The sequence below is a fragment of the Cupressus sempervirens genome, chromosome 7 (genome assembly GCF_028749045.1).
Source record: "Cupressus sempervirens isolate cs-2001-9-10 chromosome 7, ASM2874904v1, whole genome shotgun sequence".
In the NCBI taxonomy this organism is placed as follows: Eukaryota; Viridiplantae; Streptophyta; class Pinopsida; order Cupressales; family Cupressaceae; genus Cupressus; species Cupressus sempervirens.
In genome coordinates, this window is record NC_143124.1 from 872,734,613 (window position 1) to 872,878,791 (window position 144,179).

Here is a 144,179-nt window from a genome sequence, read left to right on the forward strand (position 1 = left end):
TTCCTAGTATGTAGAGTACACCTTTGAGAAGAATAGAATTTTCAAATTTTAGCTTCAAGGTGCAATTTCCAATTCCTTCAACAGAATGTGTTCAATTATCACCAATGGTGACTTCGCCATTAACCTTTTCTGATAAAGAGTCTAGTGCTTCTTTGTATCTCGTTATGTGTCTAGAAGATCCACTATCAATAACCCATGCTTTACTTAAAATTTCATTTGATAGTGATGAGTACAGTACACAATTCTCAAGATCATAGGTATCTTCTTCTCTAGTAACATTTGTACAATTTGCTTTTTGTTTAGAATTTTCAAAACAATTAGATTTGTAGTGTCCAAACTTTTCATATTTGAAACACTTTATTTTGGATAAATCTTTCTTGGGTTTTCCATTATTTTGATTTCCCTTTTTCTTCTTGAAATGCTTCTTCTTGCCCTTATAGGAGTTTGTATTAAGAACATGAAGTTCTTCACCTTCTATTTTCAGTTTTCCTCTTTTCTTTAGTTTTTTGGATTCTTCTTCAAGAAAATCATTTTTTAATTTATTGAAGTCAGGAAGATTATCTCTGGGACTTATTCCTTGTGCAGAAGTCTCCCATGAATCTAGTAATCCATCTATAGCCATTAGTGTTAATTCTGTGTCACTAATAATGGTTCCTATACTTGACAGTTCATCTCTAATGCCGGCAACTCTTAGAAAGTAAGAATTCATTGATTCTCCTTTCTTTATCTGAATCTGATTTAGTTGTTTTTTTAGTGCGAGAACCCTAGTTGCATTGTTGACCTCATATGCATTTTGTAATGCTTTCATCATATTAAATGCAGTTTGATGTTTTGTAAGCATGGGTATGAGATCATTATTTACTCCATCTAATATGATTTGAATGGCTTTTATATTTCCTCTCCTCCAGATAGATTTATGAGGTTCAACTAGAGGTTGTTTGGATGCTCTATCAACAAATTGTTTTACATCATTCTCTTCAAGAATCATCATGATTTTGAATTTCCAAGCATCAAAGTGTTCTTTCCCATCAAACCTGTCCTCGGGTCTGATTGTGTATGCCATTGAAGATAGGAGATAGTTGCTAGATATATATGAAGTTTGATTATTGAATTTTGCATAGCCTAGGTTCGACTACCAGAGCTCTGATACCATGTAAAGTTTCTGCAAATATCCTCGGACTAAATATAGACTGAAATCTACCTTCTTTATCTCCTTATAGTTTACTGAGAATAACTTCAAATTATAGCCTTTAATTGAATTAGAGATATAACTCAAAATTTTGTCTTCTATTTCTGCAATTCGAATGAGGGCAGTAATGATTAAGGAGCAAACTTGTATTTAATCTTGTGTGTCCTTATACTTCATCTTTACCCTCTATAAGTATAGGAGTCAAGGAACATGTCCTTAGAAATGACATGTCTCTTCCACAAATCACTTGCCTAACCTCTAGAAGTCGGTGACTTTCTAAGGGTAGTTAATATTAATTACAAACACAAATAAATGTTGTTAGATTAATACTAATACAACCTCCTAAGGATAGATGCCGATCTTGAAGAAGGAATAATGCAAAGACTTGGTCCTCTACTTATCATGCTATATCAGATCTAATCGATCTGTTATCAGATCAGGATGCTTAACAAGTTACAGATTTAACACTACATAGCTTTTCGTATGGGTTTTTATTCATGTCTTCAAAGATTATAATTGATTTAAGAGAGGTGTATGACTTTAGAAACACATGTAACTATGTATAAGCCATGGCATTAGTTGTTTTAATGAGTTACTTTACCTTTTTAATAACCTTGATTTCTCTGCTGACAGGTAACTCACCAATCTTCAGAATGATGAGGAGTCAACTCAAGGCTTTTTTGAGTCACACACTGATATGGGCTCTGGCAACGTAAGCTACAATGGTCCAGAATCTGTTGACTGTCATTACACCCCTAATCCTGCAACCCTGTCTATTGATTTTGTTCTGAGACAACCAACTCAGAGCACAAATTTGACTCCTTTGGCAAGGATTAATGCTGGCCAATACTCTCCACCATTGAGAAGTATGACTTGTAAGTTCTGTGGGGACATCGTGTTTAAGCAGGAAATACTCCCGGTGATGTTCATGATTGAATACGTGGATATTCAAAGCATAAGAGTCTGTGGTTCTAGGACAGCACCATGTCATTCTTGTGGCTGGCCAATTATGCTCAAAGAATTGGATCTTCATAGAAATGCAGTACATGAGAAAGTGGCATCTGAAAATGAGAATTCTGCTGGTTCTATATCATACATGCCACCAGATTCTGAAGGTGCAATTAATCATTCTGTACCCCAAATTCCGATATTCCCTTCACAAATAAGCAGGTCTACACAAAGTCAAAGTGCTGAATGTTTGGCATATCCCACTGTAATAAGACATTTATTGGAAAGAATCTTATTGATAGTTGAATGCTCATTTAGACAAGGAGCACTTCACTAATATTGCTCATGATAATGTTTTGGAAGACACCCCTTCAATTCCAGATGATTCTCTACATACACAAGATATGCATCTAAGAACAATGCTTGTGTCTTGTCCCATTTGCGGCATGAGCATCCATAGCGAGATGGATTGAAGCCAATACAATATAGAGTCAAAACAGTGGGTTGTATGAAAAGGATTTTTCTTGCCTGATATTCAATGAATCCTGACTCTCTTAAGAACTGGATCGCTTTCCAAGCTCTATGGGTAGATCTGGTCCTAAACATATGTGCACGCCTTCTAGCAATATCCGATACTTGGGCCTCTGAAAGCCCACATTCATTGAGCAAAATTTGGGTCATAGCAATATTTCGCCGCTGCCTGTAATCTTCTTTTCCTTCTGTTTGTGGCTTTCCTGTTATGGCAATCGACAAATTTGAGGTTAAGAACAATAAATGCTTTGACAAAATTCCATATGGTATAGAGCACCTGACTGGTGAGAGAATACATTTGAGGGACAGCATCTTACAGGCATTCACCAGACCAAGCCCTCTGCTAATAAAACCCTAGACAAATAATCCAAGATGCAGATCGCCCGGAAGAGAGCAAAATGCTTGGAAAACAAAGACGTGAACACCAAACCTTGTACCACAAAGTACAAGGAAACAATAGTTCAAGTGTAGGCAAAACAAATTCTTGCAAATTACATGACACGATTGCAGTAAGAAATGAAGAACAGAAGAACATGCCTGCACACAAAGTTTGAACAAGATACAATGATCAAAGACCAAAAGAAAGGACCACCTGTAACAAAGAACAACAAAACAAGCAATCTGCAACAGGCAAAACCAAAAAGATCTCATCCTTGAAGATTCTATTCCCTCACAATTCTTGACGACAAAAAATCCACATAAAAACCATTAAATGGGTAAATTCAAAAACAATTTCCACACAAAAGGCACAACTCTAGAAATAATTCAAACAGACCTTTGCATCCACGCAGCAGATGTAAAATCCTTAAGCCTAAACAGGTGAAAATGCTTGCCTATTCCAAATGAAAACAGGCTAAAAAGTTTAGGACTAAAATTAAAGATAGAACGCATGGGTTTTATAATCAACAGAGGCGGTGTATTATCCACCAAAATGGCAGTCGGAAAGAGATAGCTACAGATCCCATCTCAGTCCTCTCAGAAAACCCTCCAAATACAATCTGATGTTCTCGTTCGTTTGGCACATAATTTTCCAAAGGTTTTGGATAAAAAATTAAAATGCAAGTTGCTGTCGAATAGTTTAGTATAAAATATTTTAAAAAGGAGTTGAGCGTGAGACAGTCAACATGGGCTGTGCTCACCAAGCCTATCGGCCAAATATTGTATCAGAGTTTGGGGGGCTTTGCCATCAAGACCCACATCAAGAGCCACATTGAAACTTGTACGTGTGTGCATCAAAAGCTGGGCAACTTACCACTAGCAAGCATATTTGATTTAAATTTTGAAAAAAATTCAACCACTGTATGCTCTCACCCAAACCATTCTGAGACCTTAGCGATCAGAAAGTGCAAGAATTTGTTCATGAATATGGGGTTATTGTCTAGATTATCAAATATTCCTGTTTAGTACATTAACAACCAAAACCTTAACAATCAAGGGAATATTTATTATTAACCAAAAAAAATGATGCAATGAATCATGAATAATTTAATTATTCAACTTACCATGGAAATGGGAGGTAGACAAGTAGACATATCTAAATCTTCTATATGCTTTAATAAAAATAAGGTACATTCATTTCTGCACAAAATGAAAATCTTCTGCATAAAAGGGGCATCTTAACTAAAATAATGCCCTAGCATTTCTAATCACTGCCTTCCAAGAAATAGATTTAGATAAATTACAAATTCATTCTTCTCTCAAGACAGAATCCCTTTGCAACCCTGCACCTGCCATCCGATGGACCAATGCCCACAGAAGACTAGTTCAACAAGATGTCTATAAATATCCATCCAAAGGAATAAAGCTTTGAATAGAAGTAGAATGAGGTCAAATATTAAGCAAACATCATCATCATGTTATTTTCTTTTTTTCCGACCCTTTCCTAGCTGTCCAGACTTGAAAGCAGATTCTTGCTCTTGTAGGAAAGCCATTGCTTTCCTATACTTCTCTGCTCTCTCTTCTTCTGCCACAGCCCTCTCCTGTGCCTTCACTTCCTGCAAAAAGTAATTATCCTTGCGTAACTCACGAGAAGCACCCTTTGCTTCTTGCTTAATTTGGCGCTGCAATTTCTTTCTCTGTGCCCTTTCTCTGTCAGGGTCGTAATCTCTCCCGTGCACAAAACTGTCACAAAATTCAAAAATTAGTGTTTAACCCTAGACGGTAGACACCATCAAGTGTCAATACTATGAATGATGAATCAAAAATAACAATTTACATTGCAACTAAAAGGCAAGAAATTCCTACATGAGCATAAAAGGCATCAACAAATTCTATGTGAAATATTAGTCTTTTTCCTGAAACATTTCTATTGATAGAGCAACATATTGACCCTGGAAGAATTTCATAAAAAAAAAAAAAGCTACTTTGTGGAATATAAACAATGGTAAAAGGATAATACAGTACTTTTCTTCAAATCTTGGATTGAATTGCTTTATAGGCACTGGCTTCTGCATTCGCATTCTTAATGGCTGTCGTACGATATGATGCTCCTCAATTTTTTCGCTTATTAGATGAGCAATGCCAGTAATTAATGTTTGGAGAGCCTCTGGCATGTTATTCTCTTTAGCCACTTCATGTAATAGAGGTACAAATGTTGCAAATACTTCAGGAAAAGAGGCAATATCATGATAAATGTTTACAAAACCTCTCAATGTTTCTATAACAGAATAAATAATGCCAACCCTGCAATTTACATGCAAAAGAACTGAAAGTTAATTTTTTATGGAACATACAGACTCCTCCACCTTGTAGTTATAACCATTGGGAAAGTTATTAGCCTCAGTAATTGAATGATTTTTCAGAATGATATGTGGGCATATACATAATAGGAAAAATGAACTAACCTGTATGTATCAGATTCAAAAAGGGATGAATTATCATCAGCCTCCATGATTGATGTGAAATCCAATGGAGGTAAATCTGATACCCTACTAGAAATACAAAGCCATGGCCTGAGTCCTGAATGCTCCAACATAAAAGTAGGCAACTGATGCTCACAACCAAAGAAGAAAGGTGAGCCAAATATACTAGCTGCATCATGTGTGGCAAGCAATGCGATATTGTAAACTTTATTTTAAAACCTAGCAAAAGTTCAACAGGAATACAATGACTGATTGTCATTTATCTCAGATATCCCTTAGAAAGGCATAGAAAGTTCTTAAATAATGTGCATTTCAGTAAAGCAAAACGATTAATGCAACATGAATCTACATCTTACTTTAAGTTCAGCCCTATTAACCAGGGTTTTAGAAGCTACTGCTGATATCAATAGAGCATGCAAAAAATTTATAGCCTCGGGGCAAAACCTTCGAGCTTCTCTGGTTACCTGCATCACATCACATTTTGAGATATTTGCAACAAAATTCGGAGTTTAAGATATTATAGTTGTCTGACTTTGATAGAAAAGAAGTGAGTGCAGCTGTATTCCTTGTTCCCTGGCCTAATCATCTATTTTCTGTCCCTGTGGAACTCATTATTGTATATTTAAATTAATCATATTACCTAATATTTAATTTTTATATTATTAAGTTATTTAACCATTTTAGTTTATAATATTTTGCCTATAAATAATTTTTAGCTTACTTATAATTTTTAGACAACAAATTTACAATCAAGACATACATATGTTAGCTATTAGTTATTTTTCAAGATAGAAACCTCCCTTCTGTTCCTTCTGTTTCCCTGCAACGAGTTGAATAGCCAAAAAACTGAATTGTGAATATAAGATAGAAATGTATAGCATTGGACCACATTGACTCTGCATTCTTTGTGCTTGATAGGAGCCCTTGCAAATCCTTTCACTTATAAATGACTTTTATTGCTACTCAAAAACCATCAATGATCTGTGATATTTGAACCCTTATTTCAGAAATGCAGTCCATAGCATATGTCTATTAGTATGCAATAATACTCACTGATAGGAGCATTGAACATAAGAAAGTCCCAACAGCAATGTCCCGTCCACAACTGACAGGGCACCGCATAAGACTTTCTGACATTAACAGAATGGCAGGAGTCATAACAACATGTCGAAAATCAGAGGAAGGAAATATCAGTGACCAAATTCGCAATAATAATAATGTCTTTGCAGATGGCCAGCGGTTGCTCTTATCTGTAAACAAAAAATGAAAATTATTATTAATCTCCATGATATAAGAAATTAATCATTACTTAACATACAAATTGTCTTTTGTGTTTTGCAAAATCTTAATAATTAACAAATATGTTGCAGCCAGCTCATATTTACAAAAGAAATTACATAAACCTCGGTTACTAAGATCCTCAGTAATCTGATTCCGAATGTGGATGAGACGTTGCCGTGCACAAATGGCTGCATAATATGGTATTTCTAAGCTGATCTCCATTAGAGGCTGAACCAGTAAATTTAACTTATTTAATTTTACGGGTTTTTCATCTGCAAGAACAGCAAAATACTGCAAGAGGACACCATAGAACACCTGCACATAGAATGATTTTTTTGGTGACAAGATTAGCATGTCTACTTTTCCCATGCACCACAGATTCCAAGTGCAAAGAAAATTTATATAACACCCATCACTATGACTGCTGGCTTTGAAAACAAAAGGAGAAAAATCATTAGTGTCCAAAAACAACCAAAACAGATCAATGGGATTTAATGGGAAAACCAATATCAAAATCAAGAAAAGGATGCCTAAAGTATATGGCTAGACATCCAGCCTCTGAAACTAAACAAATAAAGTTTATGAATGAAAGTAAACTCTGCAATGAATGTAAGCCAAAAAGATGTTAAAATCCCAAGGATTTCTAACCTTTCAAACTATAATGAAGGACAAAAACTTGAATTACATGGAAATATTTGGAGAAAATTCAAACCCGCTTGATTACATTGAAAGCGTGCAAAAAGTAAAAATGATAACCTTACTTGCATCTTATGACGATTCTCTGCAGCGAGGCTAATAGCATTGCATACTCGAACACGACGAATGGCCTCAATTATCTGATCATCTGACCGATTATGCAACAGAGACCTTAACTCTCTCAAACTATTTGGAGCTTTTATAACGAAGGGTAGAGTTTCCATTTTATCAGCAGAGACTATCTGTTGAGCTGTGACATTTCCTTTTTTAACCTTGTGTGATTTTTGGATTTGAGTTTCCATTTCAGTGTTATTCTTTATGGATTTCTTCAATTCTTCTGCACTCAAATGATTAAACATCTCTACTTTTTTCTCACTGTAATCATACTCATCATCACACTTCTCCCAATCTTGTTCATTTCGTCCTCCTTCTGAGTCACTACCATCTTCGCCACCCTCATCAGCTTCTTCCGAAGCAGAACTACCATCATCTGATTCATTGTCCTCACTATCCTCTTCGTTTCTTTCAAGAACCTCATCCACCCAACCTTTCTTGTCCAATTCTTCATCTGAAAAGAAAGAGTCACCAAGATCATCACCAGATAGCATTTTTCTCATTTTTTGTGTTCTTCCTGTAGTGTCATTCTTATTTTTCTCATCATTGTCATCATCATCAGAATCCTCATTGTCTAGCATTCTTTTATTACGCTCTTTCTGGAAAAGCCGGGCATATTAGAAATCAGTCAGCTATGAGCCAATTAAATCAAATAAAGCAAACAGTTCAATATTTTTCAGAGTTTTCCAAAAGATTTAATTTCAAGTACAAACCCCAAAAATACAAATTTAGCTGTTAAAATTCATTGATGACAGATTATACCTCTAATTCTTCAAGTCTTTCTCTCTCATTCTGTGCAATTTCTTCAGGATTTTTTGTCCTTTCAGAAGCATGTCCACGAATATCTAAAACCATCTCCCTTACAAGTTTGTCATAGTCATCAGGTTTGTCCTATACACCAGATAGATATGAGATCAGCATGTAGAGAGTAAAATTCGCATACTTGCCCAATTTTAAATCAGACATTGATAATGGAGCACATCAACATACTAGCAGAACAGAGATAGGTTTTGGGTCAAGAAACAATAGCAAAAAGAAAGTAGCCATACCAATAATGCATGCAATGATAAGGAAAAATACATTAGTTTGTAAATTTTGAAAAAATATACATTAAACTTGAATTTCATTTAACTAAATCCCCATCACAAGCATTTTGTCACTTGATCTTCATTTCAGCCAAAGAATATATACTGCACAAAAATCAAGCTAGAGTATTTCCATATGAAGTCATTAAATGTTTTCTATCAAAATTATACAATATGCTGCTCCACTGTTTGAAATTCCATAGTTCCACGGAGTTTCCTGATGGACATGGTGTGGGGTCAAGTTTCGGAGATAGGGGGATCAAGGTCCTAAACTTAAAGACAGCAAGGGAATGGCAGTGAAGCAGTGGTGGGGTAGCAGTGCTGATAGACAAATTGAGGTGAATTGACATCTTTAAGCCAAAATATACAACATAACATCTCTGAAAGTGACCCATATAAGGAAAATTATTTTTTGTGATGTTAAAGGTTGCAACTAGTATGTAATGCCATGTGCCATACAGAAAGCGACCTAATGGCATCCATGGCCCCCCTAAGAGGGACACGGTCTTTTCAGGGAGATGAGCCCCGGTGGAACATAGTGAAATTCAAAATAGTCATAAAAGCAGAGCTTCTAGTTCTAACCATCACCTACACAATATGAAACAGAACAAGTTCAAGTAGTAAAACTTCATTGCTTTCATAGAATTAAGACCAATGTTCAAATTCCTAGAAGCAAATTTAAAATTATACATAATAAAATGTAAAAAAATGTTGAATGTTAAACTGTGTAAACTACCACATCCAATTCTTTTTGTGGCATATCACAACATATGAGAACAGGTACAATTTCTAAGTGTCTTCGATGTTAGAGGTATATACTACTCAATTTTGGCATCTAAGCTGAAGGGCAACCCACAAGAGGATATTAACTAATCAAAAAAACTATTATCTACAAGAATATATATTTATAAAATGTCTGTTCACAAGAATTCTTTACACTAAAATTACAAATTTTTAAAAACATTTGGGGACAACACTCACCTTTGAGGATTCCTTTTTCTCTATGAGAGAAAAATTTCTTTCATCTTTGAACCCCTTAGAACTATGCTTGTTCAGTAAGTCTTTTAGCCTATCCTTATGAGGACGCATTAGAGAAAGTAATCCCTCAGATTGAGTCAAAGCAGTAAAATCTTTATCCAACTTCTCCTTGAGATCTTCGTCTTCTTCCTTTTCTTTAGCTTTTTGGGCCTGGAAAATTTATGAATGATTATTGATTATGAGAAACAGTTATCATGATGTAAGAATAGTTCAGAATGAATTGCATGAGAACATCATTGCAGAAACAATAAGGTAGCTCAGAAAAACTGAAGATAATAATGTCAAAAGCCCTAAACTTTAAACACGCAATATTCATATATAAATCATTAATACACACCCAACATTTTTTATATTCCTGGTAAACATAAAAATGCTTATTTCTAAACCTTAAAAGACCTAAACTCAATTTAGGGCAAACATTGAGGCTACAAAAATTTCATACTGAGACATAGCAAATCATGGCGGTTTCCTTAATGTTGTGTAAACTTCCATCCTTCAGAAATTGCATGTACTTAAAATCTGAATAACAAGTTTAAAAAAACTATGTAAAAAGATCTTTAGTTATGAGTCATCTGCTTACCTTATAGAATTTACTTTTAGCAATAATCTCCTCCATGATTTCCTTTTTAGATTTGTGTTTCTGCAAATAAATGCATAAAATTTTAGAAACGGATATCAGGATCAAGTAAGATGACATAGCATAATATTAATTGAAAATTTATTGAGTGTGAACAAATAAGAAAATATACTATGAGAAAACGAAATTAAGCTCCATCAGTAACTCAAAGAACAAACCATTAATGAAACAACTCTTTTGAACTCAGAAAGCCGCTCTTTTCCATGTCCATGACTACTTCAGGAACTACTTGGATCACTCCACTATAATTAATATCTTTCTCGAATTTTTCTCACTATAATTAATATCTTTCTCGAATTTTTCTCATTTAGGTCCACCCCTATTGTCTTTCTTTGTCTTTTATCTCTGTGTTTAACTGCTATCAATAGCATAGTGTCTAGTTCTCTTTTCTAAGTGACTAAATGTCATAAACCTACTCTGGTCATTTGTGGATATGACACTAACCTTGCTACAAGAAGACATTTTCTGCTTGGAAGAAAAAAGCTATATTTGTAATATATATGAGGGCCTGTGCCTATCATGTGCCGACCAAAAATCAAAAATGGAAAGTTGCAGCAATATTTAAACTGGATTCCCGATGGTTCGCTTATACATATAACAGCAATTTAAATAAGAAAGTCATTTAATATTGATTAAGGGAATAATGATCACTAAATGAAGAAAACATTTCAAAACAGCAATAAGAGATAACTAAAGCTCAAGAGCTGTGACTACTTCAAGAAGACAGAGATGACAAAGAGTTGTGAGTTCTCCCTTGTAATCGAAGATATAAAAGGGAGAAGAAATCATTTAAATAGCACATCAAAGAAGATAAATCAGCATTCAAGCTAATTAAAATTATGAGTTAAGAAATTTATATATATATCACATAGCAGTTACATATATATCAGACATTGTGGTATGAACATAATGCATTATCATATATTTTAGAATCTTAGATAACTCATATATGTCTTCATTTGATAAGAAGCATGAATGTATACATATTCTATTCTGATAAAGTATGATTAATAATGAAGTAGGAATGTATAAATAATGTGGATGTCGACTCCTTTAAGCTCATAGTGAATCTCGGCCCCACTATGAAGGGGAGGTCAGGCATATGAGAAGGTAAAGTAGCATTCGAGTAGTGGTAACTAATTTAACCAACCATTTGAGGTTAGCGTGAAACATCAACAGCTAGATAATTTTTCAAGATCACAAAACACGGGATGTAACACATGGTATCAAAGCAGGTCGATGGGATTCCATAAAATTTGGCAAATTTTTTAAGAAAATTTTGAACCTCTTCCATGTGGGAATTTATTCATGAAATTTATTTTTCTTTTTTTTTAAATAATCATTGGACATATTTTATGAAAAGTTTGTGATTCATCTTTGAAGATTTTTTGCTGAAAACCGCGAGCCTGGTCACAGGTTTTGGTCATATGATTTACTAATTTGAGAAAGAGTATGCAAATTTTGTGAGTTGTATGTACTTGCTGAAGAACACAAATTCACTACTAAAAGGGGGCGGGTGGGGCAGGAGGGGGTATGAACTTGTAGTGAATAAACCTTAGTCCAATTTTCAACTTAATTCAAACTTTAGGTTATTGTTTCAAGTTGATTTGAATTAAACAGAACATAAGAACATTACTAAGAAACTAACAACAATGCACAAGCATGTTACATGGAAACCCAATTCGGGAGAAAACCACAGTGAGAAGTGCTGCTAGGATCTACTGTCCTAATCTTGCCTCACAAATCTTTAATCCATTTACAACATAAGGTTTTCAACCCAAAGGAGCAACAACCCCTTTTTCAGAGCAACAATTCTTTCAAGAATTGAGCACCCACTAAATCAGTTTGAGCACCAACCCCATGTCAACTTACAAATGATTTGAGGAAAAAATTAAATTAAATCTGAAGCCAAATTAACCTAATAAGACTTCTGTGACTTCCATTATAATCACTCTGAAACCCTGATACAGTAAACTGATTATGAACAACTTTCCAGAACAGAGAATTCAATTTGAGACATATGCAGCTTCCTTGCAGATTAAATCAGATAAATATAATAGGATGAAGATATCACAATTATATTATATATAGAATGAAGAACGATCTGCTCAACTTATTCTGAAAAATTCCTGTTACAGTGGATTGAAACTGAAGCAATCTCTCTAATCATGAACTTAAAATCTGAACACAGTACTGTAAAAGCTTATTTTGGACTTTGAGTGAAAAATATCAAAATATAAACAGAAAGATGTATGCCTGAACATTTTATTGTGTCTATTATCTTTTCAGACCATCTGAATGATCAAAAATTCTCTTCTTCAACAATGCTTTCTTCCTTCATAAGGACTTCTAGTTTCAGTTCTCCATTGTGCTTTTAAATTGACATTCAACTATTATTCCATACCAATCAGAAATTCGTGACTCTCCATGAGTCGTGCAGATAGTCTGAGTCACCAAGTCGAGCAGACCTTGCCGAGTTTTTATGATTCGGCACGAGTCATAGAATATGATATATAATTTCATATATTTATTATTATAAAAGTATATAATTTCAAGAGTTTTATCGTCTTGTCAAGTCATTACCGAGTTTTAGCCAAGTCACGAGTCAAGTTGACCTTGCCGAGTTTGAGCCAAGACCGAACCTAGGAACTCTGATACCAATATATCCCATTCTCAGATTAAGACCATTATGTCTTTTATTCAATTCAAATCAATTGACATCTTGTTAATGAACAGAGGAATAAGAGACCAACCGAACCAATTGTGTAACAAATAATGGTGAATATTATTAAGTATATTTAGTGAATATTATAGTCATTTCTAAAAGACAAACTTTTTTCCACGATGACCATAGTAATTCACCCGCAATTTATCACAACACATTATTTGACAATTCAAAGCGGTGTTTGAAGTTTGTAACATGGCATTAACCATCATAAGATAGGAAACCAATCCTTATCTGGCATATGGGAATCAAAATCAATTTGAGTGTTACTTATAAACACATCAAACTGTCTCCTGGCACCGTTTGAAATAAGGTTTGCTGCTGAGATATACGCAAAGGAATAAACAAAATTTTCTGTAGCAAGTTGCTGTAACCAAACAAACACAATTTGTGGTCTCTGCATCGTGAGGATTGCATTGTTAGTGTTTCCCATGTGCCACTTGACGTGAATTGATTGTGCCATCTATCTGAGAGTCTTTGATATATACTGTCGCTGAAATCATCATGTACAGATATCGTGAATTATATCTGATATATACTATCATCAGTTACATCTCTAATATACTGTCAATAGAATATTGATTATCCATTTTTAGAATGTTTGTTCACCCAAACAAATCATGTGCAGAAGATTATAGAGGATTAAATTATTATTTTCAATTAAAGCTCTTGATATTAATGACACCTAACACTTGCATGTTGCTTGCATTTATTTGTTTGTTGCTTGCACGTGCATTTAGTGAATTAGGTGTTGCTTGCACATGTTGTTTTGTAATAAAGTCTCGTGTTTTTTCACATGCAGGTTTCTCTGATGCGTTTTCATAATTTCTTCCTTTAAAAAGAATCTTGATGGGTTTTCATCTTTTTTCCCTTTAAAAAACTATGGGTTTTCATAAATTTTCCACTTCAAGATTTTTTAATGGGTGTTCATAATTTTTCCCTTAAAAAAATTTTGATGGCTTTTTATTATTTTATCCCTTACCAAAATTTTGATTTTGTACTTTGCAAAGTTTTGTGGGATTTTCTTGTCAGTTGTTTACTATTTTTTTCTAAAAGTGATTCGTAATCTTAGGTTTGGCAATGTTTTCCTCAAAAATCGTGACTTTTGCAATCTATTCTAGGGCATCATTCTCTTCTACAAAAGTTTGGAGGGTTCGCACATTTTTTCTTCAAAGTTGTGCCAATTGTTTGTGGAGTCTCTGGCTAGGGGGAGGGCCAACTCTATTATTCAACACCTAGTTGGACGTTTTGTGATGATTTTTGGTCACGGGTTCAGGATATACTAAGAGGGTTATAGGCAAACTCATCTCAGTGGAAGAGTCGGTGACAAGCTCAAGTCTCTTACCTCAAGGCATTTTGAAGAAGGGGGCAGCCTTCTCTATTTTTTAGAATGGATTTTGGCTACTCTTGGTCATCGACGTTCTACAGATGTAGGGAGGAACTCAATAGTAGCTGAATGTTCTGAAGAATTTATGACCACAAGACATGTAATCTTCTACAAGGTAGTTAGACGACGACCATTAAGAGGGTATTAGAATATTGTAATGTTTCTTTAATGTTCATTTTAGTCTTTAGATTATAAGATAGTTTCTATATTAGTCTTTAGTCTAAGTTACCGGTTTGAGTTCGGGTTCGAAGAACTGGTTCGCTAGTACGGCAAAATCTTGAAATGAGGTGTGGGTTCATTAGTACAAAAATAGTTAAAATTTCTATATATGTATGTGTGTGTGTGCGTGTGTGTGTGTGTGTATATGCAGCCTAGAAAAATGAATTATGATTAGAATGCTACATAGTATCATTAAAACAACAAAAACAATATCAACTTGTAATATTAGCATCATACATATTATCAACACCAAGCTATTAAAATAATATTGAGTTCAAGTATCATTGTTTAGACTTTCAACAATTAGAACTTTATGCTAAGTTTCAATCATCTAACGGATTATCTAAATCTTCATCTTCTTCTTCTTCTTCATCAAAGGCATTAGTTGGATCACAAACATTGTCAATGTTATTGGGATCAACTGCACTAATAACATTACTGCTTTCCAACTTGTCCAATGCTTATTACTTTTTCATTGTGCAAAGAGTGTGTTTGTTTGTAATTAACATCCTGAGCTTCTTTGTTTGTAATTAACATCCTAATTGAAAAATGTTATATAAGTAGCCCGCAACTCCCTTCACCTATTGAAGATGTTATTTAACATTTCAAATATGATTTATCACCATACAAAGATTCCAATTATTCAGACAAGGATCATTATCAGCAATTGGATATATACAATTCACTGGAAGAAATCTTGAGGGCTAGTTTAATATGATGTAATAAATATTTGAACTTCAACAAATTTTGTTTTGTAATGTTAAAAATATTTATTCAAATTCTGTAATAATTGTTTTCTGCACTAAATTATAGAATGTCCCCAATGGAACAATACCTGGTTCACACTCAGTTTACCTAGGTCTGCCCTGGTTTGCCCTGGTTTGCCCTAGGTTTGACTTGGAGGAACCAACCTGCTTGGGTTTGAACGCAAGTGGAACCCAAAAGGGAACTAGGACCAGGATCAAGAACCGGTTCGAAATTCGCTTGGTTGGAAGGGCCAAAGGGAGTACTGGGTAACTAAGTCTTTAGTTCATGATTGTTTTTTTTAGAAACATCATCTTTGTAAATGTATATAAGGAGATTTCATCTACTATGTTTAATATAGGATCAATTTTCTATAACATACAACACATTTTGGATATGACACCTGTCTATACCAAAAAGTATAATACATTTCCAGACACGACATATGTATTTGGATTCAACATCCTATAAAAGCCTTGGCAGAACCTAGAAGAAAGTGACCAATAGTTGCAAAGGATTTGAAAGTTTGTTTAATACTTGTGGTTATAAGATTTAGTCTTGCAATGCATTTACACTATATATTGACAAAAAGTGTTAATCAACAAATGACCAAATGTTTGTCAAGATGAACCATTGCATGAAAACATTGAGGACTTATGAATCTCATATAATTAATAAAAATTATACATACATTCATTAACAAGCGTAATACATACATTTTCGCTCTATATAAAATATCATAACTATCTAATAAATGTGTCATTTATATAGGCAAGAGCCTATAACATAACGGTAAATTGTGAGCCTCTTATCGAAGAGGTCTTGGGTTCAAATCTACTTACGTTTATTAAATAATAATAATTAATCACAACACATAATAATTAATCTTGGCTCGGCCTCTTACCGATAAAAACAAAATGTCATTTACATAAAAAAAAGGTACTCGCCAAAACAATCATTGTAACTATTGTCGTTATGTCGACAGTTTCTGTTCTTATATGTACAACTATTGGAGTGACAATGTACAATGCATTGGAGTACATCTTATATGTTTGTCATGTGACAGATATTAAAGGTGAGTACGATAAACACCTTGTTTCTTACCATGAAAAGTAAGAGACTATCAAAAGAAAACAATCACTTAAAGTTGAATATAAGTTGTGTTGTAAATAAGAATGTGTTGTTTTGTATATTTTATAACAATAAATAGCTATCTTGTGTTCAACAATAGGTTCAATTATGTTGGATATAAAAATTTGAGATAATAAGATTTTTGGTTACCAAAAGGTATTGAGATCATAAAGGTTGCATATATGTTATATTTTAAATAAGAATATGAAGTTTATTTTTATCATGAAGGAGGAATTGTTTGTTAACCAGTGGAGATCACAAAGGGGACCACCCATTCAACATATCAACCTAGAACCCGCTCATTCAACTAAGATGCCACAATGGAGGTCCCAGAGCCACCACTCCGGATTCCAACTTAAGATGTAACTTTGGGGATTTGAACATGGAGCTACCTCATGAGAGCCTTATAACCTTCCGATTTAAGCACACCCTCATCCACAATTAAATAGGATGTTGTTGCCAGAATAAATGATAATCATTCTTTCACCTATTTGGGACTCCCTAATATTTTAGTCAAATCCTTAAAAAATAATTTTAAGAACAATTTTCACTGGATGTGCTGATGTGGTGAATTGGATGAAGTGACACCTCCAAACCTTAATTGTAACTAGATGAGAGTTCATTTCACATTTCTTTAAAAAAAGCAGAGTTCCTATAAAATTTCATGTAGCCTGTGCATGGTTGCAAAATGCATCTGCACAACTACTAGCCCCTCTACCCTAAAAAGGTCTTTCGAAAAACATAATCAATAAAGAAAAAGTCTTAATTTATTTTATTAAATGAAAAAACTAGATGAGAGTTCATTTTACGTTTCTTTAAAAAAAGTAGAGTTCCTATTAAATTTCATGTAGCCTATGCATGGTTGCAAAATGCATCTGTGCTACTGGCCCCTCTACCCTAAAAAAAGTCTTTAGAAAAACATAATCAATAAAGAAAAAGTCTTAATTTATTATATTAAATGAAATTAATAGAGGACAACTACATAGCACGAGCAGAAGCAAGATCGAAGACTCATTTCTGGTTTTCAGGTGACTCATTTCAATTTCATTTTGTACTACATTTTTCAGATGGAATTTTACTATGCATTTTAATGGTGAAAAAGATAGTGAAAGATTGCTTGCATTTTGAAGTGTTTTTTTGTTTCTTCCATCATGTGTTTTTCCATGGCGTATAGGTAAAATTGAATTTTAATTCATATCAGTTTCAACGGGGACATGCACCCCCTCCAAACATCAAAGTATCAGTCCCCAAGACGTCCCCACACCGGGTACTTAAGTACCCAAGTACCCCCACCTTTGTCATTCCGTGACCATGCCACTGCTGGGATGGGTACTGAACTTCTATTTAAATTTGATTTTTGAATGTTAGTATGTTGAATGTTCAACGCTTCTAGTTTGTGTTGCAATTTTGCTATGTTCAAGTATTTTAATTTGAAATGTTAAACTGAAACATCATTTCATAATTAACATCTCAAGTTCTATATGTATACTATACAACATCCCTCCCTACCGCGTCCTCCCCTTGCTGCTGTCTCCTGGCTGTCCCCCCGTTGTCCTGAAAATGAGGCCTATTGTCCCCCCTGCCAGAAACTCATCTCACTGTCCTGACATTACCCAGTACTGGTATTACACTGCTTATACGTATTATTAAAACAATAAAATACTGTGCGGATGTATTGCTTCATATATTAATAACGTACAAAAGAGATACACACTGTAAATTAAGATATCCTTAGAGAAATATAATTAGAAATAAAAATTCTGCCACCAAAACATCAGGTATTCTTTTCAGTTTCATTTAGTTTTTAAATAAGTAAAAAAATGTCATTTACCCTTGTTTAAATTTAAAATAGAATCACTCTATTATTTTTTATTTAAGGAATTGATTTCCACTTTGATCATCTACATGAATTTTGTTCTAGAATTTTATTTTTTTTAAGTCCATTGTGATTTATTATTTTTTTTTATAATTATATTTTATTACTCTTTAACTAAATTATTAATATTTGAGTTATTGCTTCTAAAGTACCAAAAATTAACCTCAAGTAGCTTATAAAAATTGTGGTGTATCTGTACAATTATTTATGGATGCCATATCCAGCAGTATCAATATTAGGGGGCCTTGAAAATAGCCATATACGTATCCGATACCATATATGTATCCATTTCAATCCAGCTCTGGAACAGTCCCATATCTGAAATGAAATTTTTCTAATAACAAATTAATAACACATAAAAATGAATGAACTAAACAATCAAGTGATCATCATATTTGATCCGATTAGAATTTAATAAATTGGGAAAGTGGATATCTCAACTTACAGTTCAAGAAAACTGAGAAGTTGAGGGACAGACTAAGTATTGTAGTTAGCATAAACATTAACATTTACTGCAATGGACAATGCTAGCATAAATGATACACAAATTTGCATCATCAAATTCATTAAGAAGCAAAAGATAGTATGACAAATCTATCTCACATTTTCACCATCCACCACCACACCAGCATTTGGAATTTTATCTTGATCAGAACCCGAACCAAAATTTAGCTTCCTTGTCACAGTGTCCTCCACTGATATGTATGATGCAAACAACAGCAGTTACTATCTCAATCATACAGCATATAACAAAAGAATGCATATAAATCCATTGTCATACACATATAGGTGAGACTTAAAATATAAAATGCTGAACTGGAAAATATATTAAATCTGCACCTAATTTAAATATTTGAAATCTTCTGACGAGATGATCTTTAAGCTTAATACATGGAAAGCATGAGTAACTCTTCGTAACATACAGCAAAAATGCATATAAGATGAGTCAAGGCATACATAAAAATACTGTTAAGGTAAACCAATGCCTTAATCAAAGGAGATGAAGGCTCCTTATATAGGTTTACAAATACAATATTTCTAAATGAAACAATCGTGAACTATAGACAAAAAAGGAAACTTCCTTAAGCAACTATTTTGACCATTAAAGATGTAAGGAAACTTAGGTGCGGAAACAGCTTCCTACACTAATCCCTTAAGGCAAGTATTGTACAAATTCTATTTAAATCCTTACAATTTCAGATTTTATATTATGTAAACAACAATATTGCAGTCGACCATGAATACAAAAAACAGATAGAGAAAGAAAACACAAACACAAAGATATGCCAGTGGGGAAAAAACCTTTCGGTAAAACAACCCCACCCCTCCGAAACCTGCACAATGTATTATCTTCAACACAAAGGTTACAACACACTTGCAATGCAAGTTTTTTCAGGAAACGGAAGACAAATCCAGTCGCAACAAACACTACCGATAATACACTTTTCACTCTCTACTTTCTACAACCTTAAAGTCGCTTATATCATGCGCTTTCCATTTTAGGGCAACTTCCAAAGAAGAACCGTATTAGGGTTATACCATTCTCCGAAAAAGTACGAACCCCAAAAAAAAATTTGGGGCGATACCCCGAACCCCACGTGCTAGATGGAGACTTGAGTGTACAGTACTCAATGATCAATTGCCACGTCTTCACCCATCATCATATCTTCCAAAGATATCTCTTACGCATCATAGGAATCTGTCATAACCATTTCAGTCATGATCTCCTTACACACAACTCAAGATGCCGACACATGCAAGTGGAGTGACACATCAACATGCCAACTAGACATGTACACTCACACTTAATTACATTAATTGAAAAAAATACTCCGAACACCATCTAAACTTCTCTGTGCCCACTGGTTTCGTCAATACATCTGCAACATTCTTTATAGTATCTACCTTCTCCAAATTTACCTTTCCATCTTCCACCATATCTCTCACAAAGTGAAACTGCACATCAATGTGCTTCGTTCTGGCATGGAAGGTTGGATTCTTTGCAAGGCAAATAGCACTCTGACTGTCGCACCAAATAGTAATTTGTCCTGCATCAACACCAATATCAGAACACAATCTCCTAAGCCAAATAGCTTCCTTACAAGCACGAGTAGCAGCCACGTACTCAACTTCTATAGTGGACAAAGCAACCACAGGTTGTCACTTACTCATCCAACTGATGGCACCACCAAACATAGTGAACACATAAGTACTGGTGAATCTCTTGCTATCAATATCACCTGCCCAACCTAAATCCACAAACCCACGAATACAAATTGAATGCGGAGCTCCAAAGGAGTTACCATGATAACAAATGGAGTAATCAAATGTATCCCTCAAATATCTGAATACTCGCTTAACTGCATCCTAGTGTACCCATCCAGGATTAGCCATAAAACGGCTTAGAACTCCCACTGCTTGGGCAATGTCTAGTCCAGTACAGACCATAGCATACATAAGACTGCCAACTGCACTAGCATAAGGCACTCTACTCATGTCCTCCACCTCACTAGGAGATTTTGGACAATCATCTACAAATAACTTTGTTCCCATAGAAATAGGAACACACAATGGTCTACAATCTGCTACACTGAACCTATCCAACACAGACTTCACATACTTACTCTGACTCAGCCAAAATTTTCTATTAGACCTATCTCTACTGATTTCCATACCCAAGATGTACCTTGCTGCCCCAAGATCTTTCATCTCAAACTGTGCTGACAACTGAGATTTAAAATCAGAAATCATACCCTTACCCTTTCCAAACAACAACATATCATCAACATATAATGCAACAATAAGAAGGCGATCATTTTCAACTCTGAAATAAACACAATGATCTGATTTTGATCTTACAAATCCAATTGACAACACAAAGGAATCAAACTTAAGGTACCACATCCTAGGAGATTGTTTCAAACCACACAGAGACTTCGTTAATCTGCAAATCAAAGATTCTTTACCTTTAACAATGTAGTGCTCAGGCTGTGACATATAAATCTCTTCCTCCAAATCACCATGAAGGAAAGTTGTCTTCACATCCATTTGTTCTATCTCTAAATCATACGATGCAGCAAGAGATAAAAGAAATCTAATAGGTGTCAACTTTGCAACAGGAGAGAATATTTCACCATAATCTATTCCCCTACCTATGAGTACCCGTTTGCAACCAATCTGGCTTTGTACCTTTCAACACTGCCATCTACACAGAGTTTCTTCTTGAACACCCATTTGCTACCAACAGGTTTTCGTCCTTTAGGCAAAGGTACAAGGTCCCAAGTTTTGTTTTTATCCAATGAAGCCATCTCATCATCCATGGCCTCAATCTAGGAACCTGCATTTTCCATATCCAAAGCCTCTTTCACAGATCTAGGCTCATCAGTGTTAGTAATCAAAGCAAAAGCACAACTGGAATCTAACATAGAATAACCAAACCTTTCTGGCTGCTTTCTTACTCTCATGGATCTCCTTAAGGGCTGAGGTTGAGGTTGTTCTTCCTCTTCTTCTGAACTATCAGAGCTACTAGAGCTCTCCTCATCATTAGACCCAACATGGTCGTTCAATTCAGTCTTCTCAGGGGTAGGAGGCAACTGAACAATATCTTCTTTCTTCTCTTTTTCATCTAGTTGTAGCACAATAGGAGAAGATGTCAGCTCTCTAAAAATAACATTTCTGCTATACGAGACCTTACTAGTCGCAGGGTCCCAAAGCTTGTATCCTTTTACACCAACACTATATCTGATGAAAATACATTTGACAACTTTGTTTTCCAACTTAGATTTTTTCTCCTTTGGAACATGTGCATAAGCTTCAAAATCAAAAAACACGAAGATGTCTAATTGAAGGCTTCTTACCAAACCACACCTCCATTGGTGTCTTACCAACAAGAGCTGATGTAGGAGATCTATTAACCAGATAGCAAGTAGTGGCCACGGCTTCAGCCCAAAACTTTTGTTCAAGACCAACTCCACTACGCGTACTCCTAGCCTTCTTCATCAGTGTCCTATTCATTCTTTCTGCAACTCCATTTTGCTATGGGGTATAAGGAGTTGTCTTATGCCTCTCGATAGCTCGTTCTTTACAGAACTGTTCGAACTCTACTGAGAAAAACTCACCACCATTATCAATTCTCACACACTTAATCTTCTTACTAGTCTAATTCTCTACAAGAGCTTTGAATTCCTCGAACCGACTAAAGACTTCTGTCTTACTTTTCAGGAAATAAATCCATGTCCTTCTACTGTAATCATCTATAAAAGATACAAAAACTAAAGACTTGGAGATTGAATAAACTTTTACAAGACCAAATACATCAGAATGAATAAGATCCAAAACATCAAAAGATTTGTGAGAACCAGAGTAAAACTGAACACGATTTTGTTTACCATAGACATAATGTTCGCAGAAGTCAAACTCAAGATTACAATCATTTAACCCCTCAATGAGGTTCTTGTTTTTCAGGGTTCTGAGACCCTTCTCACTAATGTAGCCAAATCTCATATGCCACAACATTGTCTCTTCTGCAGGAAGCTTTCCTTCCAATGTGTTTGTAGCCTTAGGTATACATGTTGCACTGCCATCGGAACCAATAACCATAGTCATTTTTACTGTTCGTTCAGATGGTGGGGATGAAGTGATAGTTGCTCTCTTCTTTGAAACAAAAGAACTATTGCACTGAGAAATGCATGCATCAAGCTAAAACAGAGTACCTCTCCTAGTACCCTTAGCAAGCACCATAGCTCCTCTCATCATCTTACATCCATCTTTAGAAAAACAACTTGCACACCTACATCATTCAGCATACTTACAAATAATAGGTTTCATGCCAAACTAGGGATGTGCATTACCCCATTGATCCCCTTTACTCGTCCATCAGGGAATCTGATAGTGACCCGTCCTCGTCCAACTATCTTTAGGTGAGAATCATTACCCAAGTACACATTTCCACCATCGAAAACTTCATACTTTGAGAACCAGCTTCAATGAGAGGTCATGTGGAAAGAAGCACCCGAGTCTATCAACCACACATCATCAGATGCATGCGCTGCAAAGGCTGCAATGAAAGCATCGCCATCTTCTTGAGATTTTTCTAAACCTGAATCTAAGGCCTTCCTCTTCTTCTTTGGCTCTTTACAGTCTTTACGGAAGTGCCCAGTCTTATCACAGTTCCAACATTTAGCCTTGGACTTTTCAAGCGTCTTTGATTTTCCACCGGATTTGGATCTACCCTTTCCAGACTTCTTGTCATTTTGCTTCCCTCTGTCGTTGGATCTACCGTGAACGGCAAGAGCTTCCTTAGCTGAATCTAAAGACTTTCTCCGCGTCTCCTCAGATAACAACAAAGACACCACATCATCCATTCTGAAAGTGAGTACTTCCAAGAGCCATCACAAGATGGTCCCATGAATTCGGCAAGGAACATAACAAGGTCATACATCAATCCTCCTCTATCTTGACACCAAATGATGTCAACTACACAATTAGTAAATTAAAAGCATTTAGATGATCTATAACAAATCCTCCTTCCTCCATTCTTAGAGAATACTGTTTACCACATAGATTAATTAAGAAATGCACACAGATAATGAACAGCAGGACTCTTTAGATTATTTGCATATGCCAGAACATTTCATTCTGCTTCCGATATCATCATTACAATGATCCCAAAGGGGGATATAAATACTATCCGAGGAATCTTCTCGAAGGTATCCGTCGGCCCAATACAACATATCAACTACAATAATAGAACCTTCTAGATACATCCCGATGCAGATACATGTCGGCCTTACGGCATACCTCCTGATACCCTACGATTACATCCTGTTACCCCGACGAGTACATCCCATTACCTTGACGGGTACATCCTATTACCTTGACACATACATCCTGTTACCGCGACAGGTACATCCCGTTACCTTGACGGGTACATCCTGTTACCTTGACACATACATCCTGTTACCGCGACAAGTACATCCCGTTACCCCGATGGGTACATCCTGTTACCCTAACACCTACATCCCGTTACCTCGATGGGTACATCCTGTTACCTTGACACATACATCCCGTTACCCCGACGGGTACATCCTATTACCTTGACACATACATCCTGTTACCTTGACAGGTACATCCCGTTACCCCGATGAGTAAATCCTATTACCTTGACACCTACATCCCATTACCCCGACAGGTACATCCTGTTACCCTGACACATACATCCCGTTACCTTGACACATACATCCTGTTACCCCGACGGGTTCATCCTGTTACCTCGACGGGTTCGACATCATCCCCCCCAAAAGAAAAAGTCGCCTCTAGACGACAATTACAAATTAAATGAGACAAAATATATTAACAGACTGATTACAACAAGATAAATCTGCTTTTGACACATCACTTTCACCTTCGTCCTGTGCCTGTAGCCTCTGCTAACACAATGAAGCTGACCTTGATAGCCACCTGTGCTGCTTTTTTTGTTTTTAACTCCTTGGTCCACTAAGCTAAGTGTCGTTGTACTGCCTTCTGGATGACCCACTCCTCCCGAGCTCTCTATGCATCCACCAAGACAGCCTCTCGACCAACACCTACTTGCAGTGCCTCTGATACATAGAAAGTCCATGCCTGCAGCAACTTCAACTCTTCTCAACTGGTCAGACTCCCACGACTGATATCTGCAACGATTGGGGGTCCAGGGGGCAATGCCCCCGGCGGGTCGAGGGGCAGCGCCCTCGCAAAACTGCATGGAACACACTATTTCTACCATTTTCTTCTTATCTGATACTCTTTCTGGCAACCACTGATGCTTCCCCTTCCCTTTGACATCATCTGCTTACTCATTCCAAACAAAAAAAAATTATTTTTTATTTTTTATTTTTTTAGCAATTAAAAAATTGCAGCACCTTAATTTTGCCTCAAGGCTTTGCCGTTTTGCAACGACAACGACGAGGGAATCATCTGATCATTCTGCGACGGTGACGGCAACAACATCTTCCTCGCACGGTAGGATCTGTTGACTGCATGAGGTACCTCTTGCCCATCCAACGTCCCCAACTTTATCACTTGATTGTCGTCGACCTCCTGGATCTGATATGGTCCAACCCATCTTGCCTTAAACCTTTCCTGTTTGATTTCATTCTGACCGTCGTACTTGAGTACCAACTAACCCGGTTGAAACCTGTTGAGTTTGTCATGCCACGCCTTATGTCTGTTCCATGTCACCTTCGTCGCCCACTGTGCCTGCAGTCGTTGCACATCTAGCTTATTTCCTTGTTGTTGGCATCCTTCAGGTAATTTTATGGTGCGATGCATTCTTTTCTTCCTGTGCGGTCCATTCACCGTGTACTGGACGGTGGAATTTTTCTTTTTTTTGGGTTTGTATTGAATGTCCTTCCCTTCTTCAGCCGTAACCTCCTTTGCATCATCTGCTTCTCTGTATTCCTTTGGACACTCATTTTCCTCTTTTTTCTCACCTTCGTCGACCCTTAGCATATTACAACTCGGAAAGAGTTCGTAGTCTTCTATTTGCCAATGGTAAAGGCCATTCACCGAGTCTAGGTCGTCATCATTTGACCCTCCTAGTGTCAATACTCCTTCGTCTGGTTCCATTCTCCTCTTTCCTTCGTCGTTACTTTCACCTTCACCTTTTGAATCTAACGATGCTACCTCCTCACCCACCATTTGTGTGTGCAGGTCAATTATGAATCTTTTGCCTCTACGCTCCATTGATAGGGTATTTTGTTTCCAATCATGTTTTACTTTTGCTTGCACCAACCAAGTTCGTCCCAGAATAGCATCATATCCTTTTCTTTTCAATGGAATGACCACGAAGTCTAATAAAAATGGTTGTGTTCCAATAGTTACCGGTTGCGCCCTTAAGGTTCCCAACGGTTTGATCCCATGCTGGTCTGCCGTGAGCAACTGGAATGTAGGTGGCCACAACGTCAGCTTTCCCAACTTCTTCTAGGTATCCTCTGGTAACACATTCACGCCGGATCCTCCGTCGACAATTGTGTCTGTTAGAACATGTCCCAAAATCCCCATCTCGACAACTATCGGATGCCTTCCAGTTGTGAGTGCCAGCAGCATTGGGTCTGTTGTCGTCACTTCCCTACTGTCCCTTCCTGTGTCCTCCGTTGCTTTCGAAAACGATGTATGATTCAGAATGGCCATCCGTAACTGGGGCATTGTGAGAAGAAGGTCACTTATCTTGACCGGTACCTCCATTTGTAAGATCTGTCATACAATGTTTTGTTCCGCGTAGTTCCTTGCCAAGGTGTCAATGATGTCTTTTAATTGAGATGTCTCCGCGGACGATGCCTTTTCAATTTTCGCCCACGCTTCCCCCAATTTTCTCTTTTCTTCTGCTGGGTCCGAGTACACCTTCGCTTGCCTCCGTGTAATTGTCAAAACCTCCTCTTCATCCGTGCCGACAGTGATCAAATTTACTCCAGACTTTGGGCACTTGGCATCTTCATGGTCGTCGGGTCCGCACCATCTGCATAATAATTTTGGTGTGTTAGCCGTTGTACAGTCTCGCGCAAAATGACCCCACAAATTACATGCTTGACATTGAACAATCGGCCGTCTGTTTGCATCATACTGGATTCGACTTCGGTTGCCATTATTATTGTTATTGTTCGCATTGTTGTTATTTTGCCCTCTGTTATTATTCCTGTACCCACCCAGAGTGGCACCATCAATGTTTGCATCTCCATTCCCTCTTGACATGGAAGCGGCCTGTGTAAGAAGCACTTGTGGAGATCCTCTGGTTTTCATGTTAAAGGGGCATTCCTTTGTCAAATGGCCCATGATCTAACAAATATCACAGAATTGATTCTTTGGACAGGATCCTTTAGTATACCGTCGGTTTTACACTCTGTGCAACACAGCTCACTGCTCTTTGTCTCCTGCATATTTTTGAACTCCTTCATCATGCCGATCATGTCCTTCTGTAGGGCGCGGACCTTCTTACTGCTGCCTTCATCATCGCTGCTATCTTCTCCGGAGGGCTCGTCGTTATCAGAATCAGATGAGCTTGTCTTCTTCTTCTTTGTCTTCTGCTCACTTTCCAAGTTCAGTGCTCTGTTGTATGCTTCTATGTATGACGACGGCAGCACAATTTTCATTTTCTTCCGCAACTTTGGGCGTAGACCTTCCACGAACCATCTTTTCTGAAGTCCGTCCGCTGGCTTACTTTCCATTTTATTTATCAAATCTTTTAATTTCCTGGCGTAGACACGGACAGTTTCATTCTTCCCTTGCTTGGTATTGAAGATCTCGCCAACAATTTCATTATCATCGTGCAACAGTTGAAATTCCGCCAAAAACTCCTTTTTAATGTTATTCCAACTGTCTAGCTTCTGCGGATCTGTACTAGTAAACCAGTCAATTGCCACACCCCATAGGGTTGCCGAAAATTGTCTCATCCAGTCATCTTCATCAGTTATGCCATTTGCCCTCCAAATTGTTTCACATGTCTTACAGTGTCGAATGGGATCAGCCATACCATCACCATCAAATTTAGGTAACTTCTCCTTTGGTCCCGCCATTTTGACGGTCACGCTTGGTATTCCGACGCTCACACTTGGTATCCCGACGCTCACACTTGGTATCCCGACAGCTGTGTTTGGTGAAGAAGGGTCTCCGTTAAGTGAATTTGTTCCTTCCGGAAGTGGATCCTGGACGAAGAGTTCACTCCACACTCTTGCTCCTTCGGCACTCTGAGCCGTGCGAGTCAATTCTCTTCGGTCTAGATTGTCTTCCCTCGGCGAACACCAATTCAAAAACTCGTCGCGGGCTTCTTCCACCAACTCCACTCGCTGTCACGTCTCCTCCAACAATGCTTCTGCGCTTCTGCGTCCGTCAGCAGCAATCTTCTGGAATCTCTTTCTGCATTCGGCTTGCTGCGCCAAAATCAGATCACTGTGTGCTATGCGTATTTCATCCTTGTCCTTTAGTTTGTTCTTATTCTTGTTCAACTGATTCGGCATCACTCTTCATTCTCCTACCTTTCCAGGTCCATTGGGCAACGGCGCCAAATGTTTACCACATAGATTAATTAAGAAATGCACACAAATAATGAACAACAGGACTCTTTAGATTATTCGCATATGCCAGAACATTTCATTCTGCCTCCGATATCATCATTACAATGATCCTGAAGGGGGATATAAATACTATTCGAGGAACCTTCTCAAAGGTATCCGTCGGCCCAATACAACATGTCGACTACAATAATAGAACCTTCTGGATACATCCCGATGCAGATACATGTCAGCCTTACGACATACCTCCCAATACCCTACGATTACATCCCATTAACCCGACGGGTACATCCCATTACCCTAACAGGTACATCCTGTTACCTTGACACATACATCCTGTTACCCCAACGGATACATCCCATTACCCCAATGGGTACATCCTGTTACCCTGACACCTACATGCTATTACCTCGACGGGTACATCCTGTTACCTTGACACATACATCCTGTTACCTCGACAGGTACATCCTGTTACCTTGACACATACATCCTATTACCCCGACAGGTACATCCTGTTACCCCGACAGGTACATCCTGTTACCCTGACACCTACATCTCGTTACCCCGACGGGTACATCCTGTTACCTTGACACATCCATCTTGTTACCCCGACGGGTACATCCTGTTACCTCGACGGGTTCGACAAATACAACTTCTTCCTCAGGAACAACTTGTTCACCAGAGATTTGACCTGATACATAGACCCAAGCCATGTCCACAAATTGTTTGCGGTCTTCTCATCAAGAACATTCCGGAGAACTAAATCAACTAGACAGAGTCTAATGAGACCCTTAGCTTTCCAATCCTTGAGATCCCAATCTACTTGAGATATTGTTGCGAGTCTCACATCAAGTGAAGCCACCTCCCATAGATCACGATCTTCAAGCAAGTCTTCCATCTTGAGTTTCCACAACTCGAAATTACTGCCATTAAATTTCTCCACCTCAATTTCCGTATGATGAACTAGCCATCTCAATGTGTAAATAAGATTCAGAATGCTCTGCACAAAACTCCCATTCAACTTGAGATTAGCTCAAAAAACCCTACCCAACAACTAGGATCAAAAGTTGATCAAGCTCTGATACCACTTGTAAGTAAACTCAGGTGCGGAAACAGCTTCCTACACTAATCTCTTAAGGAAAGTATTGTACAAATTCTATTTAAATCCTTACAATTTCAAATTTGATATTATGTAAACAACAATATTGCAATCAACCATGAATACAAAAAGCAGATAGAGAAAAAAAACACAAACACAAAGATATGCCGGTGGGGAAAAATCCTTTTGGTAAAACAACCCCACCCCTCCAAAACCTACAAAATGTATCATCTTCAACACAAAGGTTACAACACACTTGCAATGCAAGTTCTTTCAGGAAACGGAAGACAAATGCAGTCGCAACAAACACTACCAACAATACACTTTTCACTCTCTACTATCTACAACCCTAAAGTTGCTTATATCATGCACTTTCCATTTTAGGGCAACTTCCAAAGAAGAACCGTATAAGAGTTTTACCATTCTCCGGAAAAGTAGGAACCCCAAAAAAAAATTTGGGGCGATACCCCGAACCCCGCGCACTAGATAGAGACTCGAGTGTACAGTACTCAATGATCAATTGCCACATGTCTCCACATCTTCACTCATCATCATATCTTCCAAAGATATCTCTTACACGTCATAGGAATCTGTCATTACCGTTTCGGTCATGATCTCCTTACGTACAACTCAAGATGCCGACACATGCAAGTGGAGTGACACATCAACATGCCAACTAGACATGTACACTCACACTTAATTACATTATTTGCAAAAAATACATTTACAAAACAAATAATAAGAATAGGAATTATCCAAGGTTGAGACACCTAATTCCTAACAAAAGAAACATTACAACATTTTAATACTGTCTCCCTTTATGGTCATTGTTTTAACAACTCTACAGAACTGAGAAGACAATCTACAGGTCCCTTGGCCACAAATGCATAGAACACTGTCCCCTTCTCATCAAAATGCTCTGCAAAATGAGCCTCCTACTGAGACCTTGCCTAATTCTGCAAAACTTCTGAAAATGACAACGATAACCAAAAACCATTGAACCTGATGTTGGAAACAAAACTGTCCCTCCCTGAAGCCAGAGATACTGAGAACAACTTCAGAAATTAAAACCATGATTTTGAGAAAAACAATGCCCAAGCCTCTAATGATTTTTTTTTGGGAGAAAATCAAAAAAAACTTAAGACCAGCAACAGCAATCATAATTTATTTATTTTTTAAACCAAAAATGATTTTTGAAGACAAAATCGAAAGAAAAAAAACATACATGATTTTTGAGGAGAAATTTTGATAAAACCACACTGAAATATCAGCAAGTAGCTAGCACAAAAGCTGGGACACAGATCAACTTACAAAACTTATTTTTGAGGAAAATGGTAAAACCCTGATATAAATTTTTGTGGAAAAAATTATGAAACTTATGTAGAAATTTTTAAGGAGAAAAATAATAAAACCTTTCCAGAATATTTTCAGGAGAAAAATTATAAAATCTGTCCACTAATTTTTTAAGGAGAAATTAGAAAAAACCAACACAACTTTTTAGAGACAAACAATAGAAAGCCTGTTGGTTAACAGATTGTCCCCTTTGATTTCTCCTTGCACTTCACTCTAACGCCGAATTTGATGGGATACAATCATTCTCAACAGTTAGAAAGTCTCGGCTATGTTGTGAGGCTTTCCTCTGAATTGTAAGGTCCAACTCCCTTGTTTATGAAATGTGCAATGAATTTTTTGTTTGAATCCTACTTAACAGAGATATGCTCTCAACCTGAGAGTAGATCAAGTAAGATCCAAACCCTTCATCTCCACAAAAGGCTCAGGCAAGAAATTGGTCTGCAACTGAATTAAATCCCACTAACGACTATGAATGAGTTTGATTCCTAAATCCTTTCCTTTGACTAAATATGCTACTACGATGCTTCCACATACATTATTCAACTAATGCATCCAATTAACTTCTGCACATGCAAATGAATGATGAAAAGAACATAACCAAATTGCAATAACACTTCGATTACCATTAACTTCAGATTAAGAGAAAGATTCAACTTTACTTCAAATTCAAAGCCATTCAATTCGATTAAAGTTCATTCGCCATATGCAAAACATGAAGGTAACTAACTAATTGAACAACAAACCATGTTAAAACTCTCAAGACTCACTCAGTTGTCTCCACAGCAGGGGGAGAATTCACACCAAAATTTGCCAATCATTTTCATTGATTTTCAAAACATTACATATAGGCCCTTTAACTTCGACAATTACAAAGATAGCATCTTTGAGAAGATAGAAGAGAAACCCAAAATGGGAAGGGAATGACACTTGTCATTTTAGAACAGAGCAATAATTAAGTCTAGGGAGCTGAAATGTTTTGGCTTCCATCATCGATCGGCTTAGCACTTTCTTGGCTCACCTTATACTTTTTCATAGCCCCTAAGATGGTTGAAAGATCCTCGGCATCAGGAATCTGCACATTGTTTCAACGAATCATCCATGAGTCATGGTCTGCGGCTAGCCCTTCAACGGTGTTTGCCCAGGTTTGTAACTTCTAAACTTTTGTCAGCATCCCATCTAGAGCAGTCTACTTATGAAGTTCGGAGATTTGAAAGTTGGCGGGCCACACCAACTCATCTATGAAATCTTGATATGCACTCTTCATGTGTTCGATGTTGGCCACCTCACCATCTTTGCTCACGTGAGACCCCATGTGCAACTCTCGAAGGTACCCAAAAATGGTCCCCTCTGTCATATACTTGATTTTCGCAATTCAACCTTCAAGCTTGGCAATTCAACTTTTAGCGAGACACGATGTGGATTGAAACAAAGATTGGTGTTTGGTGGGGGGGGTGACATGAGTTCATGAGGCTCGAACCTGGTCATTGTAAAGTTGCAGTTGAATCAGGCAGACTTGAAGGCAATGTAGGTTGGTGGAAAATGGAGTGATGAGAGGAAAATCCTCTTACCATGTTGGATCCCGCCCAACATCCATACTTGAAGTGTGAGCTATTTCCCACCAAATCACAAATGTGATCAAAGAAGGAAGTACCACAAAGTATATTAGAGAGGCATGTGAATTTTATCCTCGAAGGGTGGCGGAATGCTTCATCTTGTTGAAACACATAGTCCCACTCTACATGAAGGCCAACACTTGCTCGGATTTGGAGGCATGAGTCAAGTAAAGATCAACTAAGTAGATGATGAGCCAAACTGATGTTGGGGCAGATCTGATAGTGAGAGTCAGCAACAAGGTTAAGTGTAAAATCCTCACAAGTATGAAGTTTCCCCACAATTGGCAAAGGTAATCTTCAAGACCTCCTTAGTTTCACCTTACCATGAATCAGGGATAGAAAGAACATGGAAGAAGGCCTACTTGTCTGAGATAGTAAAGAGTCAAGCGCGGGAGGCAAGGAAAATGGTGTTCAAAGTCAAGTTGAATAGGATTGAAGATTCCCCGAGGGGCATTCCTCGTTGTAGGAGAGTACCCGACTTGATGCAATGGCTATGAAGACAAAACCTCAGCCTCCTCAACATGAAGCAAGGGACATTTCAAGTATGGAAGCAATATTGAAGGCTAAAGGGGTGATTGATTTAAGTGTTTAGATGCATGAAGAAGATAATCGTAACAGCAAAATGCTAAGAGGAAAATCCTCTAGGCTGGGCAGCCAATCTATGAGGATTCTAAAAATTCTCTAACTAGGAGAAACCCCCCTAAAGACAATAATCCTCACCCGCTCTTGGTATTGGTCTTGCATCTCAAGGTAAAGAGAGCAATGTTTTAATCACCAAACATAGATGATGTCAGGGAAACGATGAGGGATATGGAATTGAAAATGATGTTGATAGCCAAGAAGAAATGGGTTCCATGAAGAAGCTAGTAAAATTTGAGAGAAGCAAGTCGTGGTGATAAGTGTGCAACAAGAGGAGAATTCTCTAGGCTAGGTATTACCCAAGAATGTGACTTGCCCAAACAACAATTTGTTAAGTGGAAACCTGAACATTTATCATTAAATTACTTAACCAGTCAGCCTACATGGCTATGGAACAATTAAAAAAAATCAATTTCATTACCCTATCATGGCAATGTCGGCCTTCACTTGAAGCACTCATCTAAGCACCTCATCACTTATTTAAATAAAGAGATGGACATTCATTTCAACATCTAAGACAAGCAAATCAAGTGCATTTGACAGAAAATTTCCATCAGACTAGCAGAAAAAAATTTATCTCCTAATTTGGCAGCGAGCTGCATCCTCCATAGGGCAGTGAAAAACTTTATAGGTGATAGATTACTCCAGGATTAGAAAATCATCATAATCTTTATAATTCTAGGCGGATTCAACCTTAAAAGTCAGTTTGGAGAAGGGTAGGATATGAAATGTCGATATGTTGTGATATTACAGATCATTTATCATTTCCCAGATTTCCAACTTACAATGCAGATCAGAATTATAGGTGAACAGATGTCTGAGTTCTGTATGTTAAAATCATCAATATTTCACAGAGCAAGAAGTCAGAATTGCTTTTGAAGGTCCTAATTTATGAGAATCTAATGTGAAGTAAGGGTTGAGGTTTTATAAATCTAGTTTCAGGTCGTAAAAGGATGGGTAAAATCTGGTTTTACATTTAAGAGAGTCATGAATATTGCACAAAATATTAAATTCTCTTCATTTTGTCTAGCAAATTCGATAGCTTAACACCTTTTCCTCCCATTGTTTTGCAAGGTGAACTGCTGGAAAGGAAGCTAGGAGATGCTCAAGACTCCAACCATGCTACACCTCGGAGAACTTCATGCCTGAAGACTCCAAATGAGGAGATTAAATCTAGATTACCAAAGAACAAATTCGGATGAAGATCAAGATGGTTCAAGATAAATCAAAATCCACAAGTGGGAGAAATTTTCTTCAAATTAAATTTCCTCTTAAAAGCCAAGTTTACTTTAAGGGATCCCAGCGCATGAAGATATCAAAAAAAATTATCACTTAGGAGTCATGTGAGAAGAAAGTCTCATGCATGGTTCTGAATGAGAGAAGAGAGAATTCCTCTTCATCAAATTCACAAATACAATCAAGTTCAAATTCAAGTTTACAGGTTCGAGATGCAAATTCAAGTCAAGCCATGAGGAAAAAATTCAGAAGACAGAGAAGACCTAAAACATGAAGCAATTAGGAACAATGAGTCATCACAATCATTCACAAGAAATTGATACTTGTGGAAGAGTTTATCAAAGTTAAAAATGTTGAGTATCAAGAGATATTTTATATTCATTAAAAGATTGAGAAAATTTATAGGATAAAGATAATGAGGTGACACCTAGTTGTCTTTTCTTATCAAAAAAGACCAATTTCAAGCACAGACAATCAAATCATGCCAAGTGTCCAATTTTCTCATTGGTTACTAAAAGCTTTGTAATTTTCTTATTGGCCCACAATATGGTGCTCTTGTGTAATTGGTTGACAATTTGGCAACCCCAATTAGGGTTTGTAAGAATTAATCTTGGCCCATTGATCTTGAGTCAATTTTGGCCCTTCATTAGAATTGAACACTTATAAAAGGCCGAGGCCTTCTCATTTGTAACAATTAAAGGAATAGACGCAAGAGATTAGGAAACTAGAGAGAAGTTAGCTAGCTAAATTAGAGTAGGTTAGCTAAGGGAGAGACTTGATCAAATTGTTGCTATAATGTTATCAAAGTGATTGATGATTCATCATTGGCCCTCATAGTGAATTACTTAATGTTGCTTTGATGTGTTGCTTGTTTTCTTCAATCCTCACTTGGAGCAAATTTAATTTTATATTGAAGTAGTTTTGTTAATGAAAGTAATTGTGGATGTTCACTTGCTTGACTCAAGCAAAACTGGGCCACTAACCTCTTCCTAATTGTAAGTGTCTTGTGTGGTTAGCCAATGATTGAAAGCATTTAACTTCAGTTGATATTCAATCTTTAGTTTGCATCCATTTGATGGGATTGAAGAGGAGATGTTGATTTGAAAACCAAGATGGGTGGAGTCACTAACAAGATTGCATCTAGTAGAGTTCGAGTCCATCCATGACTCCATCCAATCATAGTTAGGAATAGGAGTAATTAAAGTTAGCAAGTTTAAATTAAGTTGAAGCAAAAGATTGAAAAACCAATTATATTTTCATTACACATTATGAAGGTAAATTTATAGAAGTCAATTGATATCCATTGAATGACTTAAGTCCCCTTAGTGATCCCAAGAAATCACATCATTTCAAGTGATCGAGTATCCACAATTGAGGGAACCTTGAAGTCATTCCATGATCTTACTTTGCAAGCATAGCATGAGAGATGACCTTATTAAGAGAGGGTCATGTGTCTAAGTGTTTCAGTTTAAAACAATTGAGTGCTTGATTTGCATGTTGTAGTAGAACAAAAATCGCATCAACAAAACCTTGTCCCAAGGCCCAAAGACAAGGATGTGATTGGTTCAAAGTGGGTATACAAAAATACGTTAAATGAAGATGGTTAAGTGGTGAGAAACAATGCAAGGCTTGTATGCAAAGGTCGTGTGCACTTTGAAGATATTGACTTTGAAGAAACTTCTGCTCGTGTTACATGTTTAGAAGCTATTAAAGTGCTTTTAGCCTTTGCTTCTATCCAAAGTTTTTAAAATTTTCAAATGGATGTCAAATCTGTTTTTCTGAATGGTACTCTAAATGAAGAAGTTTATATACAGCAGCCCAACGGGTACATTATATGAGAAAATCATTACGTACGCAAGTTGAAAAAGGCTCGCTATGGTCTTAAACAAGCCCCATGTGCTTGGCATGATAAGTAGACAGTTATTGCAGCAGTAGGGATTTGGGAGAGGGATAGCGGACAGCAATTTGTAGAGGAAAAAAAATGTTATCATATGCTAACTGTATGCTGATTGTTGTAGTTTATGTTGATGATCTGATTTTTGGTAGTGACTATGAGGAGGTGTCAGGTTTTTGCTACTAATATGCAGTTTGAAATGTCCTTGTTGGGTGAGTTGCCATTTGTTTACTGTCACGTGTAAACTGGTTAATGCATACTCCAGAAATGTAAACAAAACACAGAAGTAAACAGGAAACTAGAATGTTATTTCATTAAGCCTCACAGCCAGTACAACTCAGAACATGAGAGCAAGTATAAACTCAATGATTGATTGGTATCTTTCCCAGTTCATGATAGTGTTCATATAATCTCTAAAGCATTGCGACTCAACCGTCACGACATAACACTTTTTGCAACTGTCACTCGTAACACAATTAATTATTACATAACTATTTCCAAAACACAATTTCCTGACAACATCATCCCCCCGAGAAAGAAAGTCGTCTCTTGGTGACATCAGAAAAAATGGAGATAATAGTCTACACTTCATACATAACAGGAAACAACTAATATGAAGAAGGGAACGTCCCTGGACCTGGTTGGGATGTTGTAGAGGGAAACATCTTTCAAAGCTGGTACACTTGCTAGGTCCGAATGTCCAAATCCTTCTGGATCTGGGAGTTTGACTCGACTACCTCCCTTAGCATGATTGCAACATCCTACAGTTCAGCCTCCTTTCTGTCGCATGCCTCTTTGGCTTCAGCTAATTGGGTCCCTACTACACACTTCTCTTGTGTAACTATTGCCAATTGTGACTGAACCAAACACTTCTCTTGTGTAACTGCTGTCAACCGCATCTCTACTAGACACCTCTCTTGTGTAACAGCTGCCAATTGTGTCTCCACCAAACTCTTACCCTGTGTGGCTGCCTCTAACTATGCTATGAGTGTTGCACACTCTTTAGCCCAAGTCATATATTGAGTGGCCAAGCATTCTCTTTGGCCTCCTCACATCACGCTGCAACCACACCGTGTGCAATGCACCTGCCCCTAGCAACCACAGCGATAAGAGTGTCAAAAACATTTCTTGAGATCGTCATTGAATGTAGCATGTGCTAGCTCCTCCTCCGTCGTTTGTACCCCAGTCTCTACCATGTCTCCTAAGGGCAGCCACTCTTCGCTACCTCTACTTCCACAGATTCTTGTTCTCCACCCCTTGTACCCGCCAACTCTGGTATGGCTACCTCTTTGGGCATTGTACTATCCAACATCAACATAGCAGCGAGAGGAAGGTCTTCTTGCAACGGAGACTGGAGAGGTCCTCGAGTCACCATTGTAACCTGAAACCATCGCATCAAATAATCACTACCACGCCTCACCACTAAGGGAGTGCATTCTTACCTCAATGCTACAAAAGGCTCTCCAATCTGCTTAGCGTCCCCCACCAGATTGACTAGTAATATTGCATCAACTGTTACCATAGCATCCGACACAACTATGTCGAGTTTGACCTGTGGTTCCTGCAGTATGCTATCTCCTATCTTCGGAGTCTCCATCACCTCAACTACTTCAATCACCTCTCTAGATGGAAAATGTTGTGAATCTGTGACTCCTCCTAAAGTTGTCTCAAGTGCTAGTACTAGGCTTCCTACATGACCAGTATCACCTCATGGGGCCTCTTTGTGATCACTACAAGCTAAGTCACTATCGGCGGAGTCATAATCACGAGGGCCCCAACTTGCCCAAATGTTGGAATAGGGGCAGTGTTGGCAACAGGTATCAGGTGTGTCGTGGAAGGTAGCATTGGTCGTGCAAATAAAGACTAGGGCTCAAACACTACCTCCACCTAATCCTCCTCATCATCCTGACTGCTATCTGTAACACTCACTGACAAAAGTATTCTATCGGCAATTATCAATGTCAACATGTTCCAATCTTGGACCGAGTTCCTATATGGCGCGTTTTTGACTTGCCCCTACCTTTTGCCAGCCAAATGTGTCTAAGTGCCTCCATCTCATAATAAGAGGCTCACCAGGTGCCAACTGCCCTATCCGGATCTCCTTTGACAGATGATCATGCAGTATTTGTTCCAACATGGCATTCAACAACAATCCTATGGCATAATGTGGCATATAGAAAGTCCTGTACTAGAGAGTCATAAACTCATACATTCGCTCTGCCAATACAGTACCCCAATTATACATCCTACTACCCAATAAGTTGTTTATCAAAGATACCTATAGGAAAGAACTATCAAATGCGCGGTTGGAACCTATCAATCTTCTCTTCATGACATTCATGAAGCATCTCCAATGTCCTTCCCGAATGATTGTCTTCTTAATACGTCAGTTGTTTGACGACTTTCGAAGAGACTCCTCTGCAGTAGTAAGTTCATCTCTACAAATTAATGAAATATAGAAATCTTTAGTCTCCTTAGCCATTTTTTGTTGTTTCAAATTAACCTTGACCCCCTTTACTAGAAATCCAAACACCCTTCGAAATTCAAGTGTTGTGAAGGAAACCATTATCAATTGATCCATGTGGGTAACAGTGCTCTGTTTTGTAAATCTGTCGAAGGATTCAATCATCGCCTGTAATGGACCTTCAAATTCCTTAATACAAATGATGGGCATTTTAGTAACCTATTACACCTACGCTCTCCATAAATTTTCTTTGACGAGTAATTATTTGGAGTATCAACACTCTTAAACCACCATCTTCTGCAGTCCAAACCATTCAAACCTTCAAAGTGACAGTCTGGGCTGTGACAAACTCTCCCTAAGAACTTGTTTGTACCATTTTTCGTCGCTGTACTCTTGGCCTTATTTTCTTTTTTGTTCCTCCTGCAACTTTCACACCTAAGGGTAGAGTTTGTGCGTGCTTATTTGGAATCATACTTTGGCTACTTGGATCACCTATCTGCAACTTTGCTTTCCAACAAATTGCATAACAGTTTTCTTATTTGGTTTTAGGAGAAGAAGAAGAAAAAGAAAAATGATTAGGGCTTAGCTGTCACCAGACGGCTTCAACACTTTTCTCACCTTGCCAGTTGTGGCTTCTTGAGCCGTCTTTGGTAATCTCCTTGCCTTCTTCGCTAGTACCTCCCCCCAATCTGTGAAGCTTCTTGCCTATTAACAGTGGATGTTCTTGAAAAACCCCAACATGTGTTTTAGTGTCTTTACGCCAACGTATGGTGTAGAATATATACACCCACATACGTTTCCTCACTCTTGCTCCAATAAGATCCCCTTCGCACACTACTCTTTTCCGTTTGATGTAATTGTCGTCAATCATTTGACTTGGGTGGGAACCTGTCTTTAATGTTCTTGATGTGGTGCCTAGTGTAATTTAATGTTCCCCCTTGCTTATACATCACATCACACTCTCCTCAACCTGTACATTATGCTATAACGGTCGCCCAACTGCTAACTCTATTTGGCCGTACGGCAACCTATATTAGGGCTACGCTATCCTTCGCCTAGTGGACTTAATCCCGGTGTCTCTTTCGTCTACCTGATGCATTGTACAACTTAACTTTCTCGCGTCGTAAGGTAACTTTTGGTGGCCGTACAGTATGATTTCCTCCTTCAGCTAAGTGTATAGATGTGGTACAATGTCTTCCTAGAGTCCATATGGTGGTTTTGCAAACTCCCCTTTGAATGTTTGTTGCCATGACCGAGTCTCTTCTATATATATGATTTGTTTTCCCAACTCTTTTCCTCTTGGTGAAGACCGTACGATATCTGCATGTGTCCATATGGTATCTTTGGGAGTCTGTGCAATCTAACTTCCTTATTTATTTTTCATCTTATTTATCTCTTTTTATTTTTATTTTAAACTTCTCTTTTTTCTTTTCTTTTTCTTAAGTTGTACCTAAGTCTAAATTATTCGGCCTTCTCAGGTCTTCGTGCCTCTAATGGTAGATCTTCAACTTCAAACCATTAATTGGGTCTACAATCTCACGTCCATCAAGTCCACAAATTGATTGACTCGTTAACACCAACTTCCCCTATTTTGTATGGTCCCAACCATTTTACTTTGAACTTACCCAATTTAATCTCTGTTTCTTAAGTTGTACTTGAGCACTAACTAGCCCGATGGAAACCTTATCCGCTTCAAATGTTTATTGTGCCATACTTTACGACGAATTTGTGTCACTATTGTTGCCCATTGCACCATTAGTCTTTGCTCATCCAACTTGTTTAATTTATATAACCTTTCCCGAAGGCTTTCCATATCACCAAGTTTATTCTCGATTGCTATCTAAAGGTCGGAACCATAAACTCTATCGGTACTACTACTTCTTGTCCAAACATTAATTGGAATGGCTCCTGTCCCATTGTCACCTTACACATCATGCGGTAAGCCCATAATATTGACGAAAAGTTCTCTTTCCACTTGGCCTGCTCTACCCCGCATGACTTGTAAATTACTGATACAAGAATCTTATTTGTCAACTCCGCCTGGCCATTAGCTCATAGGTAGTACGAACTCAAAAGGAAGTGAAAGAATTTACTCAGTTGTAAGCAGTCAAATGACATGATTGACAAAGTGATCCCCTCTATCACTAGTCAACTAGATCGGGATGCCATAACGTGTGATGATCTACTCGTAAATAAATTTTGTTGTACTTATGGTCGAGTTCTCTGGTAATGTCTGTGCTTCCACCCACTTAGTGAGATACTTTGTTGCTACCACCACATACCGACAACTCCAAGTCTTGCTCACCTTTAGTGGTTTAACTAAGTCCAAGCCCTGCCATTCAAATAGTTCTTGGGCTTGTGAGTGTTTACCGTATGGATTAATTAAGCAACGCACACAGGAAATAGACATGAACACGAACAGCAAACAGAAGAACTCTTATTATTATTCACATATACCAACAGTACATCCTGCTTTTCTCATATGATAATGATATCAAGATAATGTTGATTACAATGCTTCCCGAAGGGGTTATAAATACTTTCCGACGAACCTTCCCGAAGGTATCGGTCGGCCAGGTACATTATACCCGCTACAAACTGTTTTACCCGTCGGCTACATAACAAGACTTCTACCGAAGGGACCCGTCGGCCGATGCACAATTTCTACCCACGACATCATCCCCCCCAAAAAGAAAAGTCGTCTCCTGACAACTAGCAAAATTAGGAGACAACCCACAATCAAGAAAGAAAAAAGAAAAAAAAATACTAGAGAGAAGAAGGAGGGTTCCCAGAAGAGTGTTGTTGACGACGCAACTCATACACCTGGTCAGTTCGGATGCGCAGATCTGTCTGAATCTGTGAATTAACTTCTACGGCCTCCTTCAGTAGAAGTGCAGCATCCATAGCCTGTCTCTTGGCCAACTGTAACTCATACTCTGCTGCATCTTTATCCCGGATAGCTGCGTCCTTCTCCTGTACCACTGCTGCCATATCCTTCAATAGTTTTTCCCGCTCTGCTGCCCATGCTGCTTGCTTGTCGGCCAAATCAGTGGCTAACTTTTCTCTTCCCTCTTTTTCAACCGCTAGAGACCTCTGAGCTGCAACACTGTCTGCTGCCCTATCCGCCTCCGCGCGCTACCGCGCATAGTAAACCTCTTTGTACAGTCCCACGATCTCATGTGCCACCTTCATCATCGGAGTGTCACTTAGTCCCAACTCTGGCTCAGTGGCCCAATCTGCCAACATTTCTGGTGTCTCAACTGCCGGCCAACCTCTATCAACAAAGCAAGTTTGAAATCGCTTAGGACAAATCCCACGAATATAGGCACGAATCAAATGCCACTCCCTTCGCCGAGTGAGAGTCTGAATCGCCACATCATGCCCCTTCTTTAATGCAGACTTCATAGTCGTGAGGTAGTCCCTGCACCTGTCCTCATCCGACCCGTAATCCTCCTTGGTGAAGTCCTCGAATGACCATTCAGGATCACTATTGTCCTCCTCATCAGCGGGAGCCATGCCCACATCCGGTGCCGCCTCCTCTACTGTCGGCGCAATCACGGCATGTTGCATTCCCTCCTCCTGAGACTGAGGCTCTGGTACAGGTGCTACTCCGGAATAGCTGGGGGACTGAATGGACGGGCCACGCTTGTCAGGGACGAGTCAGAACTGCTGCCTCAGAAAAACACTAGCTCTATCCATGACCTCTGGTTGCGCTGGGTCCGTACACTCTTGTACTCCTCCGTCTGGTACGTTCTCTACTGGAAGTGCCTGAGCTTCTGCTGCGAAAAAAGATGAAGATCATGCCACCATCCACATACAATGAAGCATACAATCGAGCAATGAACCTCGAAAGTGACCAGAAGACAAAGAAGAAGAAGAAGACCAGCTCGTCCGATTCAGATGACGATGCATCCTCAGGAGATGATAGCAGTGATGACGAAGGAAGCAACAAGAAGGTTCGTGCCCTCCAGAAGGACATGATACGGATGATGAAGGAATTCAAAAACATGAACAAGGAAACTAAGGGCAATGACCTATGGTGCACGGAATGTAAGAAAGAAGGCCATACGAAGGGATCCTGCCCGAAAGAGAAATTTTGTGAAATCTGTCAGATCCTCGGACACTCAGTAAAAGAATGCCCTTTCAATTTAAAAACAAGGACACCACAGCAAGTGTCCCTGTCACAGGAGGCATCCCCGTCAAGAGGGAACGGGAACACCAGTACGGAAGGTGCCACATTAGGTGGATACAGAAACAATCGGCGCGGTCCAAACAACAACAGCAATAACAACAATGGTGGCAACAACAACAATGGAGGAAGGAGTCGAATTCAGTACGATGCGAATGGTCAGCCAATTGTTCAATGCCGCGCATGCAATCTGTGGGGTCACTTCGCCCGGGAATGCACAACGACGAACACACCGAAGCTGCTATGCCGTTGGTGTGGACCTGGAGATCATGATGATACTCAGTGTCCGAAGTCCGGACTGAACTTGATTACCGTAGGGACAGACGAAGAAGAAGTTCTGGCAATCACTCGGAAACAGGCGAAGCTATACCCTGACCCAGTGGAAGAAAAAAAGAGACTGGAGGAAGCAAGGGCAGAGATCCAGAAAGCAACACAGGCAAAAATGGCACACCTGAAGGACCCGCCAAGTACCTCGGTCAAGAACTGTGTAGAACAGAACATTGTACGACAAATATTGCAAGCTGAGATACCCGTCAGGATAAATGATCTGTTGCTCACGATGCCCCAACTCCGTACGGCCCTCACAAATATAGTCCCAAGTGCTAAGCAACCCGTAGAGCAAGACAACAACAAACGGGGGGGTACAAGTGCAGAAGATCCGATGTTGTTAGCTCTTTCATCTGGACGCTATACGGCGGTTGTTGAAATGGGCATTCTCGGGACTGTGCTAACGGACACGATTGTCGACGGAGGATCCGGTGTCAATGTGCTACCAGAGGATACTTGGAAAAAGTTGGGACGACCGACATTATGGCCACCTACCTTCCAGCTGCTAACAGCCGATCAACATGGAATCAAGCCATTGGGAATACTCATAGCGCAACCAGTGACAATCGGAACACAACCGTTCCTGTTGGACTTTGTCGTGATCCCACTGAAGCGGAGAGGATATGATGCCATTCTGGGCCGAGGGTGGTTGATACAAGCCAAGGCAAAGCACGATTGGAAGAAAAATACTTTATCGCTCGAAAGCAAAGGCCGGAAGTATACCATCGATCTACACACTCAGATGGTTGGAGAAGAAGCTCTATCATCGGATTCCGAAGGAGAAGATGATGAGAGGAGGCAGAGTATAGAACCCGATCAGGAGGGAGTCCTAAGATTGGAAGGAGATGACGATCTGGATTCAGTAAATGGTCTTTACCACTGGCAGATAAAGGATTACGAGCTCTTTCCAAGTTGTAATATGCTAAAGTTCGACGAAGGTAAGAAGGAAGAAGGAAATGAATGTCCGAAGGAACACAGAGAAGCCGACGGAGGAAATGAATGTCCGAAGGAACACAGAGAAGCCGAAGAAAGAAATGAATGTCCGAAGCAACACAGAGAAGCCGAAGAAGAAAACGCGGATATGACTGAAGCTGAAGGACAGAACATACAGTACGAACCCAAAAGAAGGAAAGATTCTACTGTACGACTGCGCAGGAAGAAAGTATTACGTCGAACCATAGATATAGTAGAAAGGTACCGGCGGCAAGGAAGGCACACGATACGATCTGCACAGGCAACAAAGAGGAAGGGTCCAATAAAAGTTGTAGCAGTACCGAGTGAATGTATTATTGACGGACAGAAGGGGCAGCTGACGGAGTCCACAGTAGCGAGCTTCAGGAACAAACTGGGCGATATGGAGATGACACAGAACAGGCGTAGCAGGTTTCAACTCGGACAGTGGGTGTTGAAGTACGACGGCCGGAATGAGATCAAACCGGGCAAGTTCAAGGTTAAGTGGGTTGGGCCGTATCAGATTCGGGAAGTAGGGGACAATGGAGCAATCAAATTATGGACTTTGGATGGACATGAAGTGCCTCAGGCGATGAATGGGTCGAAGTTGAAGATATATCACGAGCAGAAGACTTCTGCGTCAGAAAATGGCCTTTGGGAGACCCCTTCGTCACTGCAGACCGACGGTGACGACAGTCGAAGGGAAAACTGACTGTTTTTTAAAATTTATTTATTTTTAAAAATAAAATTAAAAAGTACCGTACGATTTTTCATTGGTAAGGTACGGATTTCATAGTACCGTACGATTTTTATTGTTAGAGTACGGATTTTTGATACCGTACGGATTTCACAGTAAAGGGAGCTGTACGGTATTTAGTATATGAAACAAGGAGCACCACCGTACGGATTTCACAGTAAAGAAGGAATACCGTACGGTTTTAATCGTCTGAAGAATGGTGCACGATTTTGTAGTACGGTTTTTCGCGGTACGGTTTTTGCAGTATGGCCTTTTTTCCAGACAAGGTACGGGTTTCAAATTTGAAGTACGATTTTTAGGCAATGTACGATTTCCACCTTCAAAGTTGCTCTGTACCTCAGAAGATTAACGTACGGTTTTTGGAGCCAAAATTTGTTAATTTTTATTGTACGGATTTTCCAAGACAGTGGGATATTGCAGTACGATTTTTTTTAAGCAGATTGGAATCCAGATTGTGTCAAGTTGGAAGCCGTACAGATTTCATCACAGAAGGGTGACAGGAGGTTTTCTAATTTTTTTTTTTTTTAAAAAAAGATGACAAAATCAAGTTGTTCAGAATGAGTGACAGATGATGCCAAAGGGAAGGGGACGCATCCGTGGTTGCCAGAAAGAGTGCAGAATCGGCAGATAATGACAGAAATGGTGTGTTCCATGCATTTCTGTGTGGGTTACAAAGTGCTAATTTGGTCTTGGCGGCGAGGGGCAGCGCCCTATACTGCGACAGGGAGCGCACCCGGGGCGCTGCCCCAGGACCCCGCGGGGGCGCTACCCCTCGACCCCGCTGGGTGCGTTGCCCCTTGGACCCCCAGTCGTTGCGGATATCAGTCGTGGGAGTCTGACCAATTGAAAAGACTTGGAGCCGCAACAGGCATGGACTATCTGTGTATCAGAGGCACTGAGAGTAGGTGTTGGCCGTGAGGCTGTCTTGGTGGATGCGTAGAGAGCTCGGGAGGAGCTGATCATCCAATTGGAGGCAGTGCAGCGACACTTGGCTCAGGGTACCGAGGAGTTGGAAGCAGAGAAAGCAGCACAGGTGGCTATCAAGGTCAGCTTGAAGAGTCAGTATTGTGTTAGCAAAGGCTATAGATGCAACGGGATGAATGTGAAAGTGATATTGTTGTATTAGTTGTTTGAGTTTTCTTCTGTAGTCGTCAGGAGACGACTTTTATTTTTGGGGGGGATGATGTCATCGGTAGAAATTGTGTATCGACCGACGGGTCCCTTCGGAAAAAAAATTGTGTATCAGCCGACAGGTCCCTTCGGAAAGGAAATTGTGTATCAGCCGACGGGTCCCTTCGGAAAGGAAATTGTGTATCAGCCGACGGATCCCTTCGGAAAGGTTTTTATGTAACGACATGTATGTGGCCAACGGACTCCTTCGGGAAAGTTCTTCGAAAAGTATTTATAACCCCTTCAGGAAGCATTGTAGTCATCTTATCATGAGATATCATATCATCGAAGTATAATGTACCGTGGGCATATGCGAATAATAATAATAAGAGTTTTGTTGTTTGTTGTTCGGTGTTCGTGTCTATTTCCTGTGTGCGTTGCTTAATTAATCCATACATTAGACGACTTTTCTTTTTGGGGGGGATGATGTCGTCGGTAGAAATTGTGCATCGGCCGACGGGTCCCTTCAGTAGAAGTCTTGTTATGTAGCCGACGGGTAAAACAGTTTGTAGCGGGTATAATGTACTTGGCCGACCGATACCTTCAGGAAGGTACATTATACCCGCTACAAACTGTTTTACCCGTCGGCTACATAACAAGACTTCTACCGAAGGGACCCGTCGACTGATGCACAATTTCTACCGACAACAGTGAGGGGTTAAGCGGTGTAAAATCTCGTTTTAATGGTTTGCCCACTCACTAGCAAGTGTCATAGTTGATCACAAATTCCCTGGCATCATTGTATAGTGTAGGCCACCATAGTCCTGCTAGGACTTTTCGTGCCGTTGTGTTTGGTCCCATATGTCCCCCTGTCGAACCTTCATGTGCTTCCTGCAAGACATTGTGCACTTCCTCTGCCATTACACACCTTCGCAGTACTTGGTCTAGGCCCATTTTGTATGAGTCCATTGATCAGTTGGAATGTTTTGCTTTGCATCACAAGCTTTCGTTGCTCTCTGACGACATCTCCCTCGGAAATTGTGAGGTCAATAGATATTTCCCAATACTTTTGTACCACTCTGAAAGGATGGCAATACGAAATAGATGTGCATCAAGGAAATCATAATTGATACCTTCTGGTGGCTCTCCTGACTTTATTCGAGAAATTTGGTCCACGATGACATGGCTCTTCCCTAGCCTTACGACAATGGTGAAAGTAAACTCTTGTAGTAGTAGCAACCATCTACTTACCCTATCTTGAACAATAGGTTTGTTCACTAGGTATATCAATGCTTAGTGGTCCACGTAAAATGTGAACGATGTGGCCAATAGATAGTGTCTAAACTTTTCCACCGGGTATACCATCTCTAGAGCTTCTCGCTCTATCGTGTTGCAATTCTTCTCACCCCTAGACAACAGCTTGCTTGCAAAATAGATAGGATGATCTAGACCGTGATTGCATGTCTATACAAGAGTTGCACCTATTGCAAATCGGACGCATCCACATGTACATGGAATTCTTTATCCTAGCTAGGGTATGCCCGAAGAGCACACAATTATACTAAGAGGGGGGGTGAATCAATATAATAAAAACTTTTGCCAATTTAAAACTTTTTATCCAAATAACTTTAAATGTTGAAATCAATAATTATACACATAACACAATAACACAAGATTTATGTGGAAACCCAATGCAGGAGAAAACCACGACAATAAATGCTTTTATATAAACTTGTTCTTTAAATAGATTTGTAGGCTCCAACCTACTTGAGGCTCTGACCCCAATAATTATGAGCACCAACTCACTGGAAGCTCCAACTCCTACACTTCGCAGGCTCTAACCAACTGGAAGCACCAACCCCCACTACTTGCGAGCACCAACTCACTACACACAAACTTCTTTTCCACCTTTCATTATTGCTTACTCAACTGATGATGGATACTTTTATTGCACACCTTTCTCTTCTTATCTTTGTGTTAATCTATATATTCTTCTTTCTTCTTGAAGTCAGCCAATATCACTTTACCCTATTTGTCCTTTTATATCAGCTTATATATTTCTTTTATCTGTACAAATCTTCTTTTATTTTACTATATATTCCTCTATATCTAAGAATATATATGTGTTCTTGATATCTGTATTAACTTAGAAATATATATGATATTGATAATCTCAATATATATTTATATTTGTTGATATACTTCTCTGTCTGCAGCATACACCATGTTCGCTCCTTTATTTTCCCTATATATCTTTTCTTACAATATCTTACTCCTCCTTCATTCACCGCAGGTTTGCCTCTTAACTCTCTATGTCGCACCTTATTTATATATGATAATATAAAAAAATGTGTCCTTTCAAAATCAAAAAGTCATGTCTTCTCCATGTATTATTTTTAAACAAAATTAAATAATCTTCATAATCATGCTTTATACTCTTTGAGTCTTCGATTGCATGAACATATGGAAACATAAATTTATATTCCAATATCATCATATGTATCTGACCATAGTCTGTGTCTTTAGGCTGACACGTATTTTGTGTTCCATAATATAAAAATTATATTAAACATTGTATCTGCCATATAATATCTATGCAATATATGTTATTGTTTTTTTATGAGCAATTGTCTTTGTAGTTTATCACTGCCCAAAACTTTATGCCATGTGTAATATATCATCTGCGATTTAGATCCCTTTTTTGTCTTCGTTCTGTGTTCAATATTTATCACTTATTATCCCAGTGGATGCTCTCAACATTTCTTTATAAACTTTCCAAGTCGTATTTTTGATTTCCAGATGCTAATAAATCTTTCCAACGCTGTTATTATCTTTCCAAGTGTTATATCCTTCAATTTCTTCATATTCGAAAAGGATGATTTCGAATTTCAGATTCTCTAAACAGCTGTTGGATATCCCAAGTATCAACATATGTTTTGATAATCTTCCTTATCCACCGTATATCCTTATCATAGCCGTCTTCATTGCTGCAGTCAATCCCAGTCATCTGATTTCCTTCACTCATGCTCGAAAGGTCAACTATTATTTATGTCCATCCACTGCGGTTCATAATACGGCAATCTAATATGCAAAAGTATGCATCACCAAGCCATGTATGTATATATCGTGCTTCTTTTAGATTCCCATTGATGACCACTGAGTTTCATTTTCACTGCTTTAAAAATTGAGTTCCATTGAAATTTTCGGTCCTTCTGCATCCAAATGGTTCTGTCATATCTAGGACTATGCTCTTTGTAGGTTGCTTATGTGCCAGTATGTATTCAATCAATGGCCAAACTATGGTATCCTCTGCCAGAGCTGTTGATCCTCTGATTACTGATCATTCTTCATTATCGTGGATTTCTTCAGTATATAAGTAATTTTCACCCTGTTGTAACAGTAAGAAACTTTTTCAAACTAGTTTCGCATTTCTCTAAGTTTAGTTCATTATTTAATTGGTTAGTATGGATCAACCAATTAGTACCAATTGATATAATGGACTCTTTTACTGAAGGCTTTCATCAAGTCTTTTTCGTTTTTCTATTTGTCAAGCCTATGCTTGATTTTTGAGGCCTTCATCATCCTTTTCTTTGCTTTTGAGTGTGTGTTTCTTGGTTTTTAGTCCTTTGGTTTTGCTCAAGTCATTGCTTTCAATTTTCCCTTCAATTTGATCTAATCTAGAGTTTAATCGGAGCTGTCAATCAAAAGATATGGCCATTTTAGTACCTTTTTGATACAACAACACGAATTTAAAATATTATGTTATATTTTTAATTTGACATTCACTTTTTGAAAAATATAACTTAAATTCACTTTATGCTATGTTTTTAAATTAATTTATCAATTAAATTTTCACTTAAAGTAACTATAGTGCACTTTTATGTTAAATTTTTAAGTTGAGTTGCTTTTTGATTTTTCACTTAAGTAACTATATTAACTATATAATTCAATCTAATTTTTGACATTTAAATCAAATGCTCTAGTAAATATTACTTATTAAATGGTATTTATACATTATATTGTTAATTAATGCCGATAGGCATTCTACAATGGCAGAATGGATGGAGGGGGATGGTGTGAGTGTGTTAATGTTAACTTTTATTCTTCTAAGTTAAATTTGACAAACATCAAGATGTCAAAAGTTTAAATCTTACTATAAATAGAATATACTTTTTTAAATAATTTAATAAATACCACATAAAATATTTTTTTTTAATGCCAATAGGCATTCTACAATGGCAAAATGGGTGGAGGGGGATGGTGTGAGCGTCTTAATGTTAACGTTTATTCTTCTAGGTTAAATTTGACAACCATCAAGATGTCAAAAGTTTAAATCTTACTATAAATAGAATATACTTTTAAAAATAATTTAATAAATACCACATAAAATATTTGTTTAAAATTATAATATTTGGAGATATAAATCATCCATTTTCCAAGAAATTTTTAAAAAAGCTTAAGTTAGTAAAAGCCGATAAGCATTCTGCAATGGCAAAATGGGTATAGGGGGATGGTGTGAGCGTGTTAATGTTAACTTTTATTCTTCTAGGTTAAATTTGACAACCATCAAGATGTCAAAAGTTTAAATCTTACTATAAATAGAATATACTTTTTAAATAATTTAATAAATACCACATAAAATATTTGTTTAAATTATAATATTTGGAGATGTAAATCATCCATTTTTTAAGAAATTAATATAAAAAGCTTAAGCTAGTAAAAAAACTAAATATATGGAGATAAAGGAAATATAAATAATTTTAGATGTAGTAAATTAAATTATTATTATTTTATAGTGGATATCTATCAGCATTTCTTTAAATAAATTTTTATACGATATCTATACTAGTATGATAATGTTAATATAATTTATGTCTCACTTAAGTAATATTTTATCATAATTAAATTGGCATGTGCTTATTAAAATCACCTAAATGTGTAGAATTCATTTAAAAGTGGACCTTTTTCATGTCATTACATGTAAAAATCATATAAAAGTGAACCATTTTCATGCCATTGCATGTAAAACTCAAATTGAAGTGTAAAGTCATTTAAAAGTGGACCTTTTTTATGCCATTGCATGTAAACTCACTTAAAATGTGCAATGACATCAAAAAGATGACCTACATGTGTTATATGCATATGCACCAAAAACGTGAGCTTTTGCCTTGAGTTGCATATACATGTAACTTAAACATGTCTTTACACCAAAAAGGTGAGTTTTTGCACCAAAGACATGTATTTGCACTTCCCAAACCCATTCTTGGGCAAAAAACACATTTTTAAAACATGCATATGCACTAAATAGGTGTGTTTTTGCCTTGGGAGAGCCCATTACATATTTTTTAAAAATGGAACGGCCTCTAAAAGGTGCATTTGGGTCTATTGTGCATATTTAAAACATGTAATCACACAAAAAAGGTCCGTTTTGCATTCAACTTCATGCATTTGCCATTCCAAAACCTGTTTTTGAAGAATTTCATGACATTGGTCTCCAAGAACCCGTTTTTGGTGATTTCTCCTAGATTTCTCCATGCAATGACTTGAAATCTTTCCCTCAAGAGGCATTTTTGCATCCTCATGAATTCCCATGCATTTGGTAACTTCTTTCATGCTAAAAACATTTTGTTTCAGCCTCATTTGTAGCCACGTTTTGGACAAAAACACCCAGATTTGGGCTTTAAAAGTCATGTTTTGGCCCAAATAGAAGTCGTTTGGGCATTTCAATTCATATATATACTATTGAAAAACACGTTTTTTCCATTAGATGTCAAAAAAACTTTATTTCATGTCTTTTATGAATCAGGTTTTTGCTAAAAACGCCCAGAAAATTGAGGTTTTTATCCACTTATGTGTTTTGAAGTCACTTTTTTGCATTTGGATCCATGTATTAGCATTTGGGAAAGTTGTTTATGCATTCACAAGTCAAAAATGACTCAAAACCATGCATTTTTTGGCCACATTTTTGTAAAAACGGCCCAAATTTTTGCATAAAAAGTCACGTTTTTGTTGAAAAAACTCAAAAAATGGCATTTCCAGCCCATACCTTTGGATCAATAGGGTTTGTTTTTGAGTTTTAATGCATGTCATTTCCTTTAGAGACAACTTTTTTGGCATTCTCATGTCAAATTTGACCTTTCATTGCTCATTAATATTTGTTGAATGCAAGTACAGAATAAGTCAAAAAGTTGTTTGAAAATCTGGATTTGAGGAAGAATTGGTCTTCAAAATCTATAAATCTTGCTATTTTGGCTCATAACCTCCAAGTGGGTGGACATTTTCAAACTTGTTCATCAATTCATGCTTATCTTGTTATTTCCATACATATTATGGCTTGTTATTGCATATTTGTCCAAATATATGCCATGAATAATGCATTTTTCCTTTAAAAATGATGAAATGGTTCATTTTCATGTTTTTGTTTTTTTTTTCCTAACTCCAAATTCAAATTTGCATGTTGAAGTGGTTTTCTTGTTAACATGTTTGAGTCTTTTACCAAAGGTACGTTTCTCTTTTGTGTTTGTGTTTTGCTTGTTTGCTTTTTTATTTTTCTTCATTTTGGAGAAGTTGCAAGTTCTTTTCTAAGAACTTGGTAATGTTTCACTTCACTCCACCTTCCATTTCATGCAAAAGCATCATCACATTCCATTTCCATCTTTCCATGTCACAACACTTAGCATCTCATTCGTCAAATGCAATTACATGTATTTCATCCTATCCATCATTTGTACGTACATGTAATCTCATTTTCCATTTCCATTTCTACCAAAGTAACAAGAATCGGAATCAGATCGAAATCGGCAAGGCCGAATCAAATCGAAATCAGCAAGGCCGAATCAAATCGTGAATCGGCCATGAATCAGAATTGAATCGGCCATGAATCGAAAAATTTAAAAAACCCTTGAAATTTAGTGAGCAACTTATTTCATAAACCCTTTATCGCTGATTCGATTCACTGATTCACAAAAAATCGTTTGGCTTGAATTGAATCGCCGAATCGCGTGAATCACATGAATCACCGTGATTCTTGGAACTATGATTTCTACTGATCTCACTTTCCACATCCAAATGCACGACACGATTACATGAAAAGTCTTACATGTAATTGCATCTCTAAAGCCCATTTTTTATTAAAATACACTTTTTAAAAGGTATGTCATGTGCATGTTTTCCCATGTACTTTACTTTACTTTTCCTAAAAGGCGTTTATAAAGTTCACTTCACCTCAAGGCACATTGCATTCGTTCCTTCCATATGCACTTACACCTCCATGAGCAAATACATGTCATTTCACTTTCCTTGTCATTATGCATTTCATCTCATCCTTCATACACACTTACATCTAAGTTCATTCTCCATCCGCATTCGCATGTCATCTCATTTTTCATTCCTCATTACATGTTGCATTTACATGTAATTCACTTTACGTGTAATGACATCTAGAGAACCTGTTTTTGACTAAAGGTCACACTTTTAATGTCAAAAGTTATCATTTGCACGCATTCCCATGCACCTAACCTTCATTCCTCAAGGCATCTTTATAAGAACTCATACTTTTCCAATACGCATTCACATGCCATCCATCTTCCTAAGTCCCATTTTAGCCCTCCGCATGTACTTTCCATATCACATCCAATTCATGGCATATGTTCCATGAGTATCTAATCAATACTCTGAATATACTGTTCCTCGGAGATCCATTTTGCCAATATTCTCATGGAGTCAGAATTCATATCTTCCAATGATGGATTCAATCCCATTGAAACTTTCATGTTGCAGCAAGTCAAGATATGTCAGGATTTCTATAAAGAATGAAGACATCCAATAAAGAAGGCGTGCTTCAAATCAAAGAAGTGGTAATTCATTTGGTCTCCCTTTTCCCAATGGTTGTCAAAGAACTTGAGATCGTGTGGGAATGTGCTAGGCACTTTGCTTTACAAAAAAAAGTTAAAATTGTTGATGGAAAGTTGTTTCGAGTTCACATTTGGACACCGTCAAGAAGGTTTTCAAAGTGTCAAAGACTCCAGAATCTGTCAATCTACAAAGGAGAATTCACAACAACTTGAACAAGAAAAATCTTGATCACATCAAGTTTTCAAATGACAATGGACAATTCATCAAAGAGAGTCAGAGGTTATCAAAAGACACAACACCATGGTTATCAAGGTGAATGCAACGGTACAAAGTACAGGAACTCCCAATTCTGTGATCATCCAGGATTGCGTCATCAAGTATAAGGCCCTTCAGAACAATCCCTAGGATTGTTTCCTTCTTCTTTCATGTTTGTAGTTGGAGAGGATGCATTGCATGAAAGGCTGTAATTACATGTAATGCGAGTTGAATGTGCAGTTGCATGTAACCCAATAATTTCTCTTTTAGTTAGACTAGGTCAAAGTTGGTTGAGTTGCTCCCACTTTTTCCTCCATCTTTTTCTCAACTCCTTTCCCTATATAAAAGAGTGCTCCCTCATTGTAAAAATCATCTTTTGTTGTATGCAAGAAAGCTCTGCCACATTTGTACAAGCATAACTTTGATTGTGTAGTACAAATCTGGGAGAAAAGTGAATAAAAGAAGCAATTGGCTTCGAAGCTTTGACTAGAAGCAATTGTGACAGAGCAAATTAGTAGCTTTGACTATAATTTGTGCCTATTGTCTTTGATTCATGTTATTATTGTGTGTTCAATAATAGAGCATAGTGATTTAAGAAGCAATCGGAGTCGAAGCTTTGACTGGGAGCTGTTGTAGAGATATATAGACTAGAAGCTTTGTCAGTAGCTTATATCTCTTTCTTGATTCACAAAATAATTAGGATCTCTTTACTTTCTAGAAGTCTTTGTGCCCCGATAATAAAGTTTATTCATATCAAATTACGATCGGACTTAGAGCCAAATCGATACACTTTCAACTAGCCTTTGAGTTAGTATTGGTTTATCGGTATCACCGTTTCCAGCTTTTAAATAGAAGTGTAGTTAGAGATTTCACCTTGCCCATTACTCACTCCACGGGTAAGTGGATTCTTTCCTAAAAGCTAAAAGGAAAGAATATTGATAACACCCCTTACAAAATCTCTCAACTTCTTGCTTACCTTGAGTTGATCCAAGAAATGGTGAGAAGGGAGAGCCTTCCCTTTAAGCTAGGAGAGACTCTGTCTCACACGCTATGGCTGGTCATCCTATTTTGTGACTGGATTTTACCCAAAACTATCGGTTGCAAAAATATCCACCCATCTCTCATTCAACCCAATTTTAGCAACTACAATATTTGAAGACTCTAGTTCGTACATCTATTGTATATACTACCAACCTACTCAATACCTATTACACTTGTATTCACAGTGATGACTAGTTTTAAATACATGTGACTTTCATTAGTTTATGTCCCGTTCACTGCATATTTGACTCCATCAAATGTTTTAGTCACTATCATCGGTGATGCCTCTGTTAGACTCCTTAAAATTATTGCTTGTATAAATAGTCTTTCATGCTGAACTTTTATTTGCACTTTTACTTTCACACAGTCTTACTAAATTATTTATCATTTTTCTTTTATCTTCTTATAATGAGTTCTTGCATATGTTTCATAATAACTCAGTAACTCGTTTACTTTGTGAGTATTACTTTCTTCATTATTCTTTATATACTATTGCACGCCCTTCAGGTCTGAAACTTGTTCACTCATTATCATTTTCATAATCAACCTTTGACATTGATAATAGTTATGTTTGCAATCTTGTCTTTCTTGTGATGTCCTTTGACATCAATGAAATATCAGTCTTATGAACACTTGACATCAATGACAATATTCTATCAATGCCAAGATCGGTGCCCCAAGCAATTGGGTCCTCAACTCCGCAAAAGAACTCTCCTGCTCTATACCCCAAACATAGGGTTCCCCTTTTCTTGTCAATCTGTTGAGAGGAAAGGAAACTTGGGTGAAATTCTTTATGAATTATTTGTAATAGCCGATATGCCCAAGGAAGGATTTAACTTCACTCACATCAGTCGAAGCCTCCATTCCAACTATCACACGTACCTTATCCGGATCGGTTTTTAGTCTCATCTTACACACGATGTGGCCCAACAGCTTGCCCTGAGGGACCGTGAATCTGCACTTCTTTAGGTTAAATGCTAACCAGGTTCGGCGGCACCTTCCATACACTCCCCTAGCGTTGCTAAGTGTGTATCTTGCCTGCTGAAAATAGACAAATCACCCAAAAAGGCTCGAAAGTTCCCCGCGGACATTTTGTCAAAGATATGGAGATTTATTCTATGGAAGGTTGTTGGCGTGTTGCACAAGACGAAGTGCATCCGGTTATACGTGTAGACTTCGTCTTCTACCACGAATGTAGTTTGCAATTTGTCTTCATCTGCAGCCGATATTTGGTTATAACCAAAAAAAACATCCATAAATAAATACATTTTGTGCCCAGCAACATCTTCCAATATTGTGTCTGTAACTGGACTGGGAAGGGATCCTTTATTGTGATCACGTTCAAGCACTGGAAATTGACACAAATTCGGATTTGGTTCGTGTCCTTTTTTAATGATATTACAATGGACAAGATCCATTCAATTGTCTAGACCTTGAATATGATCTGTCTCGAGCATATGTTGGATCTCTTCATCAACCTTGACAACATAATTTTTATTACTTATGTGTGACCTTTTTCACACACGTACGGCTCCTGATACCAAAGACCACACACATCTCTGGTGGTATGCCCTTCAAATCCTTGTAAGTCCAAGCAAACACATCTTTATATTCTGTGAAGATTTTAAATGCTGTTGCTTTCAATATAGGATCCCAATCATCACCAACCAATATGTTGTGTGGGTTCTCTGCATCGTCGAGATCAATAACCCATATGGATGGTTCCTCGTACTTGATTGGCCTTCCAAAGTCAAATTTATGAGTGAGACTTTATTTACCCAAGCTTCACCTTCTTTTTACTCTATGAACTCTAGTGAAAACACATCCTTCTCAGCGCCTTGGTCGAATTCCTCCACCCCCAGCATATAGCTATGAAAAAGATCATAATCCTCCATCTGCCAATGGAAGAGTCCATTCATTGAACTTACATCATCCTCTGATCATTCTTCCAATTCCAATACACCCTCATTGTTGGGCTCCATTCGGTTTCTTCCTTCATCTGCCCTACCATGCCCTTTGTCCGACTCGGACTCCAAAGACAAGGCAATCTCCTTGCTCACCATTTGTGTACGAATCTCGATAACAAATTTCTCTTCACTTTCCATCAAGAAGGTATTCTGCTTCCAATTGTGGTTTACCTTGCTGTCACCAACCATCCCGTATCGAAAATGGCGTCATACCCCTTCTTCAGCAGAATCACAACGAAGTCCAGTACAAATGGTTGTGTCCTGATGGTTACTTGTTGAGCCATGAGTGTCCCGAGGGGTTTTATTCCCTATTGATCTGCACCAAGTAGGTTGAAGGTGGGTGGCCTCAGGGTAGGCAAGCTTTTTCCATGTCTCCTTCGACAGGACATTTGCTCCTGACCCACTGTCAACTATGGTATCCGTCAGAATAGTTCCTAGAATCCCATTTCAACTACAGTCGAGTGTCAGCTATTGTTTACTTCTAGTGGCATGGGGTCCATTGGTGACCCTCCTGGAATGTAGGTCTGTTGTACAGGATTGGTTTGAGAAGTGGTGCTCAGTTGTGTGCTACAAGTATTCAATAGTGTTGTCTTTATTTAAGGCATAGTCTGGAGGAGGTCTTGGATTTTGACTGGCACCTCTGTTTGTAACATGTGTCACAATAAGTTGTTTTTGGCCTCTGTCTGTCGGAGGTACTCGCGGCCACATGTGTATCCTTCTTTTCCTTCATGGCCTTCTCGATTTCTTCTATTGCTTTGTGTACCCTTTGCTTCTCCATACGGGGATCCAGGTACACAACTTGTTTCGCCTAGTTCCAAGTGACGACAAGTACCTTCTCTTCCTCAATATTGAGTAAATTTACACCCAGCTTCAAACAATTTGCATCTTCATGGTCTCTAGGACCACACCATCGACACAACTTCTGAGGTGTGTTGCTCTTTGTACAATCTCTAGAAAACTGGCCCCATTGGTTGCATGCCCGACATTGAATCATTGGCCAACCCTTCGAATCATACTGTATTCGGCTTCTATTCTCATTCCCTCCTCTACCACCCCAACGGTTTTTATGACATTCCTTGAATGAAGCATTGTTGGCTTGTTGGTTCTGGTTGGTCGCCCTAGAGGTAGACTGTTGGTCCTAAGTAAAGAGCACTTATTGACTACGGGTCTTCATGTTGTATGGACATTCTTTGGTGGAATGGCCCATCACTTGGCAGATGTCGCACATTAAATTTTTCGGGTATGACCCCTTCATGTGCTCGTTCCCCTTGCATTTTGTGCACTACATCTCACCTTCGCAATTGCGGCCTATGCTCCCCTTCATCATTTTGAACTACTTCAACATTCTCTCCATGTCCTTCTAGAGAGCCTGGACCTTTTTATTTGGTTCGTCCTCGCTTTCACTAATGCTCCCCTCTACGGATGATTCATCACTTCCTGACGAAGACTTACTACATTTCTTCTTTTACTTTGATGTTTTCCTTTCACTCTCCAAGTTCATGGCTCGTTCATAGGCATCGGAGTATGACATTGACAGTACTATATTCTTCTCCGTGGGGAGGCATTCAATCCTTCAAAAGACCATCTCTTCTTTAGTTTGTCTATCAGCTGAGTGACCATTCTCCTGAGTAATTCTTTGAGCCTTCAGTTATAGGCTCGTACGGTCTAGCAGTCACTCTACTACTCCCATCAAAATGTGCCAGTGTCATCTTACTAGTCACTGCTGAAGCTCAGTCTGCCTCGGTTGTTGTCTATCAGGAGTGGACCTACCTCTGGAATGCTGACGCTTCTGTGTCAAGTACCTGTCAAAGCTCAAATTATACTTCAATGCCTGGGGTAGTGCATCCCACTCAGCAAAGTGAACTACAACATCATCCACGAAGGGTTCAACCTCAGAAGTAGTACTAACTGCATCCAACTCTGGTCAAGAACGTGGGTCTTTGTGGCCTATTATGAGCACTGATATACCCTGTCCTATCCACCCTATCAGCAATCTTGACACGGTCCTCAACCCTGTATCTATTACCAACCCTAGACCCCTCATCCACTCGTGATCTATGGGAACCAACTAAAACATCACGAGCTCTCTCTACTCCGTCCCCGTGGGAGAGCTAACTGTTGCAGTGTGTCAAATAACTATTGCAATACACCTGTCATATGTTGTTGTCCGGTCACAATTTTCCTAAATGTCTACATAGCCTCTCTATCAACCTCAGCATTAGTACGTCGGAATCCAACACCACCTGAGCCACCCAGTCTGCCAACAAAACCAAACTGAATCTCAGGCCCTCCTCTGGGAGGAGACGTACGACCTCTAGTATAGCGCATACCCAACACAAACCTCCTGTCATCCTCCATGATATTATAACCAAACTTTGAAATCACAACTAGAAACAACTCTAATAAATGTTGCACTGACAAATGAGCCCAATTCCTACAGGCTGGCAAGAAACTGCTTTGATACCACTGTAAGATTGCCTTCTTGCCTTATACTGATTTGCTGATTGAAAATGAGAAATATTTTTGGATTTTTGTGTTTTTCTAATTGTTTGTTTTCTTTTTAATATTTTTTTTTATTTTCAAATTTAAAGAACACAATACCAACACACCACTATGAAATAACAACACACTACTACTACCAATGATAGAATTTCAACCAGACTGGAATTCAAAAACAATTTAAAATAATGCATATAGTTTAGAACCCGGCAGCTAACTTTGGCACCAAAATCGAATTAAAAATATCACTGGAATTATATTGACACCTCCATTCAAATTGTACAAGGCCTCCCATATGAAATTGATCCCACAATAGAGACTTACCACCTGCCACCAATGAAAAGAGGACTCCAAATGGCTGCCGTGGAGAATTGGCCAAAACACAAGTCTAAGATAAAATGGTGGCTTGCCTAGGATGTAGTCACAGACCCTACAGGGAGCACGATTGTTTGAAATATGTATTAACTATCCTCCTTTTTGTTTGTGCCACCCAACAGAATGAACGCACCCATCAAAACAATGCACACAACTTTCTTAATGGCAGATGTGATTCAGTCTAGAGGAAATTCATTGTTGATTTGGGAACGACAACCTAGAATTCTCAGTCAATTTCACACCAATAGAACCAATAATGCTAACTTCTGCAAATATTTCTCAAACCCAAACTTAGGAACAAATTTAGACAATATTCTCCTTAGAAACAGTGCACAACAGTAGGAGATAACGGCAAATTGTCATACATCAGCAACAATTTGCAAGCCACCCTTCAAACAATTCTAGGAATTTCACAAAACCCTCAGCCAGATGATTAGGAAGAAATATAATATTCAAGATGATTCATTCTCTCCCAAGAAGTCATATATATAATGCTTTTTTTGCCAATTAGCTTCACCCACACACCTTTCACTTAGAAATAACTTTATAATGTAAAGTTTAATTACTTTATAAAATAAAGCACAATAATAATTAAAAGTGCATTAAATACTCATTAGACCCCATTATAATTGAAATAAATATAACTTCACCAAATAATCCATCTGGAGACTGAAACCCAAAATGCCAAGCGACAACCCCGGCCTGACTGCTCTACTAAAATAGTAACTAGCCAAAAATAACTTACTAAAAATAGTAAGTCCAGAAATAGTAATCTCGCAACAAAGACCCCCAAATCCAAACATCAGCTCATGAGGGTCACAATGATGAGTTGACAAAACCATGCTCCAAAAACCTGCTAAAACGAGGACATTACACTCCTCCCTCCCCAAGATTGCTTGTCCCCAAGCAATCACAATCTAGGCTGTTGTAGAATATTCTCAGGCTCCCAAGTAGCATCCTCATCTGGTAAATCCTGCCACTTAACCAGAAACTCTCTTATGGTCCTCCTCCGCAATTGCCTCTCTCTAGTACCAAGAATCACCTCTGGAATTAACTCAAGTCTCCCTTCATCATCTAATGGAGGTAACAGAGGAGATGGCACCACATGTATATCCAAAGCCTTCTTGAGGCGTGAAACATGAAACACATTATGAACCCTACTATCCTCAGGAAAATCTAACTAATATGCTACCTTACCAATACGGCTCACAATACAGAAAGGGCAATAATAATGCATCTTAATTTTCTCTGATCGACCCCTCTCAATAGGAGACCGTCGATATGGCTGCAACATTAAGTAAACCATGTCACCCACCTGAAGAGTACAAGTTGTTCTCAGCTGATCGGCATACTGCTTCAGTTGATTATGCGCTCTATATATTGTCCCCTAAAGACCTCACAACATCCTAACTATCCTGTAACAAATCCCCTGCACTTGGTACTCTGCTATCACTACATAGCCAATCCATAAAGTTGGGTTGATCATACCCATATAAAGCCCTAAAAGGAGACATCTGAATGGTTGTGTGGTGAGTGGAATTGTAACAATGCGCACAGAGATAAATCCACCTCACCCAGGCCCTCTACGGAGAAGAAACATAGTTCCACAGTAACCCTCAACCCATTTGTTCACAATCTCAGTCTGATCGTCCGTCTGCAGATGATAACTCGTACTAGGAGTCAACTCAGTCCCACATAATCTGAAAGTCTCCTACCAGAAATAACTCATAAATCTACTATCATGGTCACTCACTCTGGTCCTGGGTAGACCGTGCAACCTGAATATCTCCTTGAAAAACAACACAGCTGAATAGGTAGTAGTAATAGGAAAGAAGTGTGCATACTTCGTAAGCCTATCCACTACCACATAAATGCAGTCCCATCCTTGGGCTTTAGGCAAGCCCATAATAAAATCCATGGAAATATTCTCCCACTTCCTCACAGGAATAGGGAGTGGTTGCAACAAACCTGAAGGATAAGTGTGCTCCTGTTTGTTCTGCTAACAAACAGAACACTCTCAAACACAGCATTGAACATCAGTCTTCAACCCCTTCCAAGTGAATCTCTCTCGAACCTGTCTATATGTCTTAAAGAATCTTGGATGACTAGCCATAGGAGAATCATGAAATGCTCATAGGATAATCTCACGCACATCTAACCTTGGAATCAAATATATCCTCCTCTTGTAGATGACCAACTCATCCACAAGTAAATAACTACCATCCAAAATACTTGAAGCCTACTGATCCCTAGCATACTCAGTTATAATCAAGTGTCTTTGGTCATCTAAAATCTTAGTAACTACACATAGATGAGGCCTCCTTGAGAGAGCATCTGCAACAACATTTTGAATCCCCTTGATATAAGAAATATCAAAATCATATGATTGTAACTTGCTGACCCATTTTTGTTGCCTCTCATTCAGGTCTCTTTGTCCAAGAAAATGTCTAAAGCTATTATGGTCAATCTTAATGCAAAACTTGTTGCCCACTAAGTACTGCCTGAACTTGGCCAAAGCATGCATGATGGCCAAAATCTCTTTATTGTAAACACTAAATGATCTCTTTGGTCCCCACAACTTCTTACTCTCAAAGGCTATGGGATGTCAATCTTGGGATAGAACTGCACCAATACCCTCTCCAGAAGCATCACAGTGTACATCAAAGGGCCGAGAAAAATCTGGTAAAGCTAAGGCACGAAGTCATGATGGTCTTGAACCTCTCAAAACACTCTTGTGCCTGAGCAATCCACTAAAAAGCACCCTTACGGGTCATATATGTAAGGGGAGTTGCATGTCGAGAGAATCCTACCACAAATCTACAGTGAAAAGCACAACGACCTATGAAACTCCTCAAGTGTGTCAGGTTCTCATGTGTGGGCCACTCCACAATAGCACATAACTTATCTGGATCCATGCGAACTCCGTCAACACTAACGATATGCCCCAAGTAAAGTAACTCTGTCATGCCAAGAGCACACTTGAAATCCTTGGCATACAAGGAAGCCCAATCAAATATACCCAAAACTATATCCAGATGAGCAACATAATCATCCCAAGTCTTGCTATAAATCAGGATGTCGCCAAAGAATACCAATGCAAGTCTCCGAAGCTAACTATGAAACACCCTGTTCATAGTAGACTTAAAAGTAGCAGGAGCATTCGACAAGCCAAAAGGCATGACCAAAAACTCAAAATGTCCACAATGACACATGAATGCAGTCTTCTCTATATCCTACTCTCTAACCCAAATCTGATGGTATCTAGACCTCAACTCAATCTTCATTAAATACTTGACCCCATGCAACTCATCAATGAGCTCATCAATCTGTGGAATCAAATACCTCTTCTTAATAGTTTTCTTATTCAGCATCCGGTAATCTATACACATCCACAGGGTACCATCCTTCTTTACCAGAACAACTGAAGAAGCAAATGGGGACTTGCTAGGCCTAATATGCCCCATGTCAAGTAGCTCCTGTATGGTCTTCTCAATCTCATCTTTGAAAGATTCCCTATTTACTTGCTCAACAAGGAGAGTCAGCATTGCTTATCTTTCCCATAATGAATTGTGTTTGTTTGTGGATTGTAGTGCTTGGCACACTCAAGTATCAATTGATGCATTGCATTGTCGAGGGGAAAGCAACAGCTTGAACAATGTCATTCCGCACCACTCGCTTTGCCATCTTCGATGGATTGACCCTAAACATCCAATCTCTCACTTATAACATGTTCACTAGCCCAAGGTCAATATCCCCATCCTCCTATTCCTCAAAGTGAAGTTGGTCTCAGGGGTCATCTCCTTTGTGTCATTCTTCATTTGAGTTTGCTTATCCTTCCTCGAGTTCCTAGTCTTAACACCTGACATCTTTGGACCTGCAATTAACATCCGCAATTAGATTTTTGAATTTTGAATTTCAATTAGAAAGGAAGAACTTGTAACCAAGAAATAAAACATGCCCAAGGTCGATATCCCCATCCTCCTATTCCTCAAAGTGATGCTGGTCTCAGGAGTCATCTCCTTTGTGTCATTCTTCATTTGAATTTGTTTATCCTTCCTTGAGTTCCCAGTCTTAACACCTGACATCTTTGGACCTGCAATTAACATCCGCAATTTGATTATTGAATTTCAAATTTCAATTAGAAAGGAAGACCTTATAACTAAGAAATAAAACTTGCTCAAGGATTTTGATTAAACTATTACTATGATTGGGCCTCCTTCAAGCTATTGATTTCATCGACTGTCACGATTTTTTAATAAGAACTCTTATTTGAAAAGTGTACCAAGCTGGTTGAAATTAAGAAATCTTGGTGCTTAATCCTCAAGTTAAGTAGATATCTTCCAAGTTTCAACTCTATATAGCCTGATTTGTCTCAAGTTTCAACCTAAGTTTCTTTTACAGAAAATTCTACCTTTGATTTCCATTATGCCCATATTGCTTCTTTTAGCAAGCTCTAAGTTCTGATTTCTTCCTAATATAGGAGATTAATCTCTTGGGATCCCATCAATGTCAACCCTCTTTCTTGAGAAACCACTGCTATTTGGTTAGAAATCGCTGCTTATTGGAGAAGTCGATCTACTCTTAAATTGATAGAGAAATGAAATGCCTTCTCCCTTCTTACATAGACGATATCAAAGTGAAGAGGAATGTCTCTTTGCAGGGCCGACTTGCTCTATTAATGACCAATCAAATTAATTTGTTTAAGCAAATAAACCTTTCCAAAAAGGCTGACTTGTTCACAGATAAAAAAAACTTAAATCATAAATCATCACATTACTCATTGGAAGCATGGTGGGGATTTAGGTGTTTGAGATTGAAAATCCTAAATACTGTGAAATTTCTCTTGAATGTCTCTATGGCATATATCTAGCAATGTTGGGATTGTGAAATTTCCACCCTTGTTGTGGGCTTTCATTCATCACCCATCCTTTGAAAATGGATCAAATCTGCCATTTATACATCATTTCAAACATATATAGGAAACCCACACTTGTTTTTGCTTTACATCCTTAATTGGAAACATGGTGGAAATCCTTGAATGTTAGGATTTCCGACCTCAAGTTTGGAATGCAGATTGGTCTTGAAATAACCAGGATGGCAGACACTTAAAAGTTTGAATCTTGACATATGACGGGATCCACCCAATGTCAAGATCAATCATGATTGTTTCATGGACTTCTAGCTTCTCTCTAATCCTCCAAACACCAAATTCATGTCTACCAAGGATGAGTACTGAATTTGTCGTCTGCATTTTGGTAAAGGCTAACTTCAGTTTGATTTTACTTCATTTTTATGTCAAGAAACTTGGCTCCCCCCTCAAATCTCGATGAATTTTCCCCTTCAATCAGCATTTCTGATTCCTTATCAACTTGGAGTAGACAATTCTCAGTGAGAAGTCCATTATAACTGGGCAAAAACTTTGGATCCTTTAGAATTTGCAAGGGCAGAACTTCCGGGATCTTGAGATTTCCAACCCTTACCTTGGATGCCCACTTTGCCATTTTAAGCTCAAACTTATGTTTGAATGACTTGCAAGGCTCATTTATAATTAGTCTGTCTGATTTGCAAGTTGAATTGGCTAACAGTTGATTATCATAGGAATTCAATTCATTTACATCTTCGGCCCTCATCATTTTCCCCCAAGTATTCAATTGATTTCATCTTCCTTTCTCTCATTTATCTACACCTACCAATTTGGCACTCAACTTCCATCTCAGGCCACTCTCCTACTAGGGCAGAGATTTTGAGTTCTTGGGATTTTGCAATCCCATGCTTGAAGAAATTCCGCCCCCTAGAACCTTGTGGCAGAGATTTTAGAATGATACGATCAGACTTGGGCGGAAATATTACAATAATAGATAAGACGTCTATTATTAGTTAATGGTTATCTTGTAAATATCTTTAGCTTTAGTTTGCTTTCGTTTTTTGCTTTCTCTGGAATAGAATGTTTCTATTCTTTACGATCATTTCCTAAGGAAACATCGTCTCTTCCTTTTGTATAAATTGACCTTTCGGTCTCTGTTATTAATAAGCAAGTATTTACCAATTACCTTGTAATATGGTATCACAGCTAAATACTTAAATTTTTTCGGAAAAATTTATAATTTCTTCTTGAAATTATTTGTTTAAATTTTTCCAAAATTATTTCAGCTAATTTCTCCAAAACCCACCTAGGGTTTTTCTGCTTGGAGAAATTCCCGAATTACGGGTCTGCAAATCGCGTGGAAATCGTGGCCATTTTTTGAAGACTCGCGTTTTTGGGGTGAAAATCTGCATGTTTCTGTATCAAATCTTCATGCTCTTAGCCGTCTCAGTCTGTCATCGTGCTCTGGGAAGCAGATTCGACCATTTTTCATCAAGAAATCTGAAGTTTTTTCAAGCTTTTTTCAGCTAGGGCCGTTTTTTTTCGAAACCCTAATTTTTGGGGTCGAAAAAATTTTTTGTTTGCAGATTCTTGGTGGGTTTTTCGAGAGCTCAACTAGGTTGTCGTCCGTTTTTTCTGGGTGCCTCGATTTTTGTGCCTCAATTTTCGAGCCAGCGGATTCAGAAAACGATAGCAGATTCCTTCTGGGTTTTTCGAGCTCTCTTTTGGGTCATTCTCTGATTCTTCTAGGTCTTCCGTATTTTTGCCTCGAAGAATGTGCCTTCACAGATTTTCACAGTTTTTCATTGAAAAACGTGCCATGGCATCTCTGACAAATATTCTGCTCGAGCATAATTCCAAATTCAATGGTCGCAATTATGGAACCTGGAAGCAGCGCATCATCGCAATCTTCGAATATCGAAACACCGATCAACTTGTTCTGGGTGTTAAGCAGCGTCCGACTTCTCCGGGTCCTAATCAAGATACATGGGATCTGATCAATCGAGAGGCAGTAATGCTTCTCAAACTCTCCGTAGTTGATGACCAGCTTTCTCAAATTCCATCCGGCAAGACAGCGGCCGAAATCTGGACACATCTAAAAGGTCTTCATGAGACTTCCGACAAGAGCAGAGCCTTCTTTCTGAAAAACACTCTATTTTCTATTGTCATGGATGAGCGCACCTCGCTCCAGGCACACCTGAATCGGATTCGAGAAATCCGTGATCAGTTACTTGCCATCGGTCGCAAGATGGAGGAAGAGGATATTGTGGTAATCACTCTTCGGAGTTTACCAAATTCCTATGAGCATTTTATCGAGACTCTCAACATCACATCTACTGGTGTTGATCTAAAGTTCACTGATGCTTCCGGAGTTTTACCTTTGACCGCCACTGTGGGTGACCGGTTCAACAAATAAACTGCAGTGTTAACTGCTTCTGCCCAAAAACGCTTCGGAACATGTCTGTGTTCGAGCATGGAACGAGCCATCTCGGTGATTGTCCTGTTCCGACGTTCAACTACACTGTTCTGTTGTGGCGTGTGGGGTGTGGTGAACTGGCGTTGGATGCCATGTGTATCCAAGAAGTTGGAGAAAACATTAGAACAAAATTCCCCCCCATTGTCTGATCTAAGAGTAATAATAGATTTCCCAGACTCTTTTTCAACTAAGGGTTTAAACTTCTGAAATACAATAAATGCATCGGATTTCTTTTTAAAGAAATACACCCACATTTTTCTACTGAAATCATCTACAAACAACAGAAAATACCTGTATCCAAGAACAGAAGGAGTGGCCATAGGGCTGCAGATATCAGCATGAACAAGCTGAAGTACTTGAGAAGCTCGCCAAGAATCGCCACTGGGGAAAGGTGTGCGATGTTGCTTCCCAGCCTGACATGCGTCACAAACTCCAAGGTGTTGGGTTTGAATCTCTGGCAAACCAAGAACAAGCTCATCCCGAGCAAGTTGTGAGAGATAATGCACATTTAAGTGCCCATATCGCTGATGCCAAAGTGTGCTGATGGAAGATCGCCGAGCAGCCATAGCTAAGTCCTGAGAATCACCAGAATCAGTAAGTCTGAAAAGACCATGATCCTCAAGACCAACTCCAATAGTAGACTTAGTCGCCCGATCAGTGATGGTGCACTGATGTGAACTGAAGGTGACTGCCAAGTGTGGAGAATGTCGCAGCAACTGACTGACCGAGAGTAGATTTAGTTCCATCCCTGGAACGTAGTACACATCAAGGAATATGAGCTTCCTCCCAACAGACTGAATTTGAATGTTGCCTTTACCAACAACCGTGTACTCTTCTCCACCACCAAAGATAACAGAATCTGAATAAGGTTGGTAGTCAGTAAACCAGTCTCTGAGGTGAGTGAAATGTCGAGAGGCACCTAAATCAATGTACCAGGCAGATGACTGTACATGATCTGCGGGTCTTTTAGCCATGAAGGCATAAAAGGCAGATTCCACCTGCTCAGTGTGCTCTGCACTGTTCGCTTTGGGTTGCGAACCTGATTGCTTAGACTAAGCATTTCCGACATGCAACCTTCATGTGACCATACTTGTGGCAATAGTTGCATTGAATGTTCTTCTTTTTGGTACCATCGAATGCTGGAGCAGAAGACTTCTGCTGAGATGGTTGCTGAAACTTGCCCTTATCCTTCTGAAAGGATTTCGCAGCAAAGGCTTGCTCAGTGGAGGTGGAACTGGAGCTGCTACCGAACTGTTGTTTCCACCGATCTTGCTGAAGTAGCAGGGTGCAGAGATTCTCACCAAGCCTCTTGGTCCTGATAAGTTTGTCAAATTCAGAGGACAGCTTGGTGTGTTAGATAGATTAACCATTAAGGGAGGGTATTACAATAATAGATAAGACGTCTATTATTAGTTAATGGTTATCTTGTAAATATCTTTAGCTTTAGTTTGCTTTCTTTTTTTGCTTTCTCTGGAATAGAATGTTTCTATTCTTTACGATCGTTTCCTAAGGAAACATCGTCTCTTCCTTTTGTATAAATTGACCTTTCGGTCTCTGTTATTAATAAGCAAGTATTTACCAATTACCTTGTAATAGGAAACCCCAAGATCTTGGGATTTCTGACCCTCTTGTTTTGAGCGTTGAAACCTCCTAATTTCTCCTTTCATACTTGTTTTGTTCATCAAATCTGGTCAAAATTTGAACCTTGTTCATTGTTTTGACTCCAATTTCAACTTAGATCAAAGTCTCATATCAATTCTCGTGCATTCATTCCCCCCTTTGATGGTGATATGCTTCATGACTTGTTTGATTCTCTCACTTTTGCTCTCAAGGCTTGACTCCTAGAGAGATTAAACTACCCAAACTTACCTCCCTAAGCCTAAGGTAACTATCTAACCTACTACAAAGAGACAAGAGGGGGTCCCATCTGCAATGGGATGATGATGTGAAAAGCTCACAATAATACTCATATCACTTTTAATATTACTGGCAGGCACACTAGATTGAAGAGAAATGGTGGATTGAAGACATTAAAGCTTACCTTATAGCAAATGAATATTAAGTCCTTCTGAAGTTTAAAGAAAGAAATAGAGAACGTTAAAGAAATTACTAGTAAGAGCAAGTTAAGGTATTACAAAGGCTTTATTAATACTAGTTTAACTAATCCAATTTACTTTTCCAGCATTGTAAGCTTGAAAAACAAAGTGGATATTGTTAGAGTAAGGAGTAAAGTTTGTGGCTTGCAGCTGAAAATGATTGATGGACTACCCCATAAACTACTCAAAATGAGCAGTTAGGTAAAACTTGTGACACTAATACAACTGAGAATAAGCACCATTTCCTTCTTTAACTTACATTGACCTTAACAATATGATGAGCAAATTCACTATTTCACCCGTAAATTAAAATCAAGAACTTTTAGCATAGAGGAAGCAAAATGACTTGCGTATCTTCTTTTCCACCATGTTCAACTACAAAAAGAATAGTGTAAATAACTTCTATTCCGTCCATATGTGTATGAATGCCTACCATCTTATGTCTCTTTTTCCTTTGCAGAGCATTCTCACACATGGGATGGTGTTTAAAGATTGCAACTTTAACACAGATCACAAGGATGACACTTCCATGAATGGTTGGAAACAACATGAGTGACCAAAATAATATGTAGTACTATCTTGTATAGAAGAGTCAAAATACATGTTAAATTGCATAATGAATGATGCATTTCAAAGGTCCTATACAGCAATTTTGTCTAAAGAACATTAAAAGTTCATTATAACATTTTCCACCAATCTAGAGCGATTTCCCACATATAAACCTCAGGAATTGCATCAGCTATCTCAAGGCTAGCATTCAAATATGCCTCAAGGTCACATAACCAAGAGTCAAGCATATCAACACAGAAGACGACATCAAACTTAGGGAATCTAGACCATATCTTCCAACTGAAAAGCAATGTGTATTACTTAGTCACTAGCATTAATCACGTGTGCCATTAAAATGATACAATGCATTTTATCAATTAAAAAAATGACACAATGGAAAAAAGAGCCACATATGGCTAACTTGCAGCCACTACACAAACATCTTGAAATTCCAATAATGGAAAGAAATACAATACATTTTACCAAAGTCCCAGTTAATATTTCCAATAACAACTAAACCGAAGGATACAAATCTTCATTTAGTTCACTTGGGTGTAATGTTCCCGATCCTCTCTGGAATGCAACAGCAGCAAATATAAGTTCTCGTTCTCTATTGTGCGTGAAAACAATGGAGTGCTAATATACCAAAACTAGGGCCGTACGACAATGCAGGTTATGGAGGGAAATGAGAATAGTTGCAGAAGGCCAAACTACGGAAGGTGAAGTGGCCGTACAATGAGCAAACACAAGCCATACGGTGGCAAATGGATAGCCGTACGGTTGGAAATGAGATAGTCATATGGTGGCAAATGGATAGCCGTACGATTGGAAATGAGATAGTCGTACGGTGTAGACAACAGGCCATACGGGGTTGATAACAGGTCATACGGTGATGATTGTATGTCCGTACGTATGGGGGAAAGCCAAGAGGGTCGTACAGGGAATACGAGGGAAGTATGGCAAGGTCGAATATTGAAAATCTACCTTAATGTATATATATCTATGTCGAAAGATGGTGAGTGGCAGTACGGATGAGGAATGGAGCTGAAAGTATATGACAAAAACAACATTGGTCATACGGATTGTGATGCCTTATGATTATTTTTGCCAGAGATAACTAACAATGCCAGCACACACATGGAAGAACATTCACAAATTGATATAAGTATTTGCAAATAACGATGGCACTCCAATTTTGCCAGATACAGACCAAATCGAACATCCGACGGAATAAGGTGAGGGTTGAATCCCACCGAAACCGCACGAGCTGAATAGGGAAGATCTTTCACTTCCGAAATGGCAAGCAATCCAGAACTCCAACAGGAATTCGCAATACAGAGAAATATAATCCAAGGCATCCTACAGACTTCCTACAAGTCGTGCTTAAATACCCATCGGGAAAATCTTTCCGAGGGTGTACAAAGATAGTTGATGATGACACAAACTACGAAAACAAAAATAAAATGGGTCCGAGATAAAATAAATCAATCGGCCCGTTACAAAGATTAAATTATTATTTATTTTATAACGAGAGCATTACAGTCCTCCTGTCCCAAAATTTGCTTGTCCTCAAGCAATTCACAACTCCAGGATCCCAAACCGTCCGCTAACGCAGATAGCCATATCTACTGGAAACTCCATGCTTCTTCAGGATCACATGAGCATGATTGAATTCAACTGAGGTTAGTAGACCACCATCAGGGTTCCGATGCACCACTCTGATATAAACGTTTTCGTATCTTGAGTCACTGGGATCCCAAGGATGCCAATCATAACATATATCGTTGTCATCATGTTCATCAATTTCTTCATGTATGGTCATACACACAGATGCCGATGTTGGTACAAACCCAGCAATTCTAGCTGTAGATAAAACCTTGGCAGCACACAGAACCCTGGTTGAAACCTTGACGATGGATAGAACCTCGGCAATGAGCAATGTCTCAATGATTGTAGCTGCACTGGAGGACACACAATGATGATATGGATGACCACCACGACGACGATGGGCACAAACTCGACAATGGACACAAACATGGACTCGGCATCGATGATGGACAAGACAATGTCGAACACCACGGTGATGGACACGACAATGACGAACACCAACTTGACGGACACGATGGTGACGAACACGACGGTGACGGACATGACGATGATGGACATGGACTCGGCATCGGTGACAAATACGATGGTGACAGACACGACGATGACGGACACGACAGTAACGGACATGGACTCGGTGTCAGTGATGGACACCAACTTGACGGATACGATGGTGACAGACATGACTGTGATGGACATGACGGTGACAGACATGGACTCGACGTCGATGACAGACACGATGGTGACAGACACAACGATGACAAACACAACAGTGATGGACACCAACTTGACGGACACGACAATGACGGACATGGACTTGGCATCGGTGACGAAAACGACAATGACGGACATGATGGTGACGGACACAACGATGATAGACATGACGGTAATGGACATGGACTCGGCGTCGGTGACGGACACGACGGTGATGGACATGGACCTTAGCAATAGATACCGCTTCTATGATGAACACAACTTCGGCAACTGATAAAGCTTCTACAAGGGATAGTGCATTGGTGACAGGCACAACAACATGATCCGTCCATGTCTTCACAAGATCCATGCAAGCAACCTCTTCATTTTTTTGGTGTTCTCCCCATGTTGGTGTAGAAGGAATTTTTAACAATTCCTCTTGGAGCGCCCCTGTAATAATGTCTTCCTTATAGTGTAATGCATCATCCTTATTGCTGCTATCTATTTTTTCCCACTTGTGCAAATGAGATATTAGTTTTTCTTCACAATGCTTGAAAATATGACTAACCAATTTACATGCAGCTATAGAGGGGGCACATTCAAGATTACAAATAGCCCATAACATAGATGTGATGGGTCAAGATATTTCATCCATCTGCTCAATGCACGAAATCATAAGACTCTCCATAGCATTTGGAATCTTAGCATCATGATCTTCCTTGATGGTGACCAAGAAGTGATGAAACATATCATGGACCAAATTTTGCAATTTGAGATCTAAGAGAAGATTACTTACTTTGACATTTGCCCAATTCTCCAATATTGTAGGTCTCCTACCAAAAGGGTCACTACTGAAGTCATCAAGACTCTGAAAGCTATCAACTATCAATTGCAATATCTCTATCATGTTGTTATCATCATACGGTGCTTCAAGAGCCGAAATTCTCAAGACCTCGCTAAGACATGTTGCAACTACCAATCTTTTATCCTTGTCATGGTGTCTCAAAAGCCTGGGTTGACTTAAGGCATCCTTAATCAGCGAGAGGATTCTCTGTATAAATCTTGAAGGTAATTGGTCCACCCGCCACAAACATACTTCCAATATATCTAATGGAAGATCAACACCTTCACTAAGCTCTTTGCCAATCCCTTGTAGTGTCTTCAACCACCACTCTCCATCACTATTCGGGGCCATAGTGTGATCCAAGTACCAAAATCTCTCAATCATCCAAACAGGCTAGCAAGATCACCAGCTCTAATACCACTATAATGTTCCTAATCCTCTCTCTAGAATGCAACAGTAGCCAATATAAGTTCCCGTTCTCTATCGTGTGTGAAAACAATGGAGTGCTAATATACCAGAACTAGGGCCGTACGACAATGCGGATTATGGAGGTAAATGAGAATGGTTGCAGAAGGCTAAACTACGAAAGGTGAAGTGGTCGTACAACAAGCAGACACAAGTCGTACGATGGCAAATGGATAGTCATACAGTTGGAAATGAGATAGCCATACAGTGGCAAATGGATAGCTATACGGTTGGAAATGAGATAGTTGTACAGTGTCGACAACAAGTCGTACGGGGTTGATAACAGGCCGTACAGTGATGATTGTATGTCCGTATGTGTGGGGGAATGCCAAGATGGCTGTACGGGGAATAGGAGGGAAGTATGGCGAGATCGAATATTGACAATCTACCTTAATGTATATATATCTATGTCGAAAGATGGTGAGTGGCCGTATGGATGAGGAATGGAGCTAAAAGTATATGACAAAAATGATATTGGCTGTACGGATTGTGATGCCTTATGATTATTTTTGCTAGAGATAACTAACAATGCCAGCACACACATGGAAGAACATTCACAAATTGATATAAGTATTTGCAAATAATGATGGCACTCCAATTTTGCAGATACAAACCGAATCGAACATCCGACAGAATAGGGTGAGGGTTGAATCCCACCGAAACCGCACAAGCCAAATAGAGAAGATCTTTCACTTCCGAAATGGTGAACAATCCAGAACTCTAACAGGAATTCGGAATACAGATAAATATAATCCAAGGCATCCTACAGACTTCCTACAAGCCGTGCTTAAATACCCATCAGAAAAATCTTTCTGAGGGTGTACAAAGATAGCCGACGGTGACACAAACTACGAAAACAAAAATAAAATGGGTCCGAGATAAAATAAATCAATCGGCCCGTTACAAAGATTAAATTATTATTTATTTTATAACGGGAACATTACATTGGGTCACAAAAATAACTGTGATATTGACTAATAAGACTGCACACATGTCTCATATGATAGAGAAAACTTCTCTAATTACAACTTCCTTCCAGAACTAACTACTTTTACAGTTTTACTACCTTAGAGGGTCGAAGAAACTTCCATCCAGCACTAATTACTGTTACAGCTTTACAAGGTTGAAGAAACTTTGTTCACAGTATTCTCACCTGTGCTTTGATCCTAGATAGATCTTCCATATAGTTGGCAACTAACATACTACCTTCTCAAGTTATAAATCTGGTGAGTAGTTTTCCTAGTACTCTTTCAATCTAGAATAACATGCAATCAAACATAAATACTGCACAATTCATATAAATGCAAAATCAGGGTGAAGGCATACATTCGCTTGCACCATCTTCATCATCTTCAGCAATCTCGTCTTCAAAGTCATCAAGAGTTGAGAGTGCAGCACCATGATGAGTTAGAATATCATCATCTCCATCTGATAAAGCAAATTTGCTTTGCTTAACCATCCTTCCCTAGGAGAAAGCCAGAAAACAAAAGTAATAAATAACATTGGATTTAAATTGGTGTGAATCAAAGAGAGAATTTCATACATTCCATATTTAACATTGAATTTAAGTCAGTGTGGATCAAACAGGGGAAGCCATAGGTTCCATGTTCCCAACTAAACACACATGAAAAGAGAAATGACATATCTTGAACAATTCAAAAGCCAAACAACAGACAACCATAATTTTGAACTGCTCCAATCCATAGAGTCTTATGCTTTTTTTAAATGTCATGACCAAAACCAAATAAAAACTTGATATAATATCCTCCTAAAAAATTTGTTTTCTTGAGAACAATGCATGCATTTTCTATTGTGATAAAATTTGCATATACCCTAATTGGGAATCAAAGTGTATATAAGTTCCATTGATATCCTACCAGATGAAATGAATGCCTCTCAGACTTCCTGCACGCAAGAATATTCATTAATATAGCATTAAATGCAAGTAGACCATTACCTGTCGCTCACGTTGGAATCTGATAATAGCTTTATCTTCATCTCCGAGACTGTCATCATTTTCCCCAAACCGTCTATCCAAGAACTTATTAGCTTTACCACTTTGCTTGTATTCTTGTAAGAGAGTCTTCTTCCTCTGCACAAAATCACAAACATTGCCATCGACTATTAATTTTCAAAGTTATAGAACACACTAAATATTTGCTAAAACATATAACTCCATAGAAATGATATACATCCATCATTTAATTCTTAGCATTTGCTGCTGGATCTCCAGATATGGATCTTATCGAAAGTAAATGCACTTCAAAACAGACTATGTCAATTGAATTATTTAAAAAAAGATAATGAAAACCAAGCTTTTAGTGCCTTGCATAAATTGAACAATTAAAAAATATTTAAAATAGCATGTATCTATTATGTATAGCCCTGTGTGTCAATTGAATAATTTAAAGAAGATGAAGAGCATGAAGCTTTAAGTGCCTTGCATAAATTGACCCATAAATTAAAATTAGAAAAGCATGTTTCTATTATCAATTGTGTATAGCCCTGCGTGTGTATATATTGTCGGTAGGGTTTCTGGGCACTCATATTTTGTTTCTGCTTGCAGAACATTAGTTCAACGATTTTTGAAGCATACGAATAAACCTAAAAATTTGCAGTGTGACAGTAATGGAGGACACCCGCACAGGCCTAACTACAGTTCAAATCCCTCTCCCCATTTAGCATTCAAATTATTTAAACCATCCAGTGTAGTGGTAATTGGAAGACACTCATAAGAACCTAGTCCCAGCTCAAATATCTCTCCCAACACAGCATCCAAATAAATTGAAACCGTTGCAGTGCAATTGTAATGCAGTATATTCATAAAAGCTTGACCGAAGTTCAAGTTCCTCTTGCCACAAAAAAGGTCACTTATAACAAAGCAGTCACGTGATCAACCTATCTATTCTCCCCCAAGATAAACCAGATAACAGAGACATTCAACTTAATCATCAACTAGCTACAAAGCTACATAAAATGCTCTCAAGTTAACAGAATTCATAAACAAACAAAAAAGCCAATAAACATCCATTGAAATACATAAATGCGCTCAAACAAAAATATATAAACAGAAAATATAAAGATCCATTCAAATGCTAGTACTTTAAAATAAAATGCCAGAATTTGTAGACTTACTTTCACTGGCATGTTCATGATATAAGCCTTACACCCTAATCCATAAAGTTTCCAAATGAATGAATGGTTTTAATGACATCCACGAGACTGATCAGTCTGAAGGGCCAGAGGTTCACAGCCTTAAGCTATCTCTGTACTCTTTTCCATGTCTGATTTCTTGCTATGAATCTTGACAATCAAACTAGCAGTTTCATTGATCTTATCTACCTGAAGTAAATTGTGCAAATTGTTGGCCTTCAAGATGGTTTCATATTGAGCACGGATGCCCACATATCCCGTGCATTATATGAGAGAGTGTCATTGAGTCTCAATCGTACCCATCCTGCAGAGCATGCAAGTCCTCTCTTCCCAAATCTCTATGGGCCTTTTCCACCTACATGTCTCATACCTAAGATGATGCAAACCTATCCTTAATTGTGCTACTAACAGCCTAGCTTTCCCTTTTATAAATGCCCTCGGATATGATTTATCTCCATGTTCCTGAGTTGAGTTGAACTCTTTGATGTAGCGAGCCTTTTTTTGACCAATGTGATTAGTCCACATGGCAGTCTAAAATTTTTCTATGACAAACTTTTATATTTCCTCATGGTATTAGGACACACTTATAACTTGACGTTCCACATTCTCAATCACTTTATGTCATCCAAGTTTTCTTCCTCTGGTCAAGACCCCCTTTCATCATAATTTTGGGTGGTTGTTGCTTATCCATGTTTTCAAGCTTTTTTAAATAAATTATTAACCAGGTTATCTCTGCCACCTCCAACGAAAAAGTATTGGCTTCCACTAATAAGATTTCATATGACACTGAGATTTTGACTTTGAAATTGCTTGAGATTAGGTACTTCTGAATTCTCTCTAGCTGTTTCCATCCACATTTTTGTCATGTCGCCTCCCCAAACTTCACAACCATAAAGAACAACCGGCATAACCAAGAAACCAAAAAGACTTTTCTTAGTTTTCTAGTCCCAAAGATTGACATTTCTGCACCTATTTTAGAGTAGATACAGCGCTTTCCAACTCCTTGTATCCTTTTCGCTTTACAAGTCTCCTAGTTGAGCCCATAGTGGAAGTCAATCCCCAGATTTTTTTATTCTTTCACAATTTCTAATGGGCTGCCTTCGAAAAGGGGGGTTAGTTTGTCTTTTGATTTTCTTTCCTCTTCAAAGATAAAATCATGATTTTTATTTTTGTAAAGTTCACCTGCATCCCTACCTCTGGCAAGTGTTCTAAGGCCCTTAAGTGATCTATTAATCCATGAGTTGTTTTTTGTATTAAGCTAAGATCGTCGGTGTATAAAAGTAGCTTCACCACATATCCTACCAATTGGACCCCTCCCCCATCTATTTAGTCTAACCAAGTTTCTAATTTATCAATGTATAAACCAAACAAAGTAGGTGATAACGAACATCCTTGCTTAACGCCAATGTCACTACTGAAAAATTTGGACATTCCTTCCTTAGTTCTGATTTGGCTCTGACTCTCACATATAATCTATGCATTGTCGCTCTATGCACATTAGGAATACCTAATTCTTCCATTTTGTTCTGCAGCTTGTCACTAGGCACAGTGTCAAAGGCCTTCTTAAAGTCCACAAATATAGTAATATGCTTCTTCCCCCTGATTGTCACATATTTTCTTTACAATTGTAGGAGGTTGATGCATGATCAATAGTAGAATGTCTAGGCCTGAAATCAACTAGCCCTTTTGCTCTTTTTCCTTCACCTTTTACCCAATTGTTGACACTACGTTCCACCATGCTCCCAAAAAGTTTGTCAAGAAAAGTGTTGACTATAATAGTGTGATAATTAGATCGGTTATTGATGTCCCCACTCTTAAAGAGGGTAATAACCACACTAGTGGTCCAATCAACTGGGAAACCATCCCAAATGACACTATTGAAGACTTATTTTATGTGAGGGGCAAGGAGCTCAACTCCCTGCTTAAAAAATTCAGCTTGGTGACCATCAATGTCACTTGCCTTACCACTTGCTAATTTCTTCATTCCCTATTTGACATCATCCACCGTGAAGAGTTCTACCGAAGTGTTCACTGTGGGAGGAGAATTATTCTTGTCACTCATAGAGTACTTTGCATATTCTAGTCACTGAGCATCTATAATATTATTCTGAGTTTGTTTTTTCTCTATTATAATTCCTTCCAAAAGTCTCTAGGATTGTGATTTCCAAGAAATATTAAATCCCTCCTTGCACTTACATACTCTTCTTTTTTGCTTGAATCATTTTTGGATACTTCTTGTTTTCTTTGCTCAAATCTTTCATTTTTATAGATCTTTTGGCTGCCTTACATTCTTCTTCATACCACAGATTTGCTGGGAAAGTGCTTCCTGCCCTCTTCCTACCACAAGATCTTTCGCATGCCTTTGATGCCTTGTGTATAATAAGAATCGGCAAACTACTATGAACATGGCCAATCTAATGACATTTACTTTTTTGATAGAGTTTGGAAAGATGAATGAGCGAGAGTGCTGGACATGTTGCCATATGATCATGTCAGCTGAACTATGGATCACATTTGTTGACTATGGAGATATTGTTAATTCTGTAACTTGTTAAAGCATACTGATCTGAGAACAGATCAATTCAATCTAAGATTGCATGATAAATATAGGACTAAGTTGTTTGCATTGTTTCCTTTATAAAATCAGCGCCTATCCTTAGGATGTTTGTTTAAGACTAAACTAAACTTAATTGTGTATGTTTGTAATTAAACTTAATCATCCTTAGAAAGTTGCCGACTTCTAGAGGGTTAGGCAAATAATTTTGGAAGACTCCTATACTTATAGAGGGTAAGGATGAAGTCTAAGGACACACAAGATCAATACAAGTCTGCTCCTTAGTCATTGCTGCCTTCATATAAATTGCAGAAGTAAAACACAGAATTCTGATTTGCATTTCTAATCCAGTGAAAGGCAATAATCTGAAATTACTCACAGCAAGTTATAAGAAGATAGAGAGGGCAGAATTTAATCTATACTCAGTCCAAGGAATTTGCAGAAACTTTACATGGTATTAGAGCTCTGGTAGTCGAACCTAGGCTCTACAAATTTCAGTAATCAGACTTCATATGTATCTAGCAACTATCTCCTATCTTCAATGGCATACACAATCAGACCTGAGGACAGGTTTGATGGGAAAGAACAAATTGATGCCTGGAAATTCAGAATCATAATGATTCTTGAAGAGAATGATGTAAAACAATTTGTTGATAGAGTATCCAAACAACCTCCAGTTGAACCTCATAAATCTATCTGGAGCAGAGGAAATAGAAAAGCCATTCAAATCATATTAGATGGAGTAAAAAATGATATCATACCCATGCTTACAAAACATCAAACTACATTTGATATGATGAAAACATTACAAAATGCATATGAGGTCAACAATGCAACTAGGGTTCTCGCACTGAAAAGACAACTAAATCACATTCAGATAAATAAAGGAGAATCAATGAATTCTTACTTCCTAAGAGTTGCTGGCATTAGAGATGAACTGTCAAGTATAGGAACCATTATTAGTGACACAAAATTAACACTAATGGCTATAGATGGATTACCAGATTCATGGAAGACTTTTGCACAAGGAATAAATGTCAAAGATAATCTTCCTGACTTCAACAAACTTAAGAACGATTATCTTCAAGAAGAATCTAGAAAACTAAAGAAAGAAGGGAAACTGAAAACAGAAGATGAAGAACTTCATGTTCTTAATACAAACTCCTATAAGGGCAAGAAGAAACATTTCAAGAAGAAAAGAGGAGATCAAAAGAATGGAAAACCCAAGAAAGATCTATCCAAAATAAAGTGTTTCAAATGTGAAAAATTTGGACACTACAAATCTAATTGTCTTGAGAATTCTAAACAACAAGCAAACTGTACAAATGTTACTAGCGAAGAAGATATCTATGATCCTGAGAATCGTGTATTGTACTCCTCACTATCAAATGAAATTTCAAGTAAAGCATGGGTAATTGATAGTGGATCTTCTAGACATATAACGGGATACAAAGAAACACTAGACTCTTTATCAGAAAAGGTTAACGGTAAAGTTACCACTGGTGATAATTCAGCACATTCCATTTAAGGAATTGGAAATTGCACCTTGAAACTAAAATCGGGAAATTCTCTTCTTCTCAAAGGTGTACTCTACGTACCAGGAATTAAAAAAAATCTAATTTCAATTACAACGCTTGAAGATGATGGGTATTATGTTGTATTCGTGGACGGCAAAGTATTAACTTGGGCAAAGAACTCCTCAATCAAGAAAGCGAAGTTGATTGATCAGAGAAAAGGATATTTGTATAAATTGAATACAGAATCTAGTCGACCTATTCAAGCCTTAATTCATGAAGCTGCAGACATAAATGAAATATGGCATAAAAGATTAGGGCATCTAAATTTCAAAACCCTATCAACTATGGAAAAGATGGTTACAGGGTTACCTAAACTAAAGAAAGACCACTCAAGCATATGCAAAGGGTGTGCTCTGGGTAAGAACACCAGAAGTCCATTTCATGATAGCACTAGAAAAACAAATAATGTATAAGAATTAATTCATTCAAATGTATGTGGACCTATGTTTGTTCCTTCTCTTGGAGGATTCTGGTATTATATTTTGTTCATCAATGACTTCTCTAGGAAAACATGGATTTACTTCTTAAAATGCAAAGAATTAGAAGAAATCCTAAAGAGATTTAAAGAATTCAAAACATTAACTGAAAACTTTTCAAGACATAAGATTAAAACCCTTAGAATTGATAACGGAGGGGAATATACCTCAAACTTGTTTTAAAGGTTTTGTAAAGAATCAGGGATTAAGAGGGAGTACACCGTTCCTTGTAATCCAAAATAAAACGGGGTAGCAGAAAGAAAGAATAGTACAATTATAGAAGTTGCTAGAGCTATGATTTTTTATCAAAGTCTAGATTATTACCTTTGGGCAGAAGCCTCTTGTACTATTGCTTATATTCAAAATAGAAGCCCGCATTCTTACCTTAGAGATAAAACTCCTAAAGAAGTATTTACTAAGGTCAAACCTAATATAAGTCATCTAAGAATTTTTAGGTGCCTTGTATATATTCATGTTCCAAAAGAAAAGAGAACTGAGATGACCCTAACTATAAAGGTCACTAAAGAACCAATGATAAACTGAGACAATTCGTAAAACACCTGCCTTGTAGTCTGAACTGCACTATGAAAGGATAATGTACTATGAAATTTGTCAAAACTGGGCATGCAACTGTTAAATAGTTAAGAGTGTAATGTCTCAAACAATTCGCCAAATGAGCTAGTTGTAACAAATGCAGGTGATACCAACAGTATTTAGGAACATTTATTTAATGGACAAATCTGTTACAGAATAACAAGTTCTTCTCTTATCCAATAACAATCCAATTGAAATAAATGACAGAGACTGTACATAGACAATCAAGCAACATTAAGAACCTGGATTACTGCTTCCATTGTTCGCTGTTTGAGTGAGATTATCTGGATGGTGATCGATTCAGGTCTTTTCCTTAATCCGTCCTCCAAAATTCGGGACTATAGCTGGTACCGCCGAATTAATCATATACTGTTAGTTTTGCCGACCGTTCAATACTTCTACACTGGTGCGATTTGTAATATAATTCGTACCCCTTTCAAATACTGTCCAATCTGTGTCCACCTAGTGTGAACATGTAAAATGCGCTAGGTAGCATGCAATATGGATCAAGTATTAGATTCTTCTCCAGCCCTCCTTTTATTACATTTAAAACTTTCGACCTGACTCCAAACGATGCTCCAACTGGTGTTACTAAGTCCGCCTGGCGTCGAGAAGGATAGAGCTTTGAGTTGCATGTAATATGGAACAGATTATGAAGGATTAGAATATACTTATTGCCCTCTTTCAATGATGATTCCAAAAATTGAAGTCCATGAGCCGACCCACGAATTTCTCTGTGGGAAAAATAAATAACCTAGGCCACTCCCCAATCCCTGATTCCTCCTAACACCTTCGGCTTGATCTCAAGAATGAGGCGCCTCAGTCATTAAGGAAAATCGGCGTTGATATGGGCTCCAGCAAGGAATATTTAAGAGTGCCCCTGCTGTTTCGACTAGGTATGAGGAAGTTCTATTATAAGCCCTGGTTCTCCTCCTTCAAACAATTCTTCACTGCTAACAATCTCTACTGAATTGAATCCTTAAAACTGGCCTTAGGCCCCAGAGTTCTGCCCTGATGAAATGACTGTAACGTCACCTCCAATTTGCAATAATTCAGGTGATATTCCACACCCTCAAAATTGCTTATCAATGGGAGTTTTCGTTCCCAAAGATAATTTGAGAACTTGCAGACCAAATGACTACAAATTGCTCCAACTGAAATAGAAGTCGAATCTACCAAACCGCTTGTCCAAATGGGTGCCTCCTGCCCTCTATTTATTCACTTTTTTTTAAGAAATCACTGGGATCTTCTAGAAACATCTTTTATAAAATCTTATTATAATGCACTTTACTATTAAATAACTTTATAAAATTAAATAAATAACTTTATAAAATTAAAAGTGCAATCTCAATTCAACATTAGAACATGTAGGCCCCACTTACTGGATGTAGGATTAATTATAACTCTCCGAGAGCAAAATGCAATCATTTGGCAACAGGATGACTCTCTCTCCAAAATCATTTGCCTACGAGAGTCAATGATAGGCAAATCTACTGTAGGAGTCATGTCGCTAGAAAGGGGACATGACAAGAACTAAGTTAGAACCCTCTGGGAGGAAAGGTATTTTTGTAGGGTATAGCCAAACATCTAAGGCATATAAGATTTTCATACCTGTACAAAAAAGTATTGAACTTAGTAGGGATGTTATTTTTGAAGAAAATCTAGCACTCAAAAGAGCCCTAAGTTCTGAAGAACCTTCTCCTTTACGTAGTTTTGAAAGAAATAGTAAATCTGGGTCCCAAAGGGAGAACTTAGAAGAAATTGAAGATGAAATTCAAAATCTGAATCTTGAAGAAACTCAAAATTCAAAGAAAAGACCACTTTGGGCCATTAAAACAGTCGAGGCAGCTTAAGACTTTGTTGCACCTTACGGAACAGTCAAAGAAAGAAAAAGACCTAAAAGATTCTCTAGTTATACAGCAAACATGAGTGATTTATTCAAAACAGAACCAACCAATCCTTTTGATGCTATTAAACATACAGTTTGGAAAAAAGCTATGACAGAAGAATACCAATCTATTATGAAAAATGATGTTTGGGAAATTGTTCCAAGACCTAAAGGAAAATATGTTGTTTCTTCCAAGTGGATATTTAAAATAAAGCATGCTGCCGACGGTAGCATTGAGAAGTATAAAGCTAGATTTGTAGCCAGAGGATTTTCTTAGAAAGAAGGGATTGATTATGAAGAAACTTTTGCTCTTGTTGCCAGATATACCTCCATAAGAGCAGTCTTAGTGTTAAGAAAATAACCTGTATAATCTACAGGTCGATAGGTACAGATCGTGCCTTATTTCTTCTTGTTTTACATCCTCTATTGAATGACATTTGTATTATTTATATTCTCTATACAGATGTCGGCGATCAAGATAAGACTAATTAGTTTGACAGTTAACTAAACTTTAGTTAAGACCTGTGACTAATTACTAGACGCCAACTTAGAGAATTTAACTAATAAGTGTATATCAAGGGTTATGTCCCTTAAGGGACACACCCTTCAATGAGGATATTTAGGCGGGTAATGTATGCAATTTTAGGGCACACAGAATATAACCAATCTAGACTAAAAGCATATATAACCTATCAAGTTCATTGCATTGATTTCACACATCCGTTTGAGATTATCTCAGTAATACAATCTTCTCAGTATTCAGCATATTCAAACCTGTACATCAGTACTTGATCAGGGTTGAGTCTCAACTAGTTTTAGATCCTTATCTTAGAATTTTGTCATAAGAATCTGCAGAAAAATTACATGGTATCAGAGCCCTGTTATCAGATCTAGGGCTCTGCAGATTTTTTAATTGTCAGACCTGTTTATATCCAGTAGTTATTCTTCATTTTCAATGGCATATGCAATCAGGCCTGAGGACAGATTCGATGGAAAGGAACATTTTGAAGCATGGAAATTCAGAATCTTGATGATTCTCGAAGAAAATAATGTTAGACAATTTGTTGATGGAGCATCCAAACAGTCACCTATTGAACCTCACAAACCCATATGGTCCAATGGAAACAAGAAAGCCATTCAAATCATCTTGGACGGAGTTAAGAATGACATCGTACCTATGCTTACAAAACACCTAACTGCCTACGATATGATGAATGCATTATGAAATGCATTTGAAGTAAATAATGCAACGAGGGTCCTTGCACTAAAGAGACAACTAAATCACATCCAAATAAAGAAAGGAGAATCAATCAACTCCTATTTTCTAAGAGTTGCTGGTATTAGAGATGAATTGGCAAGCATAGGAACCATCATAAATGACACCGAACTAACACTCATGGCCTTAGATGGACTGCCAAAATCATGGGAAACATTTGCCCAAGGAATAAGTGCTAGAGATCAGCTTCCGGATTTTAACAAACTTAAGAATGATTGTCTTCAGGAAGAATCAAGAAAATTAAAGAAAGGAGGTAAACCTAAAGTGGAAAATGAAGAACTTCATGTTCTTAATACCAACTCGTATAAAGGCAAGAAAAAGCATTTCAAAAAAAATAAAGGAAATCAGAAGAATGGAAAGTCCAAGAAAGACCTATAAAAAATAAAATGTTTCAAATGTGAACAATTTGGACACTTTAGATCTAATTGTCTAGAAAACTCCAAATAACAAGCGAATTGCACAAATATTGTTAGAGAAGAAGAAACTCATGATCCAAAGAATCGTGTTTTGTATTCCTCCTTATCAAATGAAATCTCAAATAAGGCATGGGTAATAGATAGTGGATCCTCTAGGCATATAACAGGATACAAAGAAACTCTAGATTTCTTGTTCGAGAAAGTCAACAGTGAAGTTACTATTGGTGATAACTCCGCACATTCAGTTAAAGGGATTGGTAGCTGCACTTTGAAGCTAAAAATAGGAAATACTCTCTTTCTGAAAGATGTACTATATGTACCAAGGATAAAAAGGAATCTAATATCAATTACAGTGTTAGAAGATGATGGTCACAATGTTGCATTCATGGATGGCAAAGTACTAACTTGGGCTAAGAATTCTTCCATCAAGAAAGCTAAAGTAATTGGTCAAAGAAATTGATATTTGTATGAACTAAATATAGAACCCATTCAAGCTCTTGTTCACAAAGCAGAAGATTCAAACGAAATATGGCACAGAAGATTAGGGCACTTAAACTTTAAAACCCTATCTACTATGGAAAAGATGGTTACCGGATTACCAAAATTAAAACAAGATCACCCTAGTATTTGCGAAGGGTGTGCCCTAGGTAAAAGTACTAGAAGACCTTTTCATGATAGTACTAGAAAAACAAATAATATACTTGAATTAATTCATTCAGATTTATGTGGACGTATGTCCGTTCCCTCTCTTGGAGGATTTTGGTATTATGTCCTGTTCATAGATGACTTCTCTAGGAAAACATGGATTTACTTTTTAAAATGCAAAGAATCAGAAAAAATCTTACAAAGATTTAAGGAATTCAAAGCATTAACTGAAAATTTTTCAGGACATAAAATTAAAACCCTTAGAACAAATAATGGAGGAGAATATACCTCAGATTTGTTTTAAAAAAATTGTAAAGAATCAGGGATCAAGAGGGAGTACACTGTTCCTTATAACCTTGAACAAAATGGGGTAGTTGAAAGGAAAAACAGGACAATTATAGAAGCTGTTAGGGCTATGATTTTTGACCAAAATCTAGAATACTATCTTTGGGTAGAAGCCTCTTGTACGGCTGTATACATCCAAAACAGAAGCCCTCACTCCTATCTTAAAGATAAGACCCCTAAAGAAGTATTTACTAAAATAAAACCTAATATAAGTCATCTCAGAATCTTTGGATGTCCTGTATACATTCATGTGCCAAAAGAAAAGAGAACCAAATTGGAACCATCTAGGAGGAAGGGTATCTTTGTAGGGTATAGTGAAACTTCTAAAGCATATAGAATTTTCATACCTAGACAGAAAACTATTGAACTGAGCAGGGATGTAGTCTTTGAGGAAGATCTTGCATTTAAAAAGGCAATAAATTCTCATGAACCCTCTCCTTTATCAAATTCTGAAAGCATAAGTGAGTCTGAATCCCAGAGGGAGAACTTAGAAGAGGTTGAAGATGAATTAAACATTGAAGAAAGTTCAAAGAAAAGGCCACTTTGCGCCATTAAACAGTTGAAGCAGCTCAAGATTTTACTGCACCTTCAAGATCAGTCAGAGAAAGTAAAAGACCTAAAAGATTTTCTGGTTATACAACAAATATGATTGATTTATCCAAAACAAAGCCAACCAATCCTTCTGATGCTATTAAACATCCCGCTTGGAAAGAAGCTATGACAGAAGAATATCAATCAATTATGAAGAACGATGTTTGGGAAATAGTTCCAAGGCCAAAAGGAAAATCCATTGTTTCTTCAAAATGGATATTCAAAATAAAGTATGCTACTGATGGAAGTATTGAGAAATATAAAGCCAGATTTGTAGCTAGAGGTTTTTCTCAAAAAGAAGGAATTGATTATGAAGAAACCTTTGCTCCTATCGCCAGATATACTACTGTTAGAGTTATCTTATTGCCTCAAAGGGATGGAAGGTATATCAGATGGATGTAAAGACAGCATTTCTCAATGGAAAGATTTCAGAAGAAGTCTATATAGAGCAACCTAAAGGATTTGAAACCCATGATCCTAATGTCTTTGTCTGTCGACTCAAGAAAGCTCTTTATGGGCTTAAACAAGCTCCCAGGGCCTGGTATGAAAGGATTGATAAATATCTCACTGGCTTAGGATTCTTTAAGAATGAAGCCGATCCAAACTTGTACTATAAAAGTGATAAAGATGGTATGGTAATATTGATATTGTATGTTGATGATTTATTAATCACAGGTGATGATCATCTTATAGATCAGTGCAAGAAAGATCTTATCAGAGAATTCGAAATGAAAGACTTGGGTCTTCTCCATTACTTCCTAGGATTGGAAGTGCAACAGAATGCTGATAGTATCATACTGAATCAAAGGAAGTACACTTCAGATATCTTGAAGAAATTCGGAATGTGGAACTACAAGTCTATGTCCTTTCCAATGGAGACCAATTTGCATAAACTTAAAGAAGCAGCTGCAGAATCACCTCCAATAGATTCTACTCTCTACAAGCAGATAATTGGGTCTCTGATGTACCTAGTAAATACAAGACCTGATATTTGCTATGCGGTTCATAATTTAAGTCAGCTTATGTGTGAACCTAAGGAGATTCACCTAGTTGTTGTTAAACACATTATGAGATACCTACAAGGTACTCTTAATTATGGACTCAAGTATGAGAGAGTTGCTTTAAATTTGCATGGATTCACTGATTCAGATTGGGGTGGAAGTGTTAAAGACAGGAAAAGTACTTCAAGATGTTATTTCAGTTTAGGATCAGCCATGATTTCATGGATATGCAGAAAACAGTCTTCAGTAGCTCAGAGCTCCACAGAAGCTGATTACATTGCTGCAGCAATGGCTTCTCGAGAAGCGGTATGGTTGAGAAAGTTGCTTGTGGGATTATTTGGGCAAGCCATGAATCCTACGATCATTCATTGTGATAATCAAAGTTCCATCAAGCTCTCAATGAATACAGTTTTCCATGATAGATCAAAGCATATTGAAATTCCTTACCATTATGTAAGAGATATGGTAGACAGGAATTCTGTGAAATTAGAATACATTTGTACTGCAGATCAAACAGCAGATATACTCACCAAACCCCTATCTAGAGTAAAGATAGAACATTTCAGAAAGAGACTTGGTATGGTTGAGTTGTAATTCATTTTTTGTCCTATTTGATTATTAATAAAATGATAAATTTTATTTTGTCGGGCTATTGACTATTATGGGCTCCACCATATGTAATCATTATTTAAGAGGTGACGATCTCTGAAATAATGAATACTTGTACAATAGGCATTATGAGAGGTGACGATCTCTTAGATAATGTCCTAACAGTAGATTTTATTGTAAGATCCAGGTGAATTTTAGATCGTCTTGTGGCATTGACATGTTCATGGGTCACAAATTGGATAAAGAAAGAATTCTAGAAATTCTTCAGTTTTATCCTGTATTTTGGTAGATCTTAAATTCAAGATCTAGTTGTGATTTAGAAATACCAGTTTCTATGAGTCACAACGTGTGTCTTATCAATAGTAGCAGTGATTTGTCACATTACGGGTTTAGTAATATGACTTTGTATCATGTGTTTTATGATACTATGTATTAAGAAGAAATAGACAGATATAGAGTATTAATTCTTGCCTAACATCTGTATTGATGTTGCTTGATATAATATCTCTCTGTAGGATTATCAGGTTAAGAGGGAGTGTTAAGAAAATAACCTGTATAATCTACAGGTCGATAGGTACAGATCGTGCCTTATTTCTTCTTGTTTTACATCCTCTATTGAATGACATTTGTATTATTTATATTCTCTATACAGGTGTCGACGATCAAGATAAGACTAATTAGTTTGACAGCTAACTAAACTTTAGTTAAGACCTGTGACTAATTACTAGACGCCGACTTAGAGAATTTAACTAATAGGTGTATATCAAGGGTTATGTCCCTTAAGGGACACACCCTTCAATGAGGATATTTAGGCGGGTAATGTATGCAGTTTTAGGACACACAAAATATAACCAGTCTGGACTAAAAGCATATATAACCTATCGGGTTCATTGCATTGATTTCACACATCAGTTTACAATCTTCTCAGTATTCAGCATATTCAGACATGTACATCAGTACTTGATCAGGGTTGAGTCTCAACTAGTTTTAGATCCTTATCTCAGAATTTTGTCATAAGAATCTGTAGAAAAATTACACTTAGCAATTGCTGCATTGAAGGGATGGAAAGTACATCAGATGGATGTAAAAACAGCATTCCTAAATGGAAAGATTACAAAAGAAGTATATCTGAAGCAACCTGAAGGATTTGAAACTCATGATCCTAACATTTTTGTTTGCAGGCTCAAGAAAGCTCTCTATGGGCTTAAACAGGCTTCAAAGGCTTGGTATAAAAGAATTGATAAGTATCTCACCGGCTTAGGATTCTCTAAGAATGAAGTCGATCCAAATTTATATTATAAAAGAGATAAAGATGATATGGTAATTCTGATACTGTATGTTGATGATTTATTAATAACAGGTGATGATCATCTTATATATCAATGCAAGAAAGATCAAATTAGAGAATTCGAGATGAAAGACTTAGGACTCCTTCATTACTTCCTAGGGTTAGAAGTATGACAGAATTCTGACAGTATCATACTTAATCAAAGGAAGTATACATCAGACATTTTGAAGAGATTTGGAATGTGGAATTGCAAATCTATGTCTTCTACAATGGAGACTAATCTACATAAACTTAATGAAGCAACTGCAAAATCACCTTCCATAGATTCTACTCTCTACAGACAGATGATTGGATCCCTTATGTACTTAGTAAATACAAGGCCTAATATTTGCCATGTTGTTAATGCCTTAAGCCAGTTTATGTGTGAGCCAAAGGAGATTCACCTAGTTGCAGTTAAACACATTATAAAATACTTACAAGGCACTCTTAATTTTGGACTCCAATACAAGAAGGTTGGCTTAGATTTACATGGATTCATTGACTCAGATTGGGGTGGAAGTGTTAAAGATAGGAAAAGTACTTCAGGATGTTTCAGTTTGGGATCAGCAATGATATCTTGGATATGCAAAAAGTGATCTTCAGTAACTTAAAGCTCCACAGAAGCTGAATACATTGCAGCAGCAATGGCCTCTCAAGAAGCAGTTCGGCTAAGGAAGTTACTTGTGGAATTATTTGGGCAAGCCACGAACCCTACGATTATTCATTGTGATAATCAAAGTTCCATCAAGCTTTCGATGAATCTAGTGTTTCATGACAGGTCCAAACATATTGAAATTCCTTACCATTATGTAAGAGATATGGTAAACAACAATTCTGTAAAATTAGAATACATTTGCACTGCTGATCAGACAGCAAACATACTCGCCAAGCCTCTATCTAGAGTAAAGATAGACCACTTCAGGAGAAGACTTGGTATGGTTGAATTGTAATCCATTTGTATTCTTTAAATTATTAATAAAATGATTTTATTTTGTCAAGCTATTGACTATTATGGGCTCCACCATTTGTATTCATTATTTAAGAGGTGACAATCTCGGAGATAATGAACACTTGTAAATAAGACATTATGAGAGATGGCGATCTCTTAGATAATGTGCCAAACAGTAGAGTTATACTGTACGATCCAGATGAGTTCAAGATCATATTGTGATATTGACATTGCTATATCAATGAGTCACAATTTGGATAAAGAAAGAATGTTATTATTCTTCAAATTTATCCTGTATTTTGGTAGGTCTTAAACTTAGGATCATATTGTGATATAGAAATACCAGTATCTATGAGTCACAACTTGGATAAATGAAGAAATTAAAATACTCATCAGATTTATCCTGTACATTGTATTCTTTGCAATACTGTTATCACTAGTATCAGTGATTTCTCATACTATAGGCTTAGTAATATGACATTGTATCATGTGTTCTATGATACCACATGCTAAGAAGATTTAGATAGATATAGAGTATCAAATCTTGCTTGTTCATCTTTATTGATGTTGCTAGATATGATATCTCTCAGTATGATTATCAAGTTAAGAGGGAGTGTTAATTCTGTAACTTGTTAAAGCATACTGATCTGAGAACAGATCAATTCGATCTAAGATTGCATGATAAATATAGGACTAAGTTGTTTGCATTGTTTCCTTTATAAAATCAGTGCCTATCCTTAGGATGTTTGTTTAAGACTAAACTAAACTTGATTGTGTATGTTTTTGATTAAACTTAATCATCCTTAGAAAGCCACCGACTTCTAAAGGGTTAGGCAAATAATTTTGGAAGAGACATGTCCTTTCTAAGAACATGTCCCTTGACTCCTATACTTATAAAGGGTAAGGATGAAGTCTAAGGACACACAAGATCAATACAAGTCTGCTCCTTAGTCATTACTGCCTTCATACAAATTGCAAAAGTAAAACACAGAATTCTGATTTACATTTCTAATCCAGTGAGAGGCAATAATCTGAAATTACTCACAGCAAGTTATAAGAAGATAGAGAGGGCAGAATTTAATCTATATTCAGTCCAAGGAATTTGCAGAAACTCTACAGATATCGCATTTGAGTCACTCTAATTATGAGTGTACCGTATAAGGATTAAACCACATGCCCCACTTGGACAAAGATCATTTTCTTTAGCTATCACTGGAATTTTACAATTTCATAGCCACGTTAATACAGTTGAAATCAAAATCGTATGGGATGAGCTCCAGGCTTTCATAAAGAAGAGCTGTAGTCAAAAACATGTGTGACATATTACAAGCTCATATGTACAGTTTTCTCATACCCAAGGAGGACACATAATACTTGCTCAAATTTTCAAATGTTCAGTGATGAATGTTGACTGAGGTAAAGTATCGCATCCAAAATGTGCCATTGGCAAGCACATATGTACAGTTTTCATAATAAAACCCAACTAAGACACATATTACATGCTCATATTTTCAAATGTTCAGTGATGAATGTTGACTGAGGTAAACTGTCGCATCCAAAATTTGCTATTTGCGAGCCCATATGTACAGTTTTCATAATAAAACCCAGCTAGAACACATACATATCTCATGCTCATATTTTCAAGTGTTCAATGATTAATATTGATTGAGGTATACAATCGCATCCAAAATGTGCCATATTGAAAGCCCATATGTACAATTTTCACTACAACGCCCAAATAGAACACATTACATGCTCATATTTCAAATGTTCAATGTTCAATGTTGAATGAGCTATAATTTCCACATCCAATCCTGGGCGTAGTATTAACCTGACTATGTTTGATCTTAATAGATAGTGTAGATGTACTCAAAGCTCTCTAGAATAAATTTACATCTTATATTGTCCGGTTATTTGAGCGCCTTTTAGTGGACACTAATTATATTGTCATGAACGTATGTACGCATTTTGTTTTTACCAAAGGAATGACTGCTTTTAGCATTTGAGAGGCAATGTTGAATGAATAGCTGTTATGGAGAGTTTTCATACTCTGCAGGTGCAAAATCTAGAGGAACTGATAAAAAGATACCCCTGAAGTGTAGAAAGTCAGCGGAAAGATGCTGAGCTGAGTAAGTTATGATAACAAATGCAAACATAATAAGATAATGGAATCTGCGTACCCTTTCTATGGCTAATGAACGAGAGAGGCCAACGCGATGTCCTTGGCCCTTCTGTTTTTTTCCTATAATATTAAATTTCTTGCGCGCCCACAGAGTTTCAAACATATTAGCCTCTGATGTTGTTTTTCTCTTCTTCATGGCGACGGCATCAGGTGCTAAAGCTTGAGTCTTGTTCTTCTTCTTTGTTTTATTTTTTCCTTCGTTATTCTTTTTCTTTCCCATTGCTGCGAGCTGAATAGAATGGCTGTAACAGAGAAATTAGAAGAATTAACAAAGCGATTCACAGTTCATATTTCTGAGACGAACAATGAATTTAATTGCTATGCGTGAAGCGTCATTCCCCTGTTTCTTCTTTACCCGGGCCATGGAGATTTGGTTTTTGGGTTAGGGTGGGTTAATTATTTTTATTTTTTTCAATATGCATACGATGTTTTCTGTTTAAAGATATAAAAAAATTAATTTTCTATTTTCTATTATTATTATTAAGTCAATTTATTACTAGTTTATATTGTAAATATTAAGTGTATTTGTATTGTAAGATATTATTTTTTATATATTTAAACATCTTTATTTAACTTTATTAATATATTAATAAAAATAAGTATATTTGTTAGAGATTTAATATAACAAATTATTTGAAATAATAGTATACTAGCAATTGCATACTTTTGTACATGTAACGAGTGCGTCGATAAGAGATGAGATTTAAGAGAAAAATGTAGAATGAACATTAAATAATGTAAACATAAGTATTTTTAAATGTAAATATAAAAATAAAAAAGTTGAAGATTAAAACAAAGAAACATGTTCAATAATTTCAATATTTTACAATTAAATTCAATTTATCAAATATGAAAAAAAAATCATTTGAAAAAAAAACCATCAAAAAATTTAGAGAAAAACAAACAATAAAATAAAAAATAGCAACATCTTTAACAAATATTCTATTGACTAAATAAATTATAAAAACTGAAAAAACAATATTTTAAAAAAAGACTAAAATAATATTAAAAGAAAATTAAGTAATTTAAAAACTAAAACCTAAATCAATTTAAAAAATCAAAAGTTTAATAAATAGATATTACAACATAATCTTATGTGAACAAATTAGATTATTAACCATTTTTAATTTAAATAATATAATATTTACTATTTATTTAAATTAAATTTATCGAATATGAAAAAAATCATCATTTAAAAAAACCTATTGAAAATTATATTATGAAAAATTAATAAGAGAAATATATATAAAAAATATGTCTAATAAATATTCTATTGACTATAAATAAATTATAGAAACTAAAAAATAATATTTAAAGAAAAAATTAAACTAATATAAAAAATAACAATAATAATCTAAAAACTAAAATCTAAATCAATTGTAAAAATAAAAAGTTAATTGAATACATCACAACATGACCTAATTGGAGATCACAACTAATAAATAGAAAAAGAAAAACAATGGTTAAAAGTGGAGATAACAAATAATAAATATCAAAACAAGAGTTAAAAGTGGAGGGAGATAAAAACTAGCCTACAGGAAGGAATTTCAATTTCTCGGCTAAACTCTTGCAAATTTTCTATCAAAAATTTAATTTCTAAGAACGAAGTTCCCACAAATAGCCTATCGACTAAATTATGATTCATTTTTTTAAAATATAATATATATAATTTGCATATTAAGTAATATAAGATATAAAATTTGTAGATTTAAATATTTTTATTAACTTAATTTATATGTTGAATAATAATTCTATTTGTTTTATATTTTACATATTGAAAATTATTAAGTATAAAAATTATTTAAATTAATAAAATTAAATTAAATAGTTCTATTTGAGAATTAAACAAGTAATACTCTCTCTCTCTCTCTCTCTCTCTCTCTCTCTCACACACACACACACAGTCCTTTCTATCTCTATATATCCCCCCATCTTCCTTGTCACTCTCTCATATATCTCTACTTCTCTCTCCTCTCTCTATTTTTGTCCATCCCTCTTCCTTGTTTTCCATGTGTGTGTGTGTGTGTGTGTTGATTTCTCTCTCTTTCTCACTTATATACATGCACTCCTTAATTTCCTCTCTATATCTCTATCTCACTGTTTTCTTTCTCTCTATCACTATCTCCCCTCTCTCTATACCTTTTTCTTTATTGGTACCTCCACTTAGTTAGGGATGGGTAAACTATTTTTGTTTAGTGTTTGTTTCTTTATGTGTATTCTAGACTTTCTAGTTTTTCTAATAACCCTTGGTAGCTTTTCCAACAACCCTTAGTTGTAGGTTAGCATTCTACTTGGCAGGGTTTGACTTTTGTTTACAAAGTTAGTAGTCTATTTTCTCAAATTTGTAGATCAATATCTCCATCTATGGATTTTTGTCACTACTAGTTTGTGTGTGTGTCTAAATATTAGTGCCTCTGAATGTGTGAAAAATTAAGAAAAAAATTGTAGAATCTTTGGTACCAAATGTCAAACCCTTTCATCTTTAGCATAGCTCACATTTGGATTTCAAAAGGCTGATTAAAAAACATGTTTGTTTTATCTTAGAGCACACTTCAGTTTATAAATGTTAGTAAATAAGTATCATATGTGTTTGGTGGACTTGCATGCTATATATTACCTAAGGTTGTTGGTGTAGAGTACATTTGCATTAGAGAATTTAATAATAGTTTCCTAATGTTGTAGTTGTAACATATCCTTTGTCCTAGCATTCATGGATCTTGGGTGAATCATAAATCAACTACACTTCCTAAAATTATTCTCACAAATTGTCCTATCCCCCTTTAGAGTACTGCAAATCTATAGCATATCTTCTTTTTTAAGATAGACATGCTTGAGGCTCACTTTCTCTTAGTGGATGATCTCAAGCATGCCACTCTAGCAAGTTATATGACAAGGTGAGTTGGCAATAGCTAGAGCTCAATCTAGGTTTAGTGGTGTGAGTTGTAGTCTCGAGGTCTTCAAATATTCAAAACTCAAGTTAGGGGTTCCTAAGGGTAGTGGATTAATTGATTGAGAATCTACAGAACTGACACCTATTAGTATTCTTAGAGCCCTTATTACATCATTTTGGCCAATCTATCAATGTTATTGGATTGGTGCAAGGGTATAAGATTCCATCCTGAATATTACTCAACATACACTCCCCTTAATAGGGTGAGAATCTCTTGGCTATAAGGTTTCTTCAGAAGCTTCATGATGGGAACCATGGTGAGAGAATGTCAATTGAGCTTATGCTACTAAGCTTGTTTCACCATACCTCTAGCCAACTATCATGGATGTGGTAATTTAGTGATTAAGCCTAATCCAGTAACTAACCATGTTGAATTTTATTTGTACATGCTTATAAGTATTTTTATATATTTAATGCCCATTTATCAAATTTATCATTGGGCCTCCTTCTAGCATCCCCACACTAAATATCAATGTTTTAGAGAGTCTAAGGACCAAAGGCAAGTGTTTGACATTTTCATGTGTGTATTTCTTTGTAGATTTATTGCAAATAATTGAAATCCTACAACACATTAGAATCTAGGGAAAACTATCATATTATTATACATTGGTGCCTCAGCTCTACAAATCAATGTATATGATTTTTTAGCACCTGAACTTGCACCTCAATTCTTATGCTCATTTGGACATCTATTCCAAAACATAATTACATATAATTGTTGCTTGAAATAATAAGGCTTGTTGTCTTTAGTTATAACATGCTTCTCTCCTTTATTAATCAATTATTAACCCATATTAGTTGCATTATCAATTTACAAGACATCTATCAATCTTAGCAATCATATAGTGTCAAAGTTCTCAATTAACATCCTTTGACACCTGAGATCTACACATCAACACTCGTAATCATCAATGCCTCTAACATGTACATTGGAATCTATACTTGTCAAATATTAGGTTCATAATTAGCAATCATCAAGGTTCATACAATTCAATTCATTAATATTTTTCTAACATGACATTTATTCCTCTGATCATTCAATCATGCATTACATCACATCTCTCCTTCAATCATAGCTATTATATCCATCTTTGTGGACAAATTTATCTTAGGTTTCTCTTGGTCTAGATCATGACATTTGTCTATGATTACTAAACTCTCGTCAATTGAGATCCGTCTTCTTTGAATGTAGGATTGTCTCGTCATCTTTGAGTAGAGTACCTCATCTCAAAGCATAATATTACCTTATTTTGGTGCGTTATATTTTATATTTTTTCTTGTGTCTATCTATTGTAACTCAAGTAATATTTGTCTTCTTTGTCATTTTTATATCTAAAGTTACCTTGTTCCTTTAGTTTATCCATATCTTAACATATATCAATCATGTTGAGTCTATCTCCTATCATAGAATTTGATTCTTACCTTTTCATCCATCCCTTTTCCATTGTTGAAAGTTACAACTAACATATGCCCATAAAAACTAGAACATAATAAATAAGAGAAATCAAACACAATTAGGTACAAAATAAGGAACACGAAGACGAAATTAGTATATAAATACTTGGACATGAATTACATGATACCTATAACAATGTAGAAATACCAAACACAATAGTAGAGAAAATCCTTTATGGTGATTAGTTTCCTAAGCTATTCACAAAAGTATCAAATTACAATCTTGAATACTATTTTAGAAAAATAACAAATTAAGGAATATATATACCTTTTGAGTTTGATGTGTCTTCTTAAAGTGGGTGGTAGAGTTGGTTCTAGTGGTTATAAAAACAAACAAATAAACAACCAATCATTGGAATGCTAGTCAAAGTATTATTGAAGATACTAAAATAAAGGCAATATTACTATTTGTAGCCCAATTAAAAGGGTCCCACTACATCTAAGCACCTAAAAATTGATGACCCCATGCAACAACAACTTAAGGCTCTTGGAGGAGAATCAAATAATGTCAAGAAGAATAAGACCTCTTTCATAAGATTCTATATTGATAACACGTGTCCATATCCATTTGATGTAGGCATAGCTATGCCACCTTTCCCCGCCAATTTAGATATTACTAAATATGTCAAATTCAAGGGAGAGGTAAATCACGGAGATCACTTGAGAGAGTTTTGTGTCTCTGCGCTATAATTTTCAACTGAAGAACTTATCTTAGGATACTTTTCCCTTGTAATCTCATAGAGAGTTCCATGGAATGGTTCTTGAGATTGCTCTTGATTATCAAGTAGTTTGAAAAACTAGTCAATAAGTTTGTCGTACACTATGCTTAAAATTAAGAACATGAGGTTATTGTGTGCAATATCATTTTCTTACAAAAATTGATACATTTTTTAGATTAAGGTAAAAATAGGTTTTAAAGGGGACCCGAAACCCTTAACAAAAAAGTAAAAGATAAACCATGAAGCACTACTAGGTTTTACAAGGACATGAAACTTGCAGTTTAACAGTACCAAAATCAAGTTTTACAGGGACTTGAAACCACAAAAAAAGACCATAAAATGAACCCAGGTTTTACAAGGACCTGGAACCTAGTTTTTACAGCAGACAAAAACCAATTAAAATAACCAAGATCAGTGACCAATTAACAAGACCACTACAAAAATAGAGACCATATACCAGTGACACTACTAGCTACTATTGTAGCTCTTTAATCATTTTCACCACCTCTTTGCCTACCTCCGCAGTGCTTTGGATGGTGTCAGCAGTAGATCCACCAGTTAGCTTGGCTGCCTTTTTCCTAGAGCTCTGTCTGGTTCTTTTACTTGGTCCACCTGGAGACATAATTTCTTCATTAGTTCACTTTCCTAAACTTGCAGCAGCTGCACAAATGCTGGAAGTAACCTACTCCATCTTTTTGCAACTTTCTTTGATCAACAGACAAAGTTTGTGTTCATATTCCTTTAGTTTTTCTGGTATATTACCAACCTAAACTTCCATCTGACTGATCTTTGCGTGGTCAATTTCCTAGTCCTATTGCACCTTTTCCACTTTTCTTTTCAAACTCATTAGTTCATTATACATCCATGAGTCAATGAAATATCTTTACAAATTCCTAACAAATAATTGGTTGGGCTTTTTTGTCCAAAACTTGAATAGAGAAATTGGCTTCAACTACATGTCAAGTGCTTATAAATATTTGACAAAATCGTAGACAAAGGTTGAAAATTAAGCAAACACGTATTGATAATGGAGTTAACAAGATTTACAAATACAAAGGCAACAAATGTTACACTAGCTCTAGTAATAATAAAAAACCCTACTTTGTGACTTAGATACACCATTCAACACCTTGTTAAAAAGAAGAAAAAAATTATGATGGACACACCCCTTTAAATTCTTATCATGAGATATTCAAGGATCTCTTCATCAAGCATGAGAAAGGAAAGGCTTCCAAACTTGAAAATCTCATGAAATGTACTAATGCTAATTATGGAAACAATTGTGTTTCTACCTTTACAAACAAGAAAAAAACACTTGAATTCAATGTTTTGACATCTTGAGATACAATTACACTTTGATTGTCTATCTCCAATCCTTTTATTTCATCTATTTAATGCAAACTTCTAGATCTTTTAGGGAAATAGCCACACAGATATCAATCCTTGACATTTACATTTCTTACCTAAGCATAAGTCTATCCTTAAAAAAGCTATTTCTAAAGCAATTATACTTATAAATCTTCATGTGAACCATTTTCAAACTACGATCAAACACATTTCTTCTCCTCAAGTTGTTACCTTCCTTAAGAATAATGACTCTTTTGTACAACAATCTCATGATGCACATGTACGTGGTTGTGATAGATGAACCAATAAGCCTAAACATTTGTACCTTCAAACTTAGGTTACCACTTTGGGGTGCTCAAAAAATAACATTGATTTTAAGAAGAAAAATAACAATTAAATTGCATGATAAAAAAGAGTGTTCCTCCAAAGCATGTGTCATTCTCCTAATTAGGGTTGTGCATGCAATTAAATATTTCATTCATCGAGTACTTGACATTATTTTCATATAAAACCTCTTTTTCAGTCAATCATGGATTACTGGTATGCAAGTCACATGTCTACCTATCACTATTATATTAAATTTCCTACAATGGAGCTAAAATTACCATACCTAATATTCTAAATTGTTTAGATATTGTGACAACATTCATCCTGGAATTGAGACTACCATACCCAAAAATCTCAAAGAAACTCCCAATGCATCTTATGTTGACCCCAAATCACCCTAATCCTCTTCTTCATAGTCCATTGAAACTAAATCAAAGAACAAGGAGTGAATAAATACAACCTTAGTTGGTCCCTATGTTTTAAACAATTACCTACTTCTAATGGGACTTATGGCAAACCATAAACATCTTAAACTAGACCTACTAGAAATAGAATTTGCAAGCCCATTACTTTTACAAAATGTGAATCCTTATGTGATGAAATGGAATTGTAAACACCTAAATATGATTACACAATTAAGTAATCTAATTTAGTTATCTTCAAGGATATTATTTATCAAATATTAAATATTAATTTCATTTATGTCATCCCTCTAGTTAATTAATATAATTAATTAACTATAGCCCAATTAATTATCTAAATAATAACCAGGCAAGAACCTACAACACAATGGTAAATTGTGAGCCTCTTATTTGGGAGGTCTTGGGTTCAAATATACTCAAGGTTAATAAATAGTAATTATTAATCACAACACATAATAATTCTAATGAATCTTCGCTTCGGCCTCTTATCGATCAAAAACATAATAATAATCTAAATGATAACTCAGAGTCTGATAATTAATTAAATTCCCCTTCCCCTATTAAATCAAATAAATGCACAATCTTATTTAATTAATTTCAAATGCCCATTTTGATTAAATAATTCTTATTTAATCAATCCTAACCTTAACCAACCTGAAGACCCATGGTTCAAACTTAGCCTAACCCATTCTACTATACCAAGCCCACTTAATTAATTAAGGCTAATTAATTAAGTGACCCTATTGTATTCTTCATACACTCCCACTTGCACTCTAATCATAACCTAATCCAAACAAAACTCACCCTTATCATTTGCACAACCTTAATCACAAGGATTAAGAAATCTGAACCCAACCCAAGTCAACTCTCATGTCAAATCCTTTCACTCCCCAACCAAGTGCATCAATTTCAACCTTGAATGCACTTACACATCCCTTACACCTTTGTCCCCTCTTACGTCTCCCAAAATGATCACATTCCCCCATCTTCCCAACCTTCTCTCCTTTTGATACTTGTCACTACGAGAGCTATATGATAAATCACAATCCATGTTCTCTCAAATGCATCTTAGCCATTCTTAAGACTTTTCCAAGTGTGCATCTCAACCATCCATTTCACCTCTCTTTTCTATAAATTTCACCCTTCACAATTCATCCATCTCTTTATGCAAAGTCACAATGCTAATTTGAGAGCGTAAAAACTACCAAATTACAATGATTATGCCAAAATTCCTTCATAACTCTGTAAGTCATAAATCCTCATTTTTACTCCTTCATCCATTTTCATCCACTGAATCTTGAGCATCTCCCCCACTTTGAGCAACATATATTCATATTTGGACAAATCCATTTTACAAAGAAGGATGCCTCTTGAGCTTGCAAAGGTTTGCATTGTTCATTTCATGGTTTTTTGTATTTATTGTGTAGTATAATTGTTGAAGTTTATGAAATATCAACCCCACAACTCCCAAGAATTGCTATATGCAAACACCTGTCACAGAAAGAGAAGAGCAAAGCTATGGAGGCTCAAATTCAAAGATCCACAAAAGATGAGACATTCTTGATGTGAAAAAAAGAATTGCAGATTGTATTGAATGAATCAATGTTACAAAGAGAGATCAATCTTTATATAAGGATATCAAAACCCTAAAAAGTAAATAACCTAGGTTGCATGATTATAATTAATAAAAATAATAATTGTTATATGTCCAAAGTTCAAACTAAGTAAACTAGAGATAATAATGTTAGAAATAATAGTCCACCAAGATAATTGGGGGGCGGGGGGGTTGAATCAGTTATCCAATTAAAACATTTATCAACCTTAATAAATCTTAACCATTCAATCAAAATAACATTAACCATAACAAGATGTACATACACAATTACACCAAATTTGTTAACTAGGGAAATCCTTGATCAGAGGGAAAACCCCGGTGGGAATGATGCACACAAAGATATATTGATATATATTCCTTGTTAGAGGATGGACCTTGTTAGGAGTCTATAAACACATTCAGTACATAAGAGTCCTTGTTAGGAGACTTTGAATCCCTATTAGGAAATTCCAACCCTGATAGGAGTTGTGCCAACCCTATTAGGAGTTGTAGAAGGTAGAAGGACCCACTATCCAAACAGCTTCTAGGGGAGGACCACTGAACTTCACTATCCAACTAATTTCTCAACTATTCCTTGCAGAATAATTATCCATATTGTTCTTTATATTCTTTCCTTTATCCTATCAACTGGACCAATCACTATCAAACCTTGTAGACCAAGTCATGACCCTTGGATCCAAATGTCAAACCTCAAATCTTAAAATAAAACCTCGACAACAAAGTCTTCTCCAACTTTGCTCTGCTCTGCTTATCCTCACATATCAACTTGTTTCTCTTTTATTCTGCTCTTCAGGCTTCATGCAAATGTTCATACGTAAAAAAGGAAAATGTCCTTCCTTTATACCAAGTCCATAAAAAATTCCTTGAGTTGGCTAATATACCTTCTCAATTAATTACTATAGGACCTCATTAAGAACATGTTATACTTAGCAATAACATTAATATGTCACCTTGTAACTTGAATAACTCTCTGTATGTGTAATATTATGACGAGCAAGCTTAACCATGTCATCTCCAACATGTCTTCTACATGCCTTTAACCTTGCTTCTCAGAATAACAACTCTGCTAAGAAATATAACAATTTTACTAGAACATACTTCTGTAAACTCTATCTCAGAACAATCTCCACCAAAACTTACATAACTTCTTCCAGACTTACTATCTTTTTCTCCTAAGCTTAGCTACATATACTAGACACTTAGTAGTATCTCCTGTTAACCTTTCTGGTGAAAATACTCAATGATTTGTTTGTACCAACTTGATGTTTAGCATTTTCATTCTATTAGATACCACAGAAAACTGATATGTTGACATCAATGACAAACACAATCATGAATGTAACATATCATCATGATAATGATCTAATCGTGTTTCTACAATACTCCCCCATAGGAATATCATCAACATTCATACTTCCAACAATCTCCCCCTTTTGCATTGATGGCAACTTAGATGAAAAACATCTAGTTCCAAGAATACCAATTGTTAAAGATCGTTATCCTTTCTTTTCAAATCCTCTTCATCAATCAATCTCCCCCATTGATATGCCTCAATGTGCTCTATAACTTCTGCATGTATCAAAATATTATTCATGTTGTAATCTCTCCCCCATTGACATCAATGTCAAAGGTTTTAGCAACCATCTATCACTGCAACAACTATATCTAACCTACTCAAGTGTCCAAAGACACTGCTCAAAACAACATTTATCAAGAGTCCTAGATGACTCTATCCATCATAGAAGCATCAACATACAGTCCAAACAAACAATAGTTCTCTGTACCAATGGACTAATGCACTCTTGCATCATCTACTCTGATGTATACAGGGGCATAACCCCTATCATACCTCACAAATACTCAAAAGTCTCTTTGGGAAGAGGCTTGGTGAAAATATCTGCAATTTGTTCTTTGGTGCCTACATACTCCAATCTGATTTCCTCTTCTGCAACTTTTTCTCTCAACATGTAATATTTGATAGAAATGTGCTTAGTCTTAGAATACAACATTGGATTCTTAAACATATTCATTGTGCTTGTGTTATCACAATGTATGACAACAGGTTCATTGAATTCTATCCTTATATCCTTCAACATCTGCTTCATCCAAGCAACTTGATTACAATTGTCTGTTGCTGCAATATATTCTGCCTCTACTGTACTCTATGAGATATAGTCCTACTTCTTGCTTAACCAAGAAACCAATCTTCCTCCAAGAAAGAATGCTCCACCACTGGTGCTCTTTCTGTCATCCATATTGACTACCCAATCAACATCAGTGTAAGCATATAAAGTGAAATCGTTAGTTTTGTCATACCACAATCCAAAATTTAGTGTTTCCTTTAGCTATCTAAATATCCTTTTAACTATTGCATAATGTGTTTCTCTAGGATTAGCTTGAAATCTTGCAACAATTCCAACTACATTTGCTATATTTGGCCTTGTGTGAGTTAGATATTGCAATCCTCCAATCACAGATCTATATTTCTCCTACTCAATAGTAGGTGCCTCATCCTTTGTAGATAAATTTTGTCTAGTTATCATAGGTGTTCCAACTAGTTTACATGTTTCCAAACCAAACCTTTTCAATAGATCTTTCAAATACTTAGTCTGAGAAATAATTCCTTCTTTATCCTACAGAATCTATAATCCTAGGAAGTATTTCATCTCCCCTATCATGCTCATTTTTAATTCCTTCTTCATTTCTTTAGGAAACTTGTCACTTTCATTGTCATCTCCTCCAAATATGATATCATCAACAAATATTACCAAAATCATCAATCTATCATCTATTTCTTTCCAGGATAGATTATTGTTTGCCATACCTTTGCTAAATCCAAGTTTTTTTCAAATGCTTGTCCAACCTTGCGTACCAGTTTTTGGGTGCTTGTTTTAAGTCATACAATGCTTTATTCAATCTACATACCATATCCTTGTCATTAGTTAAAGGAAAACCTTCAGGTTGTTCTATGTATACCTATTCTTCAAATTCTCCATTCAAAAATGTTGACTTGACATCCATCTGATACACTTTGAATTTCTTATGTGCTTCATAGGCTAAGAATAACCTTACTGCTTTAATTCTTGCCATAGGAGCATAGGTTTTGTCATAGTCTATTCCTTCTTGATGTGAGTAACCATTACATACCAATCTTGTTTTTTTTTCTTACAACTTCACCTTGTTCATTTATCTTGTTCCTAAATATCCATTTTGTCCATATCGCATTCATGTCTGCTAGTCCAGGGACCAATTCCCATATCTCATTCATCACTATTTGATCCAATTCTTCTTTCATGGCTTGCTTCCAATAGTCATCTTTGCATGCCTCATTTGCATTATTTTGTTCTACTTGAGATGACAGACATATTTCTTCATATATTCTGCTTCTTGTCATCACACCTTTATCTTTGCTTCTGATGATCTGGTTTGGTTAATGATTCTTTGTCATATTCTTGCCAGAAGTAAGAGTTGTTATCTCAACTCTTAGCTTAGTTCTAGGTTTTGAATTTTGTTCCTACCTTTTCTCTCCTTCATTCTACAAGTCATTATTAGTCTCAAATAATACTTCATCATTCCATGGTTTAGTAACAATAATATTCTCATCATCAAAATTGTAGTCAACTATTATGTCTTGTATCCTAAATTTCTCATCAACTCTTACACTTTCACTTTTAGCAATAGTCTTAGTTCTCAAATTATCACATCTATAAGCTCTGTGTTTCAATGAATAACCAAGAAACATACCTTCATCACTTCTAGCATCAAAGTTACCAACATCATCATCTCTTTTGATATAACATTTGCTGCTGAAAATTCTGAAATACTTAACTGTAGGTGAGTGACCAAACCATAGTTCATAAGGGGTCTCATTTGTGTCTTTCTTGACCTGTACTTTGTTCATAGTGTAAACTGACGTATTCATGGATTCTCTCCAAAACATCTTGGATATATCTTTCTCAGCTAACATAGCTCTTGTTGCTTCTATTACAGGCTTGTTTCTTCTTTCAGCAATGTCATTTTGTTCAGTGGTTCCAGGAGCTGAAAGTTGTCTTTTCATTCCATTAGCTTCTCAAAAGATGTTAAACTCATTTGAAGTAAACCCTCCTCTATCTGATCTTAAACATTTAATCTTCATATCTGATTCATTCTCAACTCTATTCTTGAATATCTTAAACTTGTTAAATGCCTCAAATTTTTCTTTAAGAAATGCTACCCACATCAATCTAGAAAAGTCGTCAACAATAATCATGAAATACTTTTCACCATAGAATCCTTTAGTCTTTGTAGGACCACTAAGATCAGCGTGTACAATCTCCAACTTTGTTGTAGTAGTAAACTTCTTGCTAGAAAAAGAAGCTCTATTATGCTTTGCCAATACACACTCCTTGCAAACTGTGTTAGTAGGCTTTACAATCTTAGGCAAATCTCTAACTGCAAACATACTACTAGTTTTCAAAATGTTGTCAAAGTTTATATGACAAAATATCTTATGCCATAGCCAACTGTCATTTACCTTTGCAACCAAACATGTCATTTCAGTGGGATTCAACTGAAATACATTACCTCTAGATCTGGTTCCTATTCCAATTACCTTTCCATCTTTGTCTCTGATCATGCATGTCTTCTCTGTGAATTGCAACTAATAACCTTTATCCACTAGTTATCCAACACTCAAAATGTTGTGTTTCAAACCATCAACAAAATATACATCCTCAGTGTTAGTCTTACCATCAAGAGTTATAGATCCAATACCTTTAACATGGCAAGTAGCGTTGTTTCCAACTCTGACAATGCCTCCATCATAACTTTTGAAGTCAACAAACTTGTTCATATCACCAGTCATATGATGTGAACAATCACTATCAATTATCTGATCAGATTTCTTTTCAACCTGTGATATCAAAGCCATTTTCTTTGGACTTTCTTCTTTAATAGCCACAAATCCTATTTAATCATCACTAGCACTTACTTCTTGTTCATTAGATTCATCTTCTTCATTGGAATAGAAACAATCTCTATCTCTTCTAGGTTTGAACTTTCCTTTATAATTTTTCTCTCTTTTAGGACACTTGGATACATAATGACCAAACTCATTACAAGTCCAACATTTAAATATTTTCTTACCATATTTTTCTCTTCTTACAAGAAGCGTTACTCCTTCTATATTTTGGTCCTCATCAAATCTGCTACTGCTAGCAAAATCTCCTCTAGCACTTGTGCTCCTTAATAGATTAGGTCAAATGTTTAGGGCACTGAAAGTTGTCTTTGTTCTAGATAATTCTCCAGACTGTCTAAGCTCATTCTCAACTGCTTCAAGTCTCCCAAGTAATGTTTCCTTGGTGAAATATTTGGTACAAGAGATCAACAACTGTATCTTTTGAATTGCTTGCTTAAATGGTGGCGTTAAACTCTTCAATATCTTCCAAATCACCTTATCATCTTCCTTGGTTCCTCCTTGAGATTTGATGCCTAGAATAATTTTTGATATTCTACCTACATATGTTTTTATGGATTCATCTTCCATCATTTTTTAGCATCTTGAAACACACAAATCTAGCTTTCTAGCCTCAATTTCTTAGAATCTTCATCACCTTCAAAAATATTTTCCAAAGCTTTTCAAATCTCATAAGAAGTATTAAGTGTTTTTACCTGGTTTTACTCTATTTAAATAAGTGTAGACAATAGTGCTTCTCTAGCTCTCATGTTGCACATGAAAAGTTCTCTCTCATCCTCGATACAAGTTTCCAGTGTGCTTTCAGCAACAATTGTCTTTTCTAACTTTGTCAAGATCCAATATCCTATACACATATGCAGCAATTGTGTCTTCATCTTTTCCTTCTAGTTGTCATAATTTGTTCCATCAGACTTCAAACTATCCTTTCTGAATATGTTAGCCATGGATCTCCCAAATTTGTTAAACTTTATCTTCAAGGAGCTGCTACTTTGATACCAATTGTTAGAAATAATAGTCCACCAAGATAATTGAGGGAGGGGGGGTGGTGAATCAGTTATCCAATTAAAACATTTATCAACCTTAATTAATCTTAACAATTCAATCAAAGTAAACAACAACCATAACAAGATGTACATACACAATTGCACCAGATTTGTTAACTAGGGAAACCCTTGATCAGAGGGAATATATATATATATTCCTTATTAGAGGATGGACCCTGTTAGGAGTCTATAAACACATTTAGTACATAAGAGTCCCTATTAGAAGACTATGAATCCCTGTTAGGAGTTGTGTCAACCTTGTTAGGAGTTGTAGAATGTAGAAGGACCCACTATCCAAACAGCTCATGGGGCAAGACCACTGAACTTCACTATCCAACTGATCTCTCAACTATTCCTTGCAAAATAATTGTTCATGTTGTGCTTTATCCTCTTTCCTCTATTCTATCAACTAGACCAATCACTGTCAGACCTTGTACACCAAGTCACGAACCCAAATCCAAATGTCAAACCTCAGATCTTAAAATAAAACTTTGGCAATGAAATCTTCTCCAACTTCGCTCTACTCTACTTATCCTTACACATGAACTTGTTTCTCTTCTATTCCGCTCTTCATGCTTCATGCAAGTGTTCATACATAACAAAGGATATGTCCTTCCTTTATACCAAGTCCATAAAATAATTCCTTGAGTCAGCTAATACACTTTCTCAATTAATTATTATAGGACCTCATTAAGAACACGTTATACTTGGCAATAACATTAATATGTCACCTTGCAACTTGAATAACTCTCTGTACGTGTAAAATTATGATGAGTGAGCTTAACCATGTCATCTCCAACATGTCCTCTACATGCCTTTAACCTTGCTTCTTAGAATAACAACTCTACTAAGAGATATAACAAGTTTAACAGAACATGCTTCTGTAAACTCTATCTCAGAACAATCTCCACCAAAAGTTACATAATTTCTTCCAGACTTACTGTCTTTTTGTCTCGAGGTTAGCTACATATACTAGACACTTAGTAGTATATCCCATTAAAGTCACTAGTGAAAATACTCAACGATCTATCTATACCAACTTGATCCTTACCGCTAATCTTCTATCAGATACCATAGAAAATTGCTATGTTGACATCAATGAAAAATGTAGTCATGAATGTAACATATCATAATGATAATGATCTAATCATGTTTCTACAATACTCCCTCATAGGAATATCATCAGCATTCATGCTTCCGACAAATAAATGACTTCAAATTTAAATCAATATGATTTAATTAATAAGAAAATACCTTATTACTCTTAACTCTCCACCCCCACCCAAGATAAACTTAGGGAGTGGTTAAAAACCTAAAACAACTCCTGAAAGTAAATTTGGGTCTCAACACCCAAGCCTAAGGAGGTACTCAAGCATAACCAAATCTTTGTAAAGAGGAGAAATAGAGAAAACCACATGGGAAAAACCCTACTCCAGGAAAAGATGGAAATAATATTGAAAAGAACTAGTGAAGGACTATAACAACCTCCAAAATAGGGAATGTCCTAGAAGATAGCGACAAAAGGATGATCATATAGAACACCACTAAAGAATGTAGAAGTTTCAAACTCTATCAAAAGTAATTGTTGTTTTGAAGAACCTCCACTGAAATAGAACCTGACCAAGTTGAGAAGACTATAATTTGCATGAGTGCTTTCACAAGAAACTACTCAAATAAGGAGGCACACAAAGGAAAACATCTGAACTCAAAGATACAAATGGAATGAAGCACCAAAGCATGAAGAGTAGATCAATCAAAACATGGAAAGCTACAACCACAGCAGGAACAAAAAGAAAAGTGTCTATATGGAAAATGATCCATCTCACCAAAATGCATAGGTGCCTAACCACTACATCCACCTAGAACATAAGAACAAATATTGAATACATAGCTCACTCCATTGAACCAAGGAAGTGTGAGAAACAATAGAAGAACCCCACTAATGCAAACAATGACGAGGTGAGAGGAAATTGGAAAAGTGAGCCAATAGAACTGTATGTCAAGGAACCATGATCAAGAAGGTCAAAAGAATACATATGTGTTTCTCGAGCTGATAAAATTCAGACACGACATGAGGCTAATGTCACAGAAGGGAAAATCACTAGACAAAGGAAGATGGCAAAACATCAACCCCACATGATACTTTAATCAGAGTAGTGTATGTACAATAAGGCACAAAATATGGTGAATCATAAGAATACAATAATATGTATGAGTATCCTTAGATGACATTGCTCGAATTAGAAGGCAAAACAAGGAAAAATAATTGAAACAAAAATACAAATGGAATATGGAACTTTATCTTAGTGCATTTGCAAGAAAGCATACAAATGATATATATAAAGACTAGAAGAGATATAAGGCCGATACAATAGATAGTACAACCCATGACGAATCATCTGAAGCAATGAAATTGATCCTCAGATGCTCAAAATATATCTTCTAAAGTATAAAATAGAACCCTTGGATCATAGAATCAAAAGTCCAAACAACCCACACCATCACAACTGACTTAGAAAGGGCTTTCTAACAATATAAGATTTATCAACAAATATCTCTGTATGACAAAGATATGACCAATAAACCACCAATAGGTCTCTAGGACAAACCAAATCAATGAAATGACAATTTTAAGGCCGTCAAAGTTTGGCTCAATAATGATGACATCAGCATTGCCGTTAATACTGCATGTGTATACCTAACAGTACTCGTTGATGTCAATGTATGTGCGAGCCTACCTTTTCAAAAGGAATTTTTTTTTTTTTTTTTTTAAATTTATAAAGCAAGCACTTCTCAAAGTGATTTTTGAATTTCCTTTTTCTTAGAACATGCATTTTTTTAATAAAGTTCTTTTTTTGTGATTTTTTTTTTTGCTGCCTCAAGAAGTGTATATAGATTTGGGAAAAATTGGTTTTGCTTCATGTTTCAACTCTGTCCAAATTGGATAAATTTTAAATGAAAATAAGAGTTTTTGGGTGCTACAAATCCAATGGTGATGTCCATTTGGGCTCAAAGTGCACCGCAAAAAGTGATCCCCAAATCCAATACAAAAAACCTTGAAAAATAATAGATCTAAATAACTAAAGCCAAACCTCTCTTGAAGAGAACAGGGGCATGAAAGTTTGAAGCTTTGATACCATGTTGAAGTTGATGAAAGATTAACCCTACAACTTCCTAGAATCACTACATGCAAACACTTGTCATAGAAAGAGAGGGGCAAAGCTATGGAGGCTCAAATTTAGAGATTCACAAAAGATGAGACATCCTTAATGTGTAAAAAAGAATTGCAAATTGTATTGGATGAATCAATGTTACAAAGAGAGATCAATCCTTATAAAAGGAGATCAAAACCCTAAAAGGTAACTAACCTAGGTTGCATGATAATAATTAATAAAAGAATTAATAATTATATGCCCAAAGTTTAGCTTAAGTAAACTAGAGATAATAAGTGACTTAATAATTAAATCAATATGGTTTAATTAATAAGAAAACACTTTATTACTCTAACAATAATCATAAGTATTACTTTATTTATTTTGTTGAACATTTAACCTAGCTTCATATTCCCAATAGTATAAAATATTGCATAAATTTTGGCATGACTTGTGCAACACACAACAAGGGTCATTTTCATCCCTTTCTATTATCTTTTGTTTTGAAAAAATAACCATTTTCTATTATTTTGTGTCATTTGGGCTTGTTGAAAGGTTTGATTGTGACTTTTGCTAGTTGGGGTCATCCCAAAATTGAGGCTACCATACCCAAAAATCTCAAAGCAACTCCCCTTGCATCTTATGTTGACCCCAAATCACTTAAATCCTCTACTTCATAGTCCACTGAAACTAAAGCAAAGAACAAGGAGTGAATAAATACAACCTTAGTTGGTCCCTATGTTTTAGACAATTAGCTACTTCTAATGGGACTTATGATAAAACCATAAACATCTTAAATTGGATCTACTAGAAATATAGCTTGCAAGCCCATTATTTTTACCAAGTGGGAATCCTTATGCGGTTAAATGGAAGTGTAGACACCTAAATCTGATTACACAATTAAGTAATCTAATTTAGTTATCTTCTAAGATATTATTAATCGAATACTAAATATTAATTTGATTTATGTCATCCCTCTATTTAATTAACTATAGTCCGGTTAATTATCTAAATGACAACTCAAAGTTTGATAATTAATTATATCCCCCTTCCCCTATTAAATAAAATAAGTGCACAATCTTATTTAATTTAATTTCAAATGCCCTTTTTGATTATATAATTCTTATTTTATCAATCCTAACCATTAACCAAACCTAAGACCCATGGTTCAGACTTATCCCAACACATTGAACTATACTAAGCCCACTCAATTAATTAATTAAGTGACCCTCTCACATTCTCCATACACTCTTTCTTGCACCCTAATCATATCCTAATCCAAACAAAAATTCATCCTTATCATTTGCACAACCTTAATCACATGGATTAAGAAATCCTAACCCAACCCAAGTCAACTCTCATGTCAAATCCTCTCACTCCCCAACCAAGTGCATTAATTTCAACCTTGAATTTACTTACACATCCCTTACACCTTCGTCCCCTCTCACATCTCACAAAATGGTCACATTCCCCCATCTTCCCAAGCTTCTCTACTTGTGATACTTGTCATTGTGAGAGCCATTTGATTAATCACAATCCATGTTCTCTCTCTCATATGCACCTTAGCCACTCTTAAGCCTTTTCCAAGAGTACATCTTAACCATCCATTTCACCTCTCTTTGCCTATAAATTTCAACCTTGAAAATTCATCCATCTCTGTATGCAAAGTTATCGTGCTAATTTGAGAGCATGAAAACTACCAAATTACCATGATTATGCCAAAATCCCTTCATAACTTTGTAAGTCGTAAATCCTCATTTCTACTTCTTCAAGTATTTTCATCCACTAAATTTTGAGCACACTTATATCCATATTTGGAAAATTCCATTTTGCAAAGGAGGATGCATCTTGAGCTTGCAAAGGTTTACATTGTTCATTTCATGGTTTTTGGCCTTTCTTTTGTATTATAATTGTTGAAGTTGATAAAAGATCAACCCCAAAGCTCCCTAGAATCACTACATGCAAACACCTATCACAAAAAGAGAGGAGCAAAGCTATGGAGGCTCAAATTCAAAGATCCACAGAAGATGAAACATTCTTGATGTAAGAAAAAGAATTGTAAATTGTATTGAATGAATCAATGTTACAAAGAGAGATCAATCCTTATAAAATAGATAAAAACCCTAAAAGGTAATTAATCTAGGTTTCATGATAATAATTAATTATTATATGCCCAAATTTTAGCTTAAGTAAATTAGAGATAATAAGTCACTTAATAATTATAAATATGATTTAATTAATAAGAAAATACTTTATTACTCTAACACCCCCCTTAAGATAAACTTAGGAAGTAGCTAAGAACCTAGAAACTACTAGTGGAATTAAATTTGGGTCTTGACACCAAAGCTTGAAGAGGTACCCAAGCACAACCAAATCTCTGTAAAGAGGAGAAATAGAGAAAACTACATGGAAAAAACCCTACTCCAAGAAGAGATGGAAATAAGAAGGTGTCTTTCATAGGCATACCTGGTTTTCCTCATCCCTTTTCTAATGATCTAAGAGACAAAGTCATTAAGTTTTCAGGAAATAATGCTATAATTGGTGAAGAACATCTTAGAAAAGTAATTGATATGCTAAATAACTATGAAGTAGAACATGAGGATGTAGTGATGAAATTATTTGTATATTCTCTTACTAAAGATGCTAGGGACTGGTTTAGAAGACTATCTAATGACAGTATTGGCTCATGGAATGATTTGGAGAAACTTTTTAAGGAATAGTATGGTGATAACACCAATGCAAGTTTTATGTTGAATAGGTTTAATAATATAAAGAAGAACCCAAATGAATCAACATTTGATTTCAATGTGAGATTCTAGAAGGGGATGTATAAATTGTTTCAAGTGATGAGGTTAGGTGAATATGTGTGCCTTGCCACTTTTTTCAAACACCGTAAGGGATAAGGATCCTAAAACATTGAGGGATGTCTACCAAATGACTGTCAACATTGAAAATAATAGAAAAGCATCTGGTAAGCTAGGAAGAAGAGACGATCCAAAGTTGTTCAATCCAAGAGGTAATATGAAAGAAGGTAATAAGCTTGTTGTAACCAAGAAACCTGAGGATGATAAAATGGATCAAGTTTTGAGTCTACTTAAAAATTTGAATCCACTAGCACATCATGCTAACAAGCCAAATACTAGTGAGAAGCCCCAATTCAATAATAACTATAATAAGTCGACTAGAATGAAAAATTATCACTACACCACACAATGGAAAGATGGTAAACCCACCCCTAATCCTACCCAAGGCACAAAAGATAAAGGTACACCAGATCCATTATAGAGGAACTCTGTAAATATGATGGAAGATATGAATTAGTGCATTATGTGCAATCCCCTCATTCCCCTAATTATTATGTTGTTGCCGAGTCATTTTTTGCAAATCAACAAGCACAAAATGAAGGAGAGGAAGAAAAAAACCATGAGGACGTGGCATGCAATATGATTAATCTATGTCACAATGGTGAAGATTCTAACCTGGAAGATTTTGAGATTGATGTTTACAATCAAAGGAATATATATCAGTTGGATCACCAACAAGTATTCTCAGATGATGAGGATCAAGATGAAGATAAGACATGCAACATGATATCAGATGTTGAGCATATGAATTTTAGGAAACCATCTAATGAAGAAATGGATAGAATAACTGCTGAGATGGTAGCCCAAGTTCATATCACTTATAATCTTAGGAATAGAGCACTGAATAATGTTGCTGGTAAAGCATCTAGTGTTTTCATCAAGGATATAACTCATAAAATGGATGGTGAAAATAAAAAAGATAATCTAGTGATAGTTAAGATCAAAGAAAACAAGAGCAAGAAGTGGGAACCAAAACAGAAAGTCCAGTTCCAAGCTGTAGAGATAGCCAAGGTCAATCTACAAGAGAAAAAAACAAATCCTAATATCATTAAATGAGTTGAAGAACCTATTGTTCAAGCACAAGAAATTAGAGGTAATATTTTTTAAGCCTATTGTATATGATCATGTTGATATGATTTCCATGTTGTCACAAATCATTGTTAAAGTTCCCCTATCTAAGATGTTTAGGATAGAAGAACACAAAAATAAGGCCCTCTCTTGGTTAGGAAGAATAGGAAGTAGTAATGTTGATAAATAGGAGTCACCACTAGGGCAAGAGATGCCACTTGTAATAAAAGGAAAGGAAGACAAAGGAGTCATGTCCCAGATACCTCATATGTATTTGGATAATTAATTTGCAACCTATACAGAAAACATTGATCCTTTCTTTCTTAGTCTGGTCATAAATGGTAATTTTTTTAAAAATTGCATGATTGACTCAGGAGCATCATATATTATCGTGCCTTTCAAAATTATGGAAGGCTTTGGTCTAAAATTAGATACCAAATTGGGTAGTTGTAGAGCTATGGATACGAGAGAGGTTCTTGTCATAGACACAATCAATGCATTGCCTTTTAAATTAGCTGCATACCCTAATGTTAACTTAACTATGATTGTCTTAGTAGTTTATATTCCTCCACATTATGGAATTTTGCTCTCAAAAAAAGGGAGTGCTTCCTACAATGTGACTTTTATTATGCTACATTTCACATAGGAGACATAGCCATTAAGGTGGATAGAGAACCAAGAGTTACCCACATGCTTGAAGATAATATTGACACTAATGCTACATGTTTTCTACACACTGAGGTGAATGCTTTCAGAGCTGAAATCACCATTCAAGAAATAGAGAAGTCAGTCCCATTGATTTTACAAGAAGCAACAAAATGTCTAGACTCTCATAACTTGTGGATTATGTACTTTGATGCAGCTAATTCTAAAGATGGGTTAGGAGTTGGGGTAGTTTTTATTTATCCAGATAAGAATACATTTAGGTATTAATTCACCCTAAATTTCACATGTACCAACAACATTGCAAAGTATGAGGCACTTTTTCTTGCGTTAAAAGTAGCAGCAAATCATGGTATCAAAAAATTGCATGTTGTTGGTGACTCAAAACTAGTTGTGTCTCAAGGCAAGGAGAGACATGCATCCAAGAATAAGAGGCTAAAATAGTATAGGAATGTTTTTTGGGACTAGATTGAAGCATTTGATGATTTTGGTATTTCTTGGATGGACATAAGCAACAATAAGATGGCTGACCTGTTGGCTAATGTGGCAATTAAACCAGATGACATCATTTGCTGGTGTGTCTAAAATTGAGATGCATAACAGATCATCCATTCCTGATAACATAGAGAATTGGTAGGTATTTGAAGATGATAAGGACATTTTGAATTTTCTCCTCAATGAAGATAAATACAATGGCCAAGAGTTGGACTGTAGTACATTGGTTGAAATAGTATATGGAAAAGAGACCATTTTTGTCCAAGAAAATTTGTAGCTAAAATCAAATAAGGTACCTAAAGGATTAGTGATATTGGAAAGTGTCTTTGACAATCAAGACAAAGTGCATTCAGATGTTAAGGACAAGAAAACCCAAGAGCTCAAAGAAATAAACCTTGGAACAATTGAATCACCCAAGAAGGTCTATATTAGTAAAACTTTGTCCCCTACAATTAGAAATTCTTTGATTGATTTGCTAAGAAAATTTAGGCATGTTTTTGCATGGTCATATGATGACCATAAGGCATATAGGGAGGACCTTTTTCAACATGTAATACCCCTTAAAGAGAATGTTAAGCCATTTAGGCAAAAACAAAGGCCTGTCAATCCCACACTAGCCCCTAAAATGCAGGAAGAACTTATGAAGCTTGGGGATGGGGGAATAATTAAACCTATTAGACATTCATCATGGGTATCCAACTTAGTGCCAGTCAGAAAGAAGAATGGTGGCATTATATTATGTGTGGATTTTAGGAACCTGAATATTGCATCCTTATAAGACAATTATGGATTGCCCAATATGGAGGCCATGTTGCAGTAGGTACCTAGTTCAGAGTTGATGTCCATGATGGATGGTTTCTCGGGATATAACCAAGTATTGGTTGATGAAAAAGAGCAGTTTAAGATAGCTTTTACAACACCTTGAGGAACCTATGTGTATGTCAGGATGCCTTTTGGTTTGATAAATGCAGGAGCTACATTTTAGAGAGCTATGGATGTTGTGTTTAAGGACTATATTGACAAGTTTATGGTTGTTTATCATATTGATTTGATAACATACTCCAAGAAGGTTGAGGACCATTGTAAACATTTAGAAAAGATCTTTATGAAAGTCCTGGAGTATGGGGTTTCATTAAACCCAAAGAAATCTACTTTTGGAGTCACAGAAGGGAAGTTTCTAGGCCATATAGTATCTAAAGAAGTCGTTAAGATTGATCCTGAAAGAGTGCAAGCAATAGATAAGGTGCCAAAGCCCAAAAACGTTAAAGGCATCCAATCTTTCTTTGGTCAAGTCAATTTATTGAGGAGGTTTGTAACAAAATTTGATGAGATCGGTAGGCCTATTTCAAAGATGCTCAAGAAAGGAGCAACAATCAACTAGGAAGGTGAGCCATCATTTTCTTTTCAAGAAATTAAAGATGCCATAAAACATGCACCAGTATTGAGGACACCAAATTATGCAAAGCCCATGCACATTTTTTCTTTTGCATTTTTCTATGCCACAGTAGTAATTTTGCTTCAAAATAATTAAGAAGGCTATGAACAACCTATTGCATTTTTTAGAAAATCATTCCAACTTGCAGAGTTGAAATATGAGATTAATGAACAGTAGGCCTATGCTCTAGTCAAAGTTGTTAAAGCTTTTAGGTGTTATTTAGTTGGTGCTATTGTTATTGCATTTGTGCTTGGTGCAACAATCAAAGATATATTCTCTCAGCAAGAGGTATTTGGCATAAGGTGTAGATGGATAAATAGAATTCAAGATTTTAACATAGAGATCCAAATTACAAAATTAGTGAGAGGTTGGGGATTAGCAAAGTTAATGGCTTAATCAAACTTAGATGCTAACCAAATAAATGTTGTATATGAAGACCTCAAGCCAAACACATGTGACATGGATAATTATGATTGGTATAAAGATGTTATAAACTACTTACAACACATGGTGACTCCATGTTATCTAATAGATAGTGAAAAGAGATCTGTGAAATTGCATACAATCATATATATCATTGTTAATGGGAGTCTTTGGTGGAGAAATTTTGAAGGAATGCTCTTGAAGTGTATTGATCACAAGGAATCATAAAAGGTACTCATTGATATGCATTCAGGTGTATGTGGAGGTCACTACATGGAAAATACCACTGCACACAAAGTAATGAGGGTTGGCTTCTAGTGGCCTAGTTTATTTAAAGATGCACAGATTTTGGTCAAAAAATGTGATGTTTGCCAGAGATTTGCCGAAAGACTAAAGTTCTCTAGAAATACTCCTTCGAAGTTAGTAGAAGTGCAAGCTCCATTTCATTAGTGGGAAATGGATTTAATAGGTGAAATATCAACTAAGTCTAGTACTAGATATTCATGGATATTGGTGGCAACAGATTACTTCACAAAAATGGGTGGAGGTTGTTCCCACTAGGAAGGCTACTAGTAAATTGGTGAGCAATTTTTTACTGAATAACAAAACAACCAGATTTGGATATCCTAAAAAGGTTGTGATTGATAATGCCATGTGCTTTAGGTCTAAAGAGTTTATGAAATTTTGTGAAAAATATGGTATTACAAGATCATCATCATCATCCCCTATCATCCACAAGGAAATGGATAGGTTGAATCAACAAATAAAAGTTTGTTAAATATTATCAAGAGAACTTTGGATGATAATAAAAAGGCATGGGATTCCAAGTTGCATATAGCAATATGGGCTGATAGAGGAACTATCAAGAAGGCAATAGGTGTGTCACCTTTTGATTTAGTCTATGGAATTCAAGCTAGAATGTCTTAAAACAACTTGATTGGCATATACAATTATATCCAGATGTATGATGATGATATCATCGATGACATGCAAGAAATAATGGATGAATTGATAGGACAAACTGAAACTAGGAAAGAAGCCTTTGCTAGGAATATAAAATTGCAATTGCAGGCAAAGCATTTATATGACAGGATAGCAGTGGCAAGGAAATTTGAATCTGAAAACCTAGTTTTTATATTGGAATACAAGAATTGAAGATAAAGGAAAACATGTCAAATTTGATCCTATTTGACTAGGTCCCTATTTGATTCATTCTACATGGGGTGAGGATTCTTTTGTTTTGAAAGAATTATCAGGTGACATTCTTGAATTTTCAATTCATGGACAATTCTTGAAGAAGTACTTTTCTTTCCATGAACAATAGTCTAAGTTTGTACATTTTGTAAAGTCTTGTATATATGGGTTTGCCCTCTCTGTATATATTTGTTGTGTTCCCTAGTTTAAGCATTGCTCTCTGAAAAAGTGGTCAATTTTGTCAAGTTTGTGGTATGCTTTTGCTAGAAATTCTAAGCCCTCGTATGAATCTATTTTATTCATCGTCCCCAAACAGAGCCTTTGTTAGCTTGTTTTTTCACATGGTAAAATTCCCTTAAAATTTTGTTGTGAAATTTCTAGTTGTTCTTTTATAATTAGGGTATGTTAATCTTTTGATTAATTTGTGCCCTAAAAAATCCCTAATTACTTTTCCCAAGTATTGATTGTTCCCTAGGTTCTTTTTAAAAATTGTTAACATTTTTTGCATATTCAAATGTGTGTAGGAGTTCTAATTAGAACCTTAATACCCTTATTAAAAAAATTCTTATGGTTTTTCTGCAATCTTTTAAATATTTTTTACGAAATCTCAATTTTTCCCTAGCACATAACTCTTTCTCAATCCAAGGTCATCTCATGGTTAGCCCACATATTATTTTTATCTTATTCAAGACCTTTATGGTGAGTTTCTTTAGGATCTTTTGTGATCGCTCATCAAATGAAGCTCAATGATCGTCACTTTCTCACATTTTGAAGATGAGTGGAGTTTACCCAAAGCGAGAATGCAATGACATGATACCTATCCCTGTGGGCCCTTTTTGGTTTCAAATAGTATATAAACAAGCATCTTTCATGATCATTGATTAGTTGAAGATCAACAATCATCGCTTTCTCACATTTTGAAAGTACTCGAGCTTTAACCAAAGTGAGAATGCGACAAGTTGAAAAATGGAATTTGTGGGGCTAGATTAAGTTGCAAGTTGCAAAAAGATTGTTGTCAGGGTAATTTTCCAAATGGCGTGTTTTAATTGGTCATAGATGTTGATTGTCACAAAATACTTTCGTTTCTCAACACTGTCAGATCTTGAGTTGATTGATGGTTGTCACATTCTCACATTATGAAGTTGTGTGAAGTTTAACCGAAGAGAGAATACAAGAAGTTGCCATGTGTCCATGTGGGCCACATAATGCATACTATTGCAAGAAAAGATCTTAATCATTTATTTGATGAGGATCGACATATTTCACTTTATCACTTTATGAATATGCATAATTTTTAACAAAAGCAAGAAAATGACATGTTGACACATGTCTCAGTGGGCCCAAAGTCTTAAAATGAATTGCAATGACAACTAGGATCTTCGTGATCATTGATCAAATGAAGAACAATGATCATCGCTTTCTCACATTTTGAAGGTGCTTGAACTTTAGCCAAAGTGAGAATGCGACATCTTGACATGTGTCAAACTTGCTAAAAAGGTAATATTGTATGCAAGAAAACCTACCTATTGGAAGAAAGAGAAAACAAGCAAACATTAGCTACAATAGATATATCAAGTATTCAAAATAAAATGAAGCATAACTAACACTTGCTTGATTTTTGCAACTCAAAGTAACCAAAAGACAAGTCTTCATGCACCCTCAAACAACTCAACAAAGGCACCCATGAGAGGCCATGTTGGTGTATTTTTGATTGGAGGGACGTTTGCATGCTCTCCCAAAACACAACTATGGTGAATCTCTTGATAGGAAATGCAAATATGAGAATGAACCTATGCTAAATGAGTGAAGAATACTTCAAACAATGGCTATGGAAGCAACCATGTTTGAGAGCATTCAAAGGATATGGAGATGGGTGCAAGAAAGAGACTAATCTAACAATGCAAAATGAGATGAACTCTATCAACTACCAAATGGTTAGTAACAATGCAACTCTAAAGAAAATCACTAAAAAGCTCAGATGACAAACTAGCATGATAACGATGCATATGAGGGAGATGCAAAATGCTTAAGACAAGGGCTCTATTTATAGGCTTGAGAGAGGCCTTGTTGAGGTGACATCTATTTGGCATCCACATAGGTGCCACAAGGGAGACATGTAGGCAAGTCATGCAAGTGGTCAACATTCAAAGTTTTCTCACACATGTGTGAGCAAACTTGAAGGAAGGAGTGGGGGACAAAGGTGTAAGAGGTGTGGAAGGCATGAGAGGTGTGAGAAGTGTGAGGATTCCTCACACATGTGTGAGCACACACTTAGGAACTAAAAGGGGTTTAGCAAGGTGTTTAGGATAAATAAGTGGGATTAAGTAGTGGGTAGGCTTAGAAGGATGAAAGTGATGAGTGTAGACTAGGTTTTAGGATAGGTTTAAGACTAAATTAAATAATATTTAGTTTAATCATAGGTTTAGAGAATTTAATGGAATGGAGGGAATTAAATAAATATAATTTATTTAAAAGGGTATTTATGGAGCACTATGCATTAAATAAATTTAATACATTAGGGAGGGAAGTATTTAAATTAAATTTAAATACATTAGGGAAATGAACCTATTTAATTAAATAAATTAAATTAAATAAGTAGAAGAATATGACAAATATAACTAATAAATAATTAATTAATTATAGTGTAAAGGGAGATATTAAATCAATTAATGTAGTGTTTAGGACAATTTTAAGTATCTACAAATACAATCATAAAGTTTAAAATAACACCGTCTAATCTTTGCCCAAATCAATGGCTAAATTTCAAATTTTTGGCACAATACTCTTAATTTGACTATTTGAGCATTGATGATAAATTCAAGCAAATTCATGTGAAAGAAATTTGCATAAAATCTTTGATTCAATTAATAACCAGTCACAAAGAGAAAGCAAATTCAAGTGTAGAAAACCAAAAGTTAGAGTGTAATTTTCTCAAATAATGAATTGTTGTGGACAAATTTTTTCAGCTAAAAGAATATATTTGTGGGTAAGTACTTGAAACTTCTCATTGCTTGAGAAATTTTAGTCTAAATTGTGTTAGATCGATAAAATGTCTCCATGAAGAGATTTCTCTAGGAAAGTGGATTACCAGCATAGGAAAGTGCACGATGATTTTTTGGAGCAATTGCCCTTTTCAATGAGACAACCAAAGGGAAGGAGTTAGTCCCCAAAAACCCTAGTTTACTGGTTAGTGAGGGTTTCCATGATAAAGAAAATTGGTTGAGAGATTCTGAGACATCTACTAGTGGGTTGGAATTGTTTAGGAAATGTTTTTTAGAGAGGAAACATGATACTCCTTTGAGTAATGTGTGGCAATTTGATATTGGAAAGCTAATAGTTCCTGGTGTCTTCTTCAATGACGATCTGTTGACAATGATAGCTAAGAGGTATAATCTAGTGCTAAGAGTAGTGAAGAATCATGCAGGGGAAAACCTATTTAGGGTCACACTTGAAGCAATTAGGGAGGTGTTTTTGTTGAACCCTACCACACATTACATGAAAAGATTGACCTAGATGATCTTTAGGTGTGATATGATGCTCAGAGGGTATACCTAAGAAGAGGGCCACTGCAAGAACATTTTATGAAGATAAGGCATCTACCATTAGTGACATCTAATACCCTAGAGTCATTGTTAACAAAGTACTTTAACCCAAGGGCATAGGGATTGTACTGCTCCCTTTGCAAACTTTTCAGGATGGATGAATAAGATTACAACTGGGGATCCATAGTTTTCATTACTGCCTAGACATTAAAATATGGTATGAGTTCCATTTTTTATTTTGCCTCATATCTAGCAGAAGAAATTCATAATGGATTAATTGGTATAAGTAAGGCCAGAGTTGAGAAGCCCTTATGATGGTATTCAATATTGATGTACATGTGTTTGTACAGAGGGGTTTTTTCTTTCTCTAAGGAGTTGAAGCTAGAGTTAGAGAAGGATGGAGAAAAACTACCAGTCCAACTGTGGAGTGTTGACATGACCTAGGAGGTCACTGATGCCAATTTTTTCAAATTTAATAGATAGTTTGCCTCAAAGATGAGGACTCTATTAACATAAAATAATCCTAGAATAGCCCAGCCCTTATTGGAGCTAATTAGACCTAAAGATTATGTGAAGGGATAGAAAGTGAGCAACAATTGGGGAGATATCATCCCATACTCAGTATCCACCATTTTCACAATGCATGGCTTCTAAGGAAACTCACATGTCCTTCCATATCAAGGGCCCTTGAAAGTTGGGATTACATAATTTTTGTGGCAGATAGGAAGACTAGAAGAGAAGGAGTTGATGGGCAGGTCTAGAGGTACAACTCTCCCCCACTTCATAGTCATCCACAATTTTGTGCTTATGAAAGGAGGTTGGAGGTATCTAGGTAAGTTTTTGGATAGGTACCAAATGGCCCAATATCATTCACATTTCATTGATCCTAAAAGTTTTTATGATATGTTCAAAGATAGAACTAAAGTTTGATCATATCACATTTAATTTACTTTCCTGAGAATATAATTAGAAATGATTTTTCATTACAAGAACAAGAAGAAAAGAAAAATGGAAAGTGTATAGTAGAGTTTTGGAGTTCGTTTAATGCTTTAGATTGAAAGTATGATCCCCTTGCTGATATCAAATATTGGGGAGAAAAAATTAATAAAATTATGAATAATTTTTTTGGGTTCATGCAAACCCTAAATGAGAAAAAGGAAATTTTGGTACAAGCCTACCTAGACTAGGCCATAGAAATTGAAAAAAGGCTGGCAAGAAAAGCAATTATAAGCCTTGGGTAGTATATCTTGCAAAAGAAGGTAGGACATGTTGTGGCAAAGAATGTAAATAAACAACATGTTCCTCTATATAAGAGACAAATTTTAGAAAGTCCTCCTTTAACACCTATTGCTAAGAGGTAGAAAATTTAGCAAGGTTCTTCATCTAGAGCTGAGGAGTACTCCCCTTCACAAACCCCCATTCACATTGATGATGAAGATTCCTTCAAGGAGCACTTGAAACAAATGGGAGGCCAAGGTGATGTTGTAATAGCCACATCAGAGGTAGAAGAAGGAGCACCTGCAGGGCCCCCAATGCCACTCCTAGCCTTCACAGTAGAGGATTTAAGAGGGAAGGAAATTGACCTTGTTGTGGAGAAGGCAAGAAATTTTTTTTTGGATGATAAACATTTTGTCAAGTCTATGGCTTTCATTCAATTTTTGTGGAGAAATAACATTGAGAATTTTGAGGCAAAATGCAAGAAAATAAAGACATAACAACCTACCAGTTAGGACTCTGATATTGAGGAGGAGGTTAAAGCTAACCTTATGGAAGAATTCAATCAAATAACCCCTATGGGGTGAAGATAGCTATCGAAATATTTGGGAGTCCTGATATTGCTAGAGTGGGACATTACTAATGTAATGATTTTTGATGCAGCGAGGAAGGAGAAAGACACTAAATTTAGGATTGAAGATGAAGTCATGCAAGCCCATAAAATGGTAAAATATAGTGATGACCATAAATCCCTAGTCATGTGGTCAATCCAAAAAAAAATATAAGTCCAAAACCAAGGAGGTTTCAAATTTTAAACATATAGTGAGTGTCATGGTGTATGGGGTGGAGGAAGTAGATAGTGAAAAGGTGACTCTAATGAATTAGGAAGTAGCAGATTTTGGGGTGGTTGTGGTTGCTAAGGATAAAAATAAATTCCTAGAATTGGATGAGAAATTTGAAAAGGTGTTGGAGGCCTATGATGAAAGGGGCAGGAAAATCTACCGATTAGAGAACAAAATTGCAAATTTGGAAAAATAATTTGGAAAGAGGAAAGTAGGTAGGCAATCTAGCTAGCTTATAATTGTAGCCGGTCTTGTACCATTGCTACCTTTTGGTCTTGGTACTATTGTGGAAATCCCAAGCACACCTCAACAACCAAATTTCTATATAGTTGATGAGCCAAATGAGGGATGTACTATAGATTTTGGATTATGATGATCAAATTGAGAAAAAGTTTGATCAAACACAAGATCTACTAACTTTTGATCATAAGAGGGATGTACTATAGAGAAGACTAAAACTTTGCCTCTTAAGATATCTTAGAAAATATTTTGACTTATTTCCCCATGCTTTAAAAAGCTTAGATTATATAAAAGATAAAGAAGAGTGGGGAAATGATTTGAAGGAGCTATTAAGTGTTAGAATGACTGAAGTAGTAAATAAAGAGAATTGTATCTGGTTTGCAAGAATCACAGAAGAAATAGTTCAGGCCCAATTATTCTTTGATTCTTTAAAGCAGGATTTTGTTGAGCTAAAGAAATTGGGAAAAGATATTTTGAAGAGAGAGAAAGAGATATTGAGTTTCAACTGGCCAGATGACACACTTTTCAATAAGTGGATGGCAGAGTATTCTCCAACAATATAGGTGTTGCAAATGGTAGTTGAAGAGAAAGTTATGGACAAAGAAATTACCATAGAAGAAGTACAGAAAAATCAACAAACTACAACAGTGGATATAGCCACCCAAACTGATGATTTGGCAGATAACTAACTAGTTATAATAAATATCTAAATATTAGAGCCTAGCACAACAAATAAAGAGCAAGTGGTCCCACAACTTGAAGAACAACAAAAGGAGCAATATCAATCATCAGGTGTAGTAGAGGTGCAAGAAACTACTACAATAGAATTGGCCCTACCACAAAGTGACCAACGAAGAAGCCATTATGTTGCTAAGATAAAAGATCACCAATTTTTGTCTCTTCTCATGCAAGTTTTGATTGTGACAATTTTGTCCTTTTGTAAAAAAAATTGTTCTAGGACAACTGCCATTTTCCCTCTATGCCTAAAGCTTGTTGCAACTCACATTATATAAGTGCAGTTCCCAAGGCTAGAGGGGGATCCAAGCTTCTTTCATTGCATGAGTCTTTGTAAATTTTTGAGTTGGTCCATGCATACTGTAAAGTAGTTCCAAAATTGAATATAAAAGTTACAGTTGGTGGTCTATGTGTGTTATTTTTCTAATACAGATAATCGTTGAATTGTATAAACTTTTAAAGGGATCAATACAAATACAAAAAGTTGATTTCATCCCAGATCTTGTCTCTTTTCTTATTTCTATATTATTTTCTAAGATTTAATAGTAAAGTTTATTAAAATTTTAGTTGTAATTCATTCCTAATTATATTTCAATTTTCTTTTACTGATAATATAATGGATTATGTAAATACTTAATGTGAATTGGAAGAACACCATAGTTTTAAGCAAAGATATGATAAGTATGATATCTAGAAATGAATACAGATAAATCTTAGCACAAAGTGTTAAGATCTAGAAGTAAGTGTGTGATCTCTACGAGCTATAGCTCAATGGACAAGGCAACCACCATCCTTGTAAATTGATTTGATTAGAATGATTTACACAATGCAAAAAACTTGTAATCAATCAATCTTTTAATGTTTTGTTGTCTGAGTAATAATTGTCAATCAATACTTGATTCATGGTGTCTAGAGTTCGGTAAAATAGCTAGTTATCATCTCTTTATTACCACTAAATTAGAATAAAGAAAGCTAAATAATTTGTTAATCCTGGAATTCATGTTGTAAAAATTGATTTTGAAATAAATAAAGATTGAATTCCTAAGGTAAACCCACCTAAATCTTGCAGAGTTCAAAGTGGAGAAGACTCCAGTGTCTTGTTAGTTGGTCCTTTTATTTTGTTTTTAGAGCATCCAATATGATTTCTAGCTAATTCCTAGGATTTCTAGTATCATAAAAGGTAGTTTAAATTTTTTCAAATCAGGAGCCAACACAACCCATGATGAATCATCTAAAGCAATAGAATTGATCCTTGAACCTGAAACAACCAAGATATTCACCAAAATGTAAAAAGGAAAAATAAATAAATAAATAGAATGTTCTTAGATAAAAATTTGGAAAAACAACCATCATCACTAGAAATAGCTCTAAAGTACCTATCCAATGATATAAATAATTCCTAGATAGGAGATCAGATGTTCCAAATTTATCTCCCAAAGTGCAAAATAGAACCCCTTGCTTTGACTACATTAATATAAAACCAAATAGAATCAAAAGTCCAACTAACCTACAACATCATGGTGGGCTCAAAAAGAGCTTTCCGACGATATAAGGTTTATCAAAAAAAACCTTCGTATGATGAAGATATGATCAAAATAACATCAATAGGTCTCTAAGACAAAACAAATCAAAGAAATGACGGTTTTAAGACCACCAAATTTTGGCTCAATAATTATAACATCAACATGGTACTACATGTGCAGGCTTGTTAGTACTTGTAAATGTCAATGCATGTGTTTGCATACCTTTTTAAAAAGAAAAAAGGTTGTTTTAATTTTTTTTTAAAAACACTTTTCAAAGTACTTATTGATTTTTTTTTAAATGTGCATTTTTTTAAAATAAAGTGTTTTTTTGTGAAATGTTTTTAAAGAAAAAATAAATCATCGTCTCAGGGGAAAACTTTTTTTACTTAGATTCCAACTGTTTCCAAATTGGACAAATTTTATATGGGAATATAGGTTTTTTGGGCATTATGAATCCAACTGTGATGTTCATTTGGGCTCAAAATGCATTGAAAAAAAGTGACCCCCAGATCTAATAAGAAACCTTGGAAAATAGAAAATCTAAAAAGATAAAGACAAACCTCTCATGAAGAGAGTAGGGGTATCGAAGTCTAAAGCTCTAATACCATGTTGAAGTTGATGAAAGATCAACTCCACAACTCCCTAGAATCACTACATGTAAAAACTTATCATAGAAAGAGAGGGGCAAAGCTATGGAGGCTTGAATTAATAGATCTCCAGAAGATGAGACATTCTTGATGTACAAAAAAGAATTGAAAATTGTATGAAATGAATCAATATTTTAGATTAAGGCAAAAACAAGTATTGAGGGGATCTGAAACCCCTTACAAAAACATAAGATATATGAGAAGGATCACCAAGTTTTAGAAGGACCTGAATCCTGAAGTTTGTATCAAAGCATAAAAAAAACTAGGTTTTACAAGGACCTAAAACCATAAAAGTTTTAAACAAAGCACTAACCCAGGTTTTACAAGGACCTAGAACCTAGAGTTAAAACTATTGGAAAAGAAAAAAAAAAAAAGGAAACCAAAACCAACAACCTGACCAGAGACCAAGAACTTGCAAATAGACTTGCAACTAAATTAGCTCTTTAATGAACTTAGCTAATTCCTTGCTAGCCTCCATTGTACTCTTAAGGATATCTTCCATTGCAAAACTAGGAGCCTCAACAACTATCTTCTTTGTACTCAATCTCATTCTTTTGCTCAGTCCACCAGAAATCTTGGTCATCACAACATTAGAAGACATGATCTCCTTATTACTCTTTTTCCCTAAACTGGTAGTCACCACACATAAGCTGGAAGTAACCATCTCCATTTTTTGCCCACTGCCTTTGACCAGTTTTTGAATTTCCATTTCATACTCTTTAAGTTTCTTAGGTATATTCCCAACTAGATTTTCCTGTTGGGTTCTCTTAACTATTTCTTCTTCTAGATCTTTCTACATTTCACCCATTTTCTTCTTTAGCACAATTATTTTGTTATAGAGCCAGGAGTCCACTTGGAGGGAAACGTCCACTTTCAACTTGGTTTTATGAAGGAAAGATAGCTTAACCAAGTCAATTTCATCTCTGGTCTCATCACCCAACTTTTTACCAGAATCATTGGTAATTTCCTAGTTTTCCTTGAGTTGGAGTTGATTCTCAAGATTTCTACCCTTTTGTTCTATTATCTTCTTTTGATTTTCTTTATTCAAGCCTTGATCTTTAATGACAAGGTCTTTACCTTCATCAATCCTTTCAATTTATATATCCTTCAAACTCTTAACATCTGAAATATCCTTTTTTGTGGGTGTAGGATGATCACTCTAGTTCCCCTCATTTTTCTCTGAGGCTTTAGAGATGGTTTTAGACTCCACATTCCTATCTTTACTACTCCCTCCATGCTTAACCAAAGAGTAATAAGGAGATCATGTCTTCTGATGTTGTGACGACCAAGATTCCTGGTGGACCAAGTAAAAGAATGAGAGAGAGTATGAGGAAGGCAACTGTTGAGGCTCCTAGTTCTATGACAGAAGATATCCCTCAAAGTACAATGGATGCTAGCAAAGAATTAGCTAAGGTCATTAAAGAGCTAATTTAGTTGCAGGTATGTTTGCAAGTTTTTGGTCTCTAGCCAGGTTGTCGGTTTTGGTTTCCTTTTTTTTTTGTTTCTAGTAGTTTTAACTCTAGGTTCCAGGTCCTTGTAAAACCTGGGTTAATACTTTGTTTAAAACTTTTCTGGTTTTAGGTCCTTGTAAAACCTGGTTTTTTTATGCTTTGATGCAAACTTCAGGTTTCAAGTTCTTGTAAAACTTGGTGATCCTTCTTATATATCATATGTTTTTGTAAGGGGTTTTGGGTCCTCTCAATACTTATTTTTTGCCTTAATCTAAAATATTGATTCATTCAATAAAAATTTCAATTCTTTTTTGTACATCAAGAATGTCTCATCTTCTGTAGATCTTTGAATTCGAGCCTCCATAGATTTTCCCGTCTCTTTCTATGACAAGTGTTAGCATGTAGTGATTCTAGGGAGTTGTTGGGTTGATCTTTCATCAACTTCAACATGGTATCAAAGCTTTAGACTTCAATACCCTTGTTCTCTTCATGAGAGGTTTGTCTTTAGTTTTTTAGATTTGCTATTTTCCAAGGTTTAGCAATGTCCACTTTAACTCTTTGCCTTTGTCCATTTTCATTTCCTAGATCACCATTATATTAGGTTTATGCTTCCTAACAAAATTTTGATCAACATCCAACTTATGGATACTATTCATCCCCCTAATAATCCATGTAATGATTTTCATTATAACTTTTTAGGGGTGAAATCCAAAATAGTTGCTTGCTTCCCATTAGCAATAATCTGCATACTTTCATCTTCTCTCCTTTTTTGGTAGTTTTTCTTCTAGACTTATCTTTAGTTCCAACATCCAGTTTCAATTTTATAGGAATTTCCAATTTACTTCTTCAAGACGCAACTCCTGTTGGCAAAGGGTTAGATTCCTTTATTCTTCTTTTTTCCTTTGAGCCTATTTCTATTTTGGTTCTTCCTTCTCATTTATCAGGTCCAAAAGCTTTGAATCTAATACACTTACATTCAGAGGGATTTCTTGACATACAGGTTTCACCAAAATAGGAATTTCTTCATTTTGTAAGTCCTCCAAAATATCAATCTCATCTAGTTGTCCATTCCTTTCCTCTAGGATTTCTCCTTCCTCAATCTCCTCTAACTCCTCAACCTCTTCCAAATCCTCTTTATTATCCTGATAGATAACCAACTGGTTTGATAATGATTCAAAGTTCTCAGTTTCCTTAATGGTGGGTTGATTTTCCTCATTGTTTTGGATCTTCTTATCTTAATCCTTTGGCATCTCCTTCCTTTGACTAGCTCAAGATTTAAGATTATCTTCCCCTTTTCGACATTGCAATTTAGGTAAAACTTTAGGTTTCCAAACCCTTTTTAGTACCTTCTTTTCCACATTCACCATCTTTTGTTTGTTTTTAAGTTTCAATGGAAATTTTTTTGCCCAGTGACCTAATTTTTTTACAAACAAAACATGCATTAGGGGGTAAAAGAACAAACCTATGTCGCCCTTTTGTAAAGGAAATGGCTAACAAAATTATAATTGTTCATCTTTAATGACATAAAATTGGTATTTTTATTTAGAATTTGAATGTGAATTAAACTAATGAAATATGTAGAAATGGATGAATGTTAGGATTATAATTTTTAATAATTATTTGGAATAAGAATTGATATATTTTCCTATTTTTTATAGATAATTTTTTAGTTCCTAAAAAACACTGAAAATTAGGGGTCTAGTTCCCACCACAAAAGTATATTGAAATAAACTTATTTCCCTTTGATCTCAAACTATGTTATAGATAGCATATATAGCTAGAACAATCAAAAATAAAAATTGACTTTAGACCTATATTTTTTCTTTTATAATGTTCAAATTTCAACTCACTTGAAATCGATAGTTTTCATCTCCCACCACATTTTTTAAAACAAATATATTCTAATCAGAAGAAAATATTATATATTCTAGAAGAGGGATCTCTCCTCCAAAACGTCATATCATTTAAATTTTTTTTTGATATGATTTAATATTTTTTCTTTTGCAAAATCAACATCTTTTCAAGTGTTAAAATACGTGTTTGTAGAATTTTTTAATTACTATATACTATATTTAATTAAAACGCTATAAACTCTATATGATAATATTCTTGAATTTGATCTCTATATAATGGTGTTTATATATTATTAAAAAAATATCTTAAAAAAAAGCAAGACTTATTGGAACATCAATTTTCTGAAATAACTTTATTTCTTTAGTAATTGGATACAAACTAGTATAAAACATGAATTTAATAGACATTTCCAATATATAATTTAGCTAGAATAAATTTATCTAGATCATATGATTGAACAAAATTGATTTTTAGATATAAATACTCAAATTCAATCATTCTGATAAGTCAGCCTGAAAAGTGACACAACTTTGTAATTTTACCCTAGAAAGATCTTCAAAAGAGACCTCTCGATTCCACTTTTCTAATTTTGAGTTAATCTCCATCTTTTGAGGAAGGTCCTTTAGATGCACAACAGTTGTCATGCCCAAATTTTACAAGGCAAAACACAACCAACAATTTTTTTTTTGAAAGGTGAACTAAAGGATTATATATATATATATATATATATATACTTTGTTATGAATATTCTATCAAACTATAGGGTGTTTGAAATATAACAACTCATGTTTTCTCAAGAATGTTAGAATGTTACTTTATTCGATCATTGAGTTGGAGATAATTAATTTTGGTTGATATGGGAGAATTTGTATCAATTGAACTTATGTACTATAATTTTTCAAGGGAGACCAATTAGTTTTCTAACATTCGTTGAAAATCTAAGTTATAACATAAGTGGTAGATGATTTCATCATTTCAATTCCACGTCCTATCCTTGAAATAAGACATTACATATATGAATATGAAGTACAAATTTTGTATCAATGTAGTTGCAATAATTCAATAGTTTTGCAAATGTGAACATGTTTATAATTGTTTTAAATGTTTCAATTACAGGTCATCTTTACTATATATGTATATAGCCTTAACTCGTTACATTCTATGTCCAATTCTATTCTAGTTTATCATTATATAGGTATAACTATTTTAATGAATTACTTCCATTTTATCCTTTATTAAATCTCAACTATATGGATGTCTTACAAATTAGGTACTCGTAATGCATGCCCTAGTTTAAATTTTGTTATTATTGCCGAACTCTTTTAGGCTAGTTTATGCTTGATGATTAGTAGCATTATCTTTTAGATTATTAGATATTATTTCATATTAAGTTGATTTTATGATGAGACTACTTGGTTCTATTCACTTCATTTATACACGATGATGATTGTTATAGTGATTTCAGTTATTTGATGATGATTAGTTAGATGGATTATTATACATGTTTTCTTATGGATACTTACCCCATACTGGATGTGTATGGTGTGCGTATATTTTTTTTTATATATGACATTTTTGATGTGGTTAAGGAAGGGAGTCGTAGTCACTTGCTAGTTAGGATCTACATGATGCACCGCTTCCTGCCATTACCTATTTAGTTTAGTATATATGTGTTTGTACATGTGTGGATTTTATGTAAGTTGCAGATACTGGGTATCAACTTCCCTGAATTGCCAGGATGAGCATACCCTATCGCATTATCTCAGTGGTAAGAGAGGGGAGATAAATTCTTAAGTCCAAATCCCAACCTTTAAACCCATTTATCCTAAAAAATTAAGACAAGTATCTGAGATGTTTACCTTTCAAATGCGTCATATGACGTAAATTCACGATTATAACCCTTTAGTTTGATCTTGTATGTGATTTTTTATGATGGGTTTTTGTATTTCATCCTATAGGTCTTTGGTGATTTTTCTATTAATTAAGTCTAATTAAAAGATTAAATTAATGATTTAATTTAATGGAAAATTATAAAGATTATTTCAATATTTAATTATATTTAATTATTTGGAAATTAATTAAATAAAAAGAATTATATTTAAAGATAAAATTATAAGTTTAATTTTAGAGCATAATAATATTTATTTAATTTAATAATATATTTAGGAGATCATTTTTAAATAAATGCTAAATATTATTATTACTTAAGTTAATAAATATTTTATCAATTAACGCTTAAAAAATAAATTAAAGAATGGAAAAGTTATTAATTTATTAAAGAGTTTAAAAATTGCATAAAGTATGCATAAGATTAAAATATAACAAATTAATTTAAAAAGAGAAGGCAAGTAAATTTAAATAAAGATATTTAAAATTGCTTAAAGTGTACATGAAGTTTCGAAAAAGATAATAGAGAGTTAAAAAGTTGTGAGCAAGGAGTCCTCTCCAGTGATCACACAATTAGTGCCCCGAATTTAGGACATAACTCCTTATAAACAATTGAGGGTTCATTTTCGAGGGACCAAGAATTTTGGAGAAGGAATTTTCAGAGAGAAGGTTTTGAGAGAAGAAATTTCTCTCACAAATCTTTTGGGTGTTTGTGATTTTAACATCGGAACCAAGTAGATTCTTGTGTTTTGATTCACCCAGTTAATTGCGTTATTTATTATTCCTATCTTCTTCGTGATTGTTGAAATCTAATTTCCCAAATTTTGTTGTATGAATCTTTCAATCTATCATTCTGAATCTTTTGCTCTTTCATATCGAATTTCTTCTATATACATGAAGATTAAAATATCATAGAACCCTCATTAAGTAAATTTAAAAATTGGAATTTAAACCGAGAAGGGTTTTGAATTGAAAAGGAAATTGAAAATTGAAAATTCGATTGGTTGGCCATATTTTTCCTATTAGGGTATTGCTGGAACTTTTATTTAAAAAAAAATTATAACATGGGAGGGGGAGCATTTTATAAAAAGTTATAAATTTTATATTTAAAAAAATTTCAATTTTTTAAAATATATATATAAATTAGGGAGGAGGCAGGGTCATCAAATCCCCACCTCCCCCTTCTTCTTACCCCAACCACGGTAGCCAAGCTACCGGTAGCAATTAAAGCCGCACAATAGACCTGCTGCTATGAACATCAAGTACTCCTGCTATCATGGTAGTAGGGTTGCCGTGGCAGCAAAAGCTGACGAGCTTTTTAAAAATACATTTTGTTATATATATATATATATATATATATATATATATATATATATATATATATATAATTTTATAAAGTTGTTATTAATATTTTATTGTTAATTAATAATTTTATTAAAAGGGTTCTTTATTAAATGTTAATCATTTTAATTTTTAATTTTATTAATAAATTTTATTAATAATTATTAATTTTAATAAATAATTAATGAATGTTAATATAGTTAATTTTTATAATTATTAATTAAGTTAATTAAATGTAATTTAATTAAGTTTAATTAATAAATGCAAGTTATTTAATGGAATATTGGATTTATTTTATTAATAATGATATTGACTTTAATAAAATTGAAATTATTTTATTGGAAGATCAATAATTATTATTTTGATAATTTTAATAAATAATTACCCGTAAATTATTTTGGAAAAATGACTTAAAATCAAATAGGAGTAATTGTGCATTTTATTTGAATATAAGAACAAGTTAATTTGTAAGGGTAAACTATGAGTTTTATCTACTTGAAACATACATGAAAATGGAAATTGAAAGCTTACTGTTAACTCAACTATGTGTCTTCAAAATCAAAACAAACTATGAAACTACTATGTTAGCTATAGGTTGTATATGCTTGAGTTTGAGTTGACTAGAGTGTTGACCAATTTTACGATGTTACCAAAGGCTTGGGAGTTTTACGATTGTGGTATTATGCCGATTTGATCTTGATCTTTTAAACTCAACCATGGTAATGTGTTGGTATGCTCTTTGATGAGTTTGATTATATTGTTGGTTATTGCTTTTAGTATCCTTGTAGGATAACGAGAGGGATGTTATGACATATTTGACTTAACCTTTTTTGGTCTTCGGTCAGTATCCTTGGGATGTTTTTCAATTGCTTGTAAAGAACTGATGGGTTATTGTGAATTATCTTTTGATGCTTTCTAGTCACTTGTATAGGACTGAGGTGAAATTTGTTATTCTTTGATTTGTTATTTTATGAGCTTAGGGTAGGTTATCTATATGTAATGTCGAGAAGTGGCTTGCAATGGAGGTTGGGGTCCAAAGTAGCTGCCAGGGTAACCCACTGTAAGTTGTTTAATAAGTGAAAACACTACACTAAATTAGAGTAAAATAAACCTAACAAGAGTCTTTGTATGTTCTCGCCCATGCCTCGAGTGCTAGTACAGACTAGGATGGGAGTAGAGAGAATGCTTGGTTGCGACCATGCATCGTTAGTATGCCTTGTCAGTACAAAAGGATACTAATGCTGCATAGAATCACTAGGGGGCAGACTGCCAAGGTAACTCTAGCATTGATTTGTGCGATGAAACTTGCCCGCTTACATAGTAGATTTCCTACGTGTCTGTGTTTGCTTCTGGGTCTAGATGTTGATTTATCTTGGAATCTTTGAGTTAGATTACTTTTAGGGTTTCCTTAACTTAGATATTACTTTTGATTTTTGAATTGATATCATGTTTGGGACTTGAGACTATCTCCTCAGTGCAGTGGGAGTGGGCCATTTTGGGTTATGATGCAGGAGCATCCTGGATTGCACTACTATCCTGCATGTTTTCAATTTTATTCTTGCGGTTGAAACTGTGTTTTTTAGTTTCTGGGTGCCTGTTGCAGACCATGTAACTAATTTTCCATAATGAATGAGAGGATGTGCACTTTAGGGATTGAACATGGCCTAGAGTACTATCTATGATCCAAGGTGCAAGTTCTAACTCCTTACAAGTTGCGAGATATGGCAATTCTCCCAGAGTATTGATTTTTGGCAGTTCTGTGTGACAATTTTCTGTGCTTGACTTTTAGGTTGGATGCACACTTTTCCTTGGTGAATCAACATTTGTGCACTTAATGGATTGTAGAGGACCTAAAATATTACCCACAGTTTCAAGCACGAGTTCTAATTCAATCAAAGCTAAGAGATATTGTGATTTTACTCGGACATCAATTTCTAGACACTTAATTGCTGATGCAGGCTGACTTGTGGCTCTTCAAGAATTTAATGTTAGGTTTATTTTCATGTAATATATGTTGAGAGCCAACTTGTGGCTTCTCTATGTTCTCGAATGATCTATAAGCCATTTTGGCTAGTATAAATAGAGTGTAGAGCAGAACTGAAAAGTGAGAATTTGAAACTGAATCTTAGATCATGAATGTATTTATATCTTACCACAACCTAGAAGACCTTATAACTGATCATGTATGTTGAATATTTGAAGAATTAATGAAAGTGTTTTCTCTTCCTCCTTTGGTTGTTGATTCTATGTGTTAGATTTTCACTGTGTTAACTCTTGCAGGGTGGTTCAGAGAGCTAGGTGTACCATTGGCCCTAGTTTTCCCTATCCTTCCTTGCGTCAGGTGCTATCAGAGCTCGAGGTTTTTCCTTGTGGAGATTCGATCGTCTAGAACCTTGATTCAAATTTGGTTGTAGGGTGGCAGATCTGCAAATTTGACCTATAACTTGTAGAGGGTTACGATCTTGTAGGAACTTGATTTGCAAAGATGGTTCGTGGTAGAGGAAATGCTGATAATGCTATATTGGATCAATTGAGACAAATTGCAGCCATATTAGATGCTAAAAATTGCTAATGGTTGTTAAAAACCTTCATCATTCTGCTATACTAACATGGAAGCAATATAATCAATGTTTCCATAGGCATATAATATGAAATCTTTTGAAAAATCTGGATTTAACAATGTGGTAGCAGTAGCTAATGCTTCTTTTATTAGCTCAAAACTACGTTTACCTTCTTTTGTCCAGTTGAAAACCATACCTTTCTTAGCATAGCTGTTAATGGGATCAATAATTCAACAATATTTGGAATAAATCTCCTCACAAAGTTGATTCTACCTAGGAAACTTTGAAGTCCCTTTTTGTGTGTTGGAAGTGGTAAAGCGAAAATTGCACTCTCTTTCAGGTTCAATAGAAATACCTTCTTTAGATACAATGAATGCTAACAATTTGCCTTCATGAACAGAAAAAACACTTTTCTTTGGATTCAAAGATATACTATATTCCCTGCATCTCTTGAATATTACCCTTAAGTGCTAAAAATGATCTACTACATTCTTTGAAAAAATAGTAATGTCATCAAGATAAACTAGCACAAACTTGTACATTAAGTTCAATAAAGCTTTATCCATTGCTTTTTGAAAGGTTGCACCTGCACTTGACAAACCAAGTGGCATCTTTTGATAAGCCATAGTTCCCCATCTGGTAGTAAATGCTATTTTGAATCTATCCTCTTCCTTGACCAAAATTTGATTGTAACTAAAGAAACCATCCAACAATGAGAAACATTCTGAACCTGAAACAACTTGTAAGATTTGTTCCATTGAAGGCAAAGGATGTCTATCCTTCAATGAAACTCTGTTTAAATCACAGAAATGAACACACAATCTGATTTCTCCATTTTTCTTCCTAATTGGAACCAAATTTGAAACCCAAGAGGTATGCTTAATAGGAAAGATAATATTTCTCTCAATTAACTTATTTAGCTCTTTGATCATAAGAGGTTCTAATTTGGGATTTATTGACCTCTTTTTTGTCTAACTGGTTTTGCACCAGGCTCCAATTCAATGGTGTGCTAAGAAAAATTAGGATCAAATCCCTTCAAATCTGAATAACTCCATGCAAGAATATCTTGGAATTCATTGCACAAATTAACAAAAGTTTGACACTCTTCAGGAGTACATACATTTCCAAGTTTGAGCTTCTTGTCCTTTGCAACTTCAATCTCTTCATAGTGTTCTTCCTTGATCTACAAGCTGGATTTATTCTTTTTAAACTGATCATCAGTATTAAAAATAGATTCCAAAGTTACCAAACCTTTAGGCATCTTGTTTTTCCTTAATCGAATAATCTGGTCCTCATATTGTTCTTGTAATTTCTACTGGTTAGGCTGAGAGAACTTAGCTTCTTCTCTCAAAAAATTAACAATATGCTGATAAGAATCAAAGACTTGCCAACTTTCAGCATTATTTGGTACAACAGGTCTAACAAAAACTTTTGCATGATTATTTCCTTTATTTTTGCTGGTTTTAGAAGGTATATCATATTGTGCACCAATTGCAACAAGTCTATCAGCATGTCTATTCTGATTTCTAGGTACAAATTGCAAATTAAATACTTTAAAACCTTCAATTAAATCCCACACAACATGTTTGTAACTTTTCAACATATCATTTTTAGTAGCATGGACATTTCTAACTTGGTTAACAATCAATTTAGAATCACCATAAACTTGCAAACAACTAATACCTCACTTTATGGCCCATTTTAACCCATTCACAAGTGCTTCATATTTAGCAACATTATTGGTACAACTGAAAGTAAATCTGAAAGAAGCATAATACCTTTCATTTGCTGGTGAAATCAACATACAACCTCCTCTCGCACCTATTTTTCTGCATGAACCATCAAAAAATAACTTCCACACCCCATGACCCTATTGTTCTGCATTTAAATCTGCACTTTTCATGACATTTGGTAGAAAATCAGTAGTTTCATGAATAACATAATTGTCCAAACTTGGTTCTTCAACCTACTCTTCTATAATTTCAACATTTTCAGCAGCCTATTCATCTAATAATATTTCACGAACACTGTTTATCTACTTTTTGGACTCATGAACAACATTAATTTCCTCTTGACCAAATAAAATAGCTATTTTTTCATTTTTAGCAACAACAACATTATGTTCAAGGCAATCCTTAGCAATAGGTTCAGATGAAATTGTGATCTTAGTACCATACCTAGTGCGGCAAAGCATATGAGACCAATCTGCAAATACATAACCTCCTATTTTGGTAGTGAAATCACATGATAAACATATGGAAAAATAGGGAGGTAAATCAATGATGTATATATCCATAGGAACTGAAAAACTAAGACAAGCATGCAAAGTCAAATCCATATTCCTTATAACTCCAATTGTCTCAATAGCTATCCCATCTAGTTGAATTACCGCCTTTTCAATTGGTTCATATTTAAGGTCTAGCTGGTCAACAATCTTCTTTGGCATAATTGAGCTAGTGGCACCTAAATCTATCATGCAGTTATGAACAAGGTACTTGCCTATTATGACTATAACATAAAAAGGTAGTGGTTTAACTATCTTGGATGGCTGTTGTGACTCATTAGCATTTATAGCCATTAGAATTGTAGGCATTTGTTGTGCTAAAGCATTATCAGATAAGGTAAGTGACTATAATGCTTCCTATAGCATATCTTTTTGACCTGAGAGTGCTAAAATGTCCCACATGGAAGCAGGAACATGAGTCTTCTTTAGATGCTCAACAATATTAAAATTTTGCATGCTAACCTTAGACTGGTTTTTTGGTACAACATGCTCCTTTTACTGTTGTGATGGTTGTAAACTTGCCTTTTGTACTTGAACTTGTTGTCCTTGCTATCCTTTTGGCACATATTGCATCTTTTGTGCATTTGATGGTCTTGGTTGAGTATTATTAGTATTAACCTATTTTTTTTGCCTTATCAACTTGTTGTTGTACATTTGTAGTTTGGATCTTTGACCTTGTTCCTGCTGATACAGGTCTCCAACCTTGGTTTTGATCAAAATTTGCTGCTATAACAACCTCATTTGCAATAAAATTCATTAGAGTAGTATCTTGGTTACCTTGTTGCTGCACTTGATCATGATGAACCTCTCCTTGAGTGGTTATTTGATGCCCTTGAAGAACATCTTGTTTTCTTGCCTCAAGTGCATGTACGCAATCTAGCCAATAATGAACAGCATTACAAGTGTTGCACCACTCCCCATCATGTGCGTAGTTGTTTTAAAGAACAACTACCAATTCCTTAGAATTACTAGGAGTTGCATAATTGTAAGGCTGATTAGTTCTTTGACCATAATTTCTTTGTTGTCCTTGAGGTTGCCTTTGCTGTTTTGATCTTGAAGCTTGATTGAATTGCTTATTTTCTTTATAGGAAGCTTGATAAGGCCTATTGTATTTTCCTTGTTGCCTTTTCAAATTCATTTTTTCATTCCCATAGGTCTGCAATGTTCTCATCATACTATCACTTTTCTCAATTAAGTCCTGATTTTGCTCTTTTAGCTCTCTAATAGGAGTTGTAGCAATGTGTTCTTCTGCTGCAACTTGCACATTAAATGCTAGTAATGCTGGCATAGGTGGAATTATAGCTAATTATGGTACAAAAACTGGTAAAATCTATTGTATTTCTATAGAATAAGGCATTAGAGGCCTAGGAGATAGCTTGTTGGCTTGTATTAAGCTATTTTTAGCTCTTACAACAATATCAAATGCATCAGGCAAAGAATCATAACTAAGATATCACTGTTAAAAGCCTTTAGATAAAATAAGAATGCATAATCATTAGAAGGCTTAACAGATGTCAGAATTCTATCCCAAGTTTGCTGAAAATGAAAGTTAAAATAAAAAATATGCTCATTAGGATGTCGTTTGATGGTAGTCAACTGTTCAATCAAGGAAAGATTATCAGACTTATCTTCAAATTTGCTGATTAACAAGCTTCCCGATGCACCCCATGAGGCAATTGAATTTACTGCAAGACTTCTGAACCAAATTAATGTTTTTCCTCTTAAAGAAGCTGCTAATAACTTCAAGGCCACATCTTCATGTTGAACTTGATGTAATCCGCAAAGGGTATTTATATCCTTGATATGTTCCACTACTGAAACATGATTTTCACCAATAAAATATGGCACAATTTTCAATGTTGTTGGTGGAATATCATGATGAGTAGCAATTTTTAAAGGGTTGCTAGCATTAAAAGCTACAAATGGCAAATTTTGGGCCATTTGATGAACTGGTGGTATTTGTTGTTGTACTATAAATGGCAATAAAGGTTGAGTAGGTTGATTTACCTTCCACTGATATGTTTTTAGACTTTTAATAGTAGCTATAGCACCACTTGTAGATGTTGAAAAAACAAATTGATCATTTGGTAATTCCTCAAAAATGGGCACTTCAGATTCAGAATGATCATGAATACTTAAATCTTTCGAAAAACTAATATCTTCAATTACTATCTCAGATTCTTCAAAATTTGTTAGCTGATCTTTAATTGTAGGATATTCAAATGCTGAAAAATCTGATCCAAATGGTGAAACTAACCTTCCTCTTGTAACAAGTGGTGTTCTTTTTCCTCTTATTGACCTTCTGGGAGCTCTTCTCATTAAAAAATCACCAAAAATGCAACTGTATCTGCGATAAACCTTCAAAACAAAGTCGCTAGGTGTTAATAAAATACCTTCAAAAAGGCTAAAATATTGTTGTTCACACCAAAACAATAGTAAGATCTTGTAATTTAGAGAACTGTAAAGCAGTTCGTTATCCCATCGGGTGTGCTAGAAAACTTTTGTCAATCAAGATTGCGCCTATAGCAAGATGCAAAATCTAGCCATCTTGTCGAAACATGGAAACTCTCTCGGGTGTTGGGTTGTCCTAAAACAAGAGATGAATCTCTAGAAGCTAGGTCAGTTCCTAAATAGTGATCACCTAATCCTAAATTATACGTGAGATAAGGGGTGAGAAGTGAATGAAAAATAATGAATACTAACCTAAATGAGGTGATGCACCGATGGTTTCTATTATCAATTAGGATTGTGCCTATAACAAGATGCAGAATCTAGCCATCCTATTGAAACATGGAAACTCTCTCGGGTGGTGGGTTGTCCTAAAATGAGAGATGTATCTTTGAAAGTTAGGTTGGTTCCTAAATAGTGATCACCTAATCCTAAATTATATGCGAGATAAGGGGTGAAAAGTGAATGAAAAATAATGAATACTAACCTAAATGAGGTGATGCACTGATGGTTTTGAATGTAACTTTAATCAAATCAACATGAATTATGAAAGACATGATTGATTCACAATACTCAAACAAACATGCAACCACAAAAGTTTTTCTATGCAAGGACCAAGATCTTTTGCTTTGAAAGGGAGACCTAGGTTTCACCAATTTTTTGCATAAAGAACAATGATCACAAACAAATACCTATAATCACAAGTATCCAGATTCAAATCTGCAATAAGGAACATAACTTAAATGAAGGCGAACACAACATTAAAGTAATAAATTCACAAAATTGCACAAGAATCAATGAGAAGGAACCGTTGAATCTCTATAACCAATGCTGAAAAAATCTCTGCTACAAATTTGCTCTTACAATCAACTCGAAATTTGCAATGTGCAAAAATCTGAATTCGAAAGAAGATCCCTCATAATAAGGTGAATGTACAATATATAGAACTCATAACCCTAATTCAGATTCCAAGCTCATGCCTAGAAAAAATCAGTCAAAAATGATAAAAACCATGAAGAAGCCTCTAAAAACTGGTCTCAACCACCTACCCAACTGATAGATAACTAGAAACCTGCCTCTAGCCCCTCAAAATCATGCATAAAACCCTAACTCAGATCCATCAAGTAACCCAAAAATATAGAATGTAAAACTCCTCATAATTATGCAATATATGCATAAAATAGGCTCTCAATATGAACTGCATGCATAACTGCCCTTAACTGCTCCATAAATCGCTAAAAATAGCATTAAAGCGCCCCATCAATGCATGAGAAACTCAAATTGTCCCTAGCCTCCAAGAATAGCTCCATACTCAACTCTTCATACTGCATGTAACATTCAATTAACTCCAACAGTCCTTTGCTAAAAATAAAGCTCATCTTTGCATGAAAGAGTTAACTGAACGTCTCTCTTTGTTGTAATTGATAGCTTTCCTTGCATTTAGGCATTAAAGTATTTGAAACTCCTCTTGATTCCCTTTATTTAATTAATAAAATCAATGGTTTTATAATTGCAACCATTTGATATATTAATTTCACAATCAAATTTTTATATATTATATTTATTAATATTAACGTGTTTATTATTCTATTTTATCAATTTTACACACGTTAATATTAATAAGTATAATAAAGGGAATATATTTATTAATTCTTTTATTTTTATTAATATTAATATGTTTTATAATTAATGTTATTTTTGTTAATTTTAAAACATATTAGTATTAATGAATATAAAAGGAAATTATAAAATATTTTTTTTTATTAGTTATATATGTATTAAATGACTAATATGTTTTTATTCATTTGATACACATAAAACTAATAAAATAGAGTTTTCAAACAAAATAATAAATGCCTAACTCTAAACTCTCATTGCATGGACTCGAAATTTCTATGAAATATGGCAAAGGGAAAAATAAATATGAAAGGAAAAGGCATTTGCTAAGTCTTGTTTCATTTGGTTCATTCACACATGAAGGGGATAAGGGGTTTCAAACCCTAGCACCGTGAATGCTCGTTGCTGCAATTCCTTCTATGATTTTCCTCTGCTGGTGCGTTTTAGACGCCATATCTTGTATGGTTGGCTATTGTTTTACATGCCATATCTACTACCATTGCTTGCGAGTTTCACTCTTACCTTGTGAGTTATGTCTTCTTTGTTTTGGATGCCATGTTTTG

General features: G+C 36.0%; 1 protein-coding gene, 1 long non-coding RNA gene and 1 pseudogene across 2 annotated transcripts in view; 2 read left to right on the forward strand and 1 right to left on the reverse strand.

The window, feature by feature from the left end:
* The first annotated feature begins 1,886 nt into the window (after positions 1 to 1,886).
* Positions 1,887 to 2,649, forward strand: LOC149550231 (uncharacterized; annotated as a pseudogene).
* Positions 2,650 to 4,197: 1,548 nt separating this feature from the next.
* Positions 4,198 to 93,721, reverse strand: LOC149550232 (uncharacterized). The gene is made up of 14 exons (XM_089793328.1): positions 93,302 to 93,721; positions 75,678 to 75,812; positions 75,047 to 75,185; positions 19,066 to 19,157; positions 10,324 to 10,383; positions 9,687 to 9,893; positions 8,383 to 8,511; positions 7,572 to 8,219; positions 6,933 to 7,125; positions 6,583 to 6,779; positions 5,886 to 5,993; positions 5,512 to 5,654; positions 5,072 to 5,350; positions 4,198 to 4,789 (listed from the first exon to the last, which is right to left on the reverse strand). The coding sequence occupies exons 1-14, from the start codon at positions 93,521 to 93,523 to the stop codon at positions 4,525 to 4,527; spliced, it is 2,817 nt and encodes a 938-aa protein (XP_089649454.1). The 5' UTR covers positions 93,524 to 93,721; the 3' UTR covers positions 4,198 to 4,524.
* Positions 93,722 to 143,973: 50,252 nt separating this feature from the next.
* LOC149550233 (uncharacterized) overlaps positions 143,974 to 144,179 on the forward strand; it is a 2,514-nt gene continuing 2,308 nt past the window's right edge. Inside the window, exon 1 of the long non-coding RNA XR_016354512.1 lies at positions 143,974 to 144,179. This exon is cut by the window's right edge and continues 269 nt beyond it. This is a non-coding gene — a long non-coding RNA (uncharacterized LOC149550233).

Coding starts and splice junctions, on each gene's coding strand:
- LOC149550232 (XM_089793328.1), bottom strand. CDS start 93,523: ATGGGAAAGAAAAAGAATAACGAAGGAAAAAATAAAACAAAGAAGAAG. Junction 75,813..93,301: donor GTTCATTAGCCATAGAAAGG/GTACGCAGATTC, acceptor GATTTTGTGCAG/AGGAAGAAGACTCTCTTACA. Junction 7,126..7,571: donor AGAATCGTCATAAGATGCAA/GTAAGGTTATCA, acceptor TTCTATGTGCAG/GTGTTCTATGGTGTCCTCTT.